Raw genomic sequence first — 119,895 nt, forward strand, 5'->3', positions numbered from 1 at the left:
GGCACGCGAAAAGGAGCGCACGCGATTTCATGGATATAGTAAAGGGGACTGGTAAAAGTTACAGCTTTGATAATTCAAAAATCGTGGCACGAGGACGTTTTTGAAGATCAATATAAAGCTCGGGTTCTAAATGGTGTTGTGTATCCAATAAGAGTTTGTGGAAGCGTAGAATCATTTTGAAACTCATTCTATAAGAATACTTTCAATAGATCAGTAAGTTGATGTATTTAGTTTTTTGGCAAACGAAATTGTGAAATTTGTTACTGCAAGGGATTATTTAGGGTTTAGTTGATTTTGTACGACTTAAGCAAAGAGAAAACATGTATGCTAAACTAGAAATGGCACCCTATAGTGTCGTGGTCGCTGTGTCCCGGGAGTAGGCATTTATAAAGTTTTTGGCACTCTTCGTAACTTTATTGTGCATGCGAGACATTGTATAGCCTTAGATCGTTGTTGGGTGCTGTACAACCTTAGCATATTGGAAACCGCATGTAGTGTAGCAAAATTATTTTTACTCTTGTTTTTAGTTCGCTCTGCTCCTTAATTGCACAACTTAGTTTTGCGTCTACAATAAAGGCGTAGGTTTAGCTTTAATTCATTTTACGGGGTACAAATTGAACCGTTTCCTATTAATCCTGCTGCGTTGAATGTCAACAGCAACAACATCTACTCGCATGATATTTATTGTAAACAAGATGGCCCCGGCCATATTATGCTTTGCGCGCCCTCTATTGGCTAGAACTGTATGATTCCGGCAAATATTTTTGGAGGTATTCTCTTTTTCTTTATCAAATATCCTTTCGATTATGAACAAAATCAATTTAGTATGACTTTGGTTTAATATAAACATCACTGATCATTTTGACCTTAAAATAAATTCTTTAACAAAAACAATTACAGATGTTTTTATATTATACAAACTTTTTTTGAATTAGTATTCACAATAAAATCTTTCGAGTGCGGTTTGATAAACTTAATGATAGTTTCGACAAAGCACTTTCGACGGTTATTTTCAGTTACAATCTTTTATAAGCAAAAATGATAATTTGTAGATTAAATTATAAGCATTAGTATTCTCAACAAAATAGTACTATTAACGTCTGATTTCTCAAATAACCCTTAATAATAAATTGTACCAGGCAGTTTGTAAGGTTCTTTTCACATACAATTTTTGACAAACCAAAATTATTATTTGAAGTTTAAATTTGCCTGTAAGCGTTCTTAATAATTTATTTAATTATCTGTTGATAAATAATATCCAATGCCAAAATTGTAAATTCAGTATTCAATCCACAATACATTTAGGTCTAATGGTCCAAATGTAATGAAACTTTAATGAGAGATGTGCTACAATCTATTATATCTAAAAATGGTTAAAAACCTTCAAATTAATTAGCTTTGTCAAAATAATAAATTTAGTACTTTCAGGCCCTTTCCAAGATTAAACATATCGTTTACACATGGCACTAAAAATCATGTAACTAAACCAAATTACAGGCCATAAAGCTTACAACACACCTAAATGGGAAAGTTCAGAAGAGCCCTTGTGTTTCTACCAAGTAAACGTTACTATGTAAACGCAATTTTAGTTCAAAACTGTATTTATTGGAAATATTACATATTTTGAAAAACAATGAAGAGTAGAAAAATCATGATTAAAAAACTAACAGAAAGGGTGGGGGAAAAGTATCACAATATCAGTTACTGTTGGTAAAAAAACCAGGATTTACTTGAGATATAGTTTTAAATTATACTTAGTTGTCAAGGAGGTCCAAGAAGAAAATAGCTTCCTCGCAGCGGTACTCTGCTTTTTCGATGACATTCTGAAGCTTCTTGCGAGGTAGACCTTACATTTTAATATAATAATTTTTTATCAGTATCATTTAGTAACGAACGCAGAACGTTCTCCTTATATGTGTTATTCAACTGATCAGGTTTCGCGAGACTTGCCCCTCTGCACGTTTACAAATCTAAGAATATTGGTTCAAGAGGTCTTGGTTTTATAATCTATTACTCTCTAAAAGGCCTGTTTTGGAAAAGGATGGGGATGGGTTTTTTTCTTGGAAAATGGTTGTAAGTACTGAATTGTGGATTAAATACTGAATTTACAATTTTTACATTAAAAATTCATTTTTATTAAAATATTTATCCTATTTAATATATTAGAATAGATTGAAACACACCTCAGGGTAAAATTTCAGGTCATTTGGATCAGTAGATCCGAAGATATCATCAGTTTGGCCTTGGAAAATAATTTTTACACAAAAAAGCTTTAATCTTTCTTAGTATAATAAAACACATTGAAACACACGTCTCACTACAATTTAAGGTCATTTGGATCAATAGGACAAAGGAAGGATCTGGCAAAAAACCTACCTCCTCCCATAAAACTTAATGTTAATTTTCGGTTCCTTCGAATTTTCTTCAAAAGTCGCGCTTATACATGTAAATCGAATTCTTTGAACTGGGGGAGTAGTTATAAGGAAAAATGGGGGTGGAATACTCTGAGAGTCGGAATGAAGGCTGGTTATCTAAGTCAGATCTCGGCTCTATTTAGCACCATCATGTCGGCCTAATTTTAATACATATGCCAAGTAATTTTAAACTGTTTTGCTCATACATAAAATTTACAATTAAAAAACTAAATTTAATAGATAGTTAACAATGAATAATTATTTCTTCCAAATTGTTGCTAAAATAGTAGTGTACGTAGATGACGCTACAATAGGGAAACGCCGGTAGGCTGCGTAGGCATAGAAAAGCGTCTGCAATCTGCAAGGAAGTGAGTTCGAAGATAGTTTGTGCAAATTTTGAAATTTGGTTCATAACTGTTGCGTTTACGAATGGGATGATGATATTGATATTGTTTCTTGATGTCTAGATAATTGTTTTCCTTCTGGTGAGAGAAACAAGTACATTTATTTCTGAACTCATTACTTAATGCGAAGTTGTAGTATTAGGTTATTAATTATCATGTTAACAATGCTTATTTTGATTACGTTTATAAAAATAATATTGAACTTTTTTTCTTAAAGTTAGTGATTATAAGTGATGATTAGTAATTGATTACTCTTATTAGTTAAAATTAAGAGTTTATTAAATAAATTATCATTAACGTTAAAAGTTAATTTTAAACTTGAAACGATATTTTGTCTTTGGCAAATATGTAACTGAAAAGAACCCAATTAAGAGTTAATTAAATAAATTATCATTATCGTTTATAGGCAAATTTAAACTTGAAATGATAATTTTTCATTGTCAAAATTTGTTACTGAAAAGTGAAAAGAACCTTAGAAAGTGCTTGTGCTTCGTAAAATTTATTATCAGGATTATTTGAGTAATCAAACGTTAATAGAAATATTTTATTGCGAATGCCAATACTTAAAATTAAACATCAAATTATAATTTACACTTTAGCTTATCTAATCCCGAAACCTAAATTCCCAAATTAAATGTACAGGTATAGTTAACCTCAAAAATGTGTCTGTCTAGAAGCACTTGCAAGTTAATTTAATTAACTTACAATATAAATATATATTTAATTCGAACACTTACAGAGATGGTAATATCATAAACTTGCTTAGTTACAGAGGTTTCCCTGATACACTCTCCAGAGACTACGGTATTAATTTCTTTTGGCTTACAAATCAAATATCTCTTACTTTAAAAATGTGTTTAGTTTTTATTATATTTCAGGCTTTCCGACGAGTACAATTCCTAAAATAATTTTGTAAACCTTCTAATGCTAAAAACGCGACGTATTTATAATTGTAGCGCTACCCGTTTTAAACTGCCTATCTACCATTCGCGAATTTCCCGCCAAGAGATTTCAATTAGCCATATGCCTGATCAGCGCACAGAGGGCATAGCGGCGAAAATTGGAACTATCATAAGGATGAGCTTAGAGTAGTGGCACTTTTTGTTAACACCCTATAGCGCATCATAAGCCAAACCCTCGGAGATGCCATTACTCCATTTTATACGGAAAAAAAATTTCCCCGATTCGCGGAGACGAGCTAAGAGCGGAAAAACGTATTTTATAAATTTTACACCTGTAAAATCTTTTAAAAACACTTGGAACTTGTATTTCTACTTACTTTTCTTGTAAAACACGGCAGATTACTCTATGCGTTGCCTAGGCAACGCTCTGTGTGCAAATCTACATTATGGCCAAGACCAAGGCTTAGCTCGCCTTAAATGTTTTTATTACTAATAAATGTATAAAAAAGACTCTTACCTTCAGAAAACGGTGGTATTTCCTCGAAAGTAAGTAGAAATACAAGTTCCAAGTGTTTTTTAAAAGATTTTACAGGTGTAAAATTTATAAAATACGTTTTTCCGCTCTTAGCTCGTCTCCGCGAATCGGGGAAATTTTTTTTCCGTATAAAATGGAGTAATGGCATCTCCGAGGGTTTGGCTTATGATGCCCTATAGGGTGTTAACAAAAAGTGCCACTACTCTAAGCTCATCCTTATGATAGTTCCAATTTTGGCCGCTATGCCCTCTGTGCGCTAGGCATATGGCTAATTCTCGGCATGTATAGTTGTATTGGCGCGCTACCATGGAAACGCGAGACTCGCCGCCTCGAACAAATTTCCCTCCTCCCTGCCCCAACTAAGCAAGACGTGAGAGGAACGCGCCGGCCGCCGACGTGAGAGAGATGCTAGGTTTAAGCAACATAACTCGAGCATGTTTATAAGAATAGACGGCCGAGAGCGTAAAGGCGTCAATCCGTGGAGTGAAAGATCTGTGCGATGGTGCGGGATCGAAACCCGGTCGAGGAGGAAAATAATTTCATAAACAAATAAAATTTTTACACGTTGCAGAGCCACCTAAGTGTGATGCTGAGTACTTTTTAAAAATTTCCGTAATTCCGCACGGGAAAAAAAGGGAAAATGGGGGAAAAAGGCGCGCCCAGCCGTATTTAAATAGTCGGACTAAACCTTTGCACCATCCGATAGATGGCGCAAAGCAAAAACTAAAAATCGTTATTCCCTTCAATGCTATTTCACACAAATTTAAATCGGAAATAAAAATTTCTTAATCAGATCCCTTAAATGCGCTTTTTTTCTGAAAACTCCATACGCAATGTGCAATTGTTAACGCCACGTTGTATAAAATGCCCCTTAACTAATTAAACAAGGATAAATATAACAAATTAGCTCATTGAAAAGCTGTCATAAAATAATTATCTAAGCTTTTGTCTACGAAGGGACATCCACACTAAGCCTGTGGCTTGTTTACAGTTGGGTCGCTTTACAAAGCATAGAGGGGTATTTCTGATACAAGTCAAATATCCCGACATAAATATAGTGAGCGATAATCAGACGCCTTTCTTATGATCAATGAGCGAGCCCTTTGTTCCAGAAATATTAGAAAAAATATTCTTAAATAGACTCTACCCCAAATGACCCTTTGCCTACAAGCATTCGCGTTAATGTCCCACTTAAGTTAATTACAATGAAATTAAGTTATCAGAATCGTTACAAAGAAACAAAGATAATTTCTGTAACATTCCGACAGACCCTAAAAATTACAATGGAAAACTGTAAGTTTTTGACTAGACTTACGCCACTCATCCTGTGGTAATACAGGGAAGTGTCAAAGGGTTGATTAACATCGCCTGCAGTAAGGAAAATTTGTTACTTTGACAAAAGCTTTTAAATATTTGAAGTAAAATCTTGAATCGGTAGAAGCGTAAATTTTAATTGCGTAGAATCATTATAAACACTCGTTTAAGTGGTCATTTTATTTTGCAAATGTGTATCAAACTTGAATCGATAAGCCTAACAATATTTGAATTAAACTTGTACGTGTTAAATTTGTGCAAGGATGTTGTTGAACTGTTTCATTCATGTTGAAATATATATAATTCCCATAATATTAAATGACGAAAGAGGGTTTATAATTCTATAGGACAACTAGTACCACCTGACAGATTAGTCCAATTAGTTTCATGACCTGTTTCGTCATCTTTGCAGTATAAACTTTAAATTCCTCATAGCTTCTGATAGTGTTTAATATAATCATTTATTATTAAAGTGTTTGTAAAATATGTTTATTGGTGCAATTTTCTTCGTTTTCTTAAATCAGTTGGACTTCAGTTTAAACGATGTCGTTTGAATACTTCACTCTGTTTTCGGCGAACCTGAGATTTCTCCCTCAATTGTGAGATCAAACCGATTATGAAAAACAATATTGAAAAGCTGGTTCCAAGTATTAAAACAAGAAAGGGAAGTTTCAAATTGTCCATTCCTAATTTGTTCGAAGTCGGTGTTTTCATTTTAATCTCTATCTTTCGCATACAGTCTTCGCGTTCTCTGATGAAGTTGCTTAGCCAAAAACTGGGAGTACCGGATTCATAATAGCGTTGCAAGCTGTTAAATTAAAATATGTATTCGTTAATATTCTCACTCTGAAGTTGAGATATCAAATGGAGTCTCGCTAAAAACTTGGAGGTTTTAAACCTTCGCCATTGAACAATGTACATTGTGCACAAATTATACCTGCGTAAGTATCGAGAAAAACAAGTAGGGAAACCAAAATAAACCTCTCCGAGTTGAAACCCAATTAAGATGTTTTTGTTAAATAGTTAAATAAATATAATTGAAATGAATTATTTTAATCGTCATTAATTTACCTTAATTCTAGTTAAATCGTTTTAAGAAACTTCGTTCTTAAAATCATTTTAAACATAGCTATTGTTGACGTTTGAATTCTAGCGTATGCCTCTTTAACAATTTTGGCAAATTTAGGGTGCATTTGAGCAAATGATAAGAAAACCAGCAATTGCTTGAACCTTCGGTGGAAGCCCTGCCATTGGGAGGCTAGACGTTTCTCGTAACCCTGGCCCATCGCCGCGTACGGATTAATCCAATATTGCTTCCTGTGAACTGCGAACACGTTTGGTCTGATTTGCCAACTGCGAACGCGGTGACAGACACACACACAAACATCCAGTGTAATACCTTTCCGTGACGTCATCGTCACTCGGAGGGGTAATAATGCAAAACTTACAGACTGTAGTAGGTTCTCTTTAGCAGAGTATCAATCCCTTTTGATACGGGATAAACACGTACGTAGCTCATAACGGCTTCTTCCGATACATGAAAGTAATGTTCGTCATCAAATTCCTCGCAAAATCCGCCCAGGTATCCGTAAATCAGTTGTTGTCCCATAAATCCCACCGACTCTCCTAGATGGGCACTGGGCAAAAAGTCCAAAATCATAGGAACAAATGACTGATCTTTCTGCCGAGTTAAACTTTTTGAGTTCTATCGTAATGAAAAATGAGATTAAACACTTATAACCTTCGTCTGTCGACCAGTCTCTGTTTCCGTAAATTTTTCGCAGGTAGACGCAAAATATTGAGACTGCCACAGAAACCAGTCGCAAAGTTCAACCTAGGCCTAATTACTTTGAGAAAAGGATAGTCTGATTGTGTTTTAGTCATGCAGATTTTCAAGTTCTTCCGTTCGAGAATATCTTCAAGAGTGTTGATAAATTTAGGTTGATTTACAGTTTTAATATTTGATAGTAGCTTGCTCGAGAACGACTGTGTTATGAATGAAAACCCCAAGAGACAACAAAAGCCAAATATCCAGGTACGAAAATTAATGCGCGCTTTAAAAGGCGCTACAGGATTTTTATATTGTAAATTACTAAACGCTAACTAATTCGTTCTGAAGAAAGTTTCTTAATTTTTATCGAATAATACCTTGTCCTATTACTAGTAAAATTCCGTCCAACCAATGTACGGCGCAAAACCTGCCTAGTGCCATCTTAGTTGCTCCATATACCAGCAGGCATAAAAACGGATAAATTGTAATGAAAATCAATATAGATGCCCATATCTGTCAAAACCACATCTTTTTACAATATTGTAAACACATTTATCGTCTCATAGAGAAGTAAAACCAGACCACCCCACAAAATTCTCAACTGATTTACGGTGAACAGGCAAGAGGGTAACACAGCCAAAAAGCTGGCTTCGTCAATACTTCTTTCGTAATCGCCACAAAGCTATTGTACCTTCGTTTCTCATTGCACTTAAAAATCTGAATATGTCACCTTATAATTGAATATGTGTATGATATCGAACATTTCGAACTCCTGCTTTATTGGACCTCCGCTGATCGTGAACGATTCAAAAATCATGAGAGAGGTTCTAATTTCGACATTTCTGTGTGTGTGTCTGTCTGTCTGTCTGTTGTTATTGATTTACACCCCAGGGGACCGCGTTCGCAGTTTGCAAATCGGAGCAAACGTGTTCTCAATTTCCGGAAATTTCGAAAATTGTATTACACTTACTCCATTGCCTGTCTAACACCACGAGCCTCTGGTCTTTGCCCATCCCACATGGACACCAGTCTGTACACACTGGCTTCTAATAACCACCCTCTTATGGTCTTTGTCCATCCCACTTGGACACCAGTCTGTACTTACTGGCTTCTAACACCACCATCTTCTGGTCTTTGTTTTTGTCCATCCCACATGGACACCAGTCTGTACACCTGGCTTCTAATCACCACCCTCTTATGGTCTTTGTCCATCACACATGGGCACCAGTCTGTACACACTGGCTTCTAATCAGCACCGTCATCTGCTCTTTGTCCATCCCACATGGACACCAGTCTGTACTTACTGGCTTCTAACACCACCATCTTCTGGTCTTTGTTTTTGTCCATCCCACCTGGACACCAGTCTGTACACCTGGCTTCTAATCACCACCCTCTTATGGTCTTTGTCCATCACACATGGGCACAAGTCTGTACACCTGGCTTCTACTCCATCATCATCCTTAAGGTTAAGACATACGCGGCGATCGGCCAGGGTTACGAGAAACGTCTGGCCTCCCAATGGTGGGGCTTCCACCAAAGGTTCACGCAATTGCGCTGTTCTTATCTACAGCTGTGATTCGAAACCCTTATATACTACCTATTTGAGTAAGGCGAAGCAACCGGCGTATGCTTTATTTCAAACGCCAATATTAGTCAAGTCTCTCAAGAATGTTTAATTGTTCTTTATCAAATCGATGTAACGCTCAATAAGGCGAACAACTATCGAAAAAAATATTTAATATTAATTATACTTATTTTAATATTTAAGATAATCTTGTTTCTCAACTCAAAATTAAAACGGAAAGAGTTAAAAAGCAGTCTATGTTTTAGTCTGTGTGTGTCCGTCCGTTGTTACACTAGTGCACCGCGTTAGCAGTTCGCCTTGTCTTGATGTGGAAATAAATCCTACAAAGCCTTAATATTTTGTTTTCTCATAATGTAAAATTAATATATGGAAATATTTTTACCTCTCCGAGTGACGTATGTCACGGAGAGGTTCTGTAACGATCGTGTGTGTCTGTGTGTGTGTGTCTGTTGTTACACCCACGTGACCGCGTTCGCAGTTTCCAAATCGGAGCAAACGTGTTCGCCATTTCCGAACTGCTTTCACAGTCACGGAAATGGCTCCTCTACTTGAGTTCTCACACCACCATCTTCTGGTCTTTGTCCATCCCACACGGACACCAGTCTGTACTTACTGACTTCTAATCACCACCATCTTTTTGTCTTCGTCCATCCCACATGGACACCAGTCTGTATATACTGGCTTCTAATCACCACCATCTTCTAGTCTTTGTCCATCCCACTTGGACACCAGTCTGTACATACTGGCTTCTAAACACCACCATCTACTGGTCTTCCGTCTATTCCACATAGACACTAATCTGTCTCATTGGCTTCGAACTCCATCGTCATCGTTTGGTTTAAGACATTCGCGGCGATCAGCTAGGGTTACGAGAAACGTCTAGCCTCCCTAGGGTGGGATGTCCACCAAAGGTTTTCGCAATAGCTGGTTAAATATATCTCTCTCTCCTTGCTTTGCCCCCCGTCTTCTCAATGAGAGGAAAGTATGAATACTTTTTTTGATCGGTTTAACGCTCGCGCATGCGCGTTATCATTAAGTTGGCGACAAAGCAGCGCTGGTGGGATAGAAGTCCTGCCAGTGCCTATGGTGCCACTGTTCAAATGGCACCATTGTAACCTATGTTTTTGTAGTTTTATTGTAATTATTATGTATTTAATATATTTATAATAGACAACACGTTTTCCCCTAATCCGTTTAGCTTTTTTATTCACTTTATTAGTCACCATGATTGCAATTTGCGAGAAGACAGCAACACACAGAAAGCAAAGCAGACTACGTTATTTAAAAAGGCAAGGACTAAATTAGATAGCCGGTAGTTTATCCAATATGCAAAGCTAGATTCTTACTCCTAGTGGAGAGTATGAAGAGATTTTTATTTAACCAGCTATTGCGGTTGTTCTTGCTTTAAAGTGTAGTTCGACACCCTTATATACTACCTATTTGAGTAAGGCGAAGCAACCGGCGTATGCTTCATTTCAAACGCCAATATTAGTCAGGTCTCTCAAGAATGTTTAATTGTTCTTTATCAAAACGATGTAACGCTCAATAAGGCAAACAACTGACGAAGAAAATATTTAATATTAATTATATTTATTTTAATATTTAAGATAATCTTGTTTCTCAACTCAAAATTAATACGGAAAGAGTTAAAAAGCAGCTTATGTTTTTGTCTGTGTGTGTCCGTCCATTGTTACACTAGTGCGTCGCGTTAGCAGTTAGCCTTGTGTTGATGTGTTAAGAAATCATACAGAACCTTGATATTCCCTTTTTCCATAATATAAAGTGAATATGTGGAAGTATTTTTCGTAATTATGATGCATTTAGTACTTTTGTAGCTTTAAAGCTCTGTTTCATTTTGATATTCCAAAGATTTTTTTAATATTGTTATTTGAAATGGCTGTTTATATATTACTTAAGCTATACTACATCTGTATATAATATAATCCTTGGTTTAGTGATTTCATGAAGAAAACTAAGACCTAGACTCCGGCGGGTATAACAAGCACTATCCGCAATAGGCTTACCCTTACGAAAATAAATCGGTCTAAACATGGTCTATTCTTGCACTTTAAACACTAAAAGAAGTCTTATTTTGTTCTTGATTAGTCCAAGTTAAAAATAGGAATGATCGAAGGTTTATTTTAGGCTATTATAAGACCTCTATTTAGCTTTAGTTTAAAGATGGTCTAACTTAAGATCCATTTTAGGCTTATGATACGTCTTTGCACGGTCTTAGCCAAGAGCAATTCTGGATTCCCTAAATTACAGACCAACATAAAGGTCCTACTTTTTCCTTTTTCCAAGAGGTTCTTTAGTCCAGTCTAACATTAAGATGCTTAAGATGTCTTAAAGACGCCCATGTTCAGGATTAAAGATGACATCTTAAAACGGTTGCCCTTGTAGACCAACATAGAGGTCCTACTTTTTTCCTCTTTTGAAGAGTTTCTTCAGTCCGGTCTAAGATATGATGTTTAAGACGTCTTAAGGACGCCTATTTTCATGGTTAAGGATGACATCTAAAAACGGTTGCCCTTGTAGACCAACTTAGAGGTCTTCATTCTTCCTCTTTCCAAGAGGTTCATCAGTCCGGTCTAACATTAAGATATTTAAGACGTCTTAAAGACGCCTATGTTCAGGGTTAAAGAAGACACCTAAAATCAATTGCCCTTGTAGACCAACTTAGAGGTTTTAATTCTACCTCTTTCCAAGAGGTACGTTTTTCAGTCCGGTCTAATATTAAGATGTTTAAGCAGTCTTATAGACGCTTATGCTCACGTTTAAGGATAACGTCGTAAGCTGCAAGTCGTTATCATGATCTACATTTTCAGACGTCTATGTTTATTCATGATCTTGTCATATTCCAACACGTTAACAATGTCATTTAGAAAAATATCATCCCCAACCCAAACAGAAGTCTGATGCGAATTAATATTATTGACAGAAATTATTTCTGTGCCATCATTTCTAGTGTAAACAACCATTTTTATGGGATGTCGATTTAAGAAGGCTAGGTTTCCGTTGTAAAGCAATCATCAACTATCAGTTTCTTAACAATAGCAAAATATTCTGGAATTCGGTTGAAGGGGGGGGGGTTCGTGTTTAAGAAAGAAATAATTCATCCTTAATCTAAGCCACCGTCGCTATTTTGATATGTAATGAAACAGTTATGTCTTTTCATTCTTAGCAGCGCTAAACTCGTATAAGTTTTCCGTTCGAACAGTTTAAAAGGTCTAAAATAAGTACCTTTAAAAGGGCAGACTGTAGGTCTAGAAATTAAAGCTCGAGACTTTTTGCTTAAGTTCCAAAAATAAGAGGTTTTTAGCCTAGAAAAAGCCAGGTTGTGTAAGAAAAAGGCGGGAAATGAACATGCAGACTGTAGAAGGTCAAAGGAAAAAACATGAAAGCGTGAGGTCTAAAAATAAGAGGTTTCTAGCCTAGAAACAGCCTGACGCATGCGTGGAAGTATAATAAAAAGGCGGGAAATGAACGTTCGAGCATCGAGCCACAGTCGGGTGAGTAGGGCTGGGAGTATCGAAGATTTTTGGTATCGATACCGGTATCGAGTACTGAATATTGTACTCGATACCGGGTATCGGTATCGGAGAAAAAAATACTCGATACCCAAAGTATCGAGTACTTTTTTTTAAAGCGCCGCCTATGATAGATTTTGCGTAGTTAATTATAATAAGCTTTGTAATTAGTTCTTATTTCTTGGAAAAGCATTGCTGCAATATTTTAACATTTAATTTAAATTTATTTAATCTAATTTTTAAGATGTGATTTAAGTTTAGTTAGCGCTATTCACATAAATTTTCTGAAAGCTAGAATCCTTTTAAGTATAATAAAACACGTCGAAACGCGTCTAAGTTAAATTTCAGGTCATTTGTATCAATAGGACGAAGGAACTGGCCAAAAAACATGCCTCCTCCTATAGAACTTAATATTAATTTTCGGTTACTCCGAATTTTCTTCAAAAGTCGCGCTTATATATGTAAATCCAATTCTTTGATCGGGATTCTATAGCACGAGCAGGTTGCGTCGTTTTGTGCGCGATCGAATGGGCTATGGTTGAAGAAGCTACGTCTGACGTCAGTCTACTCTAGGGATGGAGTATAGAGACTAAACTATGTCGACGAGGGAAACATTCACGTGTTAAAATATAAAGCAAATGATTGGCCGCAAGTTTGAAAAAGAAACGTTCCTTCGATTCCAGGGGGAAAAGATAGGGGGATAAAGTACTCGATGCTTCGGATTTTTCGAAAGTACTCGATACCAGTATCGGATCCCAAAAACGGTACTCGATACCGGTATCGAAAGACTGAAGTACTCGATACCAAGTTGGCATCGAGTAGTATCGAACAGCCCTACGGGTGAGAGCCTGCCGGTTATGTACATAACGGTTTTTTCGCGCTTCCACATTCCCGTTTTTTAAAGATATGTCAGGTATCATCGGATTAATTTTCATACTAAACCTGCATCGTTTGACTAAATTGTACCAAGTAAATATTTTATGCTGTTTTAATAGTAAGCAGGGAAAAGTATACCTAATATTCTATTTGTGGCATGTAAATATTTATAGATTTTACCAACGACGCCTGAAATATCTGAAATGGCCAACTTAATTGAGACTATAAACAACGAAAAATGGTAAATCTAAAAAAAAAGATTTATTCTTCTATGGTGTTCTAAGTTTTAAATGATAGTGAAATGATTCCGATTATTGTAGCCATGCAGCAGAGCAGATGATTCAAATGAAGAATCTATTGGGAAAGGCAAGTCCGTCGCCGTTGAGCAACAAAGTGGGAGTGACATTGAAGGAAATGTGCACGAAGACATTATCATTTAAATCAAAATACCTAAAATGCTTAAACTAATTGTGATGATTGAAAAAAATATTATATACGTTTATTCCGTGACTCAGCCCGAATTTCTCTTTAAACATCGGACGACTTGAATTTATCCTCTAATCAGACATCTCGAGAGCATCTTCCATTCAGACTTCTCGAGAACATCTTCCATTCAGGCTTCTCGAGAACACCTTCCATTCAGGCTTCTCGAGAACACCTTCCATTCAGGCTTCTCGAGAACATCTTCCATTCAGGCTTCTCGAGAACACCTTCCATTCAGGCTTCTCGAGAACATCTTCCATTCAGGCTTCTCGAGAACATCTTCCATTCAGGCTTCTCGAGAACATCTTCCATTCAGGCTTCTCGAGAACACCTTCCATTCAGGCTTCTCGAGAACATCTTCCATTCAGGCTTCTCGAGAACATCTTCCATTCAGGCTTCTCGAGAACATCTTCCAATCAGACTTCTCGAGAACATCTTCCATTCAGGCTTCTCGAGAACATCTTCCAATCAGGCTTCTCGAGAACATCTTCCATTCAGGCTTCTCGAGAACATCTTCCAATCAGGCTTCTCGAGAACATCTTCCAGTCAGGCTTCTCGAGAACATCTTCCATTCAGACTTCTCGAGAACATCTTCCATTCAGGCTTCTCGAGAACATCTTCCATTCAGACTTCTCGAGAACATCTTCCATTCAGACTTCTCGAGAACATCTTCCATTCAGATTTCTCGAGAACATCTTCCATTCAGACTTCTCGAGAACATCTTCCATTCAGACTGCTCGAGAACATCTTCCATTCAGACTTCTCGAGAACATCTTCCATTCAGGCTTCTCGAGAACATCTTCCATTCAGGCTTCTCGAGAACATCTTCCATTCAGGCTTCTCGAGAACATCTTCCATTCAGGCTTCTCGAGAACATCTTCCATTCAGGCTTCTCGAGAACATCTTCCATTCAGGCTTCTCGAGAACATCTTCCATTCAGGCTTCTCGAGAAAATCTTCCATTCAGGCTTCTCGAGAAAATCTTCCATTCAGGCTTCTCGAGAAAATCTTCCATTCAGGCTTCTCGAGAACATCTTCCATTCAGGCTTCTCGAGAACATCTTCCATTCAGGCTTCTCGAGAACATCTTCCATTCAGGCTTCTCGAGAACATCTTCCATTCAGGCTTCTCGAGAACATCTTCCATTCAGGCTTCTCGAGAACATCTTCCATTCAGGCTTCTCGAGAACATCTTCCATTCAGGCTTCTCGAGAACATCTTCCATTCAGGCTTCTCGAGAACATCTTCCATTCAGGCTTCTCGAGAACATCTTCCATTCAGGCTTCTCGAGAACATCTTCCATTCAGGCTTCTCGAGAACATCTTCCATTCAGGCTTCTCGAGAACATCTTCCATTCAGGCTTCTCGAGAACATCTTCCATTCAGGCTTCTCGAGAACATCTTCCATTCAGGCTTCTCGAGAACATCTTCCATTCAGGCTTCTCGAGAACATCTTCCATTCAGGCTTCTCGAGAACATCTTCCATTCAGGCTTCTCGAGAACATCTTCCATTCAGGCTTCTCGAGAACATCTTCCATTCAGGCTTCTCGAGAACATCTTCCATTCAGGCTTCTCGAGAACATCTTCCATTCAGGCTTCTCGAGAACATCTTCCATTCAGGCTTCTCGAGAACATCTTCCATTCAGGCTTCTCGAGAACATCTTCCATTCAGGCTTCTCGAGAACATCTTCCATTCAGGCTTCTCGAGAACATCTTCCATTCAGGCTTCTCGAGAACATCTTCCATTCAGGCTTCTCGAGAACATCTTCCATTCAGGCTTCTCGAGAACATCTTCCATTCAGGCTTCTCGAGAACATCTTCCATTCAGGCTTCTCGAGAACATCTTCCATTCAGGCTTCTCGAGAACATCTTCCATTCAGGCTTCTCGAGAACATCTTCCATTCAGGCTTCTCGGGAACATCTTCCATTCAGGCTTCTCGAGAACATCTTCCATTCAGGCTTCTCGAGAACATCTTCCATTCAGGCTTCTCGAGAACATCTTCCATTCAGGCTTCTCGAGAACATCTTCCATTCAGGCTTCTCGAGAACATCTTCCATTCAGGCTTCTCGAGAACATCTTCCATTCAGGCTTCTCGAGAACATCTTCCATTCAGGCTTCTCGAGAACATCTTCCATTCAGGCTTCTCGAGAACATCTTCCATTCAGGCTTCTCGAGAACATCTTCCATTCAGGCTTCTCGGGAACATCTTCCATTCAGGCTTCTCGAGAACATCTTCCATTCAGGCTTCTCGGGAACATCTTCCATTCAGGCTTCTCGGGAACATCTTCCATTCAGGCTTCTCGGGAACATCTTCCATTCAGACTTCTCGGGAACATCTTCCATTCAGACTTCTACAGAACATCTTCCATTCAGACTTCTCGAGAACATCTTCCATTCAGACTTCTCGAGAACATCTTCCATTCAGACTTCTCGAGAACATCTTCCATTCAGACTTCTCGAGAACATCTTCCAATCAGGCTTCTCGAGAACATCTTCCAGTCAGGCTTCTCGAGAACATCTTCCATTCAGACTTCTCGAGAACATCTTCCATTCAGGCTTCTCGAGAACATCTTCCATTCAGACTTCTCGAGAACATCTTCCATTCAGACTTCTCGAGAACATCTTCCATTCAGATTTCTCGAGAACATCTTCCATTCAGACTTCTCGAGAACATCTTCCATTCAGACTTCTCGAGAACATCTTCCATTCAGACTTCTCGAGAACATCTTCCATTCAGGCTTCTCGAGAACATCTTCCATTCAGGCTTCTCGAGAACATCTTCCATTCAGGCTTCTCGAGAACATCTTCCATTCAGGCTTCTCGAGAACATCTTCCATTCAGGCTTCTCGAGAACATCTTCCATTCAGGCTTCTCGAGAACATCTTCCATTCAGGCTTCTCGAGAACATCTTCCATTCAGGCTTCTCGAGAAAATCTTCCATTCAGGCTTCTCGAGAAAATCTTCCATTCAGGCTTCTCGAGAACATCTTCCATTCAGGCTTCTCGAGAACATCTTCCATTCAGGCTTCTCGAGAACATCTTCCATTCAGGCTTCTCGAGAACATCTTCCATTCAGGCTTCTCGAGAACATCTTCCATTCAGGCTTCTCGAGAACATCTTCCATTCAGGCTTCTCGAGAACATCTTCCATTCAGGCTTCTCGAGAACATCTTCCATTCAGGCTTCTCGAGAACATCTTCCATTCAGGCTTCTCGAGAACATCTTCCATTCAGGCTTCTCGAGAACATCTTCCATTCAGGCTTCTCGAGAACATCTTCCATTCAGGCTTCTCGAGAACATCTTCCATTCAGGCTTCTCGAGAACATCTTCCATTCAGGCTTCTCGAGAACATCTTCCATTCAGGCTTCTCGAGAACATCTTCCATTCAGGCTTCTCGAGAACATCTTCCATTCAGGCTTCTCGAGAACATCTTCCATTCAGGCTTCTCGAGAACATCTTCCATTCAGGCTTCTCGAGAACATCTTCCATTCAGGCTTCTCGAGAACATCTTCCATTCAGGCTTCTCGAGAACATCTTCCATTCAGGCTTCTCGAGAACATCTTCCATTCAGGCTTCTCGAGAACATCTTCCATTCAGGCTTCTCGAGAACATCTTCCATTCAGGCTTCTCGAGAACATCTTCCATTCAGGCTTCTCGAGAACATCTTCCATTCAGGCTTCTCGAGAACATCTTCCATTCAGGCTTCTCGAGAACATCTTCCATTCAGGCTTCTCGAGAACATCTTCCATTCAGGCTTCTCGAGAACATCTTCCATTCAGGCTTCTCGAGAACATCTTCCATTCAGGCTTCTCGAGAACATCTTCCATTCAGGCTTCTCGGGAACATCTTCCATTCAGGCTTCTCGGGAACATCTTCCATTCAGGCTTCTCGAGAACATCTTCCATTCAGGCTTCTCGGGAACATCTTCCATTCAGGCTTCTCGGGAACATCTTCCATTCAGGCTTCTCGGGAACATCTTCCATTCAGACTTCTCGGGAACATCTTCCATTCAGACTTCTACAGAACATCTTCCATTCAGACTTCTCGAGAACATCTTCCATTCAGACTTCTCGAGAACATCTTCCATTCAGACTTCTCGAGAACATCTTCCATTCAGACTTCTCGAGAACATCTTCCATTCAGACTTCTCGAGAACATCTTCCAATCAGGCTTCTCGAGAACATCTTCCAATCAGGCTTCTCGAGAACATCTTCCAATCAGGCTTCTCGAGAACATCTTCCATTCAGACTTCTCGAGAACATCTTCTAATCAGGCTTCTCGAGAACATCTTCCATTCAGACTTCTCGAGAACATCTTCCAATCAGGCTTCTCGAGAACATCTTCCATTCAGACTTCTCGAGAACATCTTCCAATCAGGCTTCTCGAGAACATCTTCCAATCAGGCTTCTCGAGAACATCTTCCATTCAGGCTTCTCGAGAACATCTTCCATTCAGGCTTCTCGGGAACATCTTCCATTTAGGCTTCTCGGGAACATCTTCCATTTAGGCTTCTCGGGAACATCTTCCATTTAGGCTTCTCGGGAACATCTTCCATTCAGGCTTCTCGGGAACATCTTCCATTCAGACTTCTACAGAACATCTTCCATTCAGACTTCTACAGAACATCTTCCATTCAGACTTCTCGAGAACATCTTCCATTCAGGCTTCTCGGGAACATCTTCCATTCTGACTTCTACAGAACATCTTCCATTCAGACTTCTACAGAACATCTTCCATTCAGACTTCTCGAGAACATCTTCCATTCAGACTTCTACAGAACATCTTCCATTCAGACTTCTACAGAACATCTTCCATTCAGACTTCTACAGAACATCTTCCATTCAGACTTCTCCAGAACATCTTCCATTCAGACTTCTCGAGAACATCTTCCATTCAGGCTTCTCGAGAACATCTTCCATTCAGGCTTCTCGGGAACATCTTCCATTCAGGCTTCTCGAGAACATCTTCCATTCAGGCTTCTCGGGAACATCTTCCATTCAGGCTTCTCGGGAACATCTTCCATTCAGGCTTCTCGGGAACATCTTCCATTCAGACTTCTCGGGAACATCTTCCATTCAGACTTCTACAGAACATCTTCCATTCAGACTTCTCGAGAACATCTTCCATTCAGACTTCTCGAGAACATCTTCCATTCAGACTTCTCGAGAACATCTTCCATTCAGACTTCTCGAGAACATCTTCCATTCAGACTTCTCGAGAACATCTTCCAATCAGGCTTCTCGAGAACATCTTCCAATCAGGCTTCTCGAGAACATCTTCCAATCAGGCTTCTCGAGAACATCTTCCATTCAGACTTCTCGAGAACATCTTCTAATCAGGCTTCTCGAGAACATCTTCCATTCAGACTTCTCGAGAACATCTTCCAATCAGGCTTCTCGAGAACATCTTCCATTCAGACTTCTCGAGAACATCTTCCAATCAGGCTTCTCGAGAACATCTTCCAATCAGGCTTCTCGAGAACATCTTCCATTCAGGCTTCTCGAGAACATCTTCCATTCAGGCTTCTCGGGAACATCTTCCATTTAGGCTTCTCGGGAACATCTTCCATTTAGGCTTCTCGGGAACATCTTCCATTTAGGCTTCTCGGGAACATCTTCCATTCAGGCTTCTCGGGAACATCTTCCATTCAGGCTTCTCGGGAACATCTTCCATTCAGACTTCTACAGAACATCTTCCATTCAGACTTCTACAGAACATCTTCCATTCAGACTTCTCGAGAACATCTTCCATTCAGGCTTCTCGGGAACATCTTCCATTCAGACTTCTACAGAACATCTTCCATTCAGACTTCTACAGAACATCTTCCATTCAGACTTCTCGAGAACATCTTCCATTCAGACTTCTACAGAACATCTTCCATTCAGACTTCTACAGAACATCTTCCATTCAGACTTCTACAGAACATCTTCCATTCAGACTTCTCCAGAACATCTTCCATTCAGACTTCTCGAGAACATCTTCCAATCAGGCTTCTCGAGAACATCTTCCAATCAGGCTTCTCGAGAACATCTTCTATTCAGACTTCTCGAGAACATCTTCCAATCAGGCTTCTCGAGAACATCTTCCAATCAGGCTTCTCGAGAACATCTTCTATTCAGACTTCTGCTGAGCATCATCTATTCAGACTTCTGCTGAGCATCTTCTATTCAGACTTCTGCTGAGCATCTTCTATTCAGACTTCTGCTGAGCATCTTCTATTCAGACTTCTACAGAGCAACTAATATTCAGACTTCTACAGAGCATCTAATATTCAGACTTCTACAGAGCATCTAATATTCAGACTTCTACAGAGCATCTAATATTCAGACTTCTACATAGCATCTTCCAATCAGACCTCTCAGGGACATCTTCTATTCAGACTTCTACAGAGCATCTAATATTCAGACTTCTACAGAGCATCTAATATTCAGACTTCTACAGAGCATCTAATATTCAGACTTCTACAGAGCATCTAATATTCAGACCTCTCAGGGACATCTTCTAACCATACTTTTAACAGACGTTGTATAGGGCTATTCTATACAGAGGTCTGTAGACCATCTTAAAATCAGACTAAAAATGGTTTCGCGCAGGTGCAAATTATTAAGGGGTTTAAGACCTCTTCTAGACGTCTGGAATACTTCTAAAAGACCTCAAATTCTAGATGTCTAAAAGAGGTCTTAAACTTCTTAACAACGTGAAAAAAGCAATTGGTCTAAACTGCTCCTAAATGAAGACCCATTATTTTCGTAAGGGTAGTGAAACAAAGAGTAAATAATTGAGGCCTGAGGTGAAGTAAACTTTTGGCTTTGATTTTCGTGTCTGAAATGAAGAGACATTAACAGTTCAGAGTGAGCCGAAAGTTAAATACACTCTTAAGATAATCAGGTTAAGATTTTATAATAGAAGAAAGGATCATGGTGGCAATTAGATTAGTAGGGCTAAGCTACAGAATTTTTATTCTCTTTATGATGCGCATTGACTATCAGTGCGTCTAGCTACAATTTAGCTTTACTATTGTTTAACGTTAACACTCGTGTTGGCAAACTAAGAATATTGTTGAGGTGAGACGAGACGATAGTGTTTACACTGCAAACCAGTTGTGAATGTAGCTATCAGAATATAGGGTAAACAGCTGAAGCGTAGACTTCATTTCCTGTTCTTTTCCCCATTGACTGATTTCCATGTGTCCAAGATTTATCCTTATTGGATGTAAAATTTCGTCTGCTTTACGGCATATTCGCTATGCTTGGAATACTGCTTCAATATTTCGTAAATTTTTGCTTCAAAAAAGAGAAATAATTCCATATCTAGGTAAATAACTTTGTAGTAGTAGACCTCTTGACTCGGAGAGGTAATATTTTGGTTTTCCCAACCTAGTTCAATCTCGAACAGTTTCCCATTAACCAGGTCATATTGAAAATAAACAGCAACTTCTACTCGTATGATATTATTTTAATAATATGGATCGTTTTTACGTTAATAATTCGTTCACACATAAATTTTAATCTGAATTGAATATAAGTCATCTATTAGATTTCTTAGTATCTGTGAAATGCCCTAATGTTAACACCAACGTTGTAGAAAAACGCCTTGGTAACTAAACTTACAAGAAAGAAAAGAACAATTTTGCCCATTTAAAAGTGGTCATACTTCTTATACATGTCAAATAATCCGACGTAAATATTGTTAGCGATAATCAGGCTGATTGATGTAAGGAAAAGGCAAGCTAACATAACATAATACTTTTAAAGAACTGTTTTCATAAATATACATGGAAAAAGATTATTTTTCAAATCCAGGACTACTGTGCCGCCATTGGTTTAGTGACATCTGCTAAATCGAACCTCTCTTCGACATAACATCTACGATACTTGCGTACAATTTTATTTGAAATTAATATCCTAGATTAGTGAAATTTCTAAGTAACTTTGAAATGTACTTTCTTCTAAAAACACGATATTGACATTGTTAACATTATACTGTTGAAAACGTTCCAACAACCAAATTGACAAAGAAGAGAAAAACAATTTTCACCAATAAATTTACTACCATAAAGTATTTACACCACTTCATTAATCAATATGTCAAAAATGGTGGTCCAAAAACGTTCAGGCAGATAAAATAAACAAAATATACTTCTAATATGTAATGTATTTATTTTCCCTTCAATATTATAAACCAGACTTCGGAAATTAACCACAAAATAATAATTGACAATTCCTAATTAGTTACATTTCTTAGTAACTGTGAAACACAATTTCTTGTGAAAAAACGATACGCAATGCGCAATTGTCAACACCACGTTGTAGAAAAACGCCCCGATGACTAAATTTACAACAAAGAAAAGGACAATTTTCCCCATTGAAAAGTCGTTGTACTTCTGATACAAGTGAAATATGCCGACATAAATATCGTGAGCTATAATCAGACCCATTAAAGTTAAAAATATTTCGCTTTGAAATTCAAAATCCGTCAAAAACGTGATTATTAATGATATTAGATAAAGTAAGTGTCCTTGAATTATAGTGCGATGAAGCTGAAACATTACCCAATATTTTCCACGAATAATTTCATTCTCCCCCAAAGCATTGAACCCCATGGATCCTCTGATCATTTGATTATAAAAATCTTTCACATTAAGGGTTCCCTGTTCTAAAATGTAGCCTTCGACGCAACCTTTTCGATAACCCTTAATGTGGGCGTTATAAGAAAAATATATGAATTCGACAATGGAAGAAGTGGGTCCTCCGTCGAAGGAAATTTCTTTTTCGACGCCATTGTTACAAACAATAAAGGAGCCCTTCGCCGACGAAGGAATCTTGTTTAAAGCACCAGCATAGAATTTTAAAAGGCCTTTATCCCAAATGAACCGATTGGCTACGAGCATTTGTGTTAAGATTCCAGTTAAGTTGTCCGGATCGTATTTTATGGTCCCTGATCCTAGGAAATATTTTCCTTCGTGTATGAAGTTGACGATTCCTTTCACGGCTTCGGTAGTTAATACACTGTCCTCATCCAAGTGGACAATCCAGTCTTCGTCCGAAAGGCAACTGATCCCTTCTTCTAGACAGTACTGAAGATTCCGGCCTACAGATTAAATTAGTATTTTTATATCGTTAAAGTGCAACCAAAAATAGTTTTTCGTACCTTTGAACATTGTTCCATTTTTCGTTCTGTAATCTTGTGGAACAACAATTTGTACCACGTCTGATGGTAAATCCATGGCTTTCTCCGTTACTATCTCGATCTCAAATTTCTTCAACCCTAAGTCGGAGAAAATGGATTTCATGAATTTTGCATTTTTCCTAATTAATTTCGGATAATCGCCACGTGTCACGATTCTAATCGAAATACGCGGTAATTTCGATAAATCAGCTTTCATTTCAACTGGTCCCGGAAAACATTCGTAAGATATTAGACCAGCTAAACTAATGGTAACTATGAAAAGCCTATGGAAGATGCCAATGTAGCTCAAAATCAAACAGCAGGCGTAGAGTCCAGAAAATTTCAAAGTCAATATTCCAGCAAAATTGTTCTTGAAGACTAACATCGACTTCACGGATAGATAACAAAGAGTCAATAAGACTATGCAATGCAAAAGGTGTCTCAAAGAATACATCTGAAATAAAACAAACCTCATGCAGTCTTGCTATTTTCACGAGTTTAATATGTAATGAAATTATATTTACAATTGTACAAGTTTGAGTAACACAACTGAGACTCGTGTTAAGTGAATAGCTTGGCCACAACTCTTTCCAATCGCGAATGTTCCGCTTAACTGAAAAAGAGCTTTTAATTTTCAGTTTCAGTTTACTGTGTATTCGGGGTAACTTGCAATATAGGTGTGGGTTTAGCCTTCACTGGTGTCACACGGACCTAGTTCAAACGTCGAACAGTTTACCATTAACCAGGTCATATTGAAAGTAAACAGCAACTCCTACTCGTTTGATATTATTTTAATAATATGAAGCGTTTTTACGTTAAATATTCGTTCACACATAAATTTTAATCAGAATTAAATATAAGTCGTCGATTAAATTTCAGGGTATCTGTGAAATGGCCTAATGTTAACACCAACGTTGTAGAACAACGCCTTGGTAACTAAATTTACAAGAAAGAAAAGAAAAGAACAATTTTGCCCATTGAAAAGTGGTCATACTTCTGATACATGTCAAATTTTCGACGTAAAAATTGTTTGCGATAATCAGGCTGATTGATTTAAGGAAAAGGCGAGCTAACATAACATAATACTTTTAAAGAACGGTTTTCATAAATATACAAGGAAAAATTATTATTACAAAATAATTAACATTTATTTTTCAAATCGAGGACTACTGTGCCGCCATTGGTTTAGTCACATCTGCTAAATCAAACCTCTCTTCGACATAACATCTACGATACTTGCGTACAATTTTATTTGAAAGAAATATCCTAGATTAGTGGAATGTCATCGTAACCTTGAAATGTACTTTATTCTAGAAACACGATATTGACATTGTTAACATTACACTGTTAAAAACGTTCCAACATCCAAATTGACAAAGAAGAGAAAGACAATTTTCACAAGTAAATTTACTACCATAAAGTATTTACACCACTTCATTAATCAATATGTTAAAAATGGTGGTCCAAAAACCTTCAGGCAGATAAAATTAACAAAATATACGTATAATATGCAATGTATTTATTTTCCCTTCAATATTATAAACCTGACTACGGACATAAACCGCCAAATCATAATTAAAGATTCCTGATTAGTTGCATTTCTTAGTAACTGTGAAACACATTTTCTTGTGAAAACACGATGCGCAATGCGCAATTGCCAACACCCCGTTGTAGAAAAAGGCCCCGATAACTAAATTTACAGCGAAAAAAATTACAATTTTCCCCATTGAAAAGTGGTTGTACTTCTGATACAAGTGAAATATGCCGACATAAATATCGTGAGCTATAATCAGACCCATCAAAGTTAAAAATATTCCGCTTTGAAATTGAAAATCCGCAAACAAAGTAATTAATAATGACATTAGATAAAGCAAGTGTCCTTGCAGTATGGTGCAACTAAATTGAAACATTACCCAGTATTTACCACTAATAATTTCATTCTCCCCCAAGGAATTGAAACCCATAGATGCTCTGATCATTTGATTATAAAAATCTTTCACATTTAGGGTTCCCTGTTCTAAAATGTAGCCTTCGACGCAACCTTTTCGATAACCCTTAATGTGGGCGTTATAAGAAAAATATATGAATTCGACAATTGAAGAAGAGGGTCCTCCATCGAAAGAAATTTCTTTTTCGACGCGATTGTTACAAACAATAAACGAGCCCTTCGCCGACGAAGGCAGCCTGTTTAAAGCACCAGTAGAGAATTTCAAAAGGCCTTTATCCCAAATGACCCGATTGGCTACGAGCAGTTGTGTTAAGGTTCCCGTCAAGTTGTTCGGATCGTACATTATGGCCCCTGCTCCTACGAAATATTTTCCTTCATGTATGAAATTGACGATTCCTTTCACGGCTTCAGCAGTTAATACACTGTCCTCATCCAAGTGGACAATCCAGTCTTCGTCCGAAAGACAACTGATCCCTTCTTCTAGGCAGTACTGAAGATTCCGTCCTATGGATTAAATTTGTATTTTTTTATTATTGTTAAAATGACTGTAAAGAAGTTGAAAAATCGTTGAATTTTTTTCTTTGAAGAAGTCAACCCCCCAATCATTGACGTCAGCAGCTGATGTACAACGCGTCAAAGAAAAACTATTTCTTGGTTGTAAAGCCTTTCCTTACATCCAGTTAATTTCTCTTGTGATTGGTTGCGAGCCATTCCGCTCCGGCGCTTCCCCAGGCCACACCCCCGAGACTCCGTGACCCCAGCTGCATTTGCTAGAACCGTCGACCCTAGCAATATCAAAGGGGCTGTGATTTGCCTAATTGTATTACCTGCCGTATTAGGCGGAATAACACAAAAATAGGAAAATGCCTTAAGACTATATTCCAGGAAAGAAGGAAAGACCTTTTTGTTTACCCCTGGGGGTGGTGACGTTAACAAGAACTTTTTGTCCACCGACCGTTTTACAGACCCTTTAAAGAGCAACCAAAAATAGACGTGCGTACCTTTGAACATTGTTCCGTTTTTCGTTCTGTAAGATTGTGGAACTACAATTTGTACCACGTCTGAGGGTAAATCCATGGCTTTCTCCGTTACTATCTCAATCACAAATTTCTTCAACCCTATTTCGGAGAAAATGGTTTTCATCAAGTTTGCATTTTTAGTAATTAATTTCGGATAATCGCCACGTGTCACGATTCTAATTGAAATTTTAGGTATTTTTGATAAATCAGCCTTCATTTCAACTGGTCCTGGGAAACATTCGTAGAATATTAGACCAGCTAAACCAATGGTAACCATGAATAGCCTTTGGAAGACGCCAATGTAGCTCAAAATCAAACAGTAGACGTAGTTTCCAGAAAATTTGAAAGTCAATATTCCAGTAAATGTGTTCTTGAAGAAGAAAATGAACTTCACGGATAGATAACAATAAGTCAATAAAACTATGCAATGCAATAGGTGTCTCAAAGAATACATCTGCAATGAAACAAACGCCAGCCTTGACATTTTCGCTAGTTTAAAATATAATAAAATACTATTTACGATTATTCAAGTTTGAGTAACACAATTGAGACTCGTGTTAAGTGAATAGCTTGGCCACAACGCCCTCCAATACAAATGTTCCGCTTAACTGAAAAAGAGCGGTTAATTTTTTTAGTTCCCTCTGCATCCGTTGTAAGTTACACTTTGGTGTCAAAGTTAACAATCACGCGTCTACAATATAGGTGTAGGTATTGCTTTTATTGGTGTTATGAGGTTGAATTGTCGAACAGTTTCCGATTAACCAGGTTGTATTAAAAGTACAACAGCAACATCTACACACACGATATTTATATTAACAATATGAATCGTTATTCCGTTCCATATTATTTCAAACAAACTTTAATCAGAATTAGAAATAAGTGATCAATCAGATTTCTTAGTAACTTTGTTCTATTTCTGAAACCCCGATAAGCAATGCCCGATTGAAGGGAGCCCAGTCAAAAATTTAAGTTCCTTATAGGAAAAATTGGAATTGTTTTCCGTAATTATAGAATTTTATAGTAGAAATAATGAAGAAGAATATGGACTTCACCAATAGATAACAAAGGGTCAATAAGAGTATACAACGAAATAGGTATCTCAAAGAATACAACAAACCTGAGCCTTGTAGTTTTCGCGAGTTTAATATACAGGTATAATGAAATACTATTTACGATTATAAAGTTTGAGCAACACAACTGAGACTTGTGATAAGAGACTTGGCCACAACGCTTTCCAATTACGAATGCTAGGCTTAAATGAAAAAGAGCTGTCAAGTTTTACTCCTTGTGGTTATGTAATAAACAACGGACTTATGAGCTGATACCCAGTTATTTAGTTAGTTATTTAGTAAGATGCACGCGAAAAGGAGCGCACGCGATTCCATGGGTATTGCAATAGTAAAAGGGACTGGTAAAAGTGACAGCTTTGATAATTCAAAAATCGTGGCACGAGGACGTTTTTGAAGTTCAGTATAAAGCTCTGGTTCTAAATGGTGTTGTGTATCCAATAAGAGTTTGTAGAAGCGTAGAACCATTTTGAAACTCATTCTATAAGAAAACCTTCAATAGATCAGTAAGTTGATGTATTTAGTTTTTTTGGCAAACGAAATTGTGAAATTTGTTACTGTTAGGGTTTTTATATGATTTCATTGATTTTGTACGACTTAAGCAAAGAGAAACAATGTATGCTAAACTAGAAATGGCACCCTTTAGAGCGGTGGTCGCTGTATCCAGCGAGCAGGCACTTCTAAAGTTTTTGGCACTCTTCGTAACTTTATTGTGTATGCGAGACATTGTATAGCCTTAGATCGTTGTTGGGTGCTGTACAACCTTAGCATATTGGAAACCACATGTAGTATAGCAAAATTATTTTTGCTCTTGTTTTTAGTTCGCACTTCATCTTGGGTAGCGTACAGTTTTGCGTCTACAATAAAGGCGTAGGTTTAGCTTTATTAATTTTACGTGGTACAAGTTGACACTTCGAACAGTTTCCCATTAATCTTGCTACATTCAACGTCAACAGCAACAACATCTACTCGTATGATATTTATTGTAAAAATCGTTATTTCCTTCAATGCTATTTCAAATTTAAATCAGAAATAAAAGGTTCTTAATCAGATCTCTTTGTAACTGTGAAATGCATTTTTTTTTTCTGAAAACTACATACGCAATGAGCTATTGTTAACACCACGTTGTATAAAATGCCCCTTAACTAAATTTACAAGGAGAAAAATAACAAATTAGCCCTTTGAAAAGTTGGCATATTTCTGATAAAAGTCAAATATCCCGTCATAAATATCGGGAGCGATAATCAGACGACTTTCTTATAAACAATGAGCTAGCCCATTGTTACAGAAATATTAGAAAATATTGTTGAAGACTCCACCCAAAATTACCATTTTGCCTACAAGCATTCGCGTTAATGCCCTGATTAAGTTAATTACAATGAAATTAAGTTATCAGATAAAGAGAATTTCTGTAACAATCCGACAGACCCTAAAAATTACAATAGAAAACGATAAGTTTTTGACCAGACTTACGCCACTCAACTTGTGATAATACGGGAAAATTTTAAAGGGAAAATTAACATCGCCTGCAGTAAGGAAAATATGTTACTTTGACCAAGTCATTTAAATATTTGAAGTAAAATCTTCATCATGAATCGTTAGAAGCGTAAATTTTAATTGCGTAGAATCATTATAAACACTCGTTTAAGTGGTCATTTTATTTTGCAAATGTGTATCAAACTTGAATCGATAAGCCTAACAATATTTGAATTAAACTTGTACGTGTTAAATTTGTGCAAGGATATTGTTGAACTGTTTCATTCATGTTGAAATATATATAATTCCCATAATATTAAATGACGAAAGAGGGTTTATAATTCTATAGGACAACTAGTACCACCTGACAGATTAGTCCAATAGAATTTCATGACCTGTTTCGTCATCTTTGCAGTATAAACTTTAAATTCCTCATAGCTTCTGATAGTGTTTAATATAATCATTTATTATTAAAGTGTTTGTAAAATATGTTTTTTGGTGCAATTTTCTTCGTTTTCTTAAATCAGTTGGACTTCAGTTTAAACGATGTCGTTTGAATACTTCACTCTGTTTTCGGCGAACCTGAGATTTCTCCCTCAGTTGTGAGATCAAACCGATTATGAAAAACAATATTGAAAAGCTGGTTCCAAGTATTAAAATAAGAAAGGGAAGTTTCAAATTGTCCATTCCTAATTTGTTCGAAGTCGGTGTTTTCATTTTAATCTCTATTTTTCGCATACAGTCTTCGCCTTCTCTGATGAAGTTGCTAAGCCAAAAACTGGGAGTTCCAGATTCGTAATAGCGTTGCAGGCTGTTAAATTAAAATATGCATTCATTAATATTCTCGCTTTGAAGTTGAGATATCAAATGGAATCCTGAAACCTTCGCCATCGAACAATGTACATTGTGCACAAATTATACCTGCATAAGTATCGAGAAAAACAAGTTGGGAAACCAAAATAAACCTCTCCGAGTTGAAACCCAGTTAAGACGTTTTTCTTAAATAGTTAAATAAATATAATTAAAATTAATTATTTTAATCGTCATTAATTTACCTTAATTCTAGTTAAATTGTTTTAAGAAACTTCATTCTTAAAATATTTTTAAACGTAGCTATTGGTGACGTTTGAATTCTATCGTATGCCTCTTTAACAATTTTTTGGCAAATTTAGGGTGTATTAGAGCAAATGGTAAGAAAACCCTCAATTGCTTGAACCTTCGGTGGAAGCCCTGCCATTGGGAGGCTAGACGTTTCTCGTAACCCTAGCCGATCGCCACCTACATATTAATCCAATATTGCTTTCTGTAAAGTGCGAACGCGTTTGGTCTGATTTACCAACTGCGAACGCGGTGACAGACAGACACATACACAGACAGACACGTCCAGTGTAATACCTTTCCGTAACGTCATCGTCACTCGTAGAGGTAATAAAGTAAAACTTACAGACTGTAATAGGTTCTCTTTAGCAGAGTATCAATCCCTTTTGAGACGGGATAAACACGTACGTAGCTCATAACGGCTTCTTCCGAAACATGAAAGTAATGTTCGTCATCAAATTCATCGCAAAATCCACCCAGGTATCCGTAAATCAGTTGTTGTCCCATAAATCCCACCGATTCTCCTAGATGGGCACTGGGCAAAAAGTCCAAAATCATAGGAACAAACGACTGATCTTTTTGTACTCGCTCAAAGATCCTACGCCGGGTTAAACTTTTTGAATTCTATCGTAATGAAAAATGGGATTAAACACTTATAACCTTCATCTGTCGACCAGTTTCTGTTTCCGTAAATTTTTGGCAGGTAGACGCAAAATATTGAGACTAAAACAGAAACCAGTCGCAAAGTTCAACCTAGGCCTAATTACTTTGAGAAAAGGATAGTCTGTTTGTGTTTTCGTCATGCAGATTTTCAAGTTCTTCCGTTCGAGAATGTCTTCAAGAGTGTTGATAAACTTTGGTTGATTTACAGTTGTAATATTCGATAGTAGCTTGCTCGAAAACGACTGTGTTATAAACGAAAACCCCAAGAGACAACCAAAGCCAAATATCCATGTACGAAAATTATCGCGTGCTTTAGAAGGAGCTACAGGATTTTTATACTGTAAATTACTAACTGCTAACAATTTCGTTCTGAAAAAAGTTTCTTAATTTTTATCTAATAATACCTTGCCCTATTACCAGTGAAATTCCGTCCAACCAATGTATGGCGCAAAACCTGCTTAGTGCCATCTTAGTTGCTCCATATACCAGCAGGCATAATAACGGATAAATTGTAATGAAAATCAATATAGATGCCCATATCTGCCAAAAGCACATATTTTACAATATTGTAAACACCATTTTATCGTCAAAAGTATTAGTCTTTCTCATATAGCAGTAAAACCAGACCACCCCACAAAATTCTCATAGGATTTATGACAGGGTTCTAAAAAACCCGGTTTTTTTTAAAAAAAAGCCCAGCCCACCGGGTTTTATTGGGTTTTATTGGGTTTTTCTTGGTTTTATTGGGTTTTTCTTGGTTTTATTGGATTTTTCTTGGTTTTATTGGATTTTTCTTGGTTTTATTGGGTTTTTCTTGGATTTATTGGGTTTTTCTTGGATTTATTTGGTTTTTCTTGGTTTTATTGGGTTTTTCTTGGTTTTATTGGGTTTTTCTTGGTTTTATTGGGTTTTTCTTGGTTTTATTGGGTTTTTCTTGGTTTTATTGGGTTTTTCTTGGTTTTATTGGGTTTTTCTTGGTTTTATTGGGTTTTTCTTGGTTTTATTGGGTTTTTCTTGGTTTTATTGGGTTTTTCTTGGTTTTATTGGGTTTTTCTTGGATTTATTGGGTTTTTCTTGGATTTATTGGGTTTTTCTTGGATTTATTGGGTACTTGGGGTTTTTTATCTTTAGCAGCTGTGTGCATGGTAGAAATTGTCCTTTAAACGTACCTGCTAAATAAAAAAGTCCTAAAATGCCCCATAAAAAATAATAAATAATATTAAAGGTAATACTTTTGAAATGGAAACAACAAATATCTTTAAAATGAAATTATTCTAGCATTCGAATTCATCAAAATTGTGGATCTTGGTGTTGGCTTTTATTAAGTGGGTTTATATGGTAGGTAAACCCAATAAAACCCGCGGGTTTTTTGGGCTGGGTTTTTTTAATTCGAACCCTGATTTACGGTCAATCAGCTTGAGTTTAACAATCGGTTCTCATTATACCAAAAAATCAGAAAATTTCACCTTATAATCGAATATGTGTATGATATCGAACATTCCGAATTCCTGCTTGATTGGACCTCCGCTGATCGTGAACGATTCAAAAATCATGAATGGTGCTTCAACACTGGCGAATGTCAAATGAAATTCATCTTCCAAGATGTAAAATGGAAGAGAAATATCCGTTTCCTAAACGAGAGATTGAAATTAGTTTAGTCTGGGATAAGGTTTATATAATAGGGACGTACATTGTTGTAAAGAAGGTTAACGAATTCCATTGGTGTTCCATCCTCTAATCTGGCAGAGAAAGTATAATCTTGTGCTTCCAGAATGCGTACCTGGAGTTTGTAACCACTGTTGGGCACACCAAAAATATTAGCTTCAAATTTTTAATTAGTTTAGTTTTTCTGCTCTAAACCCTTACTAAGTGGTAAGGGTAAAGATATTTGGAGAAGCTAAGTACCTTCGCGGAACAATAGGGACCTGGCAATACTATGCCATGCAACGTTACCCTAAAATCATATCAGGAGGAGGAGTTGAAATATCTTTCATTCTGTAAAAGCAAAATACCAAAATGGCGCAGGGGGTGAGCTAAGCCCAAATTGCCCAAGTCCCTGTAACAATTCCCTGTGTCACTTCAACTGTTCAAGGCTACAGATCACGACCACCCACAGGTTATGTGAGCCACTAACGAAAGGCACACACAACAGGTTATGGCAGCTCCTGCAGAAATACCTCTCGTAAATCCAATATAAACCAATTTTAAATACAACAATCTTCACTCTTCACTTTCTCATTTTCACTTTTGTCAGCTCTTGGAACTGCAAAACAGTTTCTCTACCAAAATGAGATCCATAGCGGACTACTATTTCCCCTTCAGCCTATAATTTTTCTCACCTAACTTGGTACTAAAGTATGAGACACTACCACAAGGAAATCCTTCCCCTTAGTGTACTCTTAGTATGAAACATGAGAGGTGATAAAAAAACTCTTCTTCAATGCCAGTGAAGTTTCCGTTCTGTAATTTTCTCCCCAAAAAACGTTTGTACAAGAGCGTGATCGCTTACTAAACTATGCTAAAAACTAGATCTTCTTTTGCCATGTTTTTCTTTCAAAACCTAAAAAATAAGTGCTGTCGTGAATGAAGGAGACAGGAGACGTTCCACCAAAGACCTGCAATGAGCACTTAAAAAGTATGACATACAAATTACGATACCTTTGGCATTTAGAAATAACTGAAAACGTTCTACTAAAGTAATACTCACCTGTTTATTAACGCAATCAATACTGGTCGTAAAATTTCTCCAATTGGACCGCCAAATATCATCCCGTTCTTATCTTCAACCGAAAATACACCTATAAATTCCGTTAACACAACTCTGGCAATTTTGGTCACGTTCATTTCGATATGATCATGTACTCTCGCAGCTTTTTGTTCTGATTTCGCAGCTTTTTGTTCTGATTCTCATGAAGAGCCGAGAAAGCTGGGCAGTAAAATATAATATTCATTACCGTTTGAATAGTTTTTTGAGCGTCACCGAGAAACACGCTTTGGGCAGATCCACTACGTAAATGAATTATAAGTCTCGCAAGTTTCGATTACATTGCATAAGCATGCGGTAGAAAACATTGTACAACTATCCAGGTTGAAAGTGCAGTGCGAAAAAGGCTAGTCTTTCACAATAGCTTAGTATTGAAAACGTTAAAGCAAGTCTCGGCGTTCGATAAGTTTAGTTTCAAGAAGTGTCAAAAGATGCTACCATGGTAGAGGGGTGGAGTTTACAGTCCCTATACGGTTGGCAGAGGCTAGTTTTTGGTCCGCCCTCGTGGACGAGTTCTGATTGGTTCAAGCCTTGACGAAGTAAAATTGGTGTGTAGAAGATAAGCCAGCATAGGAACCGTCATTTTCTTTAAAGCAAGTCTCGGCCACAGTTTAGTTTAAACATATACCACTAGATGCTACCATAGTCGAGGGGTGGAGTTGAATGGCCCTCTAATCTTAGCAAAGGCTAGTTTTAGGTCCGCCCTCGTGGACGAGTTCTGATTGGTTCAAGCCTTTGACAAAGTAAAATTGGTGTGTAAAAGATTAGCTTGCATATGGGAGTGCCGCAGGAGCCGACATTTGCTTTAACTATATTCACCAATACTGAAAATTCAGTCTTACTCTGTTTATAAATTTTTACATAGTGAGTAAAGTACGCTCCCAACTTTGATATTTGAAAAAACTACTAAATATGTTTCTAACTGCGTTTATGGCGTAAAAAATCCATTAGCCGGTGTACCATAGGACCCGACATTTGTTTAAACTAAAATCAGTCTTTTTCTCTTTATAAGTTTTTACATACATACATACTGAGTCAAGTACTTTCTCAACTTTGATGTTTGGACAATAAAAAAAAACTCCACCAAATATATGTTGGTATCTGGGTTTATGGATTAAAATCCATTAGAAACTACCATTAATAAATTCTATTATCGTCAAAATTACTTTAGTAAAGAATAATCAATTACGTTATAAACACCCATAACGTTTGTTTGAGTTCTGAACGCGCTGTTTGGAACTCTAATAAAACTTTTCCTGTAACTTTGTCATCACTATCCTGAAGCAAAACATAATTCTAGGCTCATTTGTGATACAGAGGACGAGGAATAATTTAGCAACGCTCCTTGCTATAATAAATACAATATTGTGTTTCGTAACAACACTGAAATTAGTTAGATTTTTTTAGTTTTTCAAAAAATTTATAGCTAATTGGTAAAAATAAATAATAATACAAAGTACAAGTCATGAAATAAGTAGGCATTTAATTTTAATATTTGTGCAGAAAGATTACGAACACTCCATCAGTTTACGTTGTACTTTTATTTTTTATTGGTCTAAGTTACTGAAACTTGACTTCCTAAGTCTAATTAAACTTTGGTTACATGGAAGATATGGAGGCAGAATGATTCCTATTAGCTGTATGTCCCCCTCGCCGGCGTCCCGCTCCATCGGGTGGTCACCCTGTTGGAGCAGAGCAAAAGGGCTTGTCGTGGCTGAGGGGGCCCGAGTTTGGTGTGCCGGTTCGGGAGTTCCTTGAGTTCGCCCTTGGTTCAGACCGTTCCTTGCCCCGTTCCGCGAATGTTTTGCTCGGCCGCTTCGCCCCCGCCCGGCCCCCGGGTGTTGCTTTGGCCCATCCCTAGCTCATGGCAACCCTCTAGGGGTCGCAGATATATTGTCTGGGCCGTTTGACACTAGTGGGCTCGGTGGGCCTTCTGCTGCCTTAGTCCATCAATGTCACCAACCACCTCCTGGCTGGGCTAGCCGCTGACGGTGTCCCGCTTCTTTCACCTGCTCGAGGGGCGTTTGTCGGGCACGCTGGCCGATTCCGTGCGCTTTGACGGCGGTTTCGCAGGTTCAATTGAGAATATGATGAGCGACAATTGGGGGGGCGGGTCGCTGATAAGGCTCCCCAGCTAGGTGCAGCGCCTAATCAAGTCCTCTGACATATTAGTTGTATGTATTCCTGATACTGAATATAGACAACGCTGACAGTGATATGTTTGACAAGTCATAAAGAACAATTGAAAAAATTGAATTCGCTCTATATTACTACAGATTGCGAAACACCAAAATGACATTGATACAGATTGTTGGCAACATAATAATTTCTATATCTAAATCTGATATTCAGTGATAAGTGTAATAATTCCTAAGACATACAGTTCGTATCACCATGCACTTACCGTACTTGATTGAGCTAAGAATAACAATTAAATTCAAGGTTCAAGTGTGAGCGGAATTTCGCGCTAATAAGTTGCCTCACACAGAGCCAAAGTATTTTGGTTTTTCAAAGACACGCGAGGTGTAGAAATATCTCGGAAAATTCATAAGCTCTTTCATAACTACATTGGAAAATCGTTAAGGCGACCGTCGTGAACCGCATTTAGAACGTGTGTTAGTCGCATTGAACATTACACGTGAAACGGATTTTTGCTATAAAAATATTAAGGTGAGCTTTATTATTAATATCACGTGTTGTTCTCTATCTTTTCATTCGTTTATAATTTTTCTCTTGATCTAGGTTCCCAAAACTCGCTTCGGAATACTTGAAAAATGTTGCTGAAATTTTTCAGTATTTTAGTGGGCGTTTTCGTATATCTAGAATACGCACAAGCAGGTGTTATTCAAGTGACCACAGCACAAACAAAGACGTCGCTGGTGAACCACACTTACCGTAAGTATACAAATTGATATTAAAACGCGAAAATTAAATTAAAAGAACTTATTTTTGGACTTCAATGTATCTTGGCGATACAATATACACTTCAATTATGAAAAAGATAAGCCAGTGCTTCCCAAACACACAGTTGATCACATTACTGTGTTGTAATTTCGAGTTAAAAAAATTTCAAAAAATATTACCGAAAAAACAATGCCAGGAATTAGTTTCTAGTCATTATTGGAATAAAAATAATCTCATTGTCTCTGGGACTCTAATCTTATGACTTTGTTTAACACCGGTTGTAAAAACATATCGCCACCACGGCAAAGTCAAATCTAAAAGATGTTCAAAAATAATGCTCACAAAAACCTACAAGGAAAAACTTTGCATTTAAAGATGTTTCATATATGTGTTACTTCGAAAAATTTTGGAAGTGCGTGAAAGTGAAAAAAATTATTTGTTTATTTAGAATTCACACAAAGAAATGCCATCGAAGAATGTCGAAAATTAATTGAACAATACAAAAACGTGAATGGAATTCCAGGCATGACAGTGGCCGTTAGCATTGACGGGGAAACGGTTTGGAATGAAGGTTTCGGGTATTCTGACTTGGAAAATCTAGTACCGTGTACCGCGGACACCGTCATGCGAATTGGTAGTGTTAGCAAACCAATAACCGTCACGGCCGCCGCCAAATTATGGGAAGATGGTCATCTGGACATGGACAAATCAATTCTGGAATATTTACCAGATTATCCTCAACCGAAATTCAACGATACAAAAGTTACAATTACCCCGAGACAACTGGCGACATGTACAAGTGGCATAAGAGATCACTATAAAGTGAAAAGCGACGGTACCGATGAAGTTCAATGGCAAGAAATCTATAATTTGAAACATTACAAAACAAGTAAAGGTGAGAGAAAATTATTATTATAGTTATTATAAACATTCTGATTTCACTTGAGATATGCTGAATTTATTTTATTTTATGAAACCTTCTCATAAGGAGACGTGTTGAATATGACATTCTAAAAAAATAACGCGATATTCTATTCATAATTAAGGGTGTGGTCTTCCCCATTTTTTCATACTTAATCAACAGTCCTACGTTTTGCAATTTGTGTAAAGTCACAATTTTGACGTATTTCAATAGTTTTCAATCTCTACTTTCAGAGTCCCTCGAAATTTTCAATAAGGAACAATTGAGATACAAACCAGGAGAAAAGTTCTATTATTCTTCAAAAGGTTTCAGCGTTCTAGGTGCCGTCATTGAAGCCGTATCCAACCAAACGTTCGTTGAACACATGACGAAACACTTCGAGAAACTAGGTCTAGATAACACTTATATTGACGAAAATGAACGAATAATTTACAATCGTGCAAAATTCTACACGAAAAAGGATAACGGACCCATAAAACATAGCCCTTACATTGACAGCTCCGCTTATTTGGCGGGAGGGGGTTTCCTGTCAACTTCAGGAGATTTGGTTAAGTTTGGGAACAATGTGCTTTATTCGTCACAGGCTAGCGGCGAGAGAAAAGCCTTCCTAAAGGCTGACACAGTTTCAAAATTATGGAAAGCAACGGAACAAAGTCTCTCCAGTGAGCACAAAAGTCCTGAGATCAACGGAAGTGGTTATGGAATGGGTTTTTTTATCGTGCCACGAAAACAGGAGTCCACTTTAGGTAGATTGCAAAAGTTTACAGTTAATCACACTGGTCGAATATCAGGGTCGACTTCGGTTCTGTTTATACAACCGAAGGACGGTGAACAGCGGGTGGATTCCGATGTTCCTAAAGGAATTGTGGTTGCAATTTTGGCTAATTCAGATATTCCTATGATCCATTATGACCTGGGACAACAAATTCTTAAAGCTTTTGAAAAAATATAAAATGACGTTGATCATGAAAGTTTTCCTTAAGAAAATTTTTTATGTCACTATTTTAAATAACTTGAATCTAATCTTGTAAAGACGTTGATCATAATTAATAAAACACAGTCTTTGAAGGCCATTTTTTGGATTGAATGCATTATTAGTTATAAGTGCTTTTTATTACCATTCACTTGAGTGAAGTCACTTTTTACTTATGCGTTTCAAATTTTTTTTCCCTCTCCGAGTGACGATGACGTCACGGAGAGGTATTACACTGGACGGTGTCTATGTGTGTCTGTCACCGCGTTCGCAGTTGGCAAATCGGAGCAAACGTGTTCGCAGAAAGCAATTTTTGGCTTCTTCTCCCATCGTTAGGATTAAGAAGTACGTGGCGATCGGCTAGGGATACGAGAAATGTCTAGCCACCCAATGGCAGGGCTTCCACCAAAGGTTCAAGTAATTGCGGCTTTTCTTATCCGTTAACGTGAATTCAATCGCCTTATATACCCTAAATTTCCAAAAATTGTTAAAGAGGAATACGCTTGAATTCAAACGTCAACAATAGCTATGTTTAAAATGATTTTAGGAATGAAGTTTCTTAAAACGGTTTAAATACAATTATAGTAAATTAATCACAATTAAAATAATTAATATCAATTCTATTTATTTAATTATTTAAGAAAAAACCTCTTAATCGCGTTTCGACTCGGAGAGGGTTATTTTTGTTTCCCAACTTGTTTGGTACCTAATTCAAAGTTTGTGCTTATTTATAGGTTAAAATATTTAGGAGTGTGTTTCATACAATATCAAGATTATGGATTGTTAAATTTCATTATAATTGTTATTATGCTACTTATGCTAAAACTATTGTTCAGTTATTAATATTGTTTATTTATGTTCCAAATTTTGTTTACAATATCTCTTTTGGTTTTGGTAAAAATATTGCATTTTACCTCTAACCCTTAGATCATTAGCTACAGTTTTGTGATACATCGAAAAACGTACTGATAGAAATACATCCAGCACAAAGCAATCATTGTGTAGTCATTTTCTCAACGTGTCTAGGCGGATTTTGTGGGAAGAGATAACCAGACTAATCAATGTGGATGACGAATTTTACCTCGCGAATAATCTGTCTCGCTGCGCCTTGCACCTTGCGCACGACTAGGCGCTGACGTTGCAACCTAGAATTATATTACAGTTTGAGAGTCGCCAGAATTATCAGGCGTGACGGGTAGCTCTCATAGGCCAGGACAGATAGGCTAAAAAGGGCTTGACCTAGAACATTTGAACATAAAGATGAAAATTGGTACATGTGTTCTTTTTGACCCAACAAAAAATATACTATAAGTCCCCTGCTGTAGAGCGCGAGCTTTCACCGCCATCTTGGAAAATGGCCGCCGGGAATGCCATCTACAATGTATTCCACATTCTTCTTCAAAAATTATTAAACATTATGATTCGAATCACATGAATATCGTGGTAAATATTTACAGCTCTGTGCTCGATGATTTGCTAGCCATATTGGAAAATGTTCGCCGTGATTGTTAGGTACAGTATATTTCACCATGTTGTTGGAAAATTATGAAAATTTACAGATATTATAATGAAAACTGTGTGAACCTCATAGTAAAATATTGAAGTCATTCATGAGATAGTTTGGCCGCCAGGTTGGAAAATGTCATTAAGATACAGTATATTCTTCAAATATTATGAAAATTGATAAATATATTGTTGAAGACCGTCTAAACATCATACTTGAATATTGAAGATGTGTTACTGGTAGTTTGGGCGCCATCTTGGAAAATGACTGTGGGAAATGCCAAATATATTACCGATACATAAATTTTTTCGATATTTCTTTATTGAGTAGATGATTTTCATTAACGTATTAAACACTGTAGTGTTCACCTCAGTTATTAAGCCTTTAAGACTTATGTCAACCCTCAAAACTCCATAAAAATAACTACTTTCAAGTCTAAATTTTCGACTGCAGGTACAAGTAATGAGTGCTATAAGTCCATCTTATGCAGGAGGGCGAGTGGTGTGAAGGGGTCTTGGACTTTCACGATCGCGAACACATCCCCACTGTTCGGGATTAAATCGTTTCCTAGCTATTGTTGGACTTGAAGATACGCTCAGAAAGAATGTAGTTTTGCGTCGTCGGTTGTTGGATGAAGCTTAGAGAGATCAAATGAGGACTTGACAGTAAATGTGGCAGCGGTTCTATTATACGTGTAATATCTACATAGTTGAAGCGTGACGTGTCAATTATCAACCTTAAAAGCGACAAGAAATGTCTGTTCCCCTGAAGCTATGGCTTCCTTAGATGAAATATGGTCATTAAAAAAGCTCAACTTGTTTGTAAGATGTTGATTATCTGTCATTAATTTATATCCCGCCTTATCAAAACCAAGCCCAGTTGCAGCATGTAAATGAAAGAAGTGTTCTCTTAACCATTTTTCCCAAATGTCTCGATTTGAGATTCTCTTCTTGGTGTCGTTATGGATTCAGATTTAAGAATTAAGACGTTCCAATTCAGGTGTGATAGTCTAGCAAAAGAACCGAGATTTTCCGCGACTAGGAAACGATTTAAACCCCGAAGAGTGGTGATGGGTTCGCGATCCCGAATCCTACGACCCATTCACACCACTCAAGACCAACTTTTAATACTCATTAACTGTAACTATGGAACCTCTTGTGTAAAGAACTGTGAGTGCATGGACATTGTCGCGGTACAAGCTGTGATGGAGCAGAGCAAAAGGGCTTGTCGTGGCTGAGGGGGCCCGAGTTTGGTGTGCCGGTTCGGGAATTCCTTGGGTTCGCCCTTGGTTCAGACCGTTCCTTGCCCCGATCCGTAAAGGTTTTGCTCGGCCGCTTCGCCCCCGCCCAGGTGTTGCCTTGGCTCGCCCCCGCTATTGGCAACCCTCTGGGGTCGCGGATACATTGTTTGGGCCGTATGGCACTGTTGTGCTCGGAGGGAACTCCCCCGTGCACTCGAGTCTTCTACTGTCTTAATCCTTCCCTGTCACCGACCACATCCTGGCTGGGCTCGTCGCTGACGGTGTCCAGCTTCTGTCACCTGCTCGAGGGCTGTTTGTCGGGCCCGCTGGCCGATTCCGTGTGCCTTGACGGCGGTTCCGCAGGTTCAATTGAGAATATGAGCGCTGATAAGGCCCCCAGCTAGGTGCAGCGCCTAATCAAGTCCTCTGACATATTAGCTGTATGTATTCCTGATACTGAATATATACAACGCTGACAGTGATATGTTTGACAAGTCATAAAGAACAATTGAAAAAATGGAATTCGCTCTATATTACTACAGATTGCGAAACACCAAATTGGCCTTGATACAGATTGTTGGCAACGTAATAATACATCAAATTATTTTAGTAAATTTTTTTTTCTATCTAAATCTGACATTCGGTGATAAGTGTAATAAGTTCGTATCACCATGTATTTACCGTACTTGGTTGAGCTAAGAATAAGAACTAAATTCAAGGTTCAAGTGCGAGCAGAATTTCGCGGTAATAATTTGCCTCACAAAGACCCAAAGTATCTTGGTTATTCAAAGACGCGCGAGGTGTAGAAATATCTCAGAAAATACAAAAGCTTTTTCATAACTACTTTCGAAAATCGTTAAGGCGACCGTCGTGAACCACATTTAGAACGTGTATAAGTCGCGTTGAACATTACACGTGAAACGGATTTTTGCTATAAAAATATTAAGGTGAGCTTTGCCTTTATTATTAATATCCCGTATTGTTCTCTATCTTTTCATTCGTTTGAAATTTCTCTCTAGATCTAGTTCCCAAAACTCGCTTCGGAAAAAATGTTGCTGAAATGTTTCAGTATTTTAGTGGGCATTTTTGTATATCTCGAGTACGTTCAAGCCGATGATTTTCAAGCGACCGCAGCACAAACAAATGCATCGCTGGTGAACCACACTTACCGTAAGTATGCCAATGGATATTAAAACCCGAAAATTAAATTAAAAGAACTTATTTTTGGACTTCAATGTAACTTGGCGATAAAATATCCATTTCAATTTTGAAAACGTTAAAGAAACCCTTTCCCAAACACATAGTTGGTCACATTTCTGTGTTGTGAGATTTGAAAGAAGTGCCATGAGATTGTATGATCAACTTGTCTGAGTTTAAAAATTGACAAACGAATAAGACCCTTGTCTAGGGACGTTGTTTAACATCAGTTGTAAAATCATATTTTCACGAAACATTTTGGTCATAGGGCAAAGCCAAATAGAGAAGATGTTTAAAAATATAGTTCTCAGAAAAACACCAGGAAAGATTTCACAATAAAAGATGTTTTCTGTGTGTGCAATCGGCCAAAAAACATTTGGGAAACGCTTGAAAGTGAAATTAAATTACTTGTATATTTAGAATTCACGCAAAGTAACGCCATTGATGAAGGTCGAAAAATAATTGAACGATCGAAAAACGTGTACGGAGTTCCTGGCATGACAGTGGCCGTTAGCATTGACGGGGAAACGGTTTGGAAGGAAGGTTTCGGGTATTCTGACTTGGAAAATCTAGTACCATGTACCGAGGACACCGTTATGCGAATTGGTAGTGTAAGCAAACCAATTACCGTCACGGCCGCTGCCAAATTATGGGAAGATGGTCAACTGGACATGGACAAATCAATTCTGGAATATTTACCAGATTATCCCCAACCGAAATTCAACGATACAAACGTTACAATTACCCCGAGACAACTGGCGACATGTACAAGTGGCATAAGAGATTACTATATAGTGAAAAGCGACGGTACCGAGGAAGTTCAATTACAAGAGGCCTTAAATATAAAACGTTACAAAACAGTCAAAGGTGGGAGAAGATTATTATTTTCGTTTATAAAAATTCTGATATCACTTGAATGAAGCTGAATTTTTTTTTATGAAACCTAATAAAGAGGCGTGTTGGAATATTTTACAGGGCCTGTATTACCTTGTAGGTTAGACCTGACACCCAATAGTACTGTTAAACGAGAAATTCAAGCTTTTAGGCTTAGCTTCCCTTAGAAAAAACATGATTTTTTGCGTTCTGCTCTTTAGAATAACTTAAAAAATGCGGCGAGGTTAACTTTCGTAATACTTTTAAATTAACAAGTTACTATAAAATGAGTGCCTTCGAAGTTTAATTAAGAACCATTGCGTCTAAGTATTTATTTTAGTTATGAAACGAGGACACGAGTATTTTTTTTTATTTTCTGTGATATCGAGAGGCTGAGCGAAGTGTCATTAATTGTTGCCTAGGGATTCGGTAGTTATGATAAAAAATGTCACATTTTAGTTCATATCACAATTTTAGACAGTGTTTTTTATATCATTGAAGGCATATCGCAGCATTTCAGGTAAATTTACCACTGCCAAAATAGTTTGTAAGTGTAGTATCACCTATTTTTCCCATGCTTTGGATAAAGATAGATGGTATTATTTTGGTTTCATTGAGAAACAATATTAAAAAGGTTATAAACCTATGCTTTCAGAATGTAAAATAATCGTGAGACTCATATTTTTAATAAGTATTTGTGACATAATTAAGAATGGAGTCTTCCCCATTTTTCCATACATAATTAACGTTATGAAATTTGTGTAAGGTCAGTATTTTGACGTATTTCAATAGTTTTCAATCTTTACTTTCAGAGTCCCTCGAAGTTTTCAATAAGGAACAATTGAGATACAAACCAGGAGAAAAGTACTATTATTCTTCACACGGTTTCACCGTTCTAAGCGCTGTCATTGAAGTCGTATCCAACCAAACATTCGTTGAACACATTACGAAACACTTCGAGAAACTAGGCCTGGATAACACTTATATTGACGAAAATGAGCGAATAATTTACAATCGTGCAAAGTTCTACACGAAAAACGATAACGGACCCTTAATACATAGCCCTTACGATGACAGCTCCGCTTATTTGGCGGCAGGGGGTTACCTGTCAACTTCAGGAGATTTGGTTAAGTTTGGGAACAATGTGCTTTATTCGTCACAGGCTAGCAACGAGAGAAAAGCCTTCCTAAAGGCTGACACAGTTTCAAAATTATGGAGACCAACGGAACAAAGTCGTCAGCCCAACGGAAGCGGTTATGGAATGGGTTTTCGTATCGGGTCAAAAAAGGGGGAGCCCGTCGTAGGTCAATTGCAAAAGCTTAAAATTAATCACAGTGGCCGAGCATCTGGATCGACTTCGGTACTGTTTATACAACCGAAGGACGGTGTCCAGCGGGTGGATTCGGATATGCCCAAAGGAATTGTGGTTGCCATTTTGGCTAATTCGGATTTGCCTCCACCGCTTTATGACCTGGCACAACAAATTGTCAAAGTTTTTGAAAAAATGTAAAATGACGGTGAACATGAAAGTTTTCCTTAAGTCAAGAACGTACTGGAGCAATTTTTTATGTCACTATTTTAAATAACTTGAATCTAATTTTGTATAGAAGATCACCACTATTAATAAAACACCTTATTTCAAGGCCACTTTTTGGATTGAATGCATTATTAGTTCCAAGTGCTTTATTACCACTCACATGAGTGACGTTATTTATGCATAAACTTATGCGTTTCAGATTTCTTGTTTGGTAATTACCTCAAAGTTTGTGCTTATTTATAGATTATAATTATAAAGCGTTTGTATCATACAACATAGAGATTATGGTCTGTTAAATTGCACTTATTGGTATTATGCTACTTATGCTAAAACTATTGTTAAATTGTTTAATTAATAATATTATTTATTAATATTGTTTATTTATGTTCCAAATTTTGTTTACAATATTTATTTTGGTTTTGGTAAAAGTATTGCATTTTACCACTAACTCTTAGATCATTAGCTGTATTTTTATGATACATCGAAAAACGTACTGACAGAAATACATCCTGTACAAAAGAATTATTGCGTTGCCATTTTCTCAATATATCTAGGCGGATTTTGTGGGAATAGATAACTAGACTTATCATTATATATGACGAATTTTACTTCGCGAATAATCTATCTCGTGGCACGTTACACCTTGCGCTCGACTAGGAACTCGCTTTGCTACCAACCAATGATATTACAGAATCATCAGGCCTGACGGGTAGTACTGAAGCCCGGCCCACCAAACCCACTTAGAAATTAACATGGGAGATGTGGGGGCGCAATGATTCCTTTTAGCTGTATGTATTCCTGATACTGAATATAGAGGCCGCGGATAGTGAGTGATATGCTTGACAAGTTATGGAAAGAACAATTGATAAAGCGCGATTCGCTGTATATTACTACAGATTTCGAAACAGGAAATTGACCTCGACACAAATTCTTGGCAACACCTGGGATGTATCAGATTATTGTAGTAAATTTATTATTCTTTTATCTAAATCTGATATTCAGTGATAAGTGTAAAATTACGAGAGACATAGTTCGTATCACCATACATTTACCGTATACTTGACTGAGCTAAGAAAAAAAATCAATTAAATTCAAGGTCTGTTTACGAGCAAAATTTCGCACTAATAAGTTGCCTCACACAGAACCAAAGTATCTAGGTTTTTCCAGTGGTTTTTCAAAACCTCTCTGTGTAGAAATATCTCAGAACATACAAAACGGGGCGTCGCAGAGATTTCTTTGAGTCTGATAATGTGTAATGGACAAAACAAATCTCAGGCTAACCGGTTAACGTTTGATTGAATCTGGGGCAAACCAGTTACGGTTTCAGTGAATCTCAGTCGAAACCGAAATTTTAGTTTCATTCGGTACACAAGTAATAACCAAATTTCATTATCCTTGACTTTGAAGTAGGAAGCTCGTGATTTATATTTTTTATACAATTTGAAAGGCGATTACTGTTTAAAGTGTAGCTGATATATTTGACAAATAATGAAGAAAAAATGATAAGGCGGGGTTTACTGCGTAGTAATATGAATTGCGAAACACGAAAATACGAAAGTTACCTCGTATCAAATGGATTTACTATAAATGATTTGAGCTATATACAACGGTTCATTATTGAAGGACGTGAAGCCCTCGCTTGAACATTGCAAGTGAAACAGATTTTTGGTATAACAATACTAAGGTGAGTTTATACATAACTCCTTCTAGTTTACTATCTTTTCATTTGTTTGTAATTTCGCTTTGTATCTAGGCTCCTAATTCGCTTCAAATTCGTGAAAAAATGTTGCTGAAACACTTCAGTATTTTAGTAGGCGTTTTCGTATATCTCGGTTACGTTCAAGCCGATGATATTCAACTGACCGCAGCACAAAAAAATACGTCGTCGGTGAACCACACTTACCGTAAGTATATCAAGGGGTACTAAAACGCTCCAACCAGTAACAATTAAAAGAACTTATTTTTGGATTTCAATGTAACTTTACGATAAAATATCCATTTGTATTTTGATCAAGTTAAGTGAACCCTACACGCTCAATAATTGGCGCAAAAAAGTGGAGTCCGTTCTTTTAGTTACAAAGTATGAAAGAAGCGTTATCCAGACTAACATTAGTGCAAGTTCAAATATAATGTCACCGTATTTTTTTGGAAATTGAACCTTATTTGCGATAAATTTTGGGCAATATTTGCCTAGAAAACTGAACATATATATTTAGTGAGATTTTTGTTGCTCAAAATGTTATTAAAACAATTGAACATAATTTGCATTCGAAGTCTGTGTATTTGACGCTTAGTTTGGACAATAAAATTGTACCCGGTCAACATCAACTTTTCTATTGTGACAAAAATATATTCAATATAATTGAATAAATCATGCGGAATTTAATCATTATATTTGCCCAATAAAGTTTTAAGGTTTTTTTCTAAATAATGGGCATTCAACATCATGATGGATTTTAATTTGCGTAATCGGGAATAACTTATAAGATGATGCATTTAATTTGTGCACACATTGAGCGTGTAAAGGCCGCTTTAAGAAGGCTTTCCCAAACATTGAGTTGTTCACATTTCTGTGTTGTGACATTTGAAATAAGTGTCACGAAATTGTCAGATCAACTATTAATTTAGGAGTTTAAAATTTTTAAAAATATCAGATTTGCAAGTCGGAACATTTTCCCGGAAAGGTTTCCGTATTTTCCACTACCGATTTTTCATGATTTAAAACCGGATGTAAAATCATATTTACACCAAAAATTTTGGTCGTATAGGGCAAAGCCAAATGTTGATTATGTTCAAAAACATAGTTCTCAGAAAAAACACAAGGAAACGTTTCACCTTCAATGATGTTTCCTATATGTGTAATTGGCCAAAAACGTGTCGCAACTTCGAAAATTTGGAGAACACTTGAAAGTGAAATTAATTTACTTGCATTTTTAGAATTCACTCAAAGTAACGCCATCGAAGAATGTCGAAAATTAATTGAACGATCAAAAAACGTGTACGGAGTTCCAGGCATAACAGTGGCCGTTAGTATTGACGGGGAAACGATATGGAAGGAAGGTTTCGGATATTCTGACTTGGAAAATCTGGTACCGTGTACCGAGGACACGGTCATGCGAATTGGTAGTATTAGCAAACCAATAACCGTCACGGCCGCCGCCAAATTATGGGAAGATGGTCAACTGGACATGGACAAATCAATTCTGGAATATTTACCAGATTATCCTCAACCGAAATTCAACGACACAAACGTTAAAATTACCCCGAGACAACTGGCGACATGTACAAGTGGCATAAGAGATTTCTTTAAAATGAAAAGCGACGGTACCCTGGAAACTCTATTACAAGAGTTCTATAATTTAAAACATTACAAAACAATTAAAGGTGGGAGAAAATTATTATTATCGTTTATAAACATTCTGATTTCACTTGAATGATGCTGAATGTCTTTGATTTTATGAAACCTTCTCATAAGGTGACATGTTGAATATGACATTCTAAAGAATTACGCGATATTCTATAGATCCTGTATACCCTTGTAGACTAGCCCTGACACCCACTTGTACTAATTAAAGAAAAATTCAAGCTTTTAGACTTAGCTTCCATTAGAAAAACTTATGTTTTTGGTATTCTGCTCTTTAGACTAACTCAAAAACTACATCGAAGTTAACTTGCGGAATACTTTAAAATTAGCAAATAACTACTTAATGTGCGCCTTTCGAAGGTTCATTAAGAACCACTAAGTCTATGTATTTTATTTTAAAAATTTTGAAACGAGGACAAAAATGTTTATTTTTTTCTGTGATATTAAGAGACTAGGGGAAGTGCTACTAATTATTGTAGAGGGATAGGGTAGTTATGATAAAAAATAGTATTTTAGTTCATATGATAATTTAATACAGTTTTTATATATAATTGAAGGAATATCGCAGCATTTCAGATAAATTTACCAAAGATGATATTTTTTATGCTTTGGATGAAGATAGATGGTAATATTTACCTTGAGAAAAAATGTTAAACAGGCTATAGGCCTATGCTTTCAGAATGTAAAATAATCATAAGATTTAAAATCTAGATAAGTATTTCTTACATAATGAAGGGTGGGATCTTCCCCATTTTTTCTTATACTAAATGGAAAAACTGTAGTTCTGCGTTTTGCAATTTTTTGTTAAATCAAAATTATGACGTATTTCAATAATTATCATACTTTTCTTTCAGAGTCCCTCGAAGTTTTCGACAAAGAACAATTGAGATACAAACCAGGAGAAAAGTACTATTACTCTTCTTACGGTTTCAGCGTTCTAAGCGCCGTCATTGAAGCTGTATCCAACCAAACGTTCGTTCAGCACATGAAGAAACACTTCGAGAAACTAGGCCTGGATAACACTTATATTGACGAATATGAGCGAATAATTTACAATCCTGCAAAGTTCTACACGAAGAAGGAAAGCGGACCCTTAATACATAGCCCTTACGCTGACAGCTCCGCTTATTTGGCGGGAGGGGGTTACCTGTCAACTTCAGGAGATTTGGTTAAGTTTGGGAACAATGTTCTTTATTCGTCACAGGCTAGCGACGAGAGAAAAGCCTTCCTAAAGGCTGACACAGTTTCAAAATTATGGAGACCAACGGAACAAAGTCGTCAGCCCAACGGAAGCGGTTATGGAATGGGTTTTCGTATCGGGTCAAAAAAGGGGGAGCCCGGTTTAGGTCAATTGCAAAAGCTTAAAATTAATCACAGTGGCCGAGCATCTGGATCGACTTCGGTACTGTTTATACAACCGAAGGACGGTGTCCAGCGGGTGGATTCGGATATGCCCAAAGGAATTGTGGTTGCCATTTTGGCTAATCCGGATTTGCCTCCACCGCTTTATGACCTGGCACAACAAATTGTAAAAGTTTTTGAAAAAGTGTAAAATCTCTTTCTAGATGAAAGGTTTAATTAATGGAAAAGTTCAGGTAGCATAACATTATACGTTAAAAGAACGGCGTTTTACTAAATATAAAACGAAAATTATTAAAAATATATAATATAGCAAATCTCTTTTTTCAAAATATATAGCATTTAATTTCTCTTAAAAACGACGACTACTGTAACTGTGCCACCATTAGTTTAGTGGCGAACCATATATCCAAATGTGATTGGATGAATTACCCTTAGGTAAGAGGTTCGATTTAGCAGACGCCACTTAACTCATGGCGGCACAGTAGTCCTCGTTTTTAAGACTGATTTAATGCTAATTATTTTGTAATAAGAGATAAGTTATTTTTTATTTTTCTTTTTATATTTAGAAAAAAGCCTTTCTTTTAAGGTATAATGTTATGTTACCTGAACTTTTCCATTAAGTGAACAAGCTGGTCCAGTAACCAGAACATTTTGCACACCCAATCAATTTATAGGACATTGGTCTAGTGAGGCAATGACCCCTATAAGTGTCTCAAAGTTATCTTTCTTCTGTCCCTGCTTAAAATAAAACCGACGAAATAAATCACAGCAAGACAAGGTTGAAAAGGGGCGGAAATAAGTCAAATACTTTGAGCGTCCTGGAAATTCGCGAGAGCGGAAATAAGCAGAACACTTGACACTATTCTCTAAAAATTTCAATGATTAAATACCCAAATCCAAATGTAAACATTAGGGTTGGTTCCATAAGGAAAGAGAGCTTAAAACCTTATTCTCTAACCCAAATCCGAATCGACATTTGAATCTCCCGCCAAACATTTCACCATCTCAAATTATTCTCTTATTTCTTTAATCCAAATCGACATTTGAATCTCCCGCCAAACATTTCACCATCTCAAATTATTCTCTTATTTCTTTAATCCAAATCGACATTTGAATCTCCCGCCAAACATTTCACCATCTCAAATTATTCTCTTATTTCTTTAACCTAAATCGACATTTGAATCTCCTGCCAAACATTTCACCATCTCAAATTATTCTCTTATTTCTTTAATCCAAATCGACATTTGAATCTCCCGCCAAACATTTCACCATCTCAAATTATTCTCTTATTTCTTTAATCCAAATCGACATTTGAATCTCCCGCCAAACATTTCACCATCTCAAATAATTCTCTTATTCTTTAGCCCAAATCGACATTTGAATCTCCCGCGAAACACTTACCCAAATGTACGTCACTTCCTCTTTCACTGCATAATTTTATTTCAGCATAAATTACACTAAGGCAGTAAATTAATTACCTACGATAAATTCATTTATTACTTTAAAATTAGAATTTTATAACAACACTTGAGCTATTAGTAAAAGAATATATTACGAACAAAAATGGTCTCACTTAGATCACAAAAACTATACTTAGCTTAAAAAATTAATATTTAAATCAAAGTAGAAAATTCAGTTAAGCAAAGGCTTAGAGCTGCCGACCGAAAATATTAGCTTCCCGCGTACATTACTATAGACTCCCGTCTCCCGATAAAGCTGAGGCGCCCCTAATAGCGCGCGGTTCTTCACAGCTGCAATCTCCACTCGGTATCATCTTAAGCTTAAAATACGAGGTTACCTACGTACATAATATCGAATCGCCGTGATAGCGAGGCGCCTAGGCGAACCACGCGAGCCCCGAACATCGCTCGAAAGAGTCGAAAAGCGAACAACCTCGTCCGAGGGATCAGCCACTGGCGTATTCCCCCGGTATTACCTCTTTGGAGGTTTTAATGCCGTAAATTCGGGCGATATGCCTACAATCCGTTCTAATATTGAAATAAAAACTGTAAAAAGTAATCCCGAGTGTATTTCCGCGTTAAACGGCGTTATACGCTTGCCATCTTACACCCTCAGAAAGACTTTATTACAGAGTGGCTTCTCCCTCGTCAAATTTTCCGTATAGAGCAATATTTTGCAAACGCCATCTATGATGGCGTGTGCAAAATAAAAACGCACGGTACGAATTTTTTTTTTGAGTGGCTATTTGAAATAACTTGAATCTAATTTTGTAAAGAATTAGACCATAATTAATAAAACATCGATTTTGAACCATTTTTTGGATTGATTGCATTATTAGTTACAAGTGCTTTCACTTGAGTGACGTCATTTATACATATACTATTGCGTTTCTGATTTCGTTTTTGGTACATATAATCCAATGTTTCGGCTTATTTATAGGTTATAATAATAAAGCTTTTGTTTCATACAATATAGAGATTATGGTCTGTTAAATTTCATTCTTATTGTTTTTATGCTACTTATGCTAAAACTATTATTAAATTATTAATATTATTTATTCCAAATTTTGTTTACAATATCTATTTTGTTTTGGCAAAAGCATTGCATTTTCACACTAACCCAAATATCATCAGCGCATTAGCTACATTTTGATGATACCTAAATACTGAATGTAAACTCCGCACTTAGTGATGTATTTGAAAAATAATGAAAAAAAACCTGATAAACACGTACCCGTAACGCGACCTTTTTATCTAAGTCTGATACTCAGCGATAAGTTTAAAAATACGAAAGGTAGTTCGAATCAAATGGATTTACGATAAATGATTTGAGCTATATAGAACGATTCAATATCGAAGGACGTGAAGCCCTCGCTGGAGCATTGCAAGTGAAACCGATTTTTGGTATAACATTACTAAGGTGAGATTACAAATAACTCCGTCTTGTTTACTATTCTTTCATTCGTTTATAATTTCGCTTTGGATCTAGGCTTCTAACTCGCTTTAAATTCGTGAAAAATGTTGCTGAAACATTTCAGTGCTTTAGTGGGCATTATCGTTTATCTCTGTAATGTTAAAGCCGATGATATTCAAGTGACCGCAGCACAAACAAATGCGTCGCTGGTGAACTACACCTACCGTAAGTATATCAAGGGATACTAAAACGCTTCAACAAGAAACAATTAAAAAAAGTTATTTTTGGTTTTCAATGTAACTTTGCGATAAAATATCCATTTAAATTTTAATGAAGTTAAATGGACCCTACACGCTCAATAATTGGCGCAAAAACTGTGGGGCCCGTTCTTTCAGTTATATAGTATGAAAGAAACGTTATCCAGACTAACATTTGTGAGAGTTCAGATATAATGCCACGATATGTTTTTGGAAATTCAAACAATTGAAAATATTTCGCAATCGAATAACATTAAATAGTGTGTATTTGACGCTTACTTTTGACAATAAAACTGTACCCGACCTATGGACTTAGATCGACTTTTTTATTGTGGCAAAAATATATTCAATAGAAACGAATAAATCATGTGGAACTTAATCAATATTTTTGTCCAATAATGTTCAAGGTTTTTTTTCTTCTAAATATTGGGCATTTAGCATAGGCAAAGCCAAATATAGAAAATGTTCAAAAATATAGTTCTCAGAAAAACACAAGAAAAAAAATCACATTAAAGCGAGACTCTCAGCTGAAAATCTTAGTGCCATGTTTTATTTTTTCCTGGTTCGTTTCAATTAAATATGAAGCCTCAAATTTATTTCTGATTTTTCAAACAATTTTTTCAATGAAAATTAAATTTTTTAAAATTTGTTAGGCTTAGCAATGGGTCTCGATTTTAGCACACTTACCTACCGGCCAATAAAAACCTCTTTAGGAATAGAGCCAAATCAGCCAATCCCGTGAGGGTTAGAAAATATTAAGTGGTATGTTGTCTGCTTCAAACAGGAAAAGCAGGGCGGGAAATAAGTATTTTTTCAGAGTGGGCTCGTTACCAGTGACTCCGCGGGGCCCGTCGTCTGCTAAAATTTGAGGAGGATAGTAATTGTGTTGCAGCTTGACTCTGCTGAGGTGTAAAAGATGGGTTTTTAATTTTTTCCATCTCGAAGAACACAAAAAATAATAGTAACAATAATCTAAGAGCACAGATCTTCCATTCCAAAGGCTAATAACTAGACACTCAAGATATACAACAAAATACGACCCGCCACATTTTAATATAATAAGATTACGAGAGTAATTTGAGTTTAAGTGAAACGTATAAAAGCATAAACCTGCTAATTACTAAAGTTTCTAATCCGCTTATCGTTAAACGATCGAAAACGCGTATTTCTTTCGAGTGCTAAAAAGTAGAATACATATTTCTGAACATAATGCAGACGACGCAAATGAGACTCGCCCGAGAAAACCTTTGGGGGTTGACTCTTATAAATCGCGGGCGCTGATTGGCCGGTAGGTCGCTTTATCAAAATTCAAATGCATGTTTTGGATAAAAAACTTCAAATATTGTTTAATACTATAAATAGCGCTTCAAAAAATCTGAAAAAATTCAAGGCGGCATATTTTAACATAAGGAATCAGAATAAAAATACTTAATTTTTTCCAATAGTGTCCCTTTAAAAGATGTTTCCTATATCTGTTATCCACCAATAACGTGTCGCAACTTCGAAAAATTAGGGATGCACTGAAAAGTGAAATTAAATTACTTGCATTTTTAGATTTCACGCTAAGTAACGCCATTGAAGAATGTCAAAAATAATTGAACGATCGAAAAACTTGTACGGAGTTCCAGGCATGACAGTGGCCGTTAGCATTGACGGGGAAACGGTTTGGAAGGAAGGTTTCGGTTATTCTGACTTGGAAAATCTGGTTCCGTGTACCGCGGACACCGTTATGCGAATTGGTAGTGTTAGCAAACCAATTTCAGTCACGGCCGCTGCCAAATTATGGGAAGATGGTCAACTGGACATGGACAAATCAATTCTGGAGTATTTATCAGATTATCCTCAACCGAAATTCAACGATACAAACGTTACAATTACCCCGAGACAACTTGCGTCTTGTACAAGTGGCATAAGAGATTTCTATAAAGTGAAAAGCGACGGTACCGAGGAGGCTCAATTACAGGAGGCCTATAATGTAAAACGTTTCAAAACAGTTAAAGGTGGGAGAAAATTATTATTATCGTTTATAAACATTCTGATTTCACTTGAATGATGCTGAATTATGAACCCTAATAAAGGGTCATGTTGAATATGACGTTTTGAACAGATCATGCGATATTCTACAGTACCTGTATTAACTTGTAGATTAGGGTTAGCTTCTCGTAGAAAAAGCATGATTTTTTGGCGTTCCACTTCTTAGAATAACTACAGCTAAAATGAGTTTCGAAATGACTTTAAATTAAGAAGTGTCTATTAAATGTGCGCCATTCGAAGTTTCATTAAGAACCATTAAGTCTATGTATATTATTTTATTTCAATTTACTATGAAATGAGGACAATAATGTTTTTTAGTTTCTGTGATATTGAGATGCTGAGGCAAGTGTAACGTACTAAATGTTGCTGAGGGTTAGGGCAGTTATGATAAAAATTCAAAATATTACCTCTCCGGGTCAAGAGGAGGACTACTTACAAACTTATTTACATACGTCACTCGGAGAGGTAAAAATCACATTTTAGTTCATATCAAAATTTACGACAGTGTTTATTTATCATGGAAGCCATTTGGCAGCATTTCAGTTAAATTTACCACTGGTAAAATAGATTGTAAGGGTAGTATAACCTATTTTTCCAATGTTATGGATGAAGATAGATGGTACTATTTCTGTTACAATGCGTATATATATACCAAACAGGCTATAGGCCCATAGTTTCAGAATGTAAAATGATTATAAATCTTAGATTTATATTTTAAGTAAGTATTTGTTACATAACTAAGGGTGCGGTCTTCTCCATTTTTTCTCATACTTAATGGAAAAACTGCAATTCGCGTAAAGTCAGTATTTTGACGTATTTCAATAGTTTTCAATCTTTACTTTCAGAGTCCCTCGAAGTTTTCAATAAGGAACAATTGAGATACAAACCAGGAGAAAAGTTCTATTATTCTTCACACGGTTTTGCCGTTCTAAGCGCCGTCATTGAAGTCGTATCCAACCAAACATTCGTAGAACACATGACGGAACACTTCGAGAAACTAGGCCTGGATAACACTTATATTGACGAAAATGAGCGAATAATTAACAATCGTGCAAAGTTCTACACGAAAAAGGATAACGGACCCTTAATACATAGCCCTTACGTTGACAGCTCCAGCTATTACGCAGCAGGAGGTTACCTGTCAATTTCAGGAGATTTAGTTAAGTTTGGGAACAATGTGCTTTATGCGTCACAGGCTAGCGACGAGAGAAAAGCCTTCCTTAAGGCTGATACAGTTTCAAAATTATGGAAACCAACGGAACAAAGTCGTCGGCCCAACGGGAGTGGTTATGGAATGGGTTTTTTCATCGGGGCCAGATCGGGGGAGCCCGTTGTAGGTAAATTGCAAAAGCTTAAGATTAATCACAGTGGTCGAGCATCTGGGTCGACTTCGGTATTGTTTATACAACCGAAGGACCGTGTCCAGCGGGTGGATTCGGATAAGCCAAAAGGAATTGTGGTCGCAATAATGGCTAATTTGGATTTACCTCCACCGCTCTCTCTAATGGCACAACAAATTATCAAAGTTTTTGAAGAAATATAAAACAAAATCATGAAAGGTTTAATTGAGTAAAGAACGTGCGGAACCAATCGCTATTTTATTAACTTGAATGTAATTTTGTAAAGAAGATGACCATAATTAATAAAACACAGTCTTTCAAGGCCATGACCAAGAATGCATTATTAGTTACAAGTGCTTAATTACCATTCACTTGAGTGACGTCATATAGAGGTGGGGTGGCGTAGCGGTTAGCGCTTTCGCCTCGCAGCAAGATGATCCCGGGTTCAATCCCGGACTGTGGCACCGGGTGAAAAATCTGGGAAGAAATCCTTCTGCGTAGAGTTTGCAAGTTCTCTCCCCGCTTGTTAAAGGAGTTTTCCTCCGCGGTCTTACCCGGTTTCTCCTTTCCATCAAAAACTTGCAGAGGTTAATGGTAATAGTTAGTTTAGGGCGCTGTCGGTTAGCTGTGGCATAGGGGCTAGCCACCACCCCTCTATGCATTGTAAAGGCGTTAGATAAGTGGCAATAAGTCGCAAGATGACTTGGTCCAATTAGCTAGCTGAACTTATTATACACATACATATACTTATGAATTTCTGATTTAATTTTTGGTGATTAACTCACTGTTTTAGCTTATTTATAGGTTATAATATTTAAAAGTTTGTTTCATACAATATATAGATTAAGACCTGTTAAATTTGCTAAAACTTTTGTTAAAATAATAGTATTATTTATTTATTTTCAATTTCAATTTTTGTTTCAGTAAAAGTATTGCATTATACCTCTAACCCACAGCTACAGTTTTGTGATACAATGATAAACGTACTTGAAAAGTGACCGAAATACATACAGCCATAAGTTAATAAGATATGTTCCATAAGTGTGACACTTCCTATAGGCCTACTTCGTAATGGCCTTAGTATAGTAGAGACTAGTATATGTATGAATTCTTGAAGCTAAATATAAACGCCGCTGAGAGTGATAGGTTAGAAAATTCATTAAGAACAATTGAAAAAGTGGAATTCGCAGTAAATTGCTACAGATTGCGAAACACGAAATTGACATTAACACAAATTCTTGGCAACACCTGGGATAGATCAAATTATGTTGGTCGATTTATTTTTCTTTTATCTAATTCTAATATTCAGTGATTGAGCTAAGAAAAACAATTTAATTCTTAAGAACGCTCAAGGTTCAAGTGCCAGGAAAATCTCGCACTAATAAATTGCCTCACACTGTCACACAGACCCAATGTATGGTTTTTACCTCTCCGAGTGACGTATGTCACGGAGAGGTATTACACCGGCCGTGCCTGTCTGTCTGTGTGTGTGTGTCTATCTGTCTTCTGTCTGTCAGACCCCACGTGACCGCGTTCGCAGTTTACAAATCGGAGCAAACAAACACCCGATTTCCGGAACGCGTTCGCGGTTCACGGAAATTTGGCCATTCATCTACCAACACCAGTCTTTACTAACTGGCTTCTAAGGACCACAATCTGCTAGTCTTTGTCCATCCCACATGGACACTAGTCTGTACTTGCTAGCTTCCAAGCACAACCATCTTCTGTTCTTCGTCAATTTCACCTTGACACCAGCTTCTATGCACCACCATCTTCTGTTCTTCGTCAATTCCACATTGACACCAGCTTCTATGCACCACCATCTTCTGTTCTTCGTCAATTCCACATTGACACCAGCTTCTATGCACCACCATCTTCTGTTCTTCGTCAATTCCACATTGACAACAGCTTCTATGCACCACCATCTTCTGTTCTTCGTCAATTCCACATTGACACCAGCTTCTATGCACCACCATCTTCAGGTCTTTGTCCATTCCACATGGACGCCAGTCAGTCCATTCTGGCTTCTTTGCCTTCGTCATCGTTTGGTTTCAAGATATACGCGGCGATCGGCTAGGGTTACGAGAAACGTCTAGCCTCCAAATGGCAGGGCTTCCACCATCGGTTCACGCGAATGCGTTTTTATCTATTATTGGTTTCAAGATATACGCGGCGATCGGCTAGGGTTACGAGAAACGTCTAGCCTCCCAATGGCAGGGCTTCCACCATCGGTTCACGCGAATGCGTTTTTATCTATTATTATAATGGAAACGAATCGTATATATACCCCAAAATTAGAAGAAAGCGGGCAAGAGGGGTACCCTTCACTTTAAACGTCAATATTAGCAAAGTTTCGAAAGATAATAGGAACAACTTTATTTAAAACGATTTAACTATTTTTAAAGTTATTTACTGGCGATTAAAATAATTAATATCATTAATATTTAATTAATTATTTAAGATAAACTTATTTCTATGTAATGACACAAGTGAGAGTTTATATAGAACGAGTAATGAAGATTGCATCCGAATCGAAACACTACACGCACATCAAAGTTAATATAAAGCGAGTAGGATGATAAGATCTCTTACAAAACGATAACATTTCCTTTTTGCAGAATATTAAATGGAAATATTTTAAAAAAATTTCGGCATTACGATTCTTTAAGTAGTTGTGTAGCTATAAAGCTCTGTTTCATCTTTATATTCCAAGAACATCTTTTGATATTAACATTTCAAATTTGGTGTTTACTTTTTAATTCAGCTTTACTACATTTATATATAGTGTAAACGCATTTTTATATTCAATAGATAATATGGATGTTAATTCTTCATTTATCCACAAGTGTTGAAACGATTGGGTCTGTGAAATAAGATACGCTAGATTTATACTAGAAATGACCTTGTTTCACCTCATCTTATAGGAGGTGTTAACGGTTCAGAGTGAGCCGAAAGTTAAATACACCCTTCACTGATACATTTTAGGTCCTCATTAGAATTATTGAGGATACAAAGGAAATTGTTAAACGCTTAAGCCTTTGCTAAAGACCTTGGCAATATTTCGCCAATTTGAACTATGTACTTCCGGTTTATCTCATTGGCTGGTGGACCTGTGTTTAGAAAGTAAATTCGTCTCGGCTCGGAGAGGTTCATTTTGGTTTCCCAACTTGTTCAAAGTCGCGCGAGGTGTAGAATTATCTCAAAAAAAAATACAAAATTAGTTTTCTTGGAGATTGATAAAAAAAAATCTCAGGCAAACCGGTTGCGGTGTTCTAGGGAATCACAGTCAAGACCAAAATTTTAGTTTCATCGTTCGCTAAAGTACACTCAAGTAAGTAGTAACCATATTTCATTATTCTCGACTCTGCAGTAGGAAGCTGGTGATTTTGATTTTGCATAAAATTTATTGGGCGATGACAGGTTGGCAGACACGCATTTTTAAGATTTAAAACCACTTTCAAAAATCGTAAGACAATCGACAGGTACCACGTTTGGAACGTTAATTCCTCGCGTGGACCTTTACACGTGCTATAAAAATATTAAGGTAAGCTTGATTATTAGTATCCCGTGTTGTTTACTATCTTTATATTCGTTTGTAATTTCTCTTCAGATCTAGGTTTCTAAAACTCGCCTCGGAATACGTGAAAAAATGTTGCTGGAATATTTCAGTATTCTTGTGGGAGTTTTCGTATATCTTGAATACGCTCAAGCAGGTGTTATTCAAATGACCGCATAGAAAACAAATACGTCGCTGGTGAACCACACTTACCGTAAGTATATTAATTGATATTAAAACCCTTTAACTAGAAACAATTAAAAGAAGTTATTTTGGAACTTCAACGTAACTTTGAGATAAAATATTTATTTGAATAAGTCAGTGTTTCCCAAACGCCAAGTTGGTCACATTACTGTGTTTGTAGGCAATGCTGGATTTATTTGGGGGCAGAAGACACAGGCCATCGGCCGCAAGGCTTGTTGGGGGTGCATTGAGTTAAACTATTCCCCACTAGCTAGAACTCTATCATTCTTGGGTCGAGTAAAAAATTTAATTGTCAGCTTACTCAGAAAGTGTAGAATGGTTTCTCTAATTTTTTAACGACATTTTCGGAGGAATGTGGCAGGAGGGGACGTGGTAAATACGACAATTAAAGAGGTTTAAGAACGATAGTGAGGGCGAATATCTCCAGGTGCCAACCCAGGATTATTTTATTTATTATTATACTAGGCATGTTCAGGCCAAGGGGGCTATGTCGCTCAAAATTTCGGCTTTCATCTGGGCATGTGCGGGTACCCGTTCGAGGACCAGATACCCGCAATTAACTTTTCAAATAACCCGAAACTAAACTTCTACCCGTGTCAAGTTGAAAATGATTGTCGGGTTATTCGCGAATAGTTAACAGGATACAATGGAGGACTAAACGCTTAGCATCTAATTTACAGGGCCGGATTAAGCAATTTTGCACCCGGGGGCCGAGATAGTGTGCGCCCCATTAAGTCGGACAAAACGGAACAGCAAATGTTGCTAAGGGGGAATACTTTTAACTCAATGCGCCCCCAACAAGCCTTGCGCCCTGGGGTCAGTGCCCCCTCGCCCCCTTAATCCAGCCCTTCTTAGTAACCTTATCCCTCTTTATATAAATAAATAAGTTGTTAAAATATATAGTTCTCAGAAACCCACAAGGAAAAATTTTGCATTAAAAGATGTTTCTTTATATGTAATCGGCCAAAAAAACGTCTCGCAATTTCTAAGAATTTGAGGAACACTTGAAAGTGAAATTAAACTATTCTTATATTTAGAATTCACGCAAAGTAACGCCATCGAAGAATGTCGAAAATTAATTGTACGATCGCAAAACTTGTACGGAGTTCCATGCATGACAGTGGCCGTTAGCATTGACGGGGAAACCATATGGAAAGAAGGTTTCGGGTATTCTGACTTGGAAAATCTAGTGCCGTGTGGCGAGGACACCGTCATGAGAATCGCTAGTATAAGTAAACCAATTACTGTCACGGCCGCCGCCAAATTATGGGAAGAGGATACTATCCTCAACCCAAATTCAACGGTACAAACGTTACAATTACCCCAAGGCAACTGGCGACATGTACAAGTGGCATAAGACATTACTCAAAATTGAAAAGCGACGGTACTGAGGAAGCTCAACTCCAAGAGTTCTATAATTTGAAACATTTCAAGACAATTAAAGGTAAGGGGAAATTCTAGTAATCGTTTAATACTTTCTGATTTCGCTGGAATGAGGAACGAATTTCGCGATATTCCGCAGGGCTGGTAAGCCTTTGTAAATGAAGCCTAACACCAACCCGAAAAATTCTCAGTTTTTAGGCTTAGCTTCCCTTAGAAAATGTATGGTATTTTTGGTGTTCTGCTCTTTAGAAAAACTTGAAAACTATAGGGTAGTTAACTCTTGGAATACTTTTAAATTAACCAGTAACTATTAAACGTGTGCCTAGGAAGTTTCATTAATGACAGTTAAGTCCGAAGATTTATTTTAATTAAGTTTGAAAGTATGACTAAAATCAGAAGTAATATAAGAAACCTCCCTACGGGAGGGAAGTATACAAGACGCCTTAGGCATAACGTTAAAACACGCGATACATCCTCGTACCGCCAAATACCATATTCAGACACTATTGCTCATGGACAAGGTACGGTAGTCTTTCGATATGGTCGTTGGAAAAGGAAAGAGGAAAAAGCGCTTCAAACTAGTGTAGTCTGCTTAGCCGTCTGTCTTAAAGAAACAGGAGATTCCTGATTTTGTTAATAAATATTCACATACTTTTATTTCGAAACGAAAATCTAGTTTATTGTGAAGCCAAGAAGAAGATGAAAATTATGAATACAAGAATAAAATTTCGAGAAAGATAATAACACCATTTTGAAATCTATGTATAGTGTTAGTCATATACCTTGGCAAAGTAAGGGTTTATTTCAAATTTTACGCAAAGACCTATGAAAATCCTACAATCTAGTCACTGCCTGTCTATTAATGATTGATTATCATCAAAATCTAAAAATACTGCATGAATTATTTCATTGGAAAAGTTTAAAATTACAATGAGTTTGTGAAATTGACAAACTTAAGCAGCCGACGCAATCACTTAAGCAGCCGACGCAATCGCTTAAGCAGCCGACGCAATCGCGAGATCAGAGAATGTATTCCTACGCTCTACGCGGCCCAGCCCTATTTTTTAAACTTTGTTTACGGCCGTATAAGTGCGCGGGGACATTGGCGGTACGAGGATGTATCGGGAAAAATTCGCCTTTGTACACTTTCCTCCCGTAGGGAGGTTTCTTATATTACTTTTGCTAAAATGTATTCAGTTTCTGAGATATTGGGCTACATCACGTGTGACTGAAGGAAGTGTTACAAATTGTTGCAGAGGGATAGGGTAGTCGTGATAACAAATCACATCTTAGTTCTTGTGAAGCCAGAATTCTGACGTATTTAATTAATTTTCAAACTTAACTTTCAGAGTCCCTCGAAGTTTTCAACACAGAACAATTAAGATACAAACCAGGAGAAAAATACTATTATTCTTCATACGGTTTCGGCGTTCTAAGCGCCGTTATTGAAGCCGTAGCCAATCAAACGTTCATAGAACACATGACGAAACACTTTGAGAAACTAGGCTTAGATAACACTTATTTCGACGAAAATGAACGGATAATATACAATCGTGCAAATTTCTACACGAAAAAGGACAACGGGCCTATAATACATAGCCCTTACGTTGACAGCTCCATCTATTGGGCAGCAGGGGGTTTCCTGTCAACTTCAGGAGATTTGGTTAAGTTTGGGAACAATGTGCTTTATTCGTCACAGACTAGCGACGAGAGAAAAGCCTTCCTAAAGGCTGACACAGTTTCAAAATTATGGAAACCAACGGAACAAAGTCTCTCCATGGGAAGTGGTTATGGAATGGGTTTTGGTATCAGGTCACGAAAAGAAGAGTCCACTTTAGGTAAATTGCAAAAGTTTGCAGTTAATCACAGTGGTCAAGGATCAGGGTCGACTTCGGTTCTGTTTATACAACCGAAGGACGGTGAACAACGGGTGGATTCGGATATGCCAAAAGGAATTGTCGTTGCAATTTTGGCTAATTCGGATTTACCTCCACCTCTTCATGAACTGGCAGATCAAATTATCAAAGTTTTTGAAAAAATATAAATTGACGTTGATCATGAAAGTTTTTCTTAAGTCAAGCACGTACGGGAGCAATTTTTTGGGGTCGCTATTTTAAATAACTTGAATGTAAATTTGTAAAGAAGATGACCATATATAATTAATAAAACACCTTATTTCAAGGCCATTTTTTGGATTGAGTGCATTATTAGTTATAAGTGCTTTATTACCATTCACTTGAGTTAAGTCACTTATTTTTACTTAAGCGTTTCAAATTTATTTTTTTGGTATCAAATTCTAAGTTTGTGCTTAATTATTGGTTAAAATAATTAAGAGTGTGTTTCATACAATATAGAGATTATGGTCTGTTAACTTTCATTCATATTGTTATTATGCTACTTATGCTAAAACTATTGTTAAATTATTAATGTTATTTATTTGTGTTCCAAATTTTGTTAGCAATATATATTTTGGTTTTGGTAAAGGATTGAATTTATAGGCTTACCCAAAGGTCATCAGCCAATGGGCTTCATTTTGATGATACCTAAATACTGAATTTAAACGCCGCACTTAGTGATGGTTTTAACAGATAATGAAGAAACCATGAAAAAGCGGTGTTCACCTCGATGCACAGTGGTCAAGGATCAGGGTCGACTTCGATATTGTTTATACAACCTAAGGACGGTGTACAAGGGGTGGAGTCGGATATGCCGAAAGGAATTGTGGTTGCAATTTTGGCTAATTCGAATCTAGCTCCACCCCTTCATGAACTGGCACCTGAAATTATCAAAGTTTTTGAAAAATATAGAATATCGTTGAACATGAAGGTCAAGAACATGCGAGACCTTTACTCGCATTTGAATATATTTTTGTAAACAAGCTAACGACAATTAATAAAACGGTTTTTTCTAATCCATTTCTAGTTTAAAGCACAAATTTTATTTTATTGTTAATAATTGCGTAGAACTAGTACTTGCGATATGAACTGCTCTAATTTTTAAGATTATTGTGATAAACAATTACATACCATATTGAAATATACGTCAGTCAGTAATATGGTTCCTACATTTACATAATTTCCCTGAAATGTTCCTGACTGATTAATATATTAGATTTTTGTTTAGTTTTGTGTTAAAGAATTACTTAACAGAAGAGAGAAAACTCGACAATAGACCCAACCAACAAATAAACAAGTTGGGTTGGGCTCGTATCCATCTATGGGATAGGATCACGTGACTAACAAAGTTGACTGTAGTACCATCTGTCGATGACCGACGAAAATAAATCTCTTTTTTTTCTGATTGGGTTAGAGTCTGACCCTTTGGGTAAAACAGGTTCGGCGCATGGCGAAATCAAGCAAATCAGGTTATCCCTTTCTCGCCTCAAAACCCGAGAACGAGATCTGCGTCGTTATAAAAATTCGAAAGATTTGTTGGTTGGGTCTATTGTGAAAGTGTTCAAGTTTTTCTTACATTAATTTCGACTTCAATTTACACGATGTAGTTCAGGCGCTTACCTTCCCTTTTGAGTCTTGTGAATTTTAGATTTCTCCCTTAGTTGTGTGAACAATGAAAAATAAACTCATGCCAAGCGTTTCGACAGTAAAAGGAAGTTTGAAATCACCCATTTCTAGACTGTTCAAAGTGGCGTCTTTCAATTCAATGTACATGTACATCTGCAGGGCCGGATATTTCGCATCAGGGGACCAAGATAATTCGATATAGTAGATAGATGTTACAGAACTTTATATTGACTATATTTCTTACTATTTACGTTGTACTTTTATTTTTTGTTGATCTTAGTTACTGAAACTTGACTTGCTAAGTCTAATTAAACTTTGGTTACATTAATGCTTGTGATAAGTGTGCGTATTTATAAGTTGTATAGCTTAACACTTACTACTAAGATGATACTAACTATATTTCGTAATACTAGAGACTTACTAAGAGGTATGGTTCAAGAACGACGCGAGAATTGACTACACTCGGTTTTGCAGTCCATCGTCCTATTTATTCTGTACTAAGCCTTTGACAGCGCCTCACCAGGCGTCGCTTTACGATAATCTATGACGGTTCGTCTACTTCAATCACTTCATGACAAGCTCTCAGTAACCAGTGAAAAACTTATGGAACATTTATCTTATGAAAACCTTTAGCTATATTTTGATGATACCTAAATACTGAATGTAGATGCGGCACACAGTGATATATATGATAAGTAATGAAGAAACCATGAAAAATCGATAATAACATTCGTTGCAACACCTGCGATGCATATAATTCTGTTACTCTATATCTATTATCTAAATCTGATATTCAGCGATAAGTTTAAAAATACGATAGGTAGTTCGAATCAAATGGATTTACAATAGTTGATTGAGCTAAGTCCAGCAATTCATAATTGTACGTGGAGACTTCGGGTGGAAGATTGCAAGTGAAACAGATTTTTACTTTGAAAATATTAAGCTGAGCATTATTACTAATCCTGAACGTGTGGTTAACTATCTTTTCATTCGGTTATATTTTCTCTTTAGATCTAGGTTCCCAAAACTCGCTTCGGAATACTTGAAAAATGTTGCTGAATCATTTTATTATTTTAGTGGGCGTTTTTGTATATCTCGAATACGTTCAAGCCGATGATATTCAAGTGGCCGCATCGCATATAAACCACACTTACCGTAAGTATACCAATTGATAATAAAACGTGAAGAAAAGGAACAATTAAAATAACTTATATTTGTACTTCAATGTAACTTGGCGATAAATTATCCATTTCAATTTTGAAAAAGTTAAGAAAGTCTTTCCCAATCGCATAGTTGGTCACATTTCTGTGTTGTAAGGTTTGAAATAAATGCCATGAAATTGTATGGTCACCTTTTTTAAGTTTATAAATTGACAAAAGAATAAGACCCTTGTCTAGGGACGTTTTTTAACACTAGTTATAAAATCATATCTTCACCAAACATTTTGGTCGTATAGGGCAAAGGCAATTGTAGAAGATGTTCAAAAATATAGTTCTCAGAAAAACACAAGGAAATATTTCACCTTCAATGATGTTTCCTTTATGTGTAATCGTCCAAAAACTTGAGAAACATTCAAAAGTGAAATTAAATTACTTTCATTTGTAGATTTCACGCTAAGTAACGCCATCGAAGAATGTCGAAAAATAATTGAACGATCGAAAAACGTGTACGGAGTTCCAGGCATGACAGTGGCCGTTAGCATTGACGGGGAAACGGTTTGGAAGGAAGGTTTCGGGTATTCTGACTTAGAAAATCTAGTGCCGTGTACCGCGGACACTATCATGCGAATTGGTAGTGTAAGCAAACCAATTACCGTCACGGCCGCTGCCAAATTATGGGAAGATGGTCAACTGGACATGGACAAATCAATTCTGGAATATTTACCAGATTATCCTCAACCGAAATTCAACGATACAAACGTTACAATTACCCCGAGACAACTGGCGACATGTACAAGTGGCATAAGAGATTTCTTTATAATCAAAAGTGACGGTACCGAGGAAGCTCAATTTCAAGAGGCCTATAATGTAAAGCATTACAAAACAGTTAAAGGTGAGAGAAAATTATTATTATCCTTTATGAAAATTTTGATTTCACTTGAAACTTGAATGAAGGTGAATTTGATTTTATGAAACCTCATAAGGGGACATGATTGAATATGACATTCTTAACGAATTATACGATATTCTATAGGTACTGTATTATTTGTAGTTTGGACCTGAGACAAACCGATAATGTCAAACGAAAAAACCACGCTCTTAGATTTAGCTTCCCATAGAAAAAACATGATGTTTTTGTCGTTCTACTCCTTAACAATAAGTAACTATTTAATGCGCGCGTTTCGAATTTTCAAAAATAACCATTAAGTCTCAAGTATTTTGTTTAAATTAAATATAAAATGAGGACAAAAATATTTTTTTTTAGTTTTTATGATGTTGAGGGACTGAAGGAAGTGTTACTATTGTTGCAGAGGGATAGGATAGTTATGATAAAAAAGTGAAGTATCACCTATTTTTCCATGCTTTGGATGAAGATAGATGCAATTGTTATTTCTGTTACATTGAGAAACAGAACAGGCTATAGACCTGGGATTTCAGAATGTAAAATAATCATAAGATTTATCTAAAAATAAGGATACTTAGTGGAAAAATTGCAGTCCTACGTTTTGCAATTTGTTTAAAGTCAGTACTTTAACGAATTTCCTACTTTTCAAACTTTTCTTTCAGAGTCCCTCGAAGTTTTCAACAAGGAACAATTGAGATACAAACCAGGACAAAAGTACTATTATTCTTCTCACGGTTTCGGCGTTCTAAGCGCCGTTATTGAAGCCGTAGCCAATCAAACATTCGTAGAACACATGACGAAACACTTCGAGAAACTAGGTCTAGATAACACTTATATTGACGAAAATGAGCGAATAATTTACAATCGTGCAAAGTTCTACACGAAAAACGATAACGGACAAATAATACATAGCCCTTACATTGACAGCTCCAGTCATTATGCAGCAGGGGGTTACCTGTCAACTTCAGGAGATTTAGTTAAGTTTGGGAACAATGTGCTTTATTCATCGCAGGCTAGCGACGAGAAAAAAGCCTTCTTTAAGGCTGACACAGTTTCAAAATTATGGAAACCATCGGAACAAAGTCGTCTGCCCAACGGAAATGGTTATGGAATGGGTTTTGGTATCAGGGCACGGCAACAGGAGTCCCCTTTAGGGAAATTGCAAAAGTTTACAGTTAATCACACTGGTCGAACATCAGGGTCAAGTTCGGTACTGTTCATACAACCGAAGGACGGTGAACAGCAAGTGGATTCGGATATGCCAAAAGGAATTGTGGTCTCAGTTTTGGCTAACTCGGATTTTCCTCCACCCCTTCATGAAGTGGCACATCAAATTATCAAAGTTTTTGAAAAAATATAAAATGACTTTGAACATGAAAGGTTTAATAAAAGGAAAAGGTCGGGTAACATAATTGATTATACCTCAAAAGAAAGGCCTTTTCCTAAATATAATAGGAAAATATGTATATAAAAAAATAAATGATCTATTAATACAAAATAATTATCATTTAATTTGTCTTAAAAACGAGGACTACTGTGCCACTATTTTCACCAGTAGAGCTAGGCTGAAAATTGGGTAAAGTTCCCGAGAGAGGAGCATGCGCAGAAAGAATGTTTGGGGGCGGTACCGTATTTTGTAACCATTGCTTTTGCCTTATTTTTTACGCATTCGAGTTTATTTCTATGAAACAGCGTTGTATTACCGGTTGTGAAAGTATTAATTAAACTTCCGATTTAAATTTTATCAAATTTAAATGATAGACGAAAAATTGGGGTAGGTTCTAGTTAATGAAATTCTACACACGAAATTGGACGCCAAGGCTTTCTTTTTTGAATCGGCGGACCAAAGGCGGACATGGCCGAATCCGATGAAGCGATGATCCCATACCGTCGCCGAGGCTTAGTTTAACCTACTAGTATCAATACACGGCCGTTTCCATTAGAACTTAAACACTAAATTTCTTAACATGGTTTTGATTGTACTCTCTCTATTTTAAATACTTGGCATTTCATTTTAATATTAAATTACACAATGTGTTCCCACACGTCCATCGTAGTTTAGTTTACATGTTAACTCCATAGTCTCGGACCATAGAAGCGTAAAACTCACGCCCCCATACAATGCAACTGCTCATGCTCGGCCATAAGTGTGAATAGGTATATTGGTGTAGCGGTGTCTGCTTAATCGAATCATTTACCCAAATGGGATTGGTTGTGTTAGGTTTTTAGCTACCCCTAATCTTAATGTAGTAATGATATAAACGCATGGTATAACATATTAATGCTTTAATGGTTATCAATTTAGTAGAGTTACATTGGCTTGTAGTTCAGCATGAACTGTGCGCTATCGAGGCGCGAGAAAGAGTAAATGCGTGCTTGCTTTAGGAGCAAGTATTAGGTTTCGCGTAAGGTGGCGCCCTCATTTATTGGCGGCGCGCTCTGGAACTAACAATACTAACAGGTTGAATTCTCTTAGGTTGAGAGAGGTAAGGTAGGTTCGATTCAGCAGACGCCACTAAACCAATGGCGGATGGCGAAGTAGTCCTCGTTTTTATGACTAATTAAATGCTAATTATTTTGTAAAAATAGATAATTTTTTTATATATATATTTCGTTATACAGGGTGTTTGTGAAAAGTCCATCAATAATGAAAGGGCGTATTTATTGGGCCATTTTGAGTCGAAAATGTTCTATGACATTTAGCCGTCCGAGCCACGGTTTTCGAGTTATGATTTGAATATTTTAGGGATGACCCCTTCATTAAATTAGCGCTGTCTTTCAATTTCTAAATTAAATTTAAGGGGTCATCCGTAAATTACTCCAATCATAACTTGAAAACAGTGGCCCGGACGGAAAAATGTCATAGAACATTTTCGACTCAAAATGGCCCAATAAATACGCCCTTTCATTATTGATGGACCTTTCACAAACACCCTGTATATTTAGGATAAGGCCATTCTTTTAATGTATAACGTTATGTTAACTGAACTTTTCATTTAAGTCAAGAGCGTATGGGAGCAATTTTTTTCACTCGCTATTTAATTAACTTGATTCTAATTTTGTAAAGATTTTGAACACAATAAATAAAACACCGTCTTTCAAGACCATTTTTTGGATTGGATGCATTATTAATTACAAGTGCTTATTACCGCTCACTTGAGTGACGTCACTGACGTGCTTTATTAGGCCTGTTCGAGACCTCGATAAGCAACTTTTAAAAGACTCGACAAGTTTTCGAGCCTCTTGAAAAAGCTCGAGACCAAGGCCGACTTTTGCTTTTACTTCGCGGATAATCCGTCTCGCTACGCCATGCGCCTTGCGCACGTCTTGGAACTGGCGTTGCTACCAACTAATGAAATTACATTTAAAGAGTCGTCAGAATTATGAGGCGTGATTGTCAGTACTCAAGCCCGGCCCACAAAACACGCATGGAAATTAGAAATTAACATGGGAGATATGGAGGCAGAATGATTCCTGTTAGCTGTATGTCCCCCTCGCCGGCCTCTCGCTCCATCGGGTGGTCACCCTGGTGGAGCAGAGCAAAAGGCCTTGTCGTGGCGGGGGGGGGGCGGGTTCGGTGTGCCGGTTCGGGAGTTCCTTGGGTTCGCCCTTGGTTCAGATCGTTCCCTGCCCCGTTCCGCGAATGTTTTGCTCGGCCGCTTCGCCCCCGCCCGGCCCCCGGTTGTTGCTTTGGCCCATCCCTAGCTCATGGCAACCCTCTAGGGGTCGCAGATATATTGTCTGGGCCGTTTGGCACTGTTGGCCTCGGTGGGTCTTCTGCTGCCTTAGTCCATCAATGTCACCAACCACCTCCTGGCTGGTCTAGCCGTTGACGGTGTCCAGCTTCTTTCACCTAATCGAGGGGCGTTTGTCGGGCCCGCTGGCCAATTCCGTGTGCCTTGACATCGGTTTCGCAGGTTCAATTGAGAATATGATGAGCAACAATTGGGGGACGGGGCGCTGATAAGGCCCCCCAGCTAGGTGCAGCGCCTAATCAAGTCCTCTGACATATTAGCTGTATGTATTCCTGATACTGAATATAGACAGCGCTGACAGTGATATGTTTGACAAGTCATAAAGAACAATTGAAAAAATTGAATTCGCTCTATATTGCTACATATTGCGAAATACCAAGATGACATTGATACAGATTGTTGGCAACATAATAATACATCAAATTATTTTTTTCTATCTAAATCTGATATCAGTGATAAGTGGAATAATACGTAAGACATACAGTTCGTATCACCATGCATTTACCGTACTTGATTGAGCTAAGACTAACAATTAAATTCAAGGTTCAAGTGCGAGCAGAGTTTCGCGCTAATAAGTTGCCTCACACAGACCCAAAGTATCTTGGTTTTTCAAAGACGCGCGAGGTGTAGAAATAGCTCGGATAATACAAAAGCTCTTTCATAACTACTTTGGAAAATCGTTAAGGCGACCGTCGTGAACCGCATTTAGAACGTGTATTAGTCGCGTTGAACATTACACTTGAAACGAATATTTGCTATACAAATATTAAGGTGAGCTTTATTACTAATATCCCGTGTTGTTCTCTATCTTTTCATTCGTTTTAAATTTCTCTCTAGATCTAGGTTCCCAAAACCCGCTTCGGAATACTTGAAAAATGTTGCTGAAATGTTTCAGTATTTTAGTGGGCGTTTTCGTATATCTCGAATACGTTCAAGCAGGTGTTATTCAAGTGACCGCAGCGCAAACAAATACATTGCACCTAAACCACACTTACCGTAAGTATACAAATTGATATTAAAACGCGAAAATTAAATTAAAAGAACTTATTTTTGGACTTCAATGTATCTTGGCGATACAATACGCACTTCAATTTTGAAAAAGATAAGCCAGTGCTTCCCAAACACGGAGTTGATCACATTACTGTGTTGTAATTTCGAGTTAAAAAAAATTTCAAAAAATATTACCGAAAAAACAATGCCAAGAATTAGTTTCTAGTCATTATTGGAATAAAAATAATCTCATTGTCTCTGGGACTCTAATCTTATGACGTTGTTCAACACCGGTTGTAAAAACATATCGCCACCAAACATTTAGGTCGTATACGGCAAAGTCAATGTAAAAGATGTTCAAAAATAATGTTCACAAAAATCTACAAGGAAAAACTTTGCATTTAAAGATATTTCATATATGTGTTACTTCGAAAAATTTTGGAAGTACGTGAAAGTGAAAAAAATTATTTGTTTATTTAGATATCACGCAAAGTAACGCCATCGAAGAATGTCGAAAATTAATTGAACGATACAAAAACGTGAATGGAGTTCCAGGCATGACAGTGGCCGTTAGTATTGACGGGAAAACTATATGGAACGAAGGTTTCGGGTATTCTGACTTGGAAAATCTAGTACCGTGTACCGCGGACACCGTCATGCGAATTGGTAGTGTAAGCAAACCAATTACCGTCACGGCCGCCGCCAAATTATGGGAAGATGGTCATCTGGACATGGACAAATCAATTCTGGAATATTTACCAGATTATCCTCAACCGAAATTCAACGATACAAAAGTTACAATTACCCCGAGACAACTGGCGACATGTACAAGTGGCATAAGAGATCACTATAAAGTGAAAAGCGACGGTACCGATGAAGTTCAATGGCAAGAAATCTATAATTTGAAACATTACAAAACAAGTAAAGGTGAGAGAAAATTATTATTATAGTTATTATAAACATTCTGATTTCACTTGAGATATGCTGAATTTATTTTATTTTATGAAACCTTCTCATAAGGAGACGTGTTGAATATGACATTCTAAAAAAATAACGCGATATTCTATTCATAATTAAGGGTGTGGTCTTCCCCATTTTTTCATACTTAATCAACAGTCCTACGTTTTGCAATTTGTGTAAAGTCACAATTTTGACGTATTTCAATAGTTTTCAATCTCTACTTTCAGAGTCCCTCGAAATTTTCAATAAGGAACAATTGAGATACAAACCGGGAGATAGTTCTATTATTCTTCAAAAGGTTTCAGCGTTCTAGGTGCCGTCATTGAAGCCGTATCCAACCAAACGTTCGTTGAACACATGACGAAACACTTTGAGAAACTAGGTCTAGATAACACTTATATTGACGAAAATGAACGAATAATTTACAATCGTGCAAAATTCTACACGAAAAAGGATAACGGACCCATAAAACATAGCCCTTACATTGACAGCTCCGCTTATTTGGCGGGAGGGGGTTTCCTGTCAACTTCAGGAGATTTGGTTAAGTTTGGGAACAATGTGCTTTATTCGTCACAGGCTAGCGGCGAGAGAAAAGCCTTCCTAAAGGCTGACACAGTTTCAAAATTATGGAAAGCAACGGAACAAAGTCTCTCCAGTGAGCACAAAAGTCCTGAGATCAACGGAAGTGGTTATGGAATGGGTTTTTTTATCGTGCCACGAAAACAGGAGTCCACTTTAGGTAGATTGCAAAAGTTTACAGTTAATCACACTGGTCGAATATCAGGGTCGACTTCGGTTCTGTTTATACAACCGAAGGACGGTGAACAGCGGGTGGATTCCGATGTTCCTAAAGGAATTGTGGTTGCAATTTTGGCTAATTCAGATATTCCTATGATCCATTATGACCTGGGACAACAAATTCTTAAAGCTTTTGAAAAAATATAAAATGACGTTGATCATGAAAGTTTTCCTTAAGAAAATTTTTTATGTCACTATTTTAAATAACTTGAATCTAATCTTGTAAAGACGTTGATCATAATTAATAAAACACAGTCTTTGAAGGCCATTTTTTGGATTGAATGCATTATTAGTTATAAGTGCTTTTTATTACCATTCACTTGAGTGAAGTCACTTTTTACTTATGCGTTTCAAATTTTTTTTCCCTCTCCGAGTGACGATGACGTCACGGAGAGGTATTACACTGGACGGTGTCTGTGTGTGTCTGTCACCGCGTTCGCAGTTGGCAAATCGGAGCAAACGTGTTCGCAGAAAGCAATTTTTGGCTTCTTCTCCCATCGTTAGGATTAAGAACAACGTGGCGATCGGCTAGGGATACGAGAAATGTCTAGCCACCCAATGGCAGGGCTTCCACCAAAGGTTCAAGCAACTACGCCTTTTCTTATCAGTTATCGTGAATCAATCGCCTTATATACCCTAAATTTCCAAAAATTGTTAAAGAGGAATACGCTTGAATTCAAACGTCAACAATAGCTATGTTTAAAATGATTTTTGGAATAAAGTTCCTTAAAACGGTTTAAATAGAATTATAGTAAATTAATGACGATTAAAATAATAAATATCAATTCTATTTATTTAATTTTTTAAGAAAAACCTCTTAAGTGCGTCTCGACTCTACTCGGAGAGGGTTATTTTGGTTTCCCAACTTGTATGGTACCTAATTCAAAGTTTGTGCTTATTTATAGGTTAAAATATTAATTAGTGTGTTTCATACAATATAGAGATTATGGACTGTTAAATTTCTTTATTATTGTTATTATGCTACTTTTGCTAAAACTATTGTTAAATTATTAATATTGTTAATTTATGTTCCAAATTTTGTTTACAATATCTATTTTGGTTTTGGTAAAAGTATTGTATTTTACCACTAACCCTTAGATCATTAGCTGTATTTTTATGATACATCGAAAAACGTACTAGCAGAAATACATCCTGTACAAAAGAATTATTGCGTTGCCATTTTCTCAATATATCTAGGCGGATTTTGTGGGAAGAGATAACTAGACTAATCATTATGGATGGCGAATTTTACCTCGAGAATAATCTGTTTCGCTGCGCCTTGCACCTTGCTCATGACTCGGCCCCTTACGTTGCAACCAATGAATTATATTACAGTTAAAGAGTCGTCAGAATCATGTGGTGTGACGGGTAGTACTCAAGCCCGGCCCACCAAACCCGCATAGAAATTAACTTGCGCTGATAAGGCCCCCCCAGCTAGGTGCAGCCCCTAATCAAGTCCTCTGACATAATAGCTGTATGTATTCCTGATACTGAATATATACAACGCTGACAGTGATATGTTTGACAAGTCATAAGAACAATTGAAAAAATTGAATTCGCTTTATATTACTACAGATTGCGAAACACCAAAATGACATTGATACAGATTATTGGCAACATAATAATACATCAAATAAATTTTTTTTTCTATCTAAATCTGATATCAGTGATAAGTGTAATAAGTTCGTATCACCATGCATTTACCGTACTTGATTGAGCTAAGAATAAGAATTAAATTCCAGGTTAAAGTGCGAGCAGAATTTCGCGGTAATAAGTTGCTTCACAAAGACCCAAAGTATCTTGGTTTTTCAAAGACGCGCGAGGTGTAGAAATATCTCAGAAAATACAAAAGCTCTTTCATAACTACATTGGAAAATCGTTAAGGCGACCGTCGTGAGCCGAATTTAGAACGTGTATTAGTCGCATTGAACATTACACGTGAAACGGATTTTTGCTATAAAAATATTAAGGTGAGCTTTATTGTTAATATCTCGTGTTGTTCTCTATCTTTTCATTCGTTTATAATTTTTCTCTAGATCTAGGTTCCCAAAACTCGCTTCGGAATACTTGAAAAATGTTGCTGAAATGTTTCAGTATTTTAGTGGGCGTTTTCGTATATCTCGAATACGTTCAAGCCGATGATTTTAAAGCGACCGCAGCACAAACAAATACATCGCTGGTGAACCACACTTACCGTAAGTATACCAATTGAAATTAAATCGCGAAGTGAAGGAACTATTAAAAGAACTTATTTTTGGACTTCAATGCAACTTTGCGTTAAAAAGTCCCTTTGAATTTTAATTAAGTTAAGCTGGTGCAATTTGAAATAAGTGTCATGAGATTGTACGGTCAACTTTTTTAGTTTAAAAATTGACAAAAGAATAAGACCCTTGTCTTGTTTAACACCGGTTCTTCATCATCAATCATATTTTCACCAAACATTTTGTTCGTATATGGCAAAGCCAAATGTAAAAAATGTCAAAAATATAGTTCTCAGAAAAACACGTGGAAAAATTTCACAATCGGACCAAAACGTGTCGCAACTTCGAAAAAGTTGGGAAACGCTTGAAAGTGAAATTAAATTGCTTGCATTTTTAGAAATCACGCAAAGTAACGCCATCGAAGAATGTCGAAAAATAATTGAACGATCGAAAAACTTGTACGGAGTTCCAGGCATGACAGTGGCCGTTAGTATTGACGGGGAAACGATATGGAAGGAAGGTTTCGGATATTCTGACTTGGAAAATCTGGTACCGTGTACCGAGGACACGGTCATGCGAATTGGTAGTATTAGCAAACCAATTACAGTCACGGCCGCTGCCAAATTATGGGAAGATGGTCAACTGGACATGGACAAATCAATTCTGGAATATTTACCAGATTATCCTCAACCTAAATTCAACGGCACAAACGTTACAATTACCCCGAGACAATTGGCAACATGTACAAGTGGCATAAGAGATTTCTATAAAGTGAAAAGCGACGGTACCGAGGAAACTCTATTGCAAGAATTCTATAATTTAAAACATTACAAAACAATTAAAGGTGGGAGAAAATTATTATTATCGTTTATAAACATTCTGATTTCACTTGAATGATGCTGAATTTATTTGATTTTATGAAACCTTCTCATAAGGTGACATATTGAATATAACATTCTAAAAGAATTACGCGATATTCTATAGGTCCTGTATACCCTTGTAGACTAGCCCTGACACCCACTCGTACTGTTAAAAGAAAAATTCAAGCTTTTAGGCTTAGCTTCCATTAGAAAAACTAATATGTTTTTGGTATTCTGCTCTTTAGACTTACTTAAAAACTACAGCGAAGTTAACTCGCGGAATACTATAAAACTAGCAAGTAACTACTTAATGTGCGCCTTTCGAAGGTTCATTAACAACCACTAAGTCTATGTATTTTATTTTAAAGAATTTTGAAACGAGGACAAAAATGTTTATTAGGTTCTGTGATATTAAGAGACTATGGGAAGTGCAACTAATTATTGCAGAGCGATAGGGTAGTTATGATACAAAAACGCATTTTAGTTCATATGAAAATTTAATACAGTTTTTATATATAATTGAAGGAATATCGCAGCATTTCAGATAAATTTACCACAGATGGTATTTTTTATGCTTTGGATGAAGATAGATGGTAATATTTACCTTGAGAAAAAATGTTAAACAGGCTATAGGCCTATGCTTTCAGAATGTCAAATAATCATAAGATCTAAAATTTGGATAAGTATTTGTTACATAATGAAGGGTGGGATCTTCCCCATTTTTTCTTATACTAAATGGAAAAACTGTAGTTCTGCGTTTTGCAATTTTTGTTAAATCAAAATTATGATGTATTTCAATAATTATCATACTTTTCTTTCAGAGTCCCTTGAAGTTTTCAACAAGGAACAATTGAGATACAAACCAGGAGAAAAGTACTATTATTCTTCTTACGGTTTCAGCGTTCTAAGCGCCGTCATCGAAGCCGTAGCCAATCAAACGTTCGTTGAACACATGACGAAACACTTTGAGAAATTAGGCCTAGATAACACTTATATTGACGAATATGAGCGAATAATTTACAATCGTGCAAAGTTCTACACGAAGAAGGAAAGCGGACCCATAATACATAGCAATTTCGCTGACAGCTCCGCTTATTTGGCGGGAGGGGGTTACTTGTCAACTTCAGGAGATTTGGTTAAGTTTGGGAACAATGTGCTTTATTCGTCACAGGCTAGCGACGAGAGAAAAGCCTTCCTAAAGGCTGACACAGTTTCAAAATTATGGAAACCAACGGAACAAAGTCTCTCCAGTGAGCACAAAAGTCTCTCCAACGGAAGCGGTTATGGAATGGGTTTTTTTATCAGGCCACGAAAACAGGAGTCCGCTTTAGGTAAATTGCAAAAGTTCATTGTTAATCACGCTGGTGGAGTATCAGGGTCGACTTCGGTTCTGTTTATACAACCGAAGGACGGTGTACAACGGGTGGATTCGGACATGCCTAAAGGAATTGTCGTTGCACTTTTGGCTAATTCGGATCAAGCTCCACCTCTTCATGAACTGGCAGATGAAATTATCAACGTTTTTGAAAAAATATAAATTGACGTTGATCACGAAAGTTTTTTTTAAGTCAAGAACGTACGGGAGCAAATTTTTTCGTTCGCTATTTTAAATAACTTGAATGTAATTTTGTAAAGAAAATGACCATAATTAATAAAACACCGTCTTTTAAGGCCATTTTTTTGGATTGAGTCCTTTATTACCACTCAATTGAGTGAAGTCACTTTTTACTTACGCGTTTAAAATTTCCTTTTGGGTATCAAATTCTAAGTTTGTGCATATCTATTGGTTAAAATAATTAAAGGTGTGTTTTATACAAATATAGAGATTATGGTCTGTTAAATTTCATTCTTATTGTTATCATGCTACTTATGCTAAAACTATTGTTAAATTATTAATGTTATTTATGCTCCAAATTTTGTTTACAATATGTGTTTTGGTTTTGATGAAAGGATTGAATTTTCAAGCTTACCCAACGATCATTAGCCAATGGGCTACATTTCGATGATACCTAAATACGGAATGTAAACGCCGCACTTAGTGGTGTATTTGACAGATAATGAAGAAACCGTGAAAATGCGGAGTTCACCTGGTAGCAATGTAGATTGCAAAACACTAAATTGACACGTATCGCGATTTCTTTTATCTAAATCTGATATTGAGCAATAAGTTTATAAATACGAAAGGTAGTTTGAATCAAATGAATTTACAATACTTGATTGAGATAAAATTGTAAATGGAGCCTTCGCGTGGAACATTGCAAGTGAAACAGATTTTTATTCTGATAATATTAAGGTGAGCTTTATTACTAATCCTGAACGTGTTGTTAACTATCTTTTCATTCGGTTGTAACTTCTCTTTAGATCTAGTTTCCTAGAACTCGCCTCGGAATAATTGAAAAATGTTGGTGAAATATTTCAGTATTTTAGTGGGCGTTATCATGTATCTCGAATACGCACAAGCAGGTGTTATTCAAGTGACCGCAGCACAAACAAATACATCGTGGGTGAACCATAGTTACCGTAAGTATATCAATTGACATTAAAACGCGAAGTGAAGGAACAATTAAAAGAACTTATTTTATATCTTCAAATGTAACTTGGCGATAAAATATCCATTTGAATTTTGATGAAGTTAAAACAGTGCTTCCCAAAACGAGGACGAGTTTCTCACAATACTGTGTTGTAGTTTTGGGTTCAAAAATTAACTAAATATATTAACGAAGAAACGTATGCTAAGAATTAGTTTAAAGTCATTATTGGCCTAAAAATAATCTCATTGTCTCACGGACGCTAGTCTTATGGCGTTGTTTAACGCCGAATGTAAAAAAATATTTTACCAAACATTTTGGTCGTACAGGGCAAAGTAAAATGTAGAATATGTTCAAAAATATAGTTCTCAAAAACTCACAAGAAAAAAAATCACATTAAAAGATGTTTCCTTTATGAGTAATCGGCCAAAAGCGTGTCGCAACTTCGAAAAATTTGGGGAACTCTTAATAGTGAAATTAAATTACTTGCACTTTTAGAATTCACTCAAAGTAACGCCATTGAAGAAGGTCGAAAAATAATTGAACGAACGAAAAACGTCTACGGAGTTCCATGCATGACAGTGGCCGTTAGCATTGACGGAGAAACGGTTTGGAACGAAGGTTTCGGGTATTCTGACGTGGAAAATCTAGTACCGTGTACCGCGGACACGATCATGAGAATTGGTAGTATTAGCAAACCAATTACTATCACGGCCGCCGCCAAATTATGGGAAGATGGTAAACTGGACATGGACAAATCAATTCTGGAATATTTACCTGATTATCCTCAACCGAAATTCAACGATACAAACGTTACAATTACCCCGAGACAACTGGCGACATGCACAAGTGGCATAAGAGATTTCTTTATAATCAAAAGCGACGGTACCGAGGAAGTTCAATTTCAAGAGGCCTATAGTGCAATACATTACAAAACAATTAGAGGTGAGAGAAAATTATTATTATTATCGTTTATAGAAATAATGATTTTATGAAACCTTCTCATAAGGAGACATGTTAAATATGACATTCTAAACGAATTACGCGATATTCTACAGCTCCTGTATGAACCTGACACCCACTCCTAATGTTAAACGAAAAATTCAAGCTTTTAGGCTTAGCTTCCACTAGAAAAAACAATATGTTTTGGGCGTTCTGATCTTTAGAATAACTTAAAGACTACTGCGAATTTAACCTGCGGAATACTTTTAAATTAACAATTATTGATTTAATGTGTGCTTTTCGGAGGTACATTAAGAATAAGAACCATTAAGTCTGATATTGAGAGACCAAAGGAAGTGTTACTAATTGTTGCAGAGGGATAGGGTAGTTATGATAAAACAGTCGCATTTTAAATCATATCATAATTTAACAGTAATTATATAACATTGAAAGAATATCTCGGCATTTCAGTTAAATTTACCACGGATGGTGTTTTACCATGCTTTGGATGAAGATAGATGGTAGTATTTTTGTTACATTTAGGAACAATATTGAACAGGCCATAGGCCTATGCTTTCTGTATGTAAAGTAATAATAAGATTTTAAATAAGTATTTGTTACACACATAAGGATGGTATCTTCCCCATTTTATCTTATACATAATGGAAAACTGCAGTTCTACGCTTTGCAATTTCTATTAAGTCAAAATTATGACGTATTTCAATAATTTTCATACTTTTCTTTCAGAGGCCCTCGAAGTATTCAACAAGGAACAGTTAAGATACAAACCGGGACAGAAGTACTATTATTCCTCATACGGTTTTGGCGTTTTAGGCGCCGTTATTGAAGCCATAGCCAATCAAACGTTCGTAGAACACATGAAGAAACACTTTGAGAAACTAGGCCTAGATAACACTTATATTGACGAAAATGAGAGAATAATTTACAATCGTGCAAAGTTCTACTCGAGAAAGGATAACGGAGAATTAATAAATAGCCTTTACATTGATAGCTCCAGTTGTTATCCGTCAGGGGGTTACCTGTCAACTTCAGGAGATTTGGTTAAGTTTGGGAACAATGTGCTTTATTCGTCAAAGGCTAGCGACGAGAGAAAAGCCTTCTTAAAGGCAGACACAGTTTCAAAATTATGGAACCCAACGGAACAAAGTCTCTCCGTCGGAAGTGGTTATGGAATGGGTTTTGCAATCAGGCCACGAAAACCGGAGTCCGCTTTAGGCAGATTGCAAAAGGTTGCAATTAGTCACACTGGTCGAGTATCAGGGTCGACTTCGGTTCTGCTTATACAACCGAAGGACGGTGAACAGCAGCTGGATTCGGATATGCCAGAAGGAATTGTCGTTGCAATTTTGACTAATACGGATTTACTTCCATCCCTTTATGACCTGGCAGAACAAATTGTCAAAGTTTTTGAAAAAATATAAAATGACGTTGAACTTGAAAGTCTTCCTTAAGTCAAGAACGTACGGGAGCAATTTTTTGAGTCGCTATTTTAAATAATTTGAAAATAATTTGAAAATAATTTTGGAAAGAAAATGACTACAATTAATAAAACACCTTATTTCAAGGCAATTTTTTGGATTGAATGCATTGTTAGATACAAATACTTTATTACCTCACTTGAGTGAAGTCACTTTTTACTTATGTGTTTGTTTTTTGGTACCTAATTCAAAGTTTGTGCTTTTTATAGGTTATAACAAAAGCTGATCATCATCCACTTTTGGTTATGACAATTAACAGTTTGTTTCAAACGATATAAATATTAAGGTCTGTTAGATCATTCAATGCTTATTGTTATTATGCTACTTATACTAAAACTATTGTTAAATTGTTAATATTACTTTTTATTTCTGTGTTTACAATTTCAATTTTTTTCTGTAAAAGTATTGCATTTTACCACTAACCCACAGCTGTATTTTTGTGATCCAAGGAAAACGTACTTAGAAAAAGTGACAGAAAGCCATTTTCTGAACGTATCTAGGCGTATTTTTTGGGAAGAGATAGCTAGACTAATCATTATGGATGACTTAATTTTACTCGCAAATAATCTATCTCGCTACACGTTACCCCTTGCACGCGACTAGGAACTCGCATTGCTACCAACTATGGGTGTGCTAATACCACTTTGGGTATCGAACCGGTTACAGAATACCATAAATTTTCTTTATCAAATACCGAATCGAATAGTTTATTCCAAATCAAATACCGAATAGTTAGGCCTTGGTAAATATTTTACTGCTCGATAAATTACGAATAGTTAAGCCTAGTATTCTCGTATAGTTAATCCTAATACTCGCGAATACTAAGCTTAACTATTTGCGATTAATCGGGTAGTAACCCTAATATTCGCGAACAGTTAATACATAGTTTACAGGCGTAGAGGATTCCTACCATTAACACCAGCAGACCAAGCGACTTAGAGTGTAAAATCGTCTGCTATTTTACACTCTAAGTTGCAGGTCTCCTTGTGCAAATGGTGTGAATCCTCCACGCCTGTAAACTATGTATACAAAGCAAGGAGAAAAACATTTAGGACTTTAGGAGCTCCTATATTTCAAAATACTTCTCCTCATTTGTGGCCAAGTATATCTTAAGTCCTAGGAACTTGAAGGTACTTTTTGGTGGGAGACAAGTAAAATTGGGATGATATTTTTTAAAATAAGGTGGGTCTCTCTGTAGTTATGGTAGTTGAACTTTAACCGAATAGTCAGTTCGGTATTCGATATTCTTATCGAAAAGTGAAAATGGGCTTATCGAATACCGGATCGAATTATTCGGTTCGGTATTTGATCGAATTATTCGATTGAAACGGTTAACCGCACACCTCTACTACCAACCAATAAAATTACAGTTACAGAGTCGTCAGAATCTTGTGATGTGACGCCCACAAAACCGGCTGAGAAATTAACATTGGAGATATGAGTAGAGCTCGGCATTTTCGATCAATTATCCACAAGTTGGTGGATAACCGATTATTTATAAACAAATTTGTGGATTATAATACGATTTAACATGTAAGTTCTGTGGATAATTTTCGGATATGGATAAAGATAAAATAAAGTGGATAATTGATCGAAAATGCCGAGCTCTAGATATGAGGGCACAATTATTCCTATTGTCTGGATGAATTCCTCAAACTAAATATAAACGCCGCTGAGAGTGACATGTTTGATAATTTACAAAGAACAATTGAAAAAGTGGAATTCCCACTATATTACTACAGATAGCAAAAGACTAAATTGACATTGACACAAATTCTAGGCAACACCTGGGATAGATCAAATCATTGTAGTTAATTTATTTTTCTTTTATCTAAATCTTATTCAGCGATAAGTGTAAAAATACGAAAGATATAGTTCGTATCACCACGCTTTTACCGTACTTGACTTTAGCTAAGAAAAAAACAATTAAATTCAAGGTCTGTCTACGAAAAAAATTGCGCAACAATAAGTTGCCTCACACAGACCCAAAGTATATTGGTTTTCCAAAGCCTCTTTTTAGGTGTAGAAATATCTCGGAACATACAAAACGGGGCGTCGCAGAGATTTCCTGGAGGTTGATAAGGGTGAAGTGTGTGTAAAGGACAAAATAAAATCTAAGTCAAGACCGAAATTTTAGTTTCATTTGATAAAGTACACTCAAGTAAAAACCTAATTTCATTATCCTCGAGGCTCGACTCTAAAGCAAAGGGCTTATGATTTTTATTTTGTATACAATTTGAAAGGCGACTATTGTTTAAAGTGTATCTCTATTTTAAAAGGACAGGCTGGAGGAAGAACATTTGTACATTACATTACATTATATTATTTTACATAACATTACATTACAGTGCATTATATTAGATCATATTGTAAGTGATTATAATATTATTCCCACAAGATATTTAGTAAAATTTCAACAACTTTTACGTTCTTTACTTACATAACGTGTACTGATATTGTTTACAAATTACAACAAAAGCAATTTTACAGTTTGTTCTAACGTCATCAGCAATATCTAGAAGCAAAATTTATGTAATTCTTGATACAGTAACTACATTTGTGACTTAAAAGAGGAATAATCATTCTAAAACAATCGTTCTATCAAGAAACTCATTATTTATTATCGTAAACACTGAAAATAATAGGGTGTATTTTATACATTAGAACGATTTAGGTTTCCAAAACTTCTGTTGCAAAACCGTAACAATATAAATTCGGACAACTCCATTGAAGTTCTATCTTCATTATCATAAGTTCATAAATATGTTCCATAAGTTTGTCACTAGTTACTGAGAGCTTGTCATGAAGTGACGTAGATGAAACTTTCCTGATTCTCGTAAAGGTAAAATGTTATGTTACCTAAACATTTCTTTTAAATATTGAATGTAGACGCTGCGCACGTTAAATATTTGACAGATAATGAAGAAAACATGATAAGGCGGGGTTTACTGCGTAGTGGTATAAATTTCCAAACACGAAAATAACATTAACGCTAATTCGTTGCAACACCAGCGATGCATGTAAAATTATACTTTTCGATATCTTTTATCTAAGTCTGATATTCAGCGATAAGTTTAAAAATACAAAAGGTAGTTCGAATCAACGACTCAATATTGAAGGACGTAAAGTTCTCGCGTGGAACACTACAAGTAAAACGGATTTTCGGTATAACAATATTAAGGTGAACTTTATTATAAATATCCCGTGTTGTTCTCTATCTTTTCATTCGTTTATAATTTCTCTCTTGATCAAGGTTCCCAAAACTCGCTTCGGAATACGTGAAAAATGTTGCTGAAATGTTTCAGTATTTTAGTGGGCGTTTTCGTATATCTTGAATACGCTCAAGCAGGTGTTATTCAAGTGACCGCAGAACAAACAAATACGTCACTGGTGAACCACGCCTACCGTAAGTATATATATTTTCACCAAACATTTGGGTCGTATAGGGCAATGCAAAACGTAGAAGATATTCAAAAATATAGTTCTCAGAAAAACACAAGGAAACATTTCACCTTCAATGATGTTTCCTATATTTGTAGTCGGCCAAAAACGTGTCGCAACTTCGAAAAATTTGGGATGCACTTTAAAGTGAAATTAAATTACTTGCATTTTTAGAATTCACTCAAAGTAACGCCATCGAAGAATGTCGAAAATTAATTGTACGATCGAAAAACGTGTACGCAGTTCCAGGCATGACAGTGGCCGTTAGCATTGACGGGGAAATAGTTTGGAAAGAAGGTTTCGGGTATTCTGACTTGGAAAATCTGGTACCGTGTACCGAGGACACGGTCATGCGAATTGGTAGTATTAGCAAACCAATTTCGGTCACGGCCGCTGCCAAATTATGGGAAGATGGTCAACTGGACATGGACAAATCGATTCTGGAATATTTACCAGATTATCCTCAACCAAAATTCAACGATAAAAACGTTACAATTACCCCGAGACAACTGGCGACATGTACAAGTGGCATTAGAGATTTCTTTAAGATAAAAAGCGACGGTACCGAGGAAACTCTATTCGAAGAGGCCTTTAATGTGAAACATTACAAAACAATTAAAGGTGAGAGAAAATTATTATTATCGTTTATATTACGCGATATTCTACAGGACTTGGATTAACTTGTAGATTAGACCTGACACCCATGTTAAACGAAAAGTTCACGCTTTTAGGCTTAGCTTCCCATAGAGAAACCATTATGTTTTTTGCCTTCTGTTCTTTAGAATAACATAAAAACTTCAGCGATGTTAACAATCAGAATAGTTTTAAATTAATAATTAAACGTGCGCCTTTCGAAGTTTTATTAAGAGCCATAAAGTATTTTATTATAATGAGGGAAAATGTAAACAAAATTTGACTGTTGCCGCAATATAACAGGGTGATTTCTTTGACGATACCAATATTGTTACTTTCCCAATACTTCCGAGGATGTGTTCTTAAAATGAGCCCCGACTAACTTGTTTCATGTCCGTCCGAAGTTAGAAAAACTACTGTCAACGCATATCATAGCGCTAATGTACTTTTTTCGCAATTCTTTCACATTGCGAGTGGTAGTGAATCTTGTCTTAATCTTTTTCTTGCTACGCTTGTTCATGGCGTACCCTGGCCACAAACGAAAAACACACACACTCTCACACCACAAAACGTCAGCGCAAAGCTAGGTCCACACCTAGCAAAAACTGCAGTCCTACGTTTTTCAATTTGCGTAAAGTCAGTATTTTGGCGCATTTCAATAGTTTTCAATCTTTACTTTCAGAGTCCCTTGAAATTTTCAACAAGGAACAATTGAGATACAAACCAGGAGAAAAGTTCTATTATTCTTCATACGGTTTCAGCGTTCTAAGCGCCATAATTGAAGTCGTAACCAACCAAACATTCGTTGAACACATGACGAAACACTTCGAGAAACTAGGCCTGGATAACACTTATATTGACGACAACGAGCGAATAATTAACAATCGTGCAAAGTTCTACACGAAAAAGGATAACACTCCCTTAATACACAGCCCTTACGCTGACAGCTCCGCTTATTTGGCGGGAGGAGGTTACTTGTCAACTTCAGGAGATTTGGTTAAGTTTGGGAACAATGTGCTTTATTCGTCACAGGCTAGCGACGAGAAAAAAGCCTTCCTAAAGGCTGACACAGTTTCAAAATTATGGAAAGCAACGGAACAAAGTCGTCAGCCCAACGGGAGCGGTTATGGAATGGGTTTTGGTATCGGGTCTAAAAGGGGGGAGCCCGTTGTAGGTAAATCGCAAAAGCTTAAAATTAATCACAGTGGTCGAGCGTCTGGGTCGACTTCGGTACTGTTTATACAACCTACGTACGGTGTCCGGCGGGTGGATTCAGACAAGCCAAAAGGAATTGTGGTCGCAATTTTGGCTAATTCAGATTTACCTACACGGCTTTATGACCTGGCGCAAGAAATTGTCAATGTTTTTGAAAAAATATAAAATAAAATCAAGAATGGTTTAATTAAATGAAGAACGTACGAGACCAATTTTTTTTGACTCGCTATTTAATAAATTTGAATCTAATTTTGTAAAGACGTTGACCATAATTAATAAAACACCGTCTTTCCAAGCCATTTTTTGGATTGATTGCATTATTAGTTACAAGTGCTTTATTACCATTCACTTGAGTGACGTCATTTATACATATACTTATACTTATGCGTTTCTGAATTCTCTTTTGATGATTAACTAAATGTTTTTGCTATAATAATAAAGTGTTTCTTTCATACAATATAAAGCTTAGGGTCTATTAAATTTCACTTATTCGTATTATGCGACTTATGCTTAAAATATTTTTAAAATGTTGAAGTATTAATATTATTTATGTTCCAAATTTTGTTTACAATTTCTATTTTCTTTTGGTATAAGTATTGCATTTTCACAATAACCCAAATATCATCAGCGCATTAGCTGCATTTTGATGATACCTAAATTCTGAATGTAGACGCCGCACTTAGTGATGTATTTGAGAGATAATGAAGAAACCGTGAGAAAGAGGGTTTAACCTCGTGTGAATGTAGATTGCGAAACACGAAATTGACATTGACGTGTGTTATATCCAACACGTACCGCAATTTTTTTATCTTAACCTGATATTCAACGATAAGTTTAAAAATGCGAAAAGTAGTAAAAATCAAATCGATTTACAATACTTGATTAACAGTTCAATATTGGACGTGGAGCCTTTGCGTGGAACATTGCAAGTGAAACAGATTTTTACACTGATAATATTAAGGTGAGCTTTATTACTAATCCCGAACGTGTTGTTAACTATCTTTTCATTCGGTTATAATTTCTCTTTAGATCTAGTACTTGAAAAATGTTGGTGAAATATTTCAGTTTTTTTGTGGGCGTTTTCGTACATCTCGAATACGTTCAAGCCGATGATATTCAAATGACCGCAGCACAAACAAATACATCGCTGGTGAACCACACTTACCGTAAGTATACCAATTGATATTAAAACACGAAGTGAAGGAACAATTAAAAGAACTAATTTTTGGACATCAATAAAACTTTGCGATAAAATATCCATTTGAATTTTGTTGAAGTTAAGTGGACCCTACACGCTCAATAATTGGCACAAAAAATGTGGGTCCCGTTCTTTTAGTTACAAAGTATGAAAAAAAAGCGTTATGCAGACTAACATTTGTGAAATTCAATATTTTTTTGGAAATGGAACAGTATTTGCGATAAATTTTGTATAATATTTGTCTAAAATACTGGACTTTGCTCGAAATGTCAATCAATTAAGTGAACAATATTTTGCATTCGAATAACTTTAAGTGTATTTGACGCTTAGTTTGGACAATAAAATTGTGCACGGTCTATGGACTCAACATCAACCAATTTATTGTGACAAAAATATATTCAATGTAATTGAACAAATCATGTGGAATTTAATCAATATATTTGCTCAATGAATTTTTAAGGTTTTTTTTCTAAATATTGGGAATTCAACATATGGCAAAGTCTAATTTAGAATATGTTCAAAAACATTGTTATCAGAAAAACACTAGGAAATATTTCACCTTCAATGATGTTTCCTTTATGTGTAATCGGCCAAAAACGTGTCTCAATTTCGAAAAATTTGGGGAACACTTGAAAGTGAAATTAAATTACTTACCTTTTTAGATTTCACTCAAACTAACGCCATCGAAGAATGTCGAAAATTAATTGAACGTTCGAAAAACGTGTACGGAGTTCCTGGCATGACAGTGGCCGTTAGCATTGACGGGCAAACGGTTTGGAACGAAGGTTTCGGGTATTCTGACTTGGAAAATCTAGTGCCGTGTACCGCGGACACCGTCATGCGAATTGGTAGTGTCAGCAAACCAATTACCGTCACGGCTGCTGCCAAATTATGGGAAGATGGTCATCTGGACATGGACAAATCAATTCTGGAATATTTACCAGATTATCCTCAACCGAAATTCAACGATACAAACGTTACAATTACCCCGAGACAACTGGTGACATGTACAAGTGGCATTAGAGATTTCTATATAATCAAAAGTGACGGTACCGAGGAAGCTCAATTACAAGAGGCCTATAATATAAAACGTTACAAATCAGTCAAAGGTGGGAGAAAATTACTATTATCGTTTATAAAAATTCTGATCTCACTTGAATGATGCTGAATTTGTTTGATTTTATGAAACCTCATTGAGAGGCACGTTGGAATGTGACATTATAATATAATTGCACGATATTCTACAGGACTTGTATTACCTTGTATGTTAGACCTGATACACGCTAGTAATGTTAAACGAAAAATTCAAGCTTTAGAAAAACCATGATCATTTTGGAGTTCTGCTCTTTAGAATTACTTAAAAACTACGGCGAAGTTAACTTTCGGAATACTTTTAAATTAACAAGGTACTTTTATATGTGCGCCTTTCGAAGTTTAATTAAGATCCATGGAGTCTAAGTATTTTATTTTAATTATGAAATGAGGACAAAAATGTTTTTTAGTTTCTGTGATATCGAGAGGCTGAGCGAAGTGTAATTAATTGTTGCCGAGGGAATGGGTAGTTTTCCCATGCCTTGGAGTAAGGATGAAGATAGATGGTATTAATTTTGCTATATTGAGAAGCAATATTAAACAGGATCGAGACCTTTGCTTTCAGGATGTAAAAGTACCATAAGATTTATATTTTAAATGAGTATTTATTACGTAATTAAGGGTGGGGTCTTCCGCATTTTTGTGTAAAGTCAGTATTTTGACGTATTTTCAATCTCTACTTTCAGAGTCCCTCGAAATTTTCAATAAAGAACAATTGAGATACAAACCAGGAGAACAGTTCTATTATTCGTCATACGGTTTCAGCGTTCTAAGCGCAATAATTGAAGTCGTAACCAACCAAACGTTCGTTGAACACATTACGAAACACTTTGAGAAGCTAGGCCTAGATAACACTTATATTGACGAAAATGAGCGAATAATTAACAATCGTGCAAAGTTCTACACGAGAAAGAATAACGGGCCCATAATACATAGCTCTTACGATGACAGCTCCGCTTATTTGGCGGGAGGGGGTTACCTGTCAACTTCAGGAGATTTGGTTAAGTTTGGGAACAATGTGCTTTATTCGTCACAGGCTAGCAACGAGAAAAAAGCCTTCCTAAAGGCGGACACAGTTTCAAAATTATGGAAACCAACGGAACAAAGTCGTCGGCCCAACGGAAGCGGTTATGGAATGGGTTTTCGTATTGGGTCAAAAAAGGGAGAGCCCGTTGTAGGTCGATTGCAAAAGCTTAAAATTAATCACAGTGGTCGAGCGTCTGGGTCGACTTCGGTGCTGTTTATACAACCGAAGGACGGTGTCCAGCGGGTGGATTCGGATATGCCCAAAGGAATTGTGGTTGCAATTTTGGCTAATTCGGATTTACCTCCACCTCTTTATGACCTGGCACAACAAATTGTCAATGTTTTTGAAAAATTCTAAAATCACTTTCAACATGATAGGTTTAATTAAAGCAAAAGTTCAGGTAGCATAATAATATTATACCTTTAAAGAACGGCTTTTTGCTAAATATAAATCGAAAATTATTAAAAATAAATAAAATAACCAATCTCTTTTTTCAAAATATATGACATAATTAATCTTAAAAACGACGGCTACTGTGAAACCATTAGTTTAATTGCGAACCATATATCCAAATGTGATTGGATGAATTACCTAGAGCTCGGCATTTTCGATCAATTATCCACTTTATTTTATCTTTATCCATATCCGAAAATTATCCACAGAACTTACATGTTAAATCGTATTATAATCCACAAATTTATTTATAAATAATCGGTTATCCACCAACTTGTGGATAATTGATCGAAAATGCCGAGCTCTAGAATTACCCTTAGGTAAGAGGTTCGATTTAGCAGACGCCACAAAACTCATGGCGGCACAGTAGTCCTCGTTTTTAAGACTAATTTAATGCTAATTATTTTGTAATAAGAGATAATTTATTTTTTATTTTTCCTTTTATATTTAGAAAAAAGCCTTTCTTTTAAGGTAATGTTACCTGAAAAACGCACGGTACGAATTTTTTTTGAGTCGCTATTTTAAATAACTTGAATGTAATTTTGTAAAGAATTTGACCAAAATTAATAAAACACCGTCTTTCTATGCCATTTTTTGGATTGAATGCATTATTAGTTACTAGTGCTTTATTACCACTCACCTGAGTGACGTCATTTATACATATACTTTTGCGTTTCAGATTTTGTTTTTTATATATAACCCAATGTTTCGGTTTATTTATAGGTTATAATAATAAAGCGTTTGTTTCATACAGTATAGAGATTATGCTCTGTTAAATATCGTTCTTATTGTTATTATGCTACTCATGCTAAAACTTTTGTTAAATTATTAATATTATTTATTTATGTTCCAAATTTTGTTTACAATTTCTATTTTGTTTTGGCAAAAGCATTGCATTTTCACACTAACCCAAATATCATCAGCGCATTAGCTACATTTTGATGATACCTAAATACTGAATGTAAACTCCACACTTAGTGATGCATTTGAAAAATAATAAGAAACCCTGATAAACACGTACCCGTAACGCGATCTTTTTATCTAAGTCTGATACTCAGCGATAAGTTTAAAAATACGAAAGGTAGTTCGTATCAGATTGATTTACGATAAATGATTTGAGCTATATAGAACGATTCAATATCGAAGGACGTGAAGCCCTCGCTGGAACATTGCAAGTGAAACCGATTTTTGGTATAACATTACTAAGGTGAGATTACAAATAACTCCGTCTTGTTTACTATCCTTTCATTCGTTTATAATTTCGCTTTCGATCTAGGCTCCCAACTCGCTTCAAATTCGTGAAAAATGTTGCTGAAACATTTCAGTATTTTAGTGGGCGTTATCGTTTGTCTCGGTAACGTTCAAGCCAATGATTTTCAAGTGACCGCAGCACAAACAAATAAGTCGCTGGTGAACTACACTTACCGTAAGTATATCAAGGGATACTAATACGACCCAACAAGTAACAGTTATAAGAACTTATTTTTGGATTTCAATGTAACTTTGTGATAAAATATCCAATTGAATTTTGATAAAGTTAAGAGGACCCTAAACGCTCAATAATTAGCGCAAAAACTGTGGGACCCGTTCTTTCAATTATATAGTATGAAAGAAGCGTTCTCCAGACTAGCATTTATGAAAGTTCAGATATAATGCCACAATATTTTTTTTTCTTGGAAATTCAAACATTGAACAATATCTTACATTCGAATAACATTAAATAGTGTGTATTTTACGCTTAGTTTTGACAATAAAACTGTACCCGACCTATGGACTCAGATGGACTTTTTTATTGTGACATAAATATATTCATAACAATTGAATAAATCATGCTGAATTTTATCAATATTTTTGTCCAATAATATTTTAAGGTTTTTTTCTATAAATATTGGGCATTCAGCATAGGGCAAAGCCAAATATATAGATGTTCAAAAATATAGTTCTCAGAAAAACACAAGGAAAAAAATCACATTAAAAGGTGTTTCCTATATCTGTTATCCGCCAAAAACGTCTCGCAACTTCGAAAAGTTTGTAGAACACTTGAAAGTGAAATTAAATTACTTACCTTTTTAGATTTCACTCAAAGTAACGCCATTGAAGAATGTCGAAAAATAATTGAACGATCGAAAAACTTGTACGGAGTTCCAGGCATGACAGTGGCAGTTAGTATTGACGGAGAAACCGTTTGGAAGGAAGGTTTCGGGTATTCTGACTTGGAAAATCTGGTTCCGTGTACCGCGGACACCGTTATGCGAATTGGTAGTGTTAGCAAACCAATTTCGGTCACGGCCGCTGCCAAATTATGGGAAGATGGTCAACTGGACATGGACAAATCAATTCTAGAATATTTACCAGACTATCCTCAACCGAAATTCAACGATACAAACGTTACAATTACCCCGAGACAACTGGCGACGTGTACAAGTGGCATTAGAGATTTCTATAAAGTGAAAAGCGACGGTACCGAGGAAGCTCAATTACAAGAAGCCTATAATGTAATACGTTTCAAAACAGTTAAAGGTGGGAGAAAATTATTATTATCGTTTTTAGACATTCTGATTTCACTTGAACGATGCTGAATTTACTTGATTTTATGAACCCTAATAAAGGGACATGTTGAATATGATGTTTTAAACAAATTATGCGATATTCTACAGTACCTGTATTAACTTGTAGATTAGGGTTAGCTTCTCGTAGAAAAAGCATGATTTTTCTGGCGTTCCACTTCTTAGAATAACTACAGCGAAAATTAGTTTCGGAATACTTTTAATTTCACAAGTGACTATTAAATGTGCGCCTTTTGAAGTATTTTGTTTTAATTTATTATGAAATGAGGACAAAAATGATTTTTTGTTTCTGTGATATTGATATGCTGAGGCAAGTGTAACGTAGGATAGGGTAGTTATGATAATAACAAGTTGGGAAACCAAAATAATACGTCTCCGAGTGATGAGGAGGACTACTTATTTACATTCGTCACTCGACGAGGTAAAAAACACATTTTAGTTCATGTTATCATAATTTTCGACAGTGTTAATTTTACATGGACGCCATTTGGCTACATTTCAGTTCAATTACTACTGCCAAAATTGATTGTTAGTGTTTTGTTACATATTTTTCCAATGTTTTTGAATGAAGATAGATGGTATTATTTTTGTTACACCGAGTAACTATATTGAACAGACTATAGGCCTATGCTTTCAGAATGTAAAATGATTTTAAATCTTATGATTTTAAGATTTATATTTTAAGTAAGTATTTGTTACATAATTAAGGGTGTAATCTTTCCCATTTTTTCTCATACTAAATGGAAAAACTGAAATTTGTGTAAAGTTAGTATTTTGACGTATTTCTATCTTTACTTTCAGAGTCCCTCGAAGTTTTCAACAAGGAACAATTAAGATACAAACCGGGAGAAAAGTTCTATTATTCTTCACACGGTTTCGCCGTTCTAAGCGCCGTCATTGAAGCCGTATCCAATGAAACGTTCGTTGAACACATTACGAAACACTTCGAGAAACTAGGCCTAGATAACACTTATATTGACGAAAATGAACGAATAATTAACAATCGTGCTAAGTTCTACACGAAAAAGGATAATGGACCCTTAATACATAGCCCTTACGTTGACAGCTCCAGTTACTACGCGGCAGGGGGTTACCTGTCAACTTCAGGAGATTTAGTTAAGTTTGGGAACAGTGTGCTTTATTCATCACAGGCTAGCGACGAGAGAAAAGCATTTCTAAAGGCTGATACAGTTTCAAAATTATGGAAAGCAACGGAACAAAGTCGTCGGCCCAACGGAAGCGGTTATGGAATGGGTTTTTTCATCGGGGCAAGATCGGGGGAGCCCGTTGTAGGTAAATTGCAAAAGCTTAAAATTAATCACAGTGGTCGAGCATCAGGCTCGACTTCGGTACTGTTTATACAACCTACGTACGGTGTCCAGCGGGTGGATTCAGACAAGCCAAAAGGAATTGTGGTCGCGATAATGGCTAATTTGGATTTACCTCCACCGCTCTCTCTAATGGCACAACAAATTATCAAAGTTTTTGAAAAAATATAAAACAAAATCATGAAAGGTTTAATTGAGAAAAGAACGTCAGGAACCAATCGCTCTTTAATTAACTTGAAAATAATTTTGTAAAGACGTTGACCATAATTAATAAAATGTTGTCTTTCAAGGCCATGTTTTGTATTGAATGCATTATTAGTTACAATTGCTTAATTATCATTCACTTGAGTGACGTCATTTATACACATACATATACTTATGTGTTTCTGATTTGTTTTTTGGTGATTAACTCAATATTTTTGCTTATTTTTAGGTTATAATATTTAAAAGTTTGTTTTATACAATATATAGATTAAGGCCTGTTATATATGCCACAAGAAGATAATCAACATGTTGATTATCTCCTTGTGATATTGCTAAAATATTACTATTATTTATTTATTTGTTTTCAATTTCTATTTTTTTTTCAGTGAAAGAATTGCATTTCACCCACAGCTACAGTTTTGTGTTACAAGTAAAAACGTACTTAAAAAGTGTATGTATTCTTGAAGCTATATATAAACGCCACTGAGAGTGATATGTTTGACAATTCATAAAGAACAATTGAAAAGGTGGAATTCGCAGTAAATTGTTACAGATTGCGAAACATTAAATTGACATTGACACAAATTCTTGGCAACACCTAGGATAGATCAAATTATGTTAGTCGATTTATTTTTCTTTTATCTAAATATGATATTCAGTGATTGAGCTAAGAAAAACAATTTAATTCTAAAGGACGCTCAAGGTTCAAGTGCGGGGAAAATCTCGCACTAATAAGTTGCATCACGCAGACCCAATGTATCTTGGCTTTTCAAAGTCCCGCGAGGTGTAGAATTATCTCAAAAAAAAATACAAAGTTAGATTTCTTGGAGATTGATAAAAAAATCTCAGGCAAACCGGTTACGGTGTTCTAGGTAATCTCAGTCAAGACCAAAATTTTAATTTCATCGTTCGCTAAAGTGCACTCAAGTAAGTAGTAACCATATTTCATTATTCTAGACTCTGCAGTAGAGAGCTGGTGATTTTGATTTTGTATAAAATTAATTGGGCGATGACTTTTTACTGTTTATCGCTGACAGGTTTGCAGACACGAATTTTTAAGTTTATTTAAAACCACTTCCGAAAATCGTAAGACGATCGACGGGAACCGCGTTTGGAACGTGAGTTTCACGCGTGGACCTTTACACGTGAAACGGATTTTTTGCTATAAAATAATAAGGTGAGCTTTATTATTAGTATCCCCATAATTCAATGTTGTTTACAATCTTTTTATTCGTTTGTAATTTCTCTTCAGATCTAGGTTCCCAAAACTCGCTTCGAAATACCTGAAAAATGTTGGTGAAATATTTGAGTATTTTAGTGGGAGTTTTCGTATATCTCGAATACGCTCAAGCAGGTGTTGTTCAACTGACCACAGAAATAACAAATACGTCGCTGGTGAACCACACTTACCGTAAGTAAGTAACTTAAAGGAGTTATTTTGGAACTTTAAGTAACTTTGCGATAAAATATACCGGACTAAAGGCTTAGCAACAGGGCCGGTTTAAGCAATTTTGCACTCGGGGATTGAGATAGTGTGCGCCCCCTTAAGTCCGACAAAACGGAACAGCAAATGTTGCTAAGGGGGAATTCTTTAACTCAATGCGCCCCCAACAAGCCTTGCGCCAGGGGCCCAGTGCCCCTCGCCCCCCACATTTATCCGGCCCTTCTTAGCCACTTCAAATTTAATAAATAAGTTGTTCTCAGAAACCCACAAGGAAGAATTTGGCATTAAAAGATGTTTCCTTTATGTGTAATCGGCCAAAATAAAACGTCTCGCAATTTCTAAGAACTTGAGAAATACTTCTATAGTGAATTAGAACTATTCTTATATTTAGAATTCACGCAAAGTGATGCCATCGAAGAATGTCGAAAATTAATTGTACGATCGAAAAACTTGTACGGAGTTCCATGCATGACAGTGGCCGTTAGTATTGACGGGGAAACGGTTTGGAAGGAAGGTTTCGGGTATTCTGACTTGGAAAATCTAGTACCGTGTGGCGAGGACACCGTCATGAGAATCGCTAGTATAAGCAAACCAATTACTGTCACGGCCGCCGCCAAATTATGGGAAGATGGTAAACTTGACGTGGACAAATCAATTCTGGAATATTTACCAGACTATCCTCAACCTAAATTCAACAATACAAACGTTACAATTACCCCGAGACAACTGGCGACATGTACAAGTGGCATAAGACATTACTCAAAATTGAAAAGCGACGGTACCGAGGAAGCTCAATTCCAAGAGTTCTATAATTTGAAACATTTTAAGACAATTAAAGGTAAGGCAAAATTCTTCTACTCGTTTAAAACTTTCTGATTTCATTTGAATTGGAAAGGAATTTCGCTGGGCTAGTAAGACTTTGTATTCTTTAAAAATTTCTAAAAAAATTCTCAGTTTTTAGGCTTAGCTTCCAATAGAAAATGTATGGAATTTTTGGTGTTCTACTCTTTAGAAAAACTTAAAAACTACAGCGGAATTAGCTTTCAGAATACTTTTAAATTAACAAGTTGTTATTTATTTCCGAAGTTTCATTAACGATAGTTTAGTCCGAGGATTTTATTTTAATTATGTTTGAAAGTATGACTAAAATATTTTCAGTTTCTGATATATTGGGCTACGATTGTATACCAAAATCCCCCCAGCCAAAATCCCCCCGGCCAAAATCCCCCCAAATCATAAGTAACGGACAAAATCCCCCCAATGTAGGACAAAATCCCCCCAAATCAATATAACAAGACAAAATCCCCCCAAATCATTATAACAGGACAAAATCCCCCCAAATCATTATAACAAGACAAAATCCCCCCTAATAATTATAACAAGACGTAACATTGTTAAATGATTTATAAAATATAACTAGCCTAACCAAACCTAACCTAACATAACAGTAACGTTTTGGAAAAGGCGTAACATTGTTAAATGATTTGTAAAATACTACTAACCTAACATAACAGTAATGTTTTGGAAAAGGCATATTATTTGATAAGTCAATGATGCTAAACATTTATATTTTGTAAAAGGCCTAACATTGTTAAATGATTTATAAAATATTATTTGAGAAGTCGGTAGGATTTCGGTATGAGGTCAAAAATCATTCTAGAGCAAAATCAAGCACACCATTCGATAGAGCGTAAAATTTAGATCTAAAATATTCCCCGCTTTTTTCAAATTTCCAAAAAAAAAACCAAAAACATTTTTTGCAGTATAGGTGAACAAGGTCAAAAACAGTGTGGAAAACATCAGAGGGCAAATAATTTGGCACCTTTTCCAACCTAACCTAACCTAACCTAACCTGACCTAACCAAACCTAAATAAACCTAACCTAACCTAACCTAACCCAACCCAACGTAACCCAACCTAACCTAACCTAACCCAACCTAACCCAACCTAACCTAACCTAACCTGACCTGACCTAACCTAACCTAACCTAACCTAACCTAACCTAACCTAACCTATTCGGCCTCTTAAGTGAAAATTAACCCTAACGTTAAACATCAATATTTTGGAAAAGGTGGCAATTCTTATGGGGGATAAGACTTTTTTTTGGAAATTTGAAAAAAGCGGCGGCCATTTTAGATCTAAATTTTACGCTCTATCGAATGGTGTGCTTGATTTTGCTCTAAAATGATTTTTGACCTTATTCACTCATACCGAAATTGTACCGAGAACTCAATGAAGCATAACATCAATATTTTGGAAAAGGCGTAACGTTGTTAAATGATTTATAAAGTATTACTAACCTAACTTAACCAAACCTAACCTAACCTAACATAACAGTAATGATTAGAAAAAGGCATATTATTGGGGAAGTCAATGAAACTAAACATCAATATTTTAGAAAAGGCGTAACATTGTTAAATGATTTATAAAATATTACTAGCCTCACCACACCTAACCTAACATAACAGTAACGTTTTGGAAAAGGCGTAACATTGTTAAATGATTTTTAAAATATTACTAACCTAACTTAACCAAACCTAACCTAACATAACAGTAATGATTTGGAAAAGGCATATTATTTGAGAAGTCAATGAAGCTAAACATCAAAATTTTGGAAAAGGCGTAACATTGTTAAATGATTTATAAAATATTACTAACCTAACCTAACCTATCCTAACCAAACCTAACCTATCCTAACCAAACCTAACCTATCCTAACCAAACCTAACCTATCCTAACCAAACCTAACCGTTAAATATCATTTGGAGGGATTTTGTCTTGTTTTAATTATTTGGGGGGATTTTGTCTTGTTATAATGATTTGGGGGATTTTGTCTTGTTATAATGATTTGGGGGGATTTTGTCTTGTTATAATGATTTGGGGGGATTTTGTCTTGTTATAATGATTTGGGGGGATTTTGTCCTACATTGGGGGGATTTTGTCCGTTACTTATGATTTGGGGGGATTTTGTCCGGGGGGATTTTGGCTGGGGGGATTTTGGGTCACACCCATTGGGCTACATCACGTGTAGACTGAAGGAAGTGTTACAAATTTTTGCAGAAGGATAGAGTAGTCATGATAACAAATCACATTTATTTCTTTTGAAGCCAGAATTCTGACGTATCATGAGTGAATAATCTGTTAGCTCCCTATAAGTTACTCAGGCTCCATAGGCATAATGTATCCAGCGATTTCTTCTCATTTCGCCCGCGCGGGAAAAAAATCCGAATGTTGCGCTCTCTCTTGTCGAAAAAAATCCCGCTCGTACGGCTCCCCGACCTCCAGTTGTCGGCTGCGTTTTCACCTAGGGAGTGTTTTAGTCGTGAATGTTTATGTTTTAACAATTTAACATTAAATCATGGCGTTTGTGTCAGTACTGAGACAAATAAATTAAGCATGGGCGAATACTCGAGTAACACGAATAACTCGATCGAATATCGAGACGAATAACCGTCTCGATATTCGATAAGCCCCATTTCGGGTATTCGAACGAATATCAAATAGTGAATTTTACTATTCGGGCCTACTATTCGTCAAATATTCGACTAACTATTCGTTAAATATTCGACTAACTATTCGTTAAATATTCGACTAACTATTCGTTAAATATTCGACTAACTATTCGTTAAATATTCGACTAACTATTCGTTAAATATTCGACTAACTATTCGTTAAATATTCGACTAACTATTCGTTAAATATTCGATTAACTATTCGAGAAAACAAAAATATTAACCCTAAAAATGTTTTATAAAAGTAATGGCAGTTACACTTTTTAATGTATAAGTTTCTATGGGAAAATAGGCCTGAAGTGCTACTACTCTATAGCGTGTGAAAGTTTGTCTGTGGACCGTTTTTTGTTTTCTTCTTTTTTCCCACGCTTTTTATTGGCCACTTAGACATTTTTGGAGTAAATAATTAATAACATTAATAAACGAAAGTTAGAAATACTTGTCATCTCGGTACCAATTCTAATTGCATCTAAATTCTAAATATAATTTAAATTGATTTTAATCCTTCTATTTCTAGGACTATTCGATAACTATTCGATAAGGGCAATTTTAAGTTAAGCCTAATTATTCGATATTCGGTTCCCAAACAACTATTCGTCTCGGTATTCGATAAGAAAATTTTTCACTATTCGATATTCGTCTCGACAGTCAAAAACTGGTATTCGCCCATGCTTAAAATAAATGCAGGAACTCAATGCAAATTACCGATATTGATAAAGAATTCTAAAGATAAGAGTTTTTATTGTGACTTGAAACCAGAAAATTATGCAACTGAGCTAAACATAATCAAGAAGGAATTTACTATAAGGCCTAAAAAAGGCGTCCGGTGTGCGCGTGATAGTCGACAATCCCCCCTCATGGGTGGGGGGGGGAGGCTGGAAACCAAGGCAGGACTTAATATTTTATCTTACTCTATATTTTCCACCAGCTATCTCTTTTACCTTCTCGTTAAGCCTTGGTTTCGTTTTTGGAACTGACGAAATTATAAGTACAGTACACTTGATTCGATTTAGAAACAATTATAGAACGAACGATTTTCACGTAGAGACACGTAATCAAAATCTATTAAGTAAGGTTCAAAACCTTTAACTAACTTGTTAATGACAATTAAAAACCATTCCCCAACCGTTTCAGCACCGCTCGCATCCTCCATTTTCTGTTTACTTTCTCGAGGTTTTTTTTCTCTATTCGGAATACGTCAATCGCGTCTGTATGACCTATCCCCACGGGATCCAATAGGAAAGCGCAGAGCAATGACGGGCATGAAAGGGGTGGGGCTTACTTGTCCGCTGACACCAGCGTAAGAGTAGAAGCGTAAAATCTAGAGACTTAGGCATTCTTATAGTAAATTGATTCTTGATATAATCCACTGATCTCTTAACTGTTTTCTTAACCGAGGCTACTGAGCGAAATATTCGGCTGCTTAAATAGCTCCGATATCATTGGCTAGATTCCACTACACGCGCTTCCGGTGAAAAACCGGAAAGAAGCGTAAATAAGATTTTCGTTCACGTGGCGGCCGCAGAGCGTCGCATATAATTCGGAAGCCGGCGGCGCACGAGAAAACGCTGGAGTATAAAAATGAATTGCCTGAGTAACTTATAGGGAGCTAACATATTATTAACTCATGGACGTATTTAAATAATTTTCAAACTTTTCTTTCAGAGTCCCTCGAAGTTTTCAACAAGGAACAATTAAGATACAAACCAGGAGAAAAGTACTATTATTCTTCATACGGTTTCGGCGTTCTAAGCGCCGTTATTGAAGCCGTAGCCAATGAAACGTTCATAGAACACATGACGAAACACTTTGAGAAACTAGGCCTAGATAACACTTATTTCGACGAAAATGAACGAATAATATACAATCGTGCAAAGTTCTACACGAAAAAAGACAACGGGCCCATAATACATAGCCCTTACGTTGACAGCTCCATCTATTGGGCAGCAGGGGGTTTCCTGTCAACTTCAGGAGATTTAGTCAAGTTTGGGAACAATGTGCTTTATTCGTCACAGGCTAGCGACGAGAGAAAAGCCTTTCTAAAGGCTGAGACAGTTTCAAAATTATGGAAACCAACGGAACAAAGTCTCTCCAGCGGAAGTGGTTATGGAATGGGTTTCGGTATCAGGTCACAAAAACAGGAGTCCGCTTTAAGTAGATTGCAAAAGTTTGCAGTTAATCACAGTGGTCAAGGATCAGGGTCGAGTTCGATATTGTTTATACAACCTAAGGACGGTGTAAAGCGGGTGGATTCGGATATGCCGAAAGGAATTGTGGTTGCAATTTTGGCTAATTCGGATCAAGCTCCACCCCTTTATGAACTGGCACCTGAAATTATCAAAGTTTTTGAAAAAATATAGAATGTCGTTGAACATGACCTTTACTCGCATTTGAATATAGTTTTGTAAAAAAGCTAACGACAATTAATAAAACGGTGTTTTTTAATCCATTTCATGATTAAAGGTAATGCATATCTAGTTTAAAGCACAAATTTTATTTTATTGTTAATAATAATTTAGAACTAGTACTTGCGATATTAACTGCTCTAATTTTTAGATTATAGTGAAAAACAATTTCATTCCATATTGAAATATACGTCAGTCAGGAATACGGTTCCTACATTTACATAAGTGCGAGGAAAATCTCGCACTAATAAGTTGCCTCACACAGACTCAATGTGTCTTGGTTATTCAAAGACGCGCGAGGTGTACAATTATCTCGAAAAATACAAAACGGGGTGTCGCGTAGATTTCTTGGAGATTGATAAAAAAAATCTCAGCGAAACCGGTTACGGTGTGCTCCAGGGAATCTCAGATAAGACCAAAATTTTAGTTTCATCGTTCGCTAAATTACACTCAAGTAAGTAATAACCAAATATTATTATCCTCGACTCTGAAATAGGAAGCTGGTGATTTTGATTTTGTATAAAATTTATTGAGCGACATCTTTTTACAGTATAGCCATGGATAAAGAATGCGCGTGAGGAAATCTGTTTTCACGCTATAGGATAAGCAACTCTCTATCTCTAACGACAGCTTAATCTGTATATACTCTGTTACAATATCGGTTGTCAGCACGCTCAAAGCTAGGTTACATAGAGACCTAGCTTTGTCCGTGCTGTCACGAGACAAAAAACTTCAGGATCTTCAGGATTTAAAATTTCCGCGAGTTTTTTAGCTCGAGTGCACGGACCTCTAGTCCTTAGTTTCAAATACGTGTAGTATACTGTAGGCGGTTTCACGCGTATTTGAAACTAAGGCCTAGAGGTCCGTGCACTCGAGCTAAAAAAAACTCGCGGATATTTTAAATCCTGAAGATCCTGAAGTTTTGGGTCTCTTGACAGCACGTACAAAGCTAGGTTACATAGACACCTAGGTTTGCGCGTGCTGACAAGCGATGTTGTAACAGAGTATATACAGAATAAGCTATCGTCCAAGATAGGGAGTTGCCTATCCTGTAGAGTGAAAACTAATTTCCTCACGCGCATTCTTTATCCATGATATAGCGCTCTTTATCGCGGACAGGTTGGCAGACACGAATTTTTAAGACGATCGACGGAAACATGAATTGCGCGCGTGAAGCTTTACACGTGAAACGGATTTTTGCTATAAAAATGCTTGAGTGGCGTCATATATACATATACTTATGCGTTTCTGATTTATTTTTCGGTGATTAACTCAATAAGTTTGCTTTTTCATAGGTTATAATATTTAAAAGTTTGTTTCAGACAATATATAGATTAAGGCCTGTTAAGTTTGCTAAAAATATTGCTAAAATATTACTATTATCAAGAACGAAATCAGGATACCATAAAAACGTTGAAACAAGGCAATGCTGGCGCCATGAAGTCACACTTTTCATAATATGAGGGAGGGGCCTATATTTTTGGGAATATGGAAAATGGAGTCTCCCAGGTCTAGGAGTGTTGGTGTCGGTGTCGACTCGAGAACAAAACTATTAAAATAGTTAATGATAGCTGATGTATTTAAAAAGAGTGGACCATAATGAAGTTATGAAGAATCTGGATTTTACTACTAGAGAGCCACATTTATCTGGGGCAAAGTCAGCACAACGGATTTCTCAAACTTTGGCGTATAATGCCAAGGCTTAAGACCAGAGAAGCTGAGCACAATTGTCAATTTATTGTTAACAATTGCGTAGAACTCATACTTGCGATAGTTGCTCTTATTTTTATGTTATAGTGATAAACAATTACATTTCATTTTGAGATATACGTCAGTCAGGAATACGGTTTCTACATTCACGTAATTTTCTTGATATGTCCCTTAGTGCTTAATTTATTTTTCCTTTGTTTAGTTTTGTGTTAAAGAATTACACAACACAAGAGAAAAACCTAAACAATTGTTTTGTTTTCTCCCTCAGTTGTGTGAACAATGAAAAATAAACTCGTGCCAAGCCTTTCAACAGTAAATTGAAGTTTGAAGTCACCCATTTCTAGTCTGTTCAAAGTGGCATCTTTCAATTCAATGTTCATCTGCAGGGCCAGATTATTCGATATAGGCCTTGTAGAAGAAGTTACAGAACTTTATATTGACTTTCTTTCTAACTCATGCTAAGAGCCGAACTCATAAATAATATCAACTTAGAACTCTCTACTTTTACTTTTCCTTTGTTCCGTACAAAATAAGGATATTGAAATTTATTGGGTTAACAATACTAAATTCCATTATACATTTTCAATACTTCCAGAACTGAAGGGTAGATAAGTTCGTTGGCATTTTCGCCCAAAACAAAATCTAAATGACTGAATTCTATATTCTTGGGGATCACTAGGTCCTTCACTATGAGTCCTAAGTTATTCCTTAGATATTCGATGTCTTTCTGAACAGATAAGACGTCAAATTCACTGCTAAACAGGGCCACAGGAACGGCAATATTCCTAACATCGAACGGTGGAGTGTCTCTTTTTCCGTAAACATCAATGTTGTGTTCGCGAAAGTCGAAAGCTTGAAATGTGTCATCTCGTTTAATCTGAAATAAAATCCGTGTTCTTTCTGTATTTAGTACTGTAGGAAAGAAGAGCAGAGCTTCATTAGCATTTAAAATTCCCGAGTTTGTCGTCCCACGCGCATTCTTTATCCATGGTTTTGTTTTATGGGGAGAAAATCTCTTTCTGAGATATGTATGGTTTTTATAAGGTAAAACTTTTAAATTATTCAAAAAGAATTATTTTATTTATACGTACTGAGTATGAGAGGTAATATTTAATTGCGTGTGTAAAGTTTTACTATTTAAATGAGACTAGAAATTTATTGAATTTGAAGAATCTTACCTGCCCATAATGCTCAAAAACATATATTGACGTGAATGTTGGATATTTGTTCAATATCACAGGAACTAAAGTCTGAAAATAAAAGTAATTTATTTAGTCCGAAGACGTTAACCACCACAGTCACGTTATCACTGGTTTGATATCAAAGTTTATAATCTACATTTAATTAAAACAAAGGCAATATAAGGTGGTTGAAAGCCTACTGTCATCAGTATGATGGTTTTAATTGGCTCCGAGGCAACGTGAGTCACACGACCCATCACGCATGCACCCTCACTAGTTACTGCCTGACATTTTCCATATACCTTTGATTAAATTAAAATGTAAGACTATTTCACTACTGATTAATTACCACATTTAAATTTTTGGAGCCCAAGGCTATTGTGATTGACGCAACAGTTTGGCAAATGAAGGCGTTAAAGATGCCAAATTTGCAAAATTGAGAAGCACCCTCGTTCAACAAGTTAAATCCCGGTAAAAGTTTACCCATGGTTCCTAAGACCGCGCTCAAAACCTTGAAGAATAAATGTTGTCAATCAAAATGGATTCCGATTAAACAGAAATCATGCAATGTTTACCGCTACGACGTCCGTAAACTGTATTATATCACCAATTATACTTCTCACTTCAGATACTTTAGCTATAGGCGCGAGAGCAATTAATACTTTAACCTGCATAAAAATTTAACGATTTATAACGTTTTTTGACGATGGATTTTTTTTTTTTTTTGCTTTTGGAAAAACTAATAATTTTGCTTGAAAGTTGGCATCAGTTACCTTAGTATTGTAATCGGGTCTCATTGAAAGTAGAGCAAATGAATTTGTGCTACCCAGAGAATGCCCCACTAAGGAGAGCGATGGAACCCCAGTTTCACGCAGAATGTAATCGATGGTCTGTGGTAGATCTATCAATGATTCTTCGTTTATACTTTCAAGATATAATGAAAAGGAATGATACTTTAGCTTTATTTATTCTCTTTGGAATATTACGCTTTTGGCATTCCCATTTTTTTCCGTTGAGTAAAATAGTGCTTGAATATAGGTACCTTTGTTTACCTGAAGTCCCAAAACTCAGCTTGATTTTGGGAAAGATTTACATGTTGCATTGAATTTGGTGCTCCTCGATTGTCTAGTAGCCATACATCAAAGCCTTCGTTAGACAATATCGTAGCTAAAATATGTTTAAACTCGTTAAATTTATAAACTTTTTAAACCAAACCATGGATTGACATAATCGCACATCGGTGAGATTTGCTTAATTGTTTGTGCACAATCACTTTGCCAGCAACTAGTAAGTTTATATTGGAGTGTTGCCAAATGTAAACTATAACCATGGAGATATAAAAATTTTGTCTCACATGAACACAGACTCTTAGGGTAGACCCATATAATAACCTTAAAACCCAATCGTTTGAATACTTTTGAGGTTATCTTAAGGGTAAATAGTGCATTTTGGGTAGTAGCTCGTTAAGCGCGTACAATGAGACTGGCATAATGAACCAGCATATTATTTACTCATGGTTATGATGAAATGAGGATCAATATGCGTCCAACTTAAATGGCACTTTGTTTGGATCATATTACGACAAATTGGGATTCCAATTGCATCTAAATTGTTAAATTAGTTTTCTTTTTGAATGTACTCACGCAAATTTTGATTGGCATGAGGGTTTATGACGTGGAGGCGGCTGTTTGCGAGCAGACCATGCAAAAACAAAACGATTGGCGCACCCCTTTTAGACGAAATTCTTTGTAAGCCCAATATATAACCGTCGCTAGTTACAACATAATGCTCTTGCAGTGGATATCCAAGAAACTTGCTAATCAGTTCACTCTAAAATTAAACCAAACTTGACCCTTAAAAAGGAACTGTAATGTAGGCATCAGCAGGTGGGTAAAAATTATTTGAAGTACGTCAGAGGTACCATGTGACGCCCAGATCCAAATACTCGGTATGGAGTTGGACTGGACACCTAGTTCATGTTTTGCAGCGACAATCGCTCGAACTACTAGTTTTCGAAATAGAACAAACCAAATTTCTTAAAACCACGACTCTCCTTTGTCTGGTGCCTCTGACGTATTTCATACAATTTTCACCCACCCCGATTTAAATTCATTAACTACTCTCCACTGGTTAAAAAAATTTACATATTGACTGGATAAAATTCGGATTGAAGTAACATTTAAGTTCAGAAGTATTTGAAGAAGGTACTCACTGTGTTATATTCGGTTTGTGTAGGATTACTGTAGAACAGATTTGGTGGAAGTTTAATATTCTTAATAGCGACAATTAATTCTCTGATGAGATCTACCGTAAATTTAACTAAGTTTACAGCGGTCCCCGTAACCGTTCCTAACAAACCGGCATTCTTGTACGGTTCCATGATCAACATGATGTCTTCATAGTACCGCGACGTTTCAGTCTGTCCTTGGGACAAGGTCAAAATGTTAGCGAAAACTGGTAGCCATATTACCAAAAATAATGCCATTATTTCCCGATTTGTTTTAGCTTTATTTTTCGACTTAAGCCTATATTGAACCGATCCGTAGATTATACTGAAGCGAACTTTGATAAAAATGGTTTCGATAGTAATTTAGGCCTTGACAATGATTGATTTGATCTACCTTTTAATTTCTGGGTGGTTTTAACCTATAATATTAAACGTAGTCTACCTCTCTGACCTAAAATACTGTTCTACTCAACAAAAATCTGACAGTTATGGAGCACGGTTAGGTTTAGGCGAATTGTCTGAACGGACAGCTTGTGTGAGCGACTAGCAATAATTGGATATAGTGTTTAGAAGTTATATAATTTTACATTGACTATCTTCCTAGCCCACTAAGAGCCGAATTCATAAATAATCGGCACATGGAATTCACTACTTTTTCTTAGCCTTAGTTTGATACTTACCTACAGAGGTATCTATATCTATATAAATCAAAGTCCTGACTGACTGATATTAAACCCCAAGCCAAAACCGCTTGCCCTAGAAGGCTGAAAATTTGCAGGAACGTTACTCATAAGTAGTAGGCGCGTACTAAGAAAGATTTTTCCGTTTCGCCGCCATCTTAATAAATGGCGCCCAGAAATGTAAGAAATATTCTCTATGCAACAAAGCCCGCGCGTTTCAACCGATTTTACAAATATTTAGAACGCTGGTTTCCTTTAAACTATAGACGGGCTGAATGGTCTTTTGGGTTCGATTTGTTGCCATCTTTCTAAATGGCGGCGAGAAATTTATAATCCCATCTTTATGGAATAATGTCCGCATGAAAAGTAATAAAAAACGTCCCGACGGGCTGACGAGCTGACGGGCAACGCCGAGTGCCTTCGCTCCTAGGGTGTTACAAAAATATTAGTCATCAGTAAAATCTACCCATTCTTTATATCATTTTGATGGAAGTTCATATTACACGCGAGCGGCGCCTCGAGTAACAGCTAGTAGTATATAATATCAAGAACAAAATTAGAATATTGAAATTTATTGGGTTAACATCACGCAATTCCATTATACATTTTCAATATTTCCAGAACTGAAGGGTAGATTAGTTCGTTGGCGTTTTCGCCCATAATTAAATCGTAATGACTGAATTGTATATTCTTGGGGATCACCAGATCCTTCACTATGAGTCGTAAGTTATTTCTAAGATATTCGATGTCTTTCTGAACAGATAAAATGTCAAATTCACTACTAAAAAGGGCCACCGGAACTGCAATATTCCTAACATCGAACGGTGGAGTGTCTCTTTGTCCGTAAACATCAATGTTGTGTTCGCGGAAGTCGAAAGCTTGAAATGTGTCATCTCGTTTAATCTGAAATAAAATCCGTGTTCTTTCTGTATTTAGTAATGTTGGAAAGAAGAACCGTGTCTGTCAGAGCAGAGCTTCAAAGAGTTTTGTGGTTACATTTAAAATTCCCGAGGTTGGCGTTCCAAAGTTTACTATATTCTGCCCCCCCCCTTGGAGGCTGTTATGGGGCTTGTTTAGAATTTTACGATTTAATTTGAAAAATCTTACCTGTCCAAAATGCTCCAAAACATATACTGACGTGTATGTTGGAAATTCGTTCAATATCACAGGAATTAAAGTCTGAAAATAAAAATATTTTATTTAGTCTGAAAACGTTATCACTGGTTTGATATCATAGAGTACATTTCATTAAAACAAAAGCAATGTAAAGTAAAGTGTAATTCATTACCACATTTAAATTTTTAGAGCCCAAGGCTAGTGTGACTGACGCGACAGTTTGGCAAATGAAAGCGTTGAAGAGGCCAAATTTGCAAAATTGAGAAGATTCCTCGTTCAACAAGTCAAATCCCGGAAGAATTTTACCCATGGTTCCCAAGACCGCGGTCAAAACCTTGAGGAATAAATGTTGTCAAATAAAATGGATTTCGATTAAACAGTTTTCATGCAATGTTTACCGCTACAACGTCCGAAAACTGTAGTAAATCAGCAAATACAGCTCTCACTTCAGATACTTTGGCTATAGGCGCCAGAGAAATTAGTACTTTAACCTACATAAAAATTAAACGATTAAATCTTAACCAAGTTTTCCTACATCCCCTTTTCTCCGTTGCGGGACTTAAGATGTCAGTCTAAAGCGCGTACAATTCCTCTCCCTATCTGCTCTTTCCTGTAAATTGCAAGGACTGTTCACTAGTCGAGCAGAGTGAGCTCGGCTCGGGTTGAAAAAACGGCGGCTTGACTCTAGCCGAGCCGAGCTTTCTGGGTTAACATACATATATGTAACAAAAATTGCTACTGCCAATTAACGTAAGACTTGAGAACGACTAGAAATGCTATCCCATGTAGTGGTTCAGTAAAAACCTCTCGGTAAAATGTGAAGAAATCGTTATGAAAGACTAAATGGGAAGCACTATTTCAGTCACTAAGCTCGCGAGTCGTAGTGGCTCGATGCCTGTCGGCTCGACCTTAAAAAAGCTCGCTGGTTAATTAATCGAGCTGCCAAACTGTCGGCTCGGCTTGCTCGTTAACAGTCCTAGAAAATGCTAGTCAAGAATTAGTTTTTGCTTGAAAGTAAGGATCACTTACCTTTATATTGTAATCAGGTCTCTCTGAAAGTAGAGCGAATGAATTTGTGCTACCCAGAGAATGCCCAACTATGGACAGCGATGGAACCCCAGTTTCACGCAGAATGTAATCGATGGTTTGTGGTAGATCTATCATTGATTCTTCGTTTATACTTTTAAAATATAATGAAAGGAAATGATACTGTAGCTTAATTTATTCGCTTTGGAGTATTACGCTTTTGATATTCTCAATTTTTTTCTTTTTGGTAGGGATGAATACATGTTTGTTTACCTGAAGTCCCAAAACTCAGCTTGATTTTGGGAAAGATTTACATGTTGCATTGAATTCGGAGCCCCTCGATAGTTTAGTAGCCATACGTCAAAGCCTTCGTTTGACAATATCGTGGCTAAAATGTTTAAACTCATTAAATTTTCAATTTTTAAAACTATAACCATATAATGCACTTAAAAAACCAATGGTTTGAAATCCCTAAAGGTTATTTGACAGATGTCTAGCGCAGTTTGGGTAGAAAGTCTTCTCTCCTATTGGCTGGTAAAGTGACATTCAGCGTTACAGAGTGAATAATATTCTGGCATATTTTTCACTCATGGTTATGATAAAATTAGGGTCACGTAAATGGCATTTTTTCACAGATTAGAAAAAAGATTTGTGCAATTAATTTTTTTTGAATATACTCACGCAAGTTTTGATTAGCATGAGAGTTAATGACGAAGAGGCGATAGTTAACGAGTAGACCATGCAAAAACAAAACGACTGGCGCACCCCTTTTAGACGGAATTCTTTGTAAGCCCAATATATAACCGTCGCTAGTTACAACATAATGATCTTCCACCGGATATCCAAGAAACTTGCCAATCAGTTCACTCTAAAATAATAGCAACCTTGACCTTTAAAGAGAGTGTCAAGAAGACAACGGTGGGTGGGCAAAATTATTTGAAATACGTCACAGGTAACACTTGATGCAAAATCCAAGTACTAGCTAGTAATTATTTTTCGCCAGTTCCTCGAAGTGCTAGTTTTCGAAACAAAACGAACCACGCCTCTCCTTGAACTCGTGCCTCTGACGTATTCAAATTATTTTCACCCAGTCCCCACCGATGCCTTCTTTAATTCAATATGTTTAAAAGAAATTGCATATCGACTAGATAAAATTCAAATAGAAGTAACATTTAAGTTCAGAAGTATTTGAAGAAGGTACTCACTGTATTGTATTCGGTTTGTGGAGGATTACTGTAGAACAGATTTGGTGGAAGTTTAATGTTCTTAATGGCAACAATTAATTCTCTGACGAAATCTTGCGTAAAATTAATCAAGTTTACAGCGGTACCCGTAATCGTTCCTAACAAACCGGCGTTCTTGTACGGTTCCATGATCAACATGATGTCTTCATAATACCGCGACGTTTCAGTCTGTCCTTGGGACAAGGTCAAAATGTTAGCGAAAACTGGTAGCCATATTACCAAAAATAATGCCATTATTTCACGATTTTGTTTTGCTTTATTTTTCTACTTTTATTGAACTGATCCGTGGATTTTACTCAAGCGCGCACTTTGTTATTGTTTTAAAAGGGATTTAGGCCTCGACAAGGACGTGATCTACTTTTCAATTTCAGTTAGATGTTTTAACCTATAATATTGAATGTACTCTACCTCTCTGACCCAAAATACAGTTATACTCAATAAAAATCTGAATGTTATATAGCACGGTTAGGTTCAGGTGAACTTGTCTGGACAGAAGTTAATGAATTTTATCAAGGGAAGTGTAAGACTCTAATGCTTTCTGTAGTATCCATCCTTGCATGTTAAAATTGTAGACGGTTATCCTGAAAACACGAGTATATTTTCTTCCCTTCTAACGAAATATTCCTAAGCTGATGAATGTTTCAATAAACAGTGGAGGATTTAGTTCTCGACAAACGTTTGGTTTGTTCCTTTGAGCTACACCCTGAGTTTCTTTGGTCCATCAAGGGCGTGTTCAAAAGTCTCTAAGGTCAGCACTGACTAGATTAACTGATTCAAAGCAGCAGTTGTCACTAATTTGACTCTTCCATCTTCCGCACGCAAATTCTTTGAAAGAGATACACTCGAGTTTGATCAGAATACCTGGAAGGCTCAGCTGTTTTTGATCCGTTCTCATTCCCTAAACCAATACACTGATAACGTGCAAATCAGTCCAAACGCGAAAAGTTCCGTTGTTGGCTCGGTAATAGGAAGTAATATTCAGGACGGCTAAACACTTTTTTCGAATTTGCTTATGTTTTATACTTCCCAGGATAAAAGTATTTAACTTCTGGTCGTTATAATAATTTTTGTATCAATCGAATATTGTAGGGCAATGAATAAGAAAATTAATTTGTTATTTCTAGCAGTGCAATGCATTTTAATTGGTTATTCTTACCGATTCAATAAATTTTATTGTGTTATTTCTAGCAAAACAATAAATTTTAATTTGTTATTTCTAGCAATAAAATAAATTAAAATTTGTTATGTCTAGCAATGCAATATATTTTATTTGCTTGAACTTTGCGATTACGCTATTTTTATTATATATTTTGTTTATCAATACAGATTCCATGGTGTAATTTCAATCATTTATTATTTAGTAAAATATTTCTCAGTTCAGGATACTTTATCTTGTCCTGTACGGCTTGGCGCAGAATATTCTGATTTTCACTTGAGAGAACTTTAGAGCTTCCACCCACTTTTCCTTCTCTGATAAAATTCTCCAGTTGCAGACTATTTTCCGGTGTTAATTCCACATTCTTGAGTGATGAACCACTCTTTACAACATCAAAGAAGGCAGTTGTGGGGTACCTATTAATTGGTGGAAAAATAAATCAAAAATTATTTGATATTTACCTAAAACTTGGAATTATTAAAAACAAAGGCCAATAGAAATCATAGTGAGGCTCTGGGATGGGTATTATGTTTACGATGCCAAATCTCACATTTGCTATAGTTTCATTGGTAGACCAATCTTCGTTTTACGTTACCTTATTTCCTCTGTGTAAATATTAACAGTTGCTTTTTACCGACCAGTGTGAAAAACTAACTCGGTTATGATTTGTGAGTGTCTGTGTGTGTGTGGATATTGGATACACGAAAAGGCGTTCTTAGCTAGGATCGAGTGGCAAGAACTAAACGTACCCCAAAGATTGAGCCATCTCAAAATGTCCCTAAATCTTAGCGGTTTTCAAAACATGATTACTGTACGCTAGAACATACGAAATTAACATCCGCTCCCCACCTAGCAATACGAAAATCTTGATTTGCGTGACTTGTTTTTCCTTGACTTTAGAGGTTTATTTTGCCTGGATGATACTTAGATCATTTCCATTTGTCCTCGACAAGGCCAAGCATATCAAGCTTACACAAATAGCCGCCCACATCGTCAAGGTCTATTGATCAGACATGGGCGAACCCTCTGCCTCTCCCACTCCCACTCCTCAAAATTTTTTAGCGGGGAACGAGTAGCTCACTCCAACTGATTTTCCATAGTAGGCCTTTCCAGTAAACCTCGCTCCTTTCCCAAACAAAACATCATTGTAACTTTTCACTCCTCTCACTGCTCATTTTATCTCGTAGTTTTAATAAACCTCCTCTCATCTCAATTAAGATAAAAATTAAAATGTTTCACTCCTCTCACTTCTCATTTTATCTCGTAGTTTTAATAAACCTCCTCTCATCTCAATTATGATAAAAATTAAAATGTTTCACTCCTCTCACTGCTCATTTTCTCTCGTAGTTTTATTGAACCTCCTCTCATTTCAATTAAGATAAAATTAAAAGTTTTCCACTCCTCTCACTACTCGTTACTAAACCTCCTCTCATCTCATTCTCAATTAAGATAAATTCCATTAAAACCTAGGCCCAGCAAAACTTCCGTGTCACTGCAATAATTATGGCAACACTTATTGCAACATATGCTTTTGAGCTTCATTAGTTGTTGAATCAGAATAAGACTACCTATTTTGTCCAGAAACTTCCGGAAAGCAGTGATTCTTGAACGATAAGACGAAGCCGCTGGAGTTCTACATTAGTTTTGATAAGGTCCTACACTAAAGCAAACTTTGTTTCTCGATTTATTTTCTAATTTTGGCATTTTAAACTAAGTTTAATAAGTATCACCCAATAAAAACAGCTCGTCAAGGCACAGCACTGGTGAGAGAAGCGGAAACTGTCAGTGTCAAAATTTTCTGCAGCTTAACTCTCACACTTCGTTTATTCTATTGAATCTTGTGTACCAGCGTTTCCCACACTACCAGCATAGCAACGTTCCTCGAACATTATCAAAGTTTTGGTTCAGCCAATAAGCATTCGTATTTCACTAGGCTACGTGACTGTAGCCTGTCAAATACCATTTGTGTTTACAGCATGTTCAAAGCTAGAGAGCCTTGTCTCCACCTCTATGAATCACTAACCTTCGCCTTGGCTTAACAATAAACCCCCGTTACTATTTCAAAGCACAGTAATGTTTCTTTATTTCCCTCCCTTGTCTCCCTAACCCCCACCCAGAAACAGTGGATAGGTTCTGATTTTCTCTCCTCTCCAAAAGCCTGAAAGAAGGAGAGAACCCCCTCTCCCAAAACATTTTTCGTCCCACTCACCTCTCACACTCACGAGCCATTGCTAAACGTTTGGTTTTCAAACTCACCCCCTTTTACACCCCTTTTACGCCGCCCGTAAAAACTCGCGCTCTTTTAAAATTTGTATTTTGAATTGGCCAAGAGGTTCACTCCAATGTTTCATGATATTAAATCGTGGCACTCATTTTCTTGCCTTTTTTTTTGTTAGAAGCCTACCACTCCCACTCACCCTCCACTCACAATAGTATAATTTCTGATTCTCTCCTCTCAAAACGCTCATTTCGCTCCAAAAGGAGAGGAGAGCGCCCATGTCTGCTATTGATATGCTTGGGATGGTGTGGAACTATGGATTCACCTGTGTAACCTCTATAGTTTTCTGTCGAATTATTTGAAATTTAAGGTTGTAATCGCGTGAGAAAGAAAAATTATGATACAAGGACAAAAATTAAATTATTTTGAAATCGGTTTCAGCCCTCACTCGCTTGACAACTACTTATGGGAAAATAACAATACACAAATATCGGGAACGAGTGACAGATCTCCTGATACAACAGTACGCAAGCTAAAACATATGTTAAACATCCAGGCAATACAGGGATTGAAAGGTCTGTAAGTAAGTAAGGGGGTGTTCTGTGGGCGCTTTCGAATCGAAAATGTTCTATGACGTTTTGCCGTCCGGGTCACCGTTTTGAATTATAAAGTGAATGGATATTTTCAGTGCATTCATGGATTTTCAACTTTACCAAACATGGGAAACATTAGAACAAAAGTTTAGAGATTTAAACATAAATTATACTTCGTTCACAATCCTTTGGCTGAAAACGCCATGTAAAATGAGAATCAAACGACCCTACAATCGTAAAATTTTTGAGGTTTTACAGAAAAAAAAATGGGTAGTGATCCAAACGTTAATTCTTAATACATCAGCTTCTATATTGTTCCCTGTGCTACGGTCTTGAAGGTAATCATAAAGGGTGTCGACACTATTCTGAGGGTAACTTGGGGTTCTCATATTACAACAAGGCACCAGTGGGCACAAATATTTGTGCTCACTAAAGGCACGAGGGAGCCTTTGTTTTTACCTCTCCGAGTGACGTATGTCACGGAGAGGTTCTAATTTCGACGTGTGTGTGTGTCTGTCTGTGTGTTTGTCTGTTGTTACACCCACGTGACCGCGTTCGCAGTTTCCAAATTGGAGCAAACGTGTTCGCCATTTCCGAACTGCTTTCACAGTCACGGAAATGGCTCCTTTACTTGAGTTCTCACACCACCATCTTCTCGTCTTTGTCCATCCCACACGGACACCAGTCTGTACTTACTGGCTTCTAATCACCACCATCTTTTGGTCTTCGTCCATCCCACATGGACACCAGTCTGTATTCATTGGCTTCTAATCACCACCATCTTCGGGTCTTCGTCCATTCCACTTGGACACCAGTCTGTACATACTGGCTTCTAATCTCCACTATCTTTTGGTCTTCGTCCATCCCACATGGACACCAGTCTGTACATACTGGCTTCTAATCACCACCATCTTCTGGTCTTCGTCCATCCCACTTGGACACCAGTCTGTACATACTGGCTTCTAAACACCACCATCTACTGGTCTTCCGTCTATTCCACATAGACACCAATCTGTCTTATTGGCTTCTAACTCCATAGTCATCGTTTGGTTTAAGACATTCGCGGCGATCAGCTAGGGTTACGAGAAACGTCTAGCCTCCCTAGGGTGGGTTGTCCACCAAAGGTTTTCGCAATTGCGGTTGTTCTTTCTTTTAGCTGTAGTTCGACACCCTTATATACTACCTATTTGAGTAAGGTAATGCAACCGGCGTATGCTTCATTTCAAACGCCAAAATTAGTCAAGTCTCTCAAGAATGTCTAATTGTTCTTTATCAACGCGATGTAACGCTCTATAAGGCGAACAACTAACGAAGAAAATATTTAATATTAATTATATTTATTTTAATATTTAAGATAATCTAGTTTCTCAACTCAAAATTAAAACGGAAAGAGTTAAAAAGCAGCCTATGTTTTAGTCTGTGTGTGTCCGTCCGTTAGTGCACCGCGTTAGCAGTTCGCTTTGTTTTGTGGAAAGAAATCCTACAAAACCTTAATATTTGGTTTTCTCATAATATATTATTAATATATGGAAATATTTTTCGTAATTTCGATGCCTTTAGTGGTTTTGTAGCTATAAAGCTCTGTTTCATTCTGATATCCCAAGAATATTTTTTATTATTATTATTTGAAATCGATGTTTATATATTACTTAAGCTATACTACATCTGTTTATAGCATAATTCTTTCTAAAGTGATTTCAAGAAGAACGCAACTATATTGGGCAAATGAACTTTTATTTGTCATTAGGCCTAGTGAACCAAAAAGTAAACGCTTGGGTTTGGTTTTCGTTTCTGTAATACAGAGACATTAACGGTTCAGAGTGAGCCGAAAGTTAAATACACTTTTAAATAATTAGGCTTAGACTTTATAATCATGGTGGAAATCTGGGCCGCGTTCAGCAGAGCTCAGCGCTGTCAGGCGCTGTTAGCAGTGTCATCCAGAACGGGATTTTGTTATTGAATTTTGACGTCACGGTGCTCAGTGAGCCAGCGCGGTCTTCAAGGAAAATAGTCGGGTTTTTGGATAACGTGACGTAAAACGCGTAGTTCTCAGCTTGGCGAAAAAGCATGGAGGAATTAATACAAATAGCTCTTGCTGATTCTGATGGGACTATAGCTATTTAATTGGCGTGAAACAAGTTGATCACGCGAGAGCGGCGAGAAGTTTAAGAGACATGTTAGTTTCTATGTTTAATTATAAAAGTTGTTCTTATCTATCTCCATAAATATGTAATCATACAATTTTTGTTAAGCCTTTGTACCTTGCACGCTTTATTGCGCTAGCTTCATTTTTAAAAGACCGATGACCGGAGAAAAGCTATGACGACAGATCTCACCAGAAAACGTTTTCCAAAATCCGCTGTCTTTTTTGGTGAGCTCTGCTGAACGCAGCCCAGATCAGTGAAAGGTCTGATCGTAATCGGATTATAGCTTCGTGTGTTCATGCTTTTTATGGTGCGCATTTACCTTCAGTGTGTGTAGCCACAAATTAGCTTTGGTGTTATGTAACTTTAATCGTCATGTTGACAAACTAAGAAAATTGTTGAGGTGAAAGGAGAGGATAGTGTTTACATGGCAACCCTGTTGTGAATATGGCTTTGAACATAGAGGGTATACAGTTGAGGAGTAGCAAATTGGGCCTTTACAAATACGTAAAGGTAATATCCCTCCAAAGTTTTATCTCTTCATTTCCCGTTTTTCCCCCATCGGATGATTTTAATGTGTACAAGTATATCCTTATTGGATGTAAAATGTCGTCTGATTTACAGTATATTTGCTATGCTTTGTATACTGCTTTAATATTTCATAAATTTTAACTTCAGTATTTGTTCATAAAAAAAAGAAACATTTCCATAACTGGGTAAATAAGTTTGTAGGTAGTCCTTCTCTTGACTCGGAGAGGTAATATTTTGGTTTTCCCAACTTGTTATCTATTACACTTACTGGAAACTTTTTGCTTCTCTCATTGATTGAAGGCTGGTATTTTTAAGAATATTTTCAAGAATATCAGGATTATCTTCCAACTTTTGTTCGTATTCTTTCCCCAAAAATCTGGCCAGTTTCAGGACGGAACTTTTCGTGTCCTTCTTTTGTTGCTCGTAATTAATAAACAGGACATTATCGTCGTCTTTACGCTCGTACCATGATTGAGTCGTCACGAAATAATCTCCCCAGAAAAGGTTACCTTCCACTAAACATCTGACGGTATTGTCAATATCAACGCTGTTTAAATCTTCAGCCAAATAGCCATTTTCCAGAAAGCTGTGATAGCTAACGCAGCAATCGAATATGTTGCGTACGATGCAGATGTACTTTGCTTTTTCCGACTTCGGTGTCAAACTGAAAAGTAGTAAAAGGAATATGGTGATAATTAATATAACAACAATATTTATGAATATCAATTAAATTCGTCAACGGAGTTGTATTTCAGAGCAATTTTTGAGCAGAATATTATTAGAACCACAATGGTTTCTGTCTGACGACGAGGTGCCCTTTCGAAACAGGAGTTACTTTGGTTGTGAAGACAACTCAAAAAGTGACAACCTCTACGGGTCAGTCTCTCAGAAGAACGTACGGAATTTTGAGAAACTTTAAATTAATACAGATTTCTATGTATTTTCGACTTTTCGTTGGATCTGTGGATTTTTCGCTAAATCCAAAATCTAATTAGATTTTTCTATTTTCTTCCCGAAATTTTTATAAGTTTCGTTCTATTTTTAGCTGTTATTTTTGTGTCTTTTTCATAAATAAGAAATGTTTTGCAAAAAATGTGATTTAACAGTTTATTTTGAATCTTTATCAGATTTGGTGTTTTTTTTGGATTTTCAGTGAAATCTTTCATGCATTTCCCGGACTTTTAAATTTATTTTTCACGAGGAGTTTTCGGAATGTTTAGGTTTTAATTGCAATTTTCGGAAAATTAATTGAAGAAATTGAACATACCTGTATGGAAGGTGGCATTTGAAAGTTCGGGGCGATGTTAGATTATCGTACAATTTAACATCTACCATTTCCAAATGGGGAAAATCAATTTGCAATCTATCGGGAAGCGAAGCTCCATCGTGAAGAATGCTCCAAATGATGCTTTGAGTCCAAGTACTACCGCATCTCGCGAAGGAAGTCAAGAATATGTCCCCTTCACGTGGAACCATCTCCGACAATGACTTCAAAAATTCCAATTTAACAAATCGAGTCGGGTACAAATGCCCTTGATACTTCAAGTATTTATCGTCTTGAATATCCATTTTCAAACTGCAAATGCATTATACCATAAGAAACATAATTCTTCACTATACGTTTCTACAAAATACTTCTAGATATGCAGTAACTGACCACGGTCATTTTAAGTCATAAATTATTATTGAGAAATGAAATATATTAATTTGATCCTACATTTATGCAGTTTTTACGGAAAACGTAGTTATCCAATGCTGTTTACTTGCGATGCCACAAATTTTAAACTCTGTTATGTACGGTACTCCTACACGAAACTGTTGTACTTTGCTTGCTTGTTGAACGAATTACAAATTCGAATACATTTACAATTGTTTTGTACCTTTACTCGCGTGTATCATATGGTATACTTCACAAAAATGGGTTAATTAAAATGAATGAGAAAAAGGTAATTATTACAACTGTGTAAACTTTCTAAAAATTCTCATTTCTTTTTATTAAACAAAGTGTATTGACATCAATATCCGTCTAGGTCGTTTGACGTTCAGGACATGTACACATAAGGTGCATTTTAAAATGAGAGCAGTTGATTTGATTTATTTTGTTTTTATTAAACTCCGACTTTTGAAATCATGAATACATCTATCTTTCCAAGGTGTTCCAAAGAGAGTTTTAGAACCGAAGTGGGGTCAGTGACTTCCATCATATGGTATTATTGTCAAAAATGAGTTAATTAAAATGGATGAAGAAACGGTAATTAATATTCCAACTGTGTAAACTTCCTTTAAATTCGAATTTCTTTTTGTTTGCAATAAGGTTTAGTAATACCAGAAGTATATAATACTTCTCTTCGAGAGAAGTGTACCACAAAGCGGGGTAAGTGTAACGTCATTCTTCCCAACATCGGAACATTTGGAGCAAGGTTACTAAACCGAATCACATACGCGATAAATAGTTCCCTCATCATTAGGATATTTGAGTTGAACTATTTGGTAAGACGCACTTGTGGATTTTTGTCTCACCCCAAGACGAGGTTAGGAAGTTGATTGCTGAGGATTTAGTACCAAACAGTTATAGAATTCACCTTACGGTGCGATGCCCATCTGTAGTTAGATGAGCGGGAGAGCAAACTAAAAGGGGTGAGCCTGGGAAGAATGACGTTACATAACTAATGTATTAAGATGATACAGAGTGGCATCCTTCTTCTATTATCCCCTTCTGGTAACACCAATATAAACCTAGGTCGTTGACGTTCAGGACATGTATATATAAAGTACATAAAATGTCCTAAGGGCCTCATGAATGTAGTGTTTTACGGGTGACCCCTTAAAGGGACTGTAAAGAAGGCATCGGCGGGTGGGTAAAAATTATTTGAAATACGTCAGAGGCACGTGACCGA

The 119,895-nt window shown here is 36.6% G+C and overlaps 18 protein-coding genes and 1 long non-coding RNA gene across 21 annotated transcripts; 13 read left to right on the plus strand and 6 right to left on the minus strand.

Annotated features, from left to right (window-relative positions):
- Nucleotides 1–13,362: 13,362 nt before the first annotated feature.
- Nucleotides 13,363–14,014, plus strand: LOC149709131 (uncharacterized). Its single transcript, XR_016380186.1, has 3 exons — nt 13,363–13,424; nt 13,505–13,572; nt 13,652–14,014. It is a non-coding gene; the product is annotated as an uncharacterized LOC149709131 (long non-coding RNA).
- An 8,022-nt stretch (nt 14,015–22,036) lies between these two features.
- Nucleotides 22,037–23,362, minus strand: LOC149709132 (glycolipid beta-1,4-mannosyltransferase egh-like). Its single transcript, XM_089863915.1, has 2 exons — nt 22,960–23,362; nt 22,037–22,899 (listed from the first exon to the last, which is right to left on the minus strand). Exons 1-2 carry the CDS (start codon nt 23,360–23,362, stop codon nt 22,037–22,039), a joined length of 1,266 nt encoding a protein of 421 aa, XP_089720041.1.
- Nucleotides 23,363–23,765: 403 nt separating this feature from the next.
- On the minus strand, nt 23,766–26,362 carry LOC149709133 (glycolipid beta-1,4-mannosyltransferase egh-like). The gene is made up of 2 exons (XM_089863238.1): nt 25,927–26,362; nt 23,766–25,429 (listed from the first exon to the last, which is right to left on the minus strand). Exons 1-2 carry the CDS (start codon nt 26,219–26,221, stop codon nt 24,567–24,569), a joined length of 1,158 nt encoding a protein of 385 aa, XP_089719364.1. The 5' UTR covers nt 26,222–26,362; the 3' UTR covers nt 23,766–24,566.
- Nucleotides 26,363–28,958: 2,596 nt separating this feature from the next.
- On the minus strand, nt 28,959–32,138 carry LOC149709134 (uncharacterized). The gene is made up of 6 exons (XM_089863239.1): nt 31,939–32,138; nt 31,715–31,879; nt 30,653–30,788; nt 30,353–30,570; nt 29,932–30,209; nt 28,959–29,298 (listed from the first exon to the last, which is right to left on the minus strand). Exons 1-6 carry the CDS (start codon nt 31,966–31,968, stop codon nt 29,022–29,024), a joined length of 1,104 nt encoding a protein of 367 aa, XP_089719365.1. The 5' UTR covers nt 31,969–32,138; the 3' UTR covers nt 28,959–29,021.
- Nucleotides 32,139–35,232: 3,094 nt separating this feature from the next.
- On the plus strand, nt 35,233–37,911 carry LOC149709135 (serine beta-lactamase-like protein LACTB, mitochondrial). The gene is made up of 3 exons (XM_089863240.1): nt 35,233–35,907; nt 36,365–36,811; nt 37,072–37,911. The coding sequence occupies exons 1-3, from the start codon at nt 35,787–35,789 to the stop codon at nt 37,788–37,790; spliced, it is 1,287 nt and encodes a 428-aa protein (XP_089719366.1). The 5' UTR covers nt 35,233–35,786; the 3' UTR covers nt 37,791–37,911.
- Nucleotides 37,912–41,030: 3,119 nt separating this feature from the next.
- Nucleotides 41,031–44,254, plus strand: LOC149709136 (serine beta-lactamase-like protein LACTB, mitochondrial). The gene is made up of 3 exons (XM_089863241.1): nt 41,031–41,725; nt 42,173–42,619; nt 43,438–44,254. The coding sequence occupies exons 1-3, from the start codon at nt 41,605–41,607 to the stop codon at nt 44,133–44,135; spliced, it is 1,266 nt and encodes a 421-aa protein (XP_089719367.1). The 5' UTR covers nt 41,031–41,604; the 3' UTR covers nt 44,136–44,254.
- A 330-nt stretch (nt 44,255–44,584) lies between these two features.
- Nucleotides 44,585–49,078, plus strand: LOC149709137 (serine beta-lactamase-like protein LACTB, mitochondrial). Its single transcript, XM_089863916.1, has 3 exons — nt 44,585–46,066; nt 47,100–47,546; nt 48,381–49,078. Exons 1-3 carry the CDS (start codon nt 45,946–45,948, stop codon nt 49,076–49,078), a joined length of 1,266 nt encoding a protein of 421 aa, XP_089720042.1. The 5' UTR covers nt 44,585–45,945.
- A 15,996-nt stretch (nt 49,079–65,074) lies between these two features.
- On the plus strand, nt 65,075–69,058 carry LOC149709138 (serine beta-lactamase-like protein LACTB, mitochondrial). Its single transcript, XM_089863242.1, has 3 exons — nt 65,075–65,212; nt 65,663–66,109; nt 66,784–69,058. The coding sequence occupies exons 1-3, from the start codon at nt 65,107–65,109 to the stop codon at nt 67,479–67,481; spliced, it is 1,251 nt and encodes a 416-aa protein (XP_089719368.1). The 5' UTR covers nt 65,075–65,106; the 3' UTR covers nt 67,482–69,058.
- A 1,491-nt stretch (nt 69,059–70,549) lies between these two features.
- On the plus strand, nt 70,550–72,892 carry LOC149709139 (serine beta-lactamase-like protein LACTB, mitochondrial). Its single transcript, XM_089863243.1, has 4 exons — nt 70,550–70,647; nt 70,714–70,872; nt 71,347–71,793; nt 72,054–72,892. The coding sequence occupies exons 2-4, from the start codon at nt 70,752–70,754 to the stop codon at nt 72,137–72,139; spliced, it is 654 nt and encodes a 217-aa protein (XP_089719369.1). The 5' UTR covers nt 70,550–70,647; nt 70,714–70,751; the 3' UTR covers nt 72,140–72,892.
- On the plus strand, nt 72,184–72,771 carry LOC149709140 (serine beta-lactamase-like protein LACTB, mitochondrial). The gene has a single exon (XM_089863917.1). It carries the CDS (start codon nt 72,184–72,186, stop codon nt 72,769–72,771), a length of 588 nt encoding a protein of 195 aa, XP_089720043.1.
- A 1,480-nt stretch (nt 72,893–74,372) lies between the features above and the next one.
- On the plus strand, nt 74,373–77,353 carry LOC149709141 (serine beta-lactamase-like protein LACTB, mitochondrial). 3 transcript variants are annotated; one of them, XM_089863247.1, is made up of 4 exons: nt 74,373–74,594; nt 74,661–74,819; nt 75,223–75,669; nt 76,507–77,353. In XM_089863247.1, exons 2-4 carry the CDS (start codon nt 74,699–74,701, stop codon nt 77,220–77,222), a joined length of 1,284 nt encoding a protein of 427 aa, XP_089719373.1. In that variant the 5' UTR covers nt 74,373–74,594; nt 74,661–74,698; the 3' UTR covers nt 77,223–77,353. The 3 variants fall into 3 exon arrangements, with proteins under 3 accessions (XP_089719373.1, XP_089719372.1, XP_089719370.1); XM_089863246.1 differs by having other exon boundaries at nt 74,373–74,819; XM_089863244.1 differs by lacking the exons at nt 74,373–74,594; nt 74,661–74,819 and having other exon boundaries at nt 75,031–75,669.
- Nucleotides 77,354–78,123: 770 nt separating this feature from the next.
- On the plus strand, nt 78,124–80,732 carry LOC149709142 (serine beta-lactamase-like protein LACTB, mitochondrial). Its single transcript, XM_089863918.1, has 3 exons — nt 78,124–78,205; nt 78,712–79,158; nt 79,903–80,732. The coding sequence occupies exons 1-3, from the start codon at nt 78,124–78,126 to the stop codon at nt 80,595–80,597; spliced, it is 1,224 nt and encodes a 407-aa protein (XP_089720044.1). The 3' UTR covers nt 80,598–80,732.
- A 2,421-nt stretch (nt 80,733–83,153) lies between these two features.
- Nucleotides 83,154–86,227, plus strand: LOC149709143 (serine beta-lactamase-like protein LACTB, mitochondrial). Its single transcript, XM_089863248.1, has 4 exons — nt 83,154–83,835; nt 83,908–84,060; nt 84,270–84,716; nt 85,411–86,227. Exons 2-4 carry the CDS (start codon nt 83,940–83,942, stop codon nt 86,106–86,108), a joined length of 1,266 nt encoding a protein of 421 aa, XP_089719374.1. The 5' UTR covers nt 83,154–83,835; nt 83,908–83,939; the 3' UTR covers nt 86,109–86,227.
- A 401-nt stretch (nt 86,228–86,628) lies between these two features.
- Nucleotides 86,629–89,617, plus strand: LOC149709144 (serine beta-lactamase-like protein LACTB, mitochondrial). The gene is made up of 5 exons (XM_089863919.1): nt 86,629–86,655; nt 86,690–86,904; nt 87,009–87,109; nt 87,804–88,250; nt 88,920–89,617. Exons 1-5 carry the CDS (start codon nt 86,629–86,631, stop codon nt 89,615–89,617), a joined length of 1,488 nt encoding a protein of 495 aa, XP_089720045.1.
- A 1,401-nt stretch (nt 89,618–91,018) lies between these two features.
- LOC149709145 (serine beta-lactamase-like protein LACTB, mitochondrial) lies at nt 91,019–95,070 on the plus strand. The gene is made up of 5 exons (XM_089863920.1): nt 91,019–91,139; nt 91,787–92,233; nt 93,082–93,761; nt 94,850–94,930; nt 95,065–95,070. The coding sequence occupies exons 1-5, from the start codon at nt 91,019–91,021 to the stop codon at nt 95,068–95,070; spliced, it is 1,335 nt and encodes a 444-aa protein (XP_089720046.1).
- On the plus strand, nt 95,069–101,216 carry LOC149709146 (serine beta-lactamase-like protein LACTB, mitochondrial). Its single transcript, XM_089864555.1, has 3 exons — nt 95,069–95,223; nt 95,648–96,094; nt 100,433–101,216. Exons 1-3 carry the CDS (start codon nt 95,103–95,105, stop codon nt 101,125–101,127), a joined length of 1,263 nt encoding a protein of 420 aa, XP_089720681.1. The 5' UTR covers nt 95,069–95,102; the 3' UTR covers nt 101,128–101,216.
- Nucleotides 101,217–103,414: 2,198 nt separating this feature from the next.
- LOC149709147 (lysosomal acid lipase/cholesteryl ester hydrolase-like) lies at nt 103,415–106,548 on the minus strand. Its single transcript, XM_089863921.1, has 9 exons — nt 106,276–106,548; nt 105,791–105,893; nt 105,575–105,667; nt 105,116–105,230; nt 104,837–104,987; nt 104,639–104,731; nt 104,413–104,574; nt 104,061–104,132; nt 103,415–103,759 (listed from the first exon to the last, which is right to left on the minus strand). Exons 1-9 carry the CDS (start codon nt 106,546–106,548, stop codon nt 103,445–103,447), a joined length of 1,377 nt encoding a protein of 458 aa, XP_089720047.1. The 3' UTR covers nt 103,415–103,444.
- Nucleotides 106,549–107,546: 998 nt separating this feature from the next.
- LOC149709148 (lysosomal acid lipase/cholesteryl ester hydrolase-like) lies at nt 107,547–110,590 on the minus strand. The gene is made up of 8 exons (XM_089863922.1): nt 110,318–110,590; nt 109,727–109,980; nt 109,386–109,514; nt 109,116–109,266; nt 108,485–108,577; nt 108,259–108,420; nt 108,078–108,149; nt 107,547–107,873 (listed from the first exon to the last, which is right to left on the minus strand). Exons 1-8 carry the CDS (start codon nt 110,588–110,590, stop codon nt 107,556–107,558), a joined length of 1,452 nt encoding a protein of 483 aa, XP_089720048.1. The 3' UTR covers nt 107,547–107,555.
- A 262-nt stretch (nt 110,591–110,852) lies between these two features.
- LOC149709149 (amine sulfotransferase-like) lies at nt 110,853–118,567 on the minus strand. The gene is made up of 4 exons (XM_089863923.1): nt 118,266–118,567; nt 117,267–117,662; nt 111,743–111,928; nt 110,853–110,937 (listed from the first exon to the last, which is right to left on the minus strand). The coding sequence occupies exons 1-4, from the start codon at nt 118,565–118,567 to the stop codon at nt 110,853–110,855; spliced, it is 969 nt and encodes a 322-aa protein (XP_089720049.1).
- Between the last annotated feature and the right edge of the window lie 1,328 nt (nt 118,568–119,895).

The sequence above is a fragment of the Phalangium opilio genome, unplaced genomic scaffold (assembly GCF_054372755.1).
Source record: "Phalangium opilio isolate 3A_F unplaced genomic scaffold, DU_Popi_V2 ptg000013l_1, whole genome shotgun sequence".
In the NCBI taxonomy this organism is placed as follows: domain Eukaryota; kingdom Metazoa; phylum Arthropoda; class Arachnida; order Opiliones; family Phalangiidae; genus Phalangium; species Phalangium opilio.

Bases quoted from the DNA above. Each gene is read 5' to 3' on its own strand.
- LOC149709132 (XM_089863915.1), bottom strand. From the start codon at position 23,362: ATGTTAGTCTTCAAGAACAATTTTGCTGGAATATTGACTTTGAAATTT. The intron at 22,900-22,959 runs GTACGAAAAACT...TTTAATCTGTAG, and splicing joins AAATGGAACAATGTTCAAAG to GCCGGAATCTTCAGTACTGT.
- LOC149709133 (XM_089863238.1), bottom strand. From the start codon at position 26,221: ATGGTTACCATTGGTTTAGCTGGTCTAATATTCTACGAATGTTTCCCA. The intron at 25,430-25,926 runs GTACGCACGTCT...TTTAATCCATAG, and splicing joins AAACGGAACAATGTTCAAAG to GACGGAATCTTCAGTACTGC.
- LOC149709134 (XM_089863239.1), bottom strand. From the start codon at position 31,968: ATGGAATTCGTTAACCTTCTTTACAACAAT. The intron at 31,880-31,938 runs GTACGTCCCTAT...TCTCTCGTTTAG, and splicing joins TTAACCTTCTTTACAACAAT to GAAACGGATATTTCTCTTCC. The intron at 30,571-30,652 runs GTATTATTAGAT...AAAATCCTGTAG, and splicing joins TTCACTGGTAATAGGGCAAG to CTCCTTCTAAAGCACGCGAT.
- LOC149709135 (XM_089863240.1), top strand. From the start codon at position 35,787: ATGTTGCTGAAATTTTTCAGTATTTTAGTGGGCGTTTTCGTATATCTA. The intron at 35,908-36,364 runs GTAAGTATACAA...TTGTTTATTTAG, and splicing joins GCTGGTGAACCACACTTACC to AATTCACACAAAGAAATGCC. The intron at 36,812-37,071 runs GTGAGAGAAAAT...CTCTACTTTCAG, and splicing joins ACATTACAAAACAAGTAAAG to AGTCCCTCGAAATTTTCAAT.
- LOC149709136 (XM_089863241.1), top strand. From the start codon at position 41,605: ATGTTGCTGAAATGTTTCAGTATTTTAGTGGGCATTTTTGTATATCTC. The intron at 41,726-42,172 runs GTAAGTATGCCA...TTGTATATTTAG, and splicing joins GCTGGTGAACCACACTTACC to AATTCACGCAAAGTAACGCC. The intron at 42,620-43,437 runs GTGGGAGAAGAT...CTTTACTTTCAG, and splicing joins ACGTTACAAAACAGTCAAAG to AGTCCCTCGAAGTTTTCAAT.
- LOC149709137 (XM_089863916.1), top strand. From the start codon at position 45,946: ATGTTGCTGAAACACTTCAGTATTTTAGTAGGCGTTTTCGTATATCTC. The intron at 46,067-47,099 runs GTAAGTATATCA...TTGCATTTTTAG, and splicing joins GTCGGTGAACCACACTTACC to AATTCACTCAAAGTAACGCC. The intron at 47,547-48,380 runs GTGGGAGAAAAT...CTTTTCTTTCAG, and splicing joins ACATTACAAAACAATTAAAG to AGTCCCTCGAAGTTTTCGAC.
- LOC149709138 (XM_089863242.1), top strand. From the start codon at position 65,107: ATGTTGCTGAATCATTTTATTATTTTAGTGGGCGTTTTTGTATATCTC. The intron at 65,213-65,662 runs GTAAGTATACCA...TTTCATTTGTAG, and splicing joins GCATATAAACCACACTTACC to ATTTCACGCTAAGTAACGCC. The intron at 66,110-66,783 runs GTGAGAGAAAAT...CTTTTCTTTCAG, and splicing joins GCATTACAAAACAGTTAAAG to AGTCCCTCGAAGTTTTCAAC.
- LOC149709139 (XM_089863243.1), top strand. From the start codon at position 70,752: ATGTTGCTGAAATGTTTCAGTATTTTAGTGGGCGTTTTCGTATATCTC. The intron at 70,873-71,346 runs GTAAGTATACAA...TTGTTTATTTAG, and splicing joins GCACCTAAACCACACTTACC to ATATCACGCAAAGTAACGCC. The intron at 71,794-72,053 runs GTGAGAGAAAAT...CTCTACTTTCAG, and splicing joins ACATTACAAAACAAGTAAAG to AGTCCCTCGAAATTTTCAAT.
- LOC149709140 (XM_089863917.1), top strand. From the start codon at position 72,184: ATGACGAAACACTTTGAGAAACTAGGTCTAGATAACACTTATATTGAC.
- LOC149709141 (XM_089863244.1), top strand. From the start codon at position 75,078: ATGGCAAAGCCAAATGTAAAAAATGTCAAAAATATAGTTCTCAGAAAA. The intron at 75,670-76,506 runs GTGGGAGAAAAT...CTTTTCTTTCAG, and splicing joins ACATTACAAAACAATTAAAG to AGTCCCTTGAAGTTTTCAAC.
- LOC149709142 (XM_089863918.1), top strand. From the start codon at position 78,124: ATGTATCTCGAATACGCACAAGCAGGTGTTATTCAAGTGACCGCAGCA. The intron at 78,206-78,711 runs GTAAGTATATCA...TTGCACTTTTAG, and splicing joins GTGGGTGAACCATAGTTACC to AATTCACTCAAAGTAACGCC. The intron at 79,159-79,902 runs GTGAGAGAAAAT...CTTTTCTTTCAG, and splicing joins ACATTACAAAACAATTAGAG to AGGCCCTCGAAGTATTCAAC.
- LOC149709143 (XM_089863248.1), top strand. From the start codon at position 83,940: ATGTTGCTGAAATGTTTCAGTATTTTAGTGGGCGTTTTCGTATATCTT. The intron at 84,061-84,269 runs GTAAGTATATAT...TTGCATTTTTAG, and splicing joins ACTGGTGAACCACGCCTACC to AATTCACTCAAAGTAACGCC. The intron at 84,717-85,410 runs GTGAGAGAAAAT...CTTTACTTTCAG, and splicing joins ACATTACAAAACAATTAAAG to AGTCCCTTGAAATTTTCAAC.
- LOC149709144 (XM_089863919.1), top strand. From the start codon at position 86,629: ATGTATTTGAGAGATAATGAAGAAACC. The intron at 86,905-87,008 runs GTGAGCTTTATT...GAAATATTTCAG, and splicing joins TTTACACTGATAATATTAAG to TTTTTTTGTGGGCGTTTTCG. The intron at 87,110-87,803 runs GTAAGTATACCA...TTACCTTTTTAG, and splicing joins GCTGGTGAACCACACTTACC to ATTTCACTCAAACTAACGCC.
- LOC149709145 (XM_089863920.1), top strand. From the start codon at position 91,019: ATGTTGCTGAAACATTTCAGTATTTTAGTGGGCGTTATCGTTTGTCTC. The intron at 91,140-91,786 runs GTAAGTATATCA...TTACCTTTTTAG, and splicing joins GCTGGTGAACTACACTTACC to ATTTCACTCAAAGTAACGCC. The intron at 92,234-93,081 runs GTGGGAGAAAAT...CTTTACTTTCAG, and splicing joins ACGTTTCAAAACAGTTAAAG to AGTCCCTCGAAGTTTTCAAC.
- LOC149709146 (XM_089864555.1), top strand. From the start codon at position 95,103: ATGTTGGTGAAATATTTGAGTATTTTAGTGGGAGTTTTCGTATATCTC. The intron at 95,224-95,647 runs GTAAGTAAGTAA...TCTTATATTTAG, and splicing joins GCTGGTGAACCACACTTACC to AATTCACGCAAAGTGATGCC. The intron at 96,095-100,432 runs GTAAGGCAAAAT...CTTTTCTTTCAG, and splicing joins ACATTTTAAGACAATTAAAG to AGTCCCTCGAAGTTTTCAAC.
- LOC149709147 (XM_089863921.1), bottom strand. From the start codon at position 106,548: ATGGCATTATTTTTGGTAATATGGCTACCAGTTTTCGCTAACATTTTG. The intron at 104,988-105,115 runs GTAAACAAAGGT...ATATCTTGAAAG, and splicing joins GCTGAGTTTTGGGACTTCAG to TATAAACGAAGAATCATTGA. The intron at 103,760-104,060 runs GTAAGATTCTTC...ATTTTATTTCAG, and splicing joins TTTTTGAGCATTATGGGCAG to ATTAAACGAGATGACACATT.
- LOC149709148 (XM_089863922.1), bottom strand. From the start codon at position 110,590: ATGGCATTATTTTTGGTAATATGGCTACCAGTTTTCGCTAACATTTTG. The intron at 109,267-109,385 runs GTAAACAAACAT...ATATTTTAAAAG, and splicing joins GCTGAGTTTTGGGACTTCAG to TATAAACGAAGAATCAATGA. The intron at 108,150-108,258 runs GTAATGAATTAC...TTTTATTTTCAG, and splicing joins GCTCTAAAAATTTAAATGTG to ACTTTAATTCCTGTGATATT.
- LOC149709149 (XM_089863923.1), bottom strand. From the start codon at position 118,567: ATGGATATTCAAGACGATAAATACTTGAAGTATCAAGGGCATTTGTAC. The intron at 117,663-118,265 runs GTATGTTCAATT...ACTACTTTTCAG, and splicing joins AAATGCCACCTTCCATACAG to TTTGACACCGAAGTCGGAAA. The intron at 110,938-111,742 runs GTATCCTGAACT...TCGTGTTTTCAG, and splicing joins GCCGTACAGGACAAGATAAA to GATAACCGTCTACAATTTTA.